General features: G+C 43.7%; 7 protein-coding genes and 1 long non-coding RNA gene across 15 annotated transcripts in view; 2 read left to right on the top strand and 6 right to left on the bottom strand.

Moving 5' to 3' along the window:
- LOC121563202 (unconventional myosin-Ic-like) overlaps window positions 1-4,294 on the bottom strand; it is a 61,386-nt gene extending 57,092 nt beyond the window's left edge. The window contains exon 1 of one of the 3 annotated variants that reach the window (XM_041875194.2): window positions 3,778-4,294. In XM_041875194.2, the coding sequence (XP_041731128.1) occupies window positions 3,778-3,870 (93 nt within the window). In that variant the 5' untranslated portion in view covers window positions 3,871-4,294. Of the gene's footprint in view, window positions 1-263; window positions 714-3,777 lie in introns of those variants that run through there. The other 2 variants (XM_041875195.2, XM_041875204.2) reach the window with 2 other exon arrangements.
- Window positions 4,295-11,265: 6,971 nt separating this feature from the next.
- Window positions 11,266-13,254, top strand: LOC121563195. Its single transcript, XR_005999804.2, has 2 exons — window positions 11,266-11,503; window positions 11,767-13,254. It is a non-coding gene; the product is annotated as an uncharacterized LOC121563195 (long non-coding RNA).
- On the bottom strand, window positions 12,993-18,928 carry ywhae1 (tyrosine 3-monooxygenase/tryptophan 5-monooxygenase activation protein, epsilon polypeptide 1). 5 transcript variants are annotated; one of them, XM_041875168.2, is made up of 7 exons: window positions 18,704-18,928; window positions 17,016-17,215; window positions 16,642-16,748; window positions 16,075-16,281; window positions 15,805-15,941; window positions 15,275-15,322; window positions 12,993-14,038 (listed from the first exon to the last, which is right to left on the bottom strand). In XM_041875168.2, the coding sequence occupies exons 1-6, from the start codon at window positions 18,765-18,767 to the stop codon at window positions 15,315-15,317; spliced, it is 723 nt and encodes a 240-aa protein (XP_041731102.1). In that variant the 5' UTR covers window positions 18,768-18,928; the 3' UTR covers window positions 12,993-14,038; window positions 15,275-15,314. The 5 variants fall into 5 exon arrangements, with proteins under 5 accessions (XP_041731102.1, XP_041731108.1, XP_041731113.1 ...); XM_041875174.2 differs by having other exon boundaries at window positions 12,993-14,035; XM_041875179.2 differs by having other exon boundaries at window positions 12,993-14,035; window positions 15,282-15,322.
- Window positions 18,929-19,399: 471 nt separating this feature from the next.
- Window positions 19,400-25,822, bottom strand: LOC121563139 (adapter molecule crk). Its single transcript, XM_041875164.1, has 3 exons — window positions 25,298-25,822; window positions 24,309-24,874; window positions 19,400-22,443 (listed from the first exon to the last, which is right to left on the bottom strand). The coding sequence occupies exons 1-3, from the start codon at window positions 25,515-25,517 to the stop codon at window positions 22,306-22,308; spliced, it is 924 nt and encodes a 307-aa protein (XP_041731098.1). The 5' UTR covers window positions 25,518-25,822; the 3' UTR covers window positions 19,400-22,305.
- Window positions 25,823-46,178: 20,356 nt separating this feature from the next.
- Window positions 46,179-86,389, bottom strand: LOC121563129 (leucine-rich repeat-containing protein 75A-like). Its single transcript, XM_045215492.1, has 4 exons — window positions 84,923-86,389; window positions 78,915-79,052; window positions 55,405-55,517; window positions 46,179-47,444 (listed from the first exon to the last, which is right to left on the bottom strand). The coding sequence occupies exons 1-4, from the start codon at window positions 85,175-85,177 to the stop codon at window positions 46,598-46,600; spliced, it is 1,353 nt and encodes a 450-aa protein (XP_045071427.1). The 5' UTR covers window positions 85,178-86,389; the 3' UTR covers window positions 46,179-46,597.
- Window positions 86,390-87,805: 1,416 nt separating this feature from the next.
- Window positions 87,806-95,397, bottom strand: poldip2 (polymerase (DNA-directed), delta interacting protein 2). 2 transcript variants are annotated; one of them, XM_041875146.2, is made up of 11 exons: window positions 95,176-95,397; window positions 92,441-92,522; window positions 91,982-92,079; window positions 91,763-91,862; window positions 91,578-91,653; window positions 91,175-91,282; window positions 90,662-90,807; window positions 90,263-90,289; window positions 89,971-90,096; window positions 89,607-89,686; window positions 87,806-89,173 (listed from the first exon to the last, which is right to left on the bottom strand). In XM_041875146.2, exons 1-11 carry the CDS (start codon window positions 95,355-95,357, stop codon window positions 89,059-89,061), a joined length of 1,140 nt encoding a protein of 379 aa, XP_041731080.1. In that variant the 5' UTR covers window positions 95,358-95,397; the 3' UTR covers window positions 87,806-89,058. The 2 variants fall into 2 exon arrangements, with proteins under 2 accessions (XP_041731080.1, XP_041731085.1); XM_041875151.2 differs by having other exon boundaries at window positions 92,441-92,516; window positions 95,176-95,396.
- A 12,157-nt stretch (window positions 95,398-107,554) lies between these two features.
- On the top strand, window positions 107,555-110,033 carry LOC121557123 (transmembrane protein 199). The gene is made up of 6 exons (XM_041870998.2): window positions 107,555-108,153; window positions 108,238-108,311; window positions 108,405-108,494; window positions 108,633-108,675; window positions 108,797-108,909; window positions 109,162-110,033. Exons 1-6 carry the CDS (start codon window positions 107,970-107,972, stop codon window positions 109,255-109,257), a joined length of 600 nt encoding a protein of 199 aa, XP_041726932.2. The 5' UTR covers window positions 107,555-107,969; the 3' UTR covers window positions 109,258-110,033.
- Window positions 110,034-126,772: 16,739 nt separating this feature from the next.
- Window positions 126,773-142,584, bottom strand: LOC121563098 (smoothelin-like protein 2). The gene is made up of 10 exons (XM_045212807.1): window positions 142,368-142,584; window positions 141,305-142,051; window positions 131,675-131,756; window positions 131,325-131,567; window positions 131,133-131,195; window positions 130,955-131,021; window positions 130,246-130,389; window positions 129,811-129,934; window positions 128,627-128,778; window positions 126,773-127,722 (listed from the first exon to the last, which is right to left on the bottom strand). Exons 2-10 carry the CDS (start codon window positions 141,842-141,844, stop codon window positions 127,596-127,598), a joined length of 1,542 nt encoding a protein of 513 aa, XP_045068742.1. The 5' UTR covers window positions 141,845-142,051; window positions 142,368-142,584; the 3' UTR covers window positions 126,773-127,595.
- Between the last annotated feature and the right edge of the window lie 1,595 nt (window positions 142,585-144,179).

Here is a 144,179-nt window from a genome sequence, read left to right as displayed (position 1 = left end):
TAAGTTCAATTAATTCACCTTGGTTAATCAGACATAAGCTCTAAACACGATATCGAAGGTTTGCGATCGTTTTCACAGACTTGTTTGCCTATACAGCACGAGCACTTGACTTCCACCCACAAGCGTGCGCCTCGTCACCGACTTGCTACATTGTCACAAATATGACGCACGCAAACTTCCTCCAGCTACAAAATAACTTTGTAACAAATGTAACAGCCTATTTAGGAAACGGACGCGAATCAGGTACCTCAAGATGAACCTACCTTCAATGAGCCGAAGTCAATACGACACAGTATGCTACTTCGCCCTGATGTCTCTTCACCGGTAGGCTACAAAAAGACAGCAAGCTGTTCTCGCTCTCGTTAGACCAGCAGAATAGTGAAAACCCCAGATTGAACTCCGTCTCTATGTGACCGGTCCTGTCAGAGGTTCCTCGTTACTGATCCCACAAGCAACTCCAATCTGGTGGCTGTAATTCTACAGTGAAGGTTTCTTCTCTCAAATGCAATAGGTTAACTCTCTCCACAGCCTTAGTAGCCTAGACTAATATTACATTATTTTACACGTTCTTTTTTTTTTTTAAGAGTAACGTTGTTTAGCAAATAGACTTCAAGTATACAACAGTCATAGTAAGACATAAAAAAAAATATGATTATATTATTCTGAGACACTCAGTATTTCAGTCCCCCGGTGAGTCGTGGAACAAATGTCAGCAATTTCCCCTCCCTCTTTCAAACACTCTACAGCCTTTATGCTGCGTTCGTAAACAATTGGGAAGGTGGTAATTACCAGTTGTGAAGTCGTAAATACAAGTTGGACGCATTCACATGCTTTGAACTTGTTGAGAAACGCCGATTGGCTAATAATCAACAAGCTGCATTAACCATAAACTAAAAGAACCGCTATCATCCTTGTAAAAGCAAAGGGAACCCTAAATGCCTGTGAAGCCTTAGCCTATGTATTTTAATGTAAATGTGTATACCCCTGTGTATAAAGTTTGTCTGTGTTATTTGGTATATTGTGTTATATTTGTTGTTAATATCAAAAAAGTAATGGTAAACAAATGATAGTGTTCAAAAACCATATTAATAGATTGCTTTTTATAAAAATGTTTTGTTGTTACATTAAATTGCCGAAGATTCTGTAATTTCCTTAGTAGGTGACAAGGTGACAACCGAGGGCATCACGTTGGAGAAGTCGGAGCGCAGAGATGATATGCGGCATTCAGGTGATAGTCGGAACTCGGACATTTCCGACTTAATAACTGGTTGTAGTTATACACGTGCCGCGTTCAACCAGTTAGCAAGTCAGACATTTCGGTGTTTCCTAGTTCCGACTAGCACGTGACCGCGGCAATAGACGAGTTTCCCATGAGTTGGAGGGGAGTTCAAGTGGATTTTTCCCAGTCGTATATGGTAAATACCACCTTCACACTTGGTTATGAATGCATCATTGATACCAGGAAGTTCTCGCGACCCATCCCACAGACTTAAGGAGTGATATCATTTGTTTTACATCATGCCGTCACTATTTTATTTTTAAACTGTTTTCAACAGGCGTAACCCATAATAGACTAGCATATGCAACGTTTGCATTTGATAGCCCTGTGTGAACCTAATTTTGCACTGTGAGAGCACACTTCCTTGCTTTGATTAGCATATTCAGTGTTTGCCTATATGGAATGTATGCCTATAGCTCCTACCCTAAGAACAAGGGTTGAGAGTGTCTGTAAATATTGTTGTACTGGTGAGAACATGCAGTTGAAAATGACCCTAAATGAGAAAAGAAAAACCGCCGACGGCTTTCAACTCACTTTCCATTCGCTGACTTTGTAGTAGTGTTCTTCTACCCTCTACTGTCAATAAACCTGTCACTACACCTTCTGGCCGCGTGCTGCCATGCATAGCATGTTTCTTGGAAAGGGTGTGGCCGCATGCGCGTTTTTCATCAGATCTGTGGCAGCGAATTCAACAATTTGTTATTGCTATAAATGTTATAAATGCTAATGTTATTCTAGTCTATTATACATATTATACTGTCATAGTAGGCTATAGGTCTGAGGCATGTACACTGTAACAAAAGTCCACTGTCAGCATTGCCTTATTATTGTCAGCATTTTTATTGGTGCCATATTACACATCCTCTTCCCATGTGAAGGTGACCTTTGCAGTTCAATTGCCTGCCTGTATGTGATAATGGACTGCAATATTACACCGCTGCCAGAGGAGGTAGTGATCGATTCAGTACTATAGCCCACCTCCCTATCAGTATCTCTCTCTCTCTCTCTCTCACTCACTCACTCACTCACTCACTCACTCACTCACTCACTCACACATACAAACACTCTCTCTCACACACACACACCACCCAGCTGTGCTAGCCCTCGTCCCTCTGCTTTAACCATGCTGGGAGGAAAGGTTGTATCCTGTTGACAAGGCCCTGTTCATTGGAAAGAGACTGTTCTCCAGGGAGTGTCTCTGTCTCTCACCACAGAATCTGTGTGAAACTGGAAGAGGGCATTGTTTAATTCTCGATAAGGAATTAGAAAATAGTGCATATGCCTACTCATTAACTCGCACACTACACGTGCCTTCAGTTCACAAGTCCACACACACACACACACACACACACACACACAATCAGAGGCACAGGAGGATGATGTGACCGTGGTGGAATGTTGGGATGCATGGGAAATGCATGTGCTGTTCCGAAATGTCTCTGTCTTTTCCTCACCTACATTCCATACCATTCCTGTCATTAGCCATTCCTGCTCACTGAATTAACATAAGGCTCAAACTAAACTTGATAAACTAAGATTGATCAGATAAAGTTAATAATGTCTCACTGGTTGTACACTATAGATCTCTATGTATTCTTAAGATCAAAGTTGGTTTGTGTACTAGTCCAACATTCCATTAACCTGCACTGCTTTCTATGGCACAGCCTGTTATTTCACCAAATGCTGTCTGATTTAAAGGCCCACACCCTGCATTCCTTAGATTGTGTGAACCGGAGACCCTGTCCCACCCCCTTTATCACCTCTCCCCATTCCATAGAGAAACATGTTACCCTTCTTTAAATTGATAATGTGTTATGTTAATATAGTTATTTAAGTGGCAATCAACCATTCAGTTGGTTTGGATTTTCTTATTGTTTATAATTAGTTTATTCAAATTACGCCCTCTATCTTGAAATGTAGTGCCTTTCCACCATCCATTTTTCTGTTGTATACCTTTTCTGAATCTGCATTTAGATTGGATTAACTTTTCACACCTCTTCCCACTCTCCATACACACTGCAGCAGCCAGCACATTATATGCCACATGTAACATTTTTCACTTGGCACTCTGCTGGACCAGTCAGTATGCATAATCAACATCAATGGCCTAGCACGTGTTTTCTGACTGCGGGCACTGACTGGAAAAATCTAATGAGGATGATATTGATTGCACTCTGTCAAGCCAACTATTTGGCACAAACAAATTTACTGTACATAGTCAAGTGAAAACCAGAGTGAGCGGCCAAGGTATACAACTTTTTTCCTATGCACAGTTAACCTCTAAAATTATGCATCAGCTCTACTCATCTGATCATGTTTCACATTCACACAGGCAAATCCTAGTCTGGTCCCAGATATGTTTGTGCTGTCTCGCCAAGGTTGGCAAAGTTAGCAAGACAGCACAAACAGATCTAGGACCAGGCTAGGGAAATCCTACTCTTGGATAGCTAGTTATTTAAAACGTATGAGGAGTGAGCAGGTTGAATGGATGGACTCACCTTTGTGCAGCTGTGGCAGTAGCTCTCTCCATTCTTCCCAGGGGACAAGATGATCTCACCTGTAGGGATCAACTGGATCCTCAGCTCCATCATGATCGCTCTCTTTCTTTCCTTCTCTCTTTCTCAATCCCTCTCTCTCTGTCCTCCTCTCTCTCTGTCCTCCGTCCACTTATTCGATCCTTCTGAAGGCGTAGCAATGAATTCACCCCTCGCACGTTTGTACAAATTCCTCCCCTTAACGTCGGTGAGAGGAATATGGCACTTTGTGCTACACTGTCAATATAAAAAAATAAAAGTCAAACTAAAGTAGAAAAAATGATTTTACTGGCAGCACATACAGTGATTTTTACATGTATGCTTCTTTTCTCAGTTATCTAACGAGGCCAAGACAGTCAAAGCACGTGGATGTTACCTGCTTCTGTGCAGAGTGCTCTAGTGCGAATTTCCCCTCAGCAGGCAAAGGATATGTATAGATAGTTACAGTGTCAGGCTCTCTTTCCACAGCCGGCCCAGCAGTATAATTGATGTCCCTGCACACCGGATCGCTGTGGAGCAATGCACTCTGGGTTGGCCCGGGTATCAGGGCTTCCTCCTGGACCCATGTATCCTGTCTCGGACGTTCCCGACGTTCACAGGGTAAACACCGGAGGAACCCACTCTGCTTCCCCATGTTTCCCCTGGATCTACAACTGGGAGGCACGCGTACACACCACATGCCTCCCCCACCTCTCCAAAAACAAATAAGGGACTTGTGCCTCTTGTGTTTCTAGTGTCTTCGGTTTCCTCTCCCCAAGGGGTACACTAATTAATGTTGACAGGCAGATGGTCAAAGGGATGTAGGCCAGGGGGTCATCATACAGAGGCTGGAAGCAGCGACATTGTGACCATATCTCTGTCTGTGGTGACAGAATGGCGTAAACACACACAGACACAGACAGATGACCCCGTTGATCTTTGCTGTGACACTGACTGCCCCCCCAAGGTGACCCCTCCCAAGGTTCCTGTTTGTTCCCTCGACCAGCATCCTCTCAGCATCCTCTCAGAGTCACACCCTTTAAAAGCTGCCCTCCCTGGACCACTGATGTCTAGGGATCTCAGCAATGCCACCACACAATGTTAATGATCAACACTGATATGGATTGAATATCAACGATAGACTGTGTTTTGCTGAGTCTGGAGTTACAGCATGGGTTTGGGTGTATGAGTGGCGAAGGAAAAGTGACTCTATATTGCTGTATGTTTTGGGTCATCAATATGGTCAGTCAGTGGTGGGATTTGTGGTGAGGGTGACTGAGAGATAAGTATAGAAACTGATTGTGGTTGTGTTGAATAGAGTTTTGGGCAAAGTGTGTGTGCTGTAGTGGGCTGTGGTCAGTGTCTCTTCTGTAACATCTACGTTTCTGTTCCTTCTCATCCTCCATCACAGTGTTCCCTGGATGTGTGTGTTCATCACAGCCTTGTGTACAGCCTTGTGAACATGCAGATATGTGTGTGAGAGCATGGCTGTTTGTACATGTGGTAGTAGTGGGTCCTTGCTGTGTATCTGGGGGGCTGCTGGGAGGGGAAGTGACAGTGACACACATCCTTTAGTCTTTGACACGCGCCCAAGGTATTCCTGATTGCTGGGCATCAACAGGAAACAGTGGTGTTGACGCAGCAAGGCCTCAGCCTGGGCTCAGCCTAACAGACTGTTATGGATGAGAAGAGAGAGCGAGAGAACACACAAAGACGGACCTGAAACATACTGGGAAGAACAAGAACTGTAACAGAAGGCAACCAGAACCAGAAATGGACATGAAAAAAGGTACATTTGGCAAAGCACCGACTGTAATGACCTTTTGTATTACCCTCTATGTAGCATGACTTTGCTTATGAATGATATGTAAAGCATTTACGTATTGTTTATGAAGACTTAATGCCCTATAAAGCCTTTATACGTTATAGTTCGTTTAAAGTGTGATCGTTAATAGTATACTTTTCTGAGACATTTTTCAAGTTCAAGGGTATAGTTTGTTGTTTACACTGATCACTGATAAGATATCTGTAAAGCACTTCGAGATATTAGCTGATGTAAGAAGGGCTATATAAAATAAAATTGATTGATTGATATGAGTTTCCAATTAAACAATACAGAAGATAGTTATTAATTAACAGAAGACAGGTTCAAGGTCCTTTGGCTGAAGGTTTATAAACACACTTTCTCTTTCTCAATGCTGTCCATCCCTCAACACACAAGGTGAAGGAGGCCCAACTGTCTCCCTCTCCCTCTCTCTCTCTCTCTCTCTCTCTCTCTCTCTCTCTCTCTCTCTCTCTCTCTCTCTCTCTCTCTCTCTCTCTCTCTCTCTCTCTCTCTCTCTCTCTCTCTCTCTCTCTCTCTCTCTCTCTCTCTCTCTCTCTCTCTCTATGCTGGTCTAAACTATCTTTCATGTCCTATCCGCTCACACTGGAAGGGTGAGCGGAAGGGTCACACTGGAAGGGTGATATGTGTGTGTGTCAGAACCTGCAGCTGGTGTTAGAGTAGTGTGTGTCAAGGTGAGCCAGGCGCAGTAGGAGCTCCTACACGAGGGGCCAGTGTTCCTGAACTAGGCGTGGACACAACTTGTCACTGACAGAGAAGTCTGTAAGGAAGTAGAGGGAATCGCATCCTGTTTGTGTGAGAGAGAGTCAGGGGCCAATCTGTGAGTAAAGGGCACGTGGCCATGGCAACGTGAAAGGGCAGGGAGTGGTAGGGCAGAGGTTCAAGAATATACTGTGTACTGAATTTAACTAACTGGGATAGGCTAGTGCTATCTCCCAGTGTTGACAGGAAATAGCCATGCCTATTTTTAACACTAAAAAGGAAATCTCTAATATCTCCATGCTGTTTGTTCCATCAGTCTGCTCAAAAGCAGTTATCAGCCTCCGACAACGCAGGATTCAGCAGGGCCGTTTCCACAGGAAAGCATGGGACGCCGATTAGGCTACCACTCAAGCACCAGCCCAAAGAACTGTCCTCACACTACAGCACAGACTTCACTCTTATTTCCCTAGAAATGTTCTGAACGTACTTGTCCAAAATAATTAGATTACACTGTATTTTGGTACTCTATTTTTATCTTTCTTACATTTCCCCTGCAGAAAGTTATATTTGCCATAAAACTTTGAATGGGGCCAGCACAGCCGCGAGCTGCCCAGTGACACAAGCCTACCAGACGAGCTAAACCACTTCTATGCTCGCTTCGAGGCAAGCAACACTGAAGCATGCATGAGAGCACCAGCTGTTCCGGATGACTATGTGATCACGCTCTCCGTAGCCGATGTGAGTAAGACTTTTAAGCAGGTCAACATTCACAAGGCCGCAGGGCCAGACGGATTACCAGGACGTGTACTCCGAGCATGTGCTGACCAACTGGCAAGTGTCTTCACTGACATTTTCAACATGTCCCTGACTGAGTCTGTAATACCAACATGTTTCAAGCAGACCACCATAGTCCCCGTGCCCAAGAACTCTAAGATAACCTGCCTAAATGACTACCGACCCGTAGCACTGACGTCTGTAGCCATGAAGTGCTTTGAAAGACTGGTCATGGCTCACATCAACAGCATAATCCCAGAAACCCTAGACCCACTCCAATTTGCATACCGCCCCAACAGATCCACAGATGATGCAATCTCTATCGCACTCCACACTGCCCTTTCCCACCTGGACAAGAGGAACACCTACGTGAGAATGCTATTCATTGACTACAGCTCAGCATTCAACACCATAGTGCCCTCTAAGCTCATCACTAATCTAAGGATCCTGGGACTAAACACCTCCCTCTGCAACTGGATCCTGGACTTCCTGACGGGCCGCCCCCAGGTGGTAAGGGTAGGTAACAACACATCTGCCACACTGATCCTCAACACGGGGGGCCCCTCAGGGGTGCGTGCTCAGTCCCCTCCTGTACTCTCTGTTCACCCATGACTGCATGGCCAGGCACGACTCCAACACCATCATTAAGTTTGCCGACGACACAACAGTGGTAGGCCTGATCACCGACAACGATGAGACAGCCTATAGGGAGGAGGTCAGAGATCTGGCCGTGTGGTGCCAGGACAACAACCTCTCCCTCAACGTGACCAAGACAAAGGAGATGATTGTGGACTACAGGAAAAAAAAGAGGACTGAGCACGCCCCCATTCTCATCGACGGGGCTGTAGTGGAACAGGTTGAGAGCTTCAAGTTCCTTGGTGTCCACATCACCAACGAACTATCATGGTCCAAACACACCAAGACAGTCGTGAAGAGGGCACGACAAAGCCTATTCCCCTCAGGAGACTAAAACGATTTGGCATGGGTCCTCAGATCCTCAAAAAATTCTACAGCTGCACCATCGAGAGCATCCTGACTGGTTGCATCACCGCCTGGTATGGCAACTGCTTGGCCTCTGACCGCAAGGCACTACAGAGGGTAGTGCGTACGGCCCAGTACATCACTGGGGCAAAGCTTCCTGCCATCCAGGACCTCTATACCAGGCGGTGTCAGAGGAAGGCCCTCAAAATTGTCAAAGACTCCAGCCACCCTAGTCATAGACTGTTCTCTCTGCTACCGCACGGCAAGCGGTACCGAGTGCCAAGTCTAGGTCCAAAAGACTTCTCAACAGCTTCTACCCCAAGCCATAAGACTCCTGAACAGCTAATCATGGCTACCCGGACTATTTGCACTGCCCCCCACCCCATCCTTTTTACGCTGCTGCTACTCTGTTAAGTATTTATGCATAGTCACTTTAACTCTACCCACATGTACATATTACCTCAACTACCTCAACTAGCCGGTGCCCCCGCACATTGACTCTGCAACGGTACCCCCCTGTATATATAGCCTCCCTACTGTCACTTTATTTTACTTCTGCTCTTTTTTTTCAACACTTTTTTTGTTGTTGTTTTATTCTTACTTTTTTTTGTTTAAAATAAATGCACTGTTGGTTAAGGGCTGTAAGTAAGCATTTCACTGTAATGTCTGCACCTGTTGTATTCGGAGCATGTGACCAATAAAATTTGATTTGATTTGATTTGATTTGAAACTCATGCAGATTAGAGCTAATCTTTTTATCTAGCTCTAGCAATTGCTGCCCTCTTGTGGTTTCAGATCAAAACAGCTTTATTCACAGGATGAGTCTTACAATGAATGTGAAATTAATTATGGTGTCATGTTAAATCTATTGTACACACAAATCTAAAGCCTCCACTGAAGTTAGGAGAATAAAAGCACCAGTTGAGACCAGAACCCACCAATGTATAGCTCAAGAAGACTACAAGCAACTAAGCAACTATAGGCCTAACCCAAACAGAGGTAGTAGCTAGGTGAATAGTCTCCATACACACTAGGTAAGCAACACATTACACACAGAAGAAAAAACATTGTTTCTAATGAGAAGGACTGAAGTATGAATGATGAGGAATCAAGAATTGTCAAATAAAAAAATTAAAAACACTTTTTGAAAAGGCATGTTTTAGGGCTGCAGTATACCAGGTAGAACAAATAATTACTTTTTGGCCCAATGCATAAGTGTTGCCAGCACTGAAGAGCCTAGTCTTTGAGTGTTCCTCTGCATCGTGAAAGGCAGATTGAAGGGAACAAGTGCAAAAAGGTGAGTGAAGTGCCTCTTTTAATCAGGCTCCATTGAAATGTGTTTTCTGTTTGCTCCATAGGAAATTAGAGGAATCACTCATGTATTGGCTATACACATCAGATACATAGACTGAGTGTACAAAACATTATGAACACCTTCTTAATATTGAGTTGCACTCTCTTTTGCCTTCAGATCAGCCTCAATTTGTCGGGCATGGACTCTACAAGGTGTCAAAAGCATTCCACAGGGATGCTGGCCCATGTTGACTCCAATGCCTCCCACAGTTGTGTCAAGTTGGCTGGATGTCCTTTGGGTGGTGGACCATTCTTGATGCGCCTGGCACCTACTACCATACCCCATTCAAAGGCACTTAAATATTATGTCTTGCCCATTCACCCTCTGAATGGTACACATACATAATCCATGTATCAATTGTTTCAAGGCTTAAAAATCCTTATTTAACCTGTCTCCCCCCCTCCCCTTAATCTACACTGATTTAAGTGGATTTAACAAGTGACATCAATAAGGGATCATAGCTTTCACCTGGATTCACCTGGTCAGTCTATGTCATGGAAAGAGCAGGTGTTCATAATGTTTGTACACTCAGTGTACAACATGTTTAATGATCAAATCAGTCTCCTATTTTACATGTCAACTATTATCTACAGCTGTCCTAGGTCAGATGGACAGATCTCAGGTGGAGAGGGGAGTGGGAAAGTGAAGAGGAAAATGAGGAAGAGGAAAACAACAGAGTGTGAGGAGAAGGAAAGTATTCCAACAGAACTCCTGCCTGTCAGTCCATTGAAATTTGACCCCCAGGTGAGGTCAGACATATTCCCAGCTTGGGATCATGATAATTACAAAATATTTCCACAAATGTCAGCTTTTCACAAATGTCATGCCTGTTTTCTATTTCTCACGATGCAATATACATACAGTCAACAGATCAGCTTTGATATCTAATCTCAAATATCTAATGTAGTTTTACCTGAGTTTCAGTGGAAGCAGCATCTGTATGTACACATCTTGTCCTCCAGGGGGTGCTAAAGGAGCTGCTCTTGCGTCACCCTGTAACCAGTGAGGAGGGAATAGGAGAGTCTGGACAGCATAAACACACAGTTGTATGAGCTGGAGAATGCTGTAAGACTGCCTTTTATACATTGAACACTAACTGAAGAGTTGGCACTGTCTTTAACACTGTTTTTAACAATCCTGACAATCATATTAATCCAATAACAGAGAGGTAAACACCAACCAAATGGAGGCGAGGGTGTGTCCATCCAAGAAGATTTGTCGCTTTGACCTGCCAATGGACTTCAGACTGCTGGAGAGTGGGTTGGATGGATTTGCCTCAGATCATTTCAGAATGTGAGAGCTGTCATTCATTCACTTGGTGGAAGTGACAAGATTTTGGAGGTCATTCTCTTGTGTCTTTCTCTGTGTCCCAGCCAGGCCTCTCTCCACAGGGCTATCTCCACAGAGCTATCTCCGCAGGCCTCTCTCCACAGGGTTATCTCCACAGGCCTTTCTCCACAGAGCTATCTCTGCAGGCCTCTCTCCACAGGGCTATCTCCACAGGCCTATCTCCACAGGCCTCTCTCCACATAGCTATCTCTGCAGGCCTCTCTCCACAGGGCTATCTCCACAGGCCTCTCTCCACAGGCCTATTTATTGCCTTACCTCCATAACTAACTACATTTGCACACACTGTATATAGATTTTTCTATTGTGTTATTGACTGTACGTTTTGTTTATCCCATGTGTAACTCTGTGTTGTTGTTGTTTTTATCGCACTGCTTTGCTTTATCTTGGCCAGGTCGCAGTTGTAAATGAGAACTTGTTCTCAGTTGTAAATGAGAACTTGTTCTCAACTGGCTTACCTGGTTAAATAAAGGTGAAATTAAAAAATTAATAAAAATACAAAAACAGGGCTATCTCCGCAGGACTATCTCCACAGGGCTATCTCCGCAGGTCTCTCTCCACAGGGCTAACTCCACGGGCCTCTCTCCACAGGGCTATCTCCACAGGGATATCTCCACAGGTTCTGTCGAGTGTGTAAGCGAAGAAGCAACCTCTACAGGAGAGTCTTTGAGAAGTTTGATAAGGACAGGGATGGACTGCTTTCTCTCAAGGTAAATCCAAATAAAATGGCATCATATAATGTGGTTTCCCCACCACAGTGGATGGCCTGAGAGGATCCCTCACAAGCAGGCGCCGACCCAGCAGAAACAATAGTTAGACTGGCTAGTTCATGGATGAAATGTGAGAATCTAAATCCATTTAAAATGTATAATCCTGTTACAAAATACAATGTGCAAAACAGCAGCTGTGGACAAATCTATATCAAATCACAATTTACAGACCATGTACAATGGGCCGTGTCTCTGTATTGCAGGAAATGGAATGTGGCATATGTGACCTATACATGGCTGATGTCACTGCTGGGCAGCTCCAGCGGCTGGTGGTATTGATTGACGCAGATGCAAAATCACACTTTGACTGTGTCATTCTGCACGACATGTGCCCGGTCTGAAAGATTATTTCACTCCGCGTTAGTGTAAGTCTTGTGATTGGCACATGATAACCAACTGTCAAATGACAAAATAAACACACCAGGTGCATTCATATGAATGACATGAACTTGTTCACTTTCACAGAGAATAAAGAAAAAATCAAGAAAAGACCAGCAAATATAAATCCTTATATTCTTGAAAGCTATCACTATTAAGTGTTAAATCAACACTTGAAATATCAACACTTAAAATTAAGTGTTTAAAATAAATATTAACACTGGAAATACATCTGTAATTTTGTTAGGAAAGAAGACATGGAGGAAAATGTTGAAAAGGACCGTTTAGAAGAGGCCGACTTCAGCTCACTGATGGGAAAGCTCTGCTACTACAACATTTCACCTCCAACGACTAAACTGCTGTTAATGATTTCAAGACTTACACGTGTTCAAACAAACCTAGACCAGCGCATCAAAGGGAAGTACTAGGCCCAGCGGTCTCATGTACCAGACTTGATAGGGCTTTCTTTATAGACACTGTGGCTGTTGAGACTAGGGCCCCTGTAAACTAGTTAGGGTCTTACAGTCACCTGTCATCTGAGTGTCACGGTGACAATTCATATAAATATTTGTAGGATTATTTGTCCCTTTTCATTTCAATAAACGTGTCAAAGCCAACATTCTTGTAATGTAGACCTACATATTACCCTGCCATACATGCTTAACTGGTATACAAGTAAAGCGGTTTATATGACAAGTGCTAGCAAATAAATGCAATCCATCATTACAACTGTTTTAACTTAATCTTCAACAAAAAGCTCTGATTAGAACTGTAGTGTAGGGCCAACCAACCATGAGCTCTGTGGTGGTGTTAGAAATTCCCTCGGCCATCTCCAACGTTCCTCCAGCGCTTCTCAAATGACAGTGACTTAACATGGCTCACCGAAAATAAATGGGCATACATCCAATAGGCAAGTATCCATTTCGTGAGTAATTTCTAACCACGTTTAAACACCCAAATCCATGGCTTTACTCCTATCATAAACATTCAGTAAAAGCTAAGTCAAAATCAAGAAGCATTAATTAATTGTTTGATGAAATCAACACCAACAGAATTTTTGGTATGTTTAATTTAGATTGTTTAATGTTAATTCCATGCTGTGCTTCAGTAAGAACAATAGGAGACGCTCTGTGGCTCCAGTCAGATATCCAGTAGTACAAATTAGCTTTAAGTTACACATAATGAAGCAAAAAAAAAAGGAAAGAAAAACATTAAGAGCAATATAAAGGAGGGGAAAGAGGCAGAAAAATAACTATTCATTAACTCATGCAGGCTTGAAATCATCTCTTTAGAACCCTGTCATCAATAGAAGCCCATCGAGAGCTGTCTTTTACTAAACGTGACAATGCTCCCTTAGATTTTTAAAACCGCTACCAGCCACCATCTGAAATCAGCAAGTATGCGCAATACAGTATTTCAGCACAAAGTACAATCCAAAACATTACAATAGAATCACTATGGTGTAAAAGTTAAGCATTTTGCTCCACATGGATATCAGGAATTTTACCAACTTCCTCTGAAAAACTAAGTTAACAAGAGCACTTTGCCCTTAAAAGGTTTAATGACTTGCATCTCATTCACTAACACAGAAATATTACAGCTCCCACAACTAATAGACATATCAGTAATAAAAGTTAATTTCTGTAATAACATTAAGAAAAAAAATTCTCAAAATACATCCAGCAACTGATAAAATATTGAGGAAAGAGCAAAAACTAATCAAAATGAAAACAAGACAATGAAAATAAAAATCAGAAATGCTTGTACCAAGTAAAATAAATTTATCCAGGGACTCTTTGCCTTTCCAAAATTGCATTTGTCGTTTCAATTAAGTGGTATTTATATTTGACTTGAATTAAAGGGCAAAAAATAAAAATAAAGATATAAAGAGAAGTGATTATCTCTAAGACCCTGGGGGTCAGAGAGCTGCTGAGAGCTGCTGTCACTTGGGCATGGTGGCTACTGTTGGGATTCAGGGGGTTTTCTCTTTGGGGGAGGGGAGAGTGTGTGGAGGCGGGGGTCTCAAGTTGGCTGTGATGTCTTACTGGGGCTCGTCCTCCACATCTTGCAGCGCCTCTTTGTTCTGTTCTTCACCTGCTTGAAAACAAGAGAAAACGGACGGTGAGGGCTGGGCTTTCAGGTTATGTACACGAGAGACAACCCTCAGTCTAGGTGATCAGACTCAGTGTCCAAACATCAAACATATTGAGATGCTGTGGAAGTATTGCATTACTCCATTGACAGTTTTAACCTCCAAAATTGCAGGTGGACAGGCCGAAGTGAGTCCAGCAGTGGTTTCATTCAGTGTGTCACAAACATCTTAGCACATGCAGTGAAACTTCAATCACTAACTACAACCTCGTAGAGTAGATCAAAAGAACTACTGTAGTGCTTCAATCAAATAAAAAGTACTCTCAAAGTAATTAAAATGCTTTAGAATGAAACGTCCTATATAGGCCCTACTTGACGACAACCTAATAGATTACTTCCGTTTATAATTGAGAAGCATTTTTTGATTTGTGAATTTCTCCTTAGCCTACTCATTCCATGATGTATAAGCCATCTAGCTAATACAGTAACATACAATCTTTAAATCCCTCCTGACAGATCTGCTCAAGACTCACCTATACCCAAGTATTATATTCCAACATAAGCCACTATATTGTCCTGGCCTTCCGTTGCTAGTGAGACAACTGTCTATTTGTATCATGCTACAGGACGCCAGGCAGACAGAATGACAGAGCAGAGCGATTATGGGACTGGATGTAGATAATGTCTCCCAGTCAAAGACAGACAGGATATCCCATATAGCCTCTCAACAACTGGTGCCATGCTGTTAGTCATCCAGTCTCCACAATACACAGCTCTTAGGATAGCTACGGAGATCCGGTACAGGTCAACAGGTCAGGCAGGCGACTACAGAGCATCAGACTCTACACACAAACACGTGTTCTAACTTGGTGAGACACTTGCAGCCCCACAGAGAAAGATAGTCACCTTGTACCTAAAGAGCTGCCCTTTACCTGGCCTAAAATGGTTCCAGCTGAAAGATGATACTCACACACCATTATCAAAAACCCAATAATCTGTCAGCTGTCCAAGACACATGGAAATCATAACATTAAAAAAGACAGTCACTTCTAACTAAATGCATTACTGATACACCAGCGACAAAAATAAAGTCAATATGTAGAAAGACGATTCATAAGACACAGTGTGTGAACATACAACTTTCCCCATAACACAAACCAATGGGTGAGTGGCATTGCAGTGAGTTAGTAGTGAAGGGAGACAGAACACAAAGGAGTCAAACCAAGGGCAGAAAACACTTACAACGTACAGATTATGGGAAATTAACAGCTGTTTTGTTCCTTTAGGACTCTACATAAACGGAAGGAGAGAGAGGAGAGGTGAGAGAGATGAGTCAGACAATAAGATGAAGGTTGAAGAAGCTACAGCTTTAGAGGACAGAGAGAGGGGAGAGAGGACCACTAAGCAATGCGGAAGGAACTGCAAGGTGAAAGACACAAGGTTAGGTTAGAGACGGATGGAGAAGGGAGACGTTAGAGTTAGCGTAATAATCCACATCAGCAGCTCTGAAAAGAGCCGAATAAGCAACAGCACACACCTCAAGGAGATCCAGTACTACACCTTTCTGGTAGGATAACATCCGTTTACAAACAAAATGTGCTAACTAAACAATTTGCAGAGGCAAACTGCTGTAATATTGTAAGTATACCTCAGACTGGAAGAAATTGAGGAATTGAGCATGCTATCAAAAAGCAATTTCCCCCTTAATATTATTACCAACTTCCTCCATGCATTCTAAAAGTCAAAGTGGGGGAGCTCTCACTGGTGCTTACCATCTCCCTGCATGTCTGAAGTCCATAGTGTCAGGTTGTCACGTAACAACTGCATGATAAGTGTGGAGTCCTTGTAACTTTCTTCACTCAACGTGTCCAGCTCTGCGATGGCATCATCGAATGCAGCCTTCGCCAACCTATAGTACAAACATTGGTCTTATGTAAAACTATAAGAGAAAGTCACCTTATTGAATCGTTTGAGCACATATGGTTCAAAATTAGACCTTTAAGTTAGAAGTCTATCAAGGGAGAGCCGTGCGAGGTACTTGCCTGCACGCGCGGTCGGGTGAATTGAGGATTTCATAGTAAAATACAGAGAAGTTAAGAGCGAGGCCTAGGCGAATGGGGTGTGTAGGTGGCAGTTCGATCATGGCGATGTCGCTAGCAGCTTTGTAGGCGACCAAACTGTTCTCTGCAGCCTCCTTCCTGTCGTTCCCAGTGGCAAACTCGGCCAGATACCTGTGGTAATCGCCTTTCCTGAGGGAAGAGCAAGAGGGAGAAGCATCAGTGGGTCATCGTGGTGTAAAAGACACAAAGGCTCACTGCAAACATGGGTCCATGTGAAAAACAACTATGTTCCTAACTCAGGGACGTGATCAGGACAACCTAAAAATCTAGGGGATAGGTCAGTTTAAATTATCAACAAATGGAGGATAAATGTCAGAAAAGCAGGAATTCCTGATTTATCAGGAGGAATCACAATCCCTGCTCTATGTGTTATTCTAGAGCCATTAGAGTTGTGGAATACTGTTCTAATCCGGTCATTAAAAAAACAGTAATAACCATCAAGAATCTATTCCCAAACAACACGTCAACAACAAGAGCAGAGGCTCGTACATTTTGTAGTAGAAGACCTTGGACTCTCCCGTGTTGGCAGCTGGAATAAGGTGCTTGTCCAGTACATCCAGGATGTCATTACAGATTGACTTCAGCTCGTTCTCAACCTGCAGGAGAAAACATAACTCAATGAATGACCAGCCACTGGCACAATGGTAGGCACAACAAGCAACACTCAACAATACACAAATGGTATCATTCAGGTGAATTAGCCTAAATTATTTGATACCATTCACAACTTTCTCCAGTAGAAACGCTACCATATCGCTTTAAGAGTGCTGCAGCTCAAATGCCTCTCCCATCATGTCAGATCTCTCTCGCACCAGTTCTATATGAATGCACTCAGAATGACTCATACTTCTGGGCTTACTCACCGTTTGCCTGTATTCCCGGATCATTTTCAATTTGTCTTCTCCACCCTTGTTTTCTTCCCTTTGTTCAATACTGCTTATTATCCTCCATGATGCTCTCCTCGCCCCAATTACATTTTTGTAGGCCACTGATAGTAGGTTTCGCTCCTCGACTGTTAGTTCCACATCCAACCCGGCCACTCTCTTCATGGACTCCACCATTTCTGTGGGGAGCAGAGAGGAAGTCATAAGTAATTGGGGCTGAAAGATCAGATACTAAATAAAACTATGGGACAAAGTTTGATGACTTCACAGAGATCTTTCTTTCCTTTTTCTTATGCTGAAATTACAGATTTTAATTTCTCAACATAACAATATAATCCCAATCATAGAAAGTCCTATTTACAATTGTCTCTGTCCCTAAACCTTGGCCTGTATTCACAACGAGTCTCAGAGTAGGCATGCTGATCTATGATCAAATTTGCCTAATCGATCATAATGAATATGATAAGGACAGGTGAGACCCGATCTTAGATCAGTATGCCTACTCTGATGTGCCTCATGAATACAGGTTTTTGATAATACAATCTTGGAAGGTAGTATCTGCTGCAACATTTAGGCTTAATTCAGTTATGCCGAGGCATTAATACTACACGACTACATCTATAACCCAGTGACAAGGTACATAATCATACCTTTCAGAAACCGATAGTTAAATCAGTGTCAAGAATGAGAGCGGCATGTCTGTGAAGAATCGCATTTGATTTGAGGGTGAAATAAATAATAATAATATGCCATTTAGCAGACGCTTTTATCCAAAGCGACTTACAGTCATGTGTCCATACATTTTTACATATGGGTGGTCCCGGGGATCGAACCCACTACCCTGGCGTTACAAGCGCCATGCTCTACCAATTGAGCTACAGAGGACCACAATAAAGCAGCTAAAGTGATTTTATTTCGGGTCTTATCAAAGTTGCATGTGGCCAGGGTTCCATAGTCAGACAGACATGATCATACCCTGTAATCAGACATCTAAAAACAGCTTCTACTTTGCCAATTGACAGGCACGTTAGTTAGTTTGCTAACTTAGTTAGCTATGTCAAAATTAACTATCATTGGGGTAGGTTTTGTTTCAGGTCAGTCTTCGATACGTCACACCCAGATATCGGGCTATGGCTAACGTCGTCGGACCACGAGAAGTTTAGTAAACAAGAGTAGGGTATTTGGCAGGCCAACAGATTTACATAGTTAGATTATAGCTAGTGCTGTAACATATGTTTACATTGGCTGACATTGTTTGGTTAAAGTAATCCCCACATAGCTAGCACAGCTAACGTTAGTTGGCTAACACGTTAACTACCACCCCCACTTGCTTGCTACCTAACGTTAGCTCTCGCACCATCAATAATCCGCCATTTTGTATCCTCTTTAAATTATCCATATCTTTAAACAAATCTGGACAGTTAAGTGGCTATCGTATTGGCTAATTAATGTTAGTTACACAGCTAGCTAGTTAAGCTAATGCGTTAGCTAATGTTAGCGCACTGACTTCACCGTCCTCGTTCGAGGCCCCCTGCAAGAGGGAGGAGGATGAGTGAGTTCAAGTGTTAGCTATGTTGGTAGCCACTAGCTAGCTAACGTTAGCTAGCTGATGAAAAAAACAGCGGCGAACATGTCCCTCCATCGAATAATACAATTGTGTCTCTTACCGTCATATCTCTCAGCCTGCTCGGCGAGTTTTGCCTGATATACTAAATCCTCCCGATCGCCCATTTTGTTTCGAGTGGCGAATAGTCTAGTTTAACTGACAAATTGATTTTTTTAAAGGCTCGACAGTAGCTGCTACTAGGTCAATCTGTCGGTGGTTCTTGGAAAATCAACGGATAGATCAGTGGCGTTTCCACCCCACCGGTTGTACTGGAGTAAAAAAAAAAATGGCGAAAATCTAAATCCGGGAACCTTTCACACCACACATGCATCACCCCCCACTGACGATCACCCCTTCCTCAGAAAACCCCCTCCCATTTTTTTTCACGGCATGGCAACCAGTGACTAGGGATGCCAGACATTTACATGTTCACCCACTGTACCATTATCATGATAAGCATTATCACATAAACTTTTTTTTATTTTTAAAGCTTGATAAGGCTTTCTCGATCTTTCGTCTTAACAAGAACACGTGAAACAGGCTGGCTGTGACATCTTTAACAAATCTGGGACCACGTTTTGGTAGACAGGCCTGCAATAATAATAATCAGCTGTCTGGATATTTAAATACAAATAAACACCCAAGTAGGCCAACTGGCTTTTTGTAGGTCTATGTTGTTATGTATGACAAGTGAGACAAATTATGAATGAAAAAAGGCAGTGTGTTTGATCTCATAAATTTATAACAATCCACAAGATTGATTGGGTACAGTATTTTCATTAGCCAACCCTTTGCCTTTATTTACTATGTATATCTTAACACATTACATGCTACAGAAAATAAAAGGTAATTTCAATTGTCTTTAAAGAATATAGTGTTATAATACAATTTCCATTTGCGGATGCCAACCAAGCCCCCTTATGAAAGGTCATGACTTACACAGGGTTACAAAAATACAATACTTTAAAATATTTATAGGCATGACTGACAAAACAAAATCATGAAAATAAGGAGAGATTACATAAACAACAGGCATGCATTGAGAGAATGAATGAAAAAGCAGACATGATTTAACAGATGTTAATACTGGAGTAACTGATTACAAAGAAACTAACTGTAATTAGTTAAATTACCAGATAAAATATTGTAACCAGATTACAGATACTTTTGAAAAACTAGATGAGTTTAAGTTTAAGTTTGTTCCACCTGAGCAAGTCTGACCACTATGATGACACACCAAATGTGTTTGATGGTTCCTTTTTGTCTTATTCTAATGCTTATAAAAAGGGGAAAGTAATCCAAAAGTAACTGAAAGTAATCCGATTATAGTTTGGATAATCCAAAAGTTAATACTGATTACAATGACAGGTAACTAGTAACTAACTGATTACATTTAGAAAGTAACCTACCCAACCTTGCCCTAAACATAGATTGTGGCATAAATTGTCTATAAAACAGTTTGTCAGGTGGTCCGAAAGCTACAATTATACAGAGAAATGGTACAAGTTTGAAGGCAACGGGAAAACCCCTGTGGTTTGAGGACAATCCAATCGTCAAAAGGTTATATATTCTATTCCTCTGGACTTTGCAGAATCTACTACCCAGAACCTACATCTAAGGACAGTACATTGTGTATTTTTGATGAGGTACTACATGATTGGAGTTTAACTCGTATTACCATACTCATTTCTGAAGTCTTCACACCCTGACAATGCATGCGTTTTGATTTTTCACAGCTGCTTCATAAATTTGGGGCTAAATTACCTTAGCTTATTAAAAAAAAGCCACCACGAGGTCTGCCACAGACAATGAACACACAGCAGAAATGACATATTAGAACAATAAAGAAAAGACAAGAAAAGTAATTGAAAGGGAGGGGTCTGAACTGACAAGTAATTGTAAATAATAACTGATTAAAGTGCATTCTGAAAGAACTAAAACAAATTTCACCTCCAGCATCCTCAACACAGACTACTGTATTGATAAAAGTGGCAGACTAAGAGGCAGACTAGCACTTTGGTTCACCAAGCACCTCTCTGCCTAATGCTGTTGCAGTGCACCCTAGTGGCCAGTTCTACTGAGGACGAGGTAACCCATTTCTCAAGTCACCTCTGCCTAAATCTACGGGAAACCACTCTAGGAGGTGAAGTTATCCAAGTCAATTTCAGGGGCACATTCAGTGGGGTGCAAAGTGTAAGAATGGTCAGATACAGGTTTAATTTATAGTGGAACAGACATACGAATCTGCTGTGTACAGTGAACTACTTATATCTGTAACATTTGTGATGCTGTGCCAGGGTGATCCTATCGTGTAGAAAACTTTGTCAGTTTTCTACATGATAGGAATGGAAAGATGATTGTCATGTGTCAACAGGTGGACTGAACTGTGATCTCTTATCAACAGAGAACACCTATTAAAAGTAGACAACCTTAGTAATAGTATGGTGGTTTGTGGATGCATGCAAATGAAAGGTTTTTTTCTTGCTCCATTACACTAATGAATACAGACAGACATCAATTCTCAAAATATAGTGGATGACAGGAATCTAGAACAGAAAAGTGAGAACACTCAGTGTCAATGCACTGCCTTTACTTTGTAACCAAAGTGTATAGGATAACAAGTACTACAGTAATCAGTTTTAAATCTGACAGCCTGCAAGGAGAAAGCCAATTTAAATTAACATTGAGCTTACGTCATACGAAAATGTCCTTTTAACAGTCGATCCTTGGCTATGGTATTATATGATATGGCAGAACATTTGCGCGACCCTAGCAGATCATACACAAGTCATATCCACTGTTTAGAACAAGGTGAAAAAGTGAACAGCTGTGTGTAAACAATAATAATATATGTTTTAGTGATTCGGAGTAGGAGCGGAGCAGACAAAGGCTTGTCAAAGAGCACAGACAAGCAACGCAAGACAGACACAAACAAATAAGACAGAGGGTTAGCGCCTGACAATACCATAAGCACACAACATAGCCTACACATTTGATGAGATCTCCGCAATAGTGGTGGACTGGCAATGTTACTTCTCAGAAAAACTATGCAGAAAAACGAGGCAAAAAAGAAACATGATTTTAGCATGTAATGGTTATCAACAATTTCATAATAATATGTTTTTTTCTTTCAAAAGACTACTAGTTACTTGGTCGTGGATTTGTAGTGAGGATGATAGTTGTGTGTACAATGTAGTGTTATCCTAACGGCTCTCCTCGACAGCCAGAGAAAGTGTTTCTCCATGGATCTCTGTGTGTACCATCCCAGTCCAGCATTTCTATCTTTCCCTCTCCCTCTCTCTGAATGGCTGTCCACACACTCCCCCTCTTCCTCTTGGTAATACACAGCCACTGTCCTCATCCCAGCAGACAAGGCTTGAGTCTTTCTTCTTTAGAAGGGGAATGTGTGTGGGTGCGTGTGTGTTTTGATAGAGCTGACCATGGTGCTGAAGTGGTATAAATACTGGTGGTGTGAGTGAAGATGACACAGTGTAATGATTATCTAACGGGGCCAACTGAGTAAGAGGAAGTGGTGTGTATGTGTGTGGCCATGAGGAGGCTGCTGATTGGCACAGGGGCGATGGTGGCAGGAGAGGGAGTGAGTGTGTGTGTCTAAGGGCAGAGTAAGGGATGGGAGGAGCCCAAGGAGCCCAGTGTCCACTCTCAGCTCGCATCGTCCTCAGGGTTGTTATGGTCCAGCAGCTTAACGTGGGTGAAGGGGAAGTGGCCGCTCTTGCCCTTGCACTCGCCCTCCCACTGGCCGTTCACGTTGATCTTTGTCACCTTCACCATGTCGCCCACCTGCAGGAGGAGGAGGATTCGTCAAACAGACAGACCTGGCTCATGTTCATTAGGGCACGCTACGGAAAACATTTCAAAACGCTTTTCAACGGAACACAAAAATGTGCTTTTCTTACTGGACAAGTCCAGGGAGACGCTCCCCGTTTCAGTCCGTTTGGTGCCCAATGAACACTGTTTTCACGCTGTAATGACCTTGTTGTAGTAGTTGCAGCAAAATAGAAACTTTGTGTCTATGTATCGCAGCGGTTCATTTGGCCTTGCACACACAAATCACAGTGCAACTAACACAAACCAGTCCTGCAGAGGTCCATTTGCTGGTTCACCCTGTAGGCCTCTTCATTACAGGTGGACCATTCTTCTAAAGAGAGTGAAGTACTCTCATCTACTAAGATGTGACCAGGAAGTGTGTGCAGGGGGCTAATCATTAAACCTATATCCTCCTGAGTCATACACTGGCAAACACCTTTATGGAGGGTAAATATCCTGTTGGTGCGCAGTGCTGACTGACTCTTGGGTGGATAGAAAATATAAACTGTCTGGGACCCAAAAGTATATAAGAGTTAGGTTCAATTTTCACACGAGTCTTTGACATTACTTGTTGTCCTTGTAAGCATGTAGCCTAACACTTTAGTATTTCAAAAGAGAGGCAAAACAGACTACTTCCAGCCTGTAGCTGATTCCGTCGAGACAGAAAGAAGGTCAGAAAGTGAACATCATGTATCTGTTTCAGTGTTACTGTTCCTTCTCTCCCTTCACCTCCCCTCTCTCCAAGCAGGTTAGAAAAAGAGAGAGGGGGGGAAGCTGAGACTGAGACCGCTGGCTTGTTGCCCAGAGGCTGCTCTGGCTCAGAGTAATGTCCTCATAGAAATGAAAGGAAATGTTCCTCTACACAAAGTATTTCCTTCCCACAACAACCTCGGCTTTGGAAGCCCTCTTTCCCCTTCCGGACAGTTAGTTAAGACAGTCAGGGAGGGAGCCTCTGGCAGCATTCTCTAATGAGCTTTACAGCAGTTGGCCATTGAGTTCAGACTGACTGACCACCACCCTGCATGCACTTGGTCATTTTCATTAGGGCACACCCATAGCAAAACATTTTGCAGTGGAATACGAAAATAAGCATTGCTTATTGGACAAGATTAGGAAAGTCCCTCCCCGTTTCAGTCCATTTTCTTCTGTTTGGTGACTAATGGACACGACCCAGACTACCTTGTTTAACAAGCCTAGCGTCTGGGACACTGAGGGGCATGCGACTGGTTAAGAAACTGAGGAGGAAGTCACAGACAACAAGTCACAGAGGCCACATACCAACTCCTTCATTCCTTCCAGCAGTGAGCGGAAATGGAAGACATAACTTGGAATGACCCACTGGGAGGGAACATAGGGATAACTTGGAATGACCCACTGGGAGGGAACATAGGGATAACTTGGAATGACCCACTGGGAGGGAACATAGGGACTTCTCCAGATTATGACTTTACAACAGATCAAACCAGTCCCAGTAGTGAGGATTACCGATTAGACACTGATATTGGCATTTCAACTATGACGGTACAGACGACCACCATTCAGAAATGTAATCAATTCAATATAATTCTAAATCATTATTATTTTTTAAATTTATTTTTTAAAGGCAGATTTAAAAAGTGATTTGATTCTCTGACCTCATAATCTTGACATAATGCCAAATAAAATATATGTTGTACAAGACCAGTAATGAATAGCCTCATTTTAGCCTCATTGCACTGAAGGCTGTGGACAAAGGAAAAGCCATGACAACATGAGGAGGATCAAATAATCTGAGAGAGGGATGATGAATAAAGGGAAAGAGGAGATGACAGAACAAGAGAGCACAGCTAGGTAGGTACCTCTAAGGCAAGGGCGGTCTTGTCGTAGGCGTTGGGCACCCTCTTCTGGATGGCCCTGGCAAAGACGGGTCCGTTCTGCAGGTTGGGCAGAGGTGTGGGCTGGGCATACTGGCTCGGGTCAAGCAGAGGAGGGCCCTGAACACTGGAGCCGTCTACCGAGCCCACCCCACCGGGACCCCCTGTTGGGCCCCCTGAGGTGGGAGAGGCCGGTCGGTACTTCTCCACGTAGGGCACAGGGATCATCCCGGCACGCCCCTCTAAATTCTGGGCTTTCCACCACTGCTCCTCAGGCTTCTCCCGAACCCGTAGGATGTCGCCCTTTCTGAAAGGCAGGTCTTCATCGTCGTTGCCTGGGAAATCGAAGAGGGCACGGACAAACTCGCCTTCCAGCCGCTGCGGCGGGCCTCCGGCAGCTGTGTTGACGCTGACGAATGAAGGGTGTTTGGCCTTGTTGAAGGGCTCTATCAGAGTGGTGGTGTCCAGGTAGTGGATCTTGTAAAACTCCAGCAGGGAATGGAGGGTGTCAAACTCCTGGTCCCCTATGCGGAACCGTGGAGGTGCCAGGCCTGGGAGAGGAGGGTGGGAAAAGAGGGATGAGTAGAAAAGAAGGAAAAAACAGCAGAAACCATTTCACTGGCCAATAATTAGCATGTGAATGACCACATTTCTGGCCCATTGAAAGGCAGTGGACTACATATTTGATGTCTGGTTAATCCAAATGTCACTGTTTGGTTGATTAACATTAGCATGTGAATGACCACATTTCTGGCCCATTGAAAGGCAGTGGACTACATATTTGATGTCTGGTTAATCCAAATGTCACTGTTTGGTTGATTCACTTGTAGGAAGTTAATCTTAAATTATTTTCCAAAGAAACGTGGAGTGGCTTGTTGGATGAATCTTTTATCATCCTGTTACATTGAATTCATACACGAACGGATACCCTGGTGGCTCCTTTATTCTGCAGCCCCAAACCATGTCTCGCTTACCTGAGCCAGACTGCCGGTTGTTGCTGATGCTGTTGATTATGTAATGAGAGACTTTGGAATTCTCTGAAATGGACAGCACGTAGTCGCCAGGGCTGGTAATAGAGTCTCTCACCAAAAACACTCCGTGTCTCTGTCCTTGTAAAAGTGAAACTGCCTCCTGTCTACTTAATCTTCCCCAGTACCAACTTGCACGGTCCTCTGCGTCAAAATGTCCAGCCATGACTCCCACTCCAAAGCCGAGGCTTCACGGGCCTTCCCTTTGCCTCCCCTTATCCACAACCAGCATTCAACTCATACAAAAACTTTAGCGCGTAGAACACGTTTGGAAAATAGGCGAAATCCGCAACTTGCCTATGCCCATCAATTCCACAAAATCCACAAACTGGTCCTCCACCAAAACGTGTCTGATCGCCAGATTAAAATGATATGTCGATTATAACTGACCCAACCCAGTTGTAAAACAATACCATTTTGAATCAAATCTTGTAACTTGTCACAAGTAACTTCAAAAAATGAAATGGCGGATCCGGGGAAACAAAACTCACCCCATTAGCCGGATATTACGTATTTTATGAATTACGTAGAAACGTGTCAGATGAGGGTGTCCATGTTGATAAGGTCAAACATTACTTTATTTATGACAGGATATGAGATAATAATAATAATAATAATAATAAGAGTACACATTGTATAAATTAATCTAACCCATGGATTATCTAAATTGTGGTCTATTTGATGGCCAATAAATCAAAAAGATTATGTGGTTTAGGCCTAAAAGCCACTGATTTCTGCAATTATGCCAGACAACATTTATTTATTTGACCTTTATTTATACAGGTAAGTCAATTAAGAACAAATTATTATTTACAATGACGACGTGTCAGCACATATAACACACAAATATCATACAAACACACACAATATCATACAAACAACAGTAAAAATACACATAATGCACAGTCAGTAAAACATTCAGCAATAGGCAGCATTTAAGAGGCAGGGGGGAAACACATGCAGTTATAAGTTAAAGCTGCAATATGTAACTTTTTGGGCGACCCAACCAAATTCACATAGAAATGTGAATTATAGATATGTCATTCAAATTGAAAACAAGTCTAAGAAGCAGTGGAGATGTTGTTTTATTATTTATTATTTATTTTTATTTTTATTCATTTAGCAGACGCTCTTATCCAGAGCGACTTACAGTTAGTGAGTGCATACATTTTCATACACTTGCCCTGCCAACGTTGTTCTTCTCAGACCATTTTGAAATTATATTTCAAAATTGTAGGTATATGATCACACTGGTAATAGATAATTTGTTGTATTACTTGTGAAGCACAGAGAGCATAGTAATTTGCTGTTCTTATTTTACTGGACTGATGGCCTGCATCTGATGGTCAGTCTGAGGGGAGGGAGCAATGATCAACAACCAACTTGACAGAGCTTGTAGAATTTCATCTAATAATAATGTGCACATTTTGTACAATCCAGGTGTGCAAAGCTCTTAGAGACTTATCCAGAAAGACTCACAGCTGTAATCGCTGCCAAAGGTCATTCTAACATGTATTGACTCAGGGGGTTGAATACTTACCTAATCAAGATGTATTGTTTTTATTTTTTATGATCTATGTGGCTATTTCTATGCTTCATGTGCTTAAGTTTCATGTTTGTGTCTTTTACTTTTGGTTTTGTACACCAGTTTCAAACAGCTGAAAATGCAATATTTTTGGTTTTGGAAAATATATTTCACAGCGGTTTAGATGGTACAATGATTCTCTACACTATACTTGGTTGTTTTGTCACATTAACTGAAATTAGGCAAACTATTAGAATTTTAGCAACCAGGAAATGGCAGAGCGATTTCTGCATAGTGCACCTTTAAATTCTCAGACAGTTAGGGTTAGTGTTTTTTAAAGTACCAATGGACACAAAAGAGCTTAGTTTCAGTGTTTTTTGAAGGATGGTCCTGTCTCTAGCAGCGGAGAATTGAAAATCTGTTTCACCAAAGATACTGAGTGACTTGAGGATTGCCAGGTTTATGTAATTGCTGGATCTCAGGTTGCTGTTGGTGGTGGGGAGTCTTAGTAGTGAGCTGAGATAAAGGTCTTGCCGAGGAGGGATTTGTATATGAATGTGAGCCTGTAGGGATTAATATGTCACAGTGATGGGTTTTGTTAAAACGGCCAGCTTCAGTAAGCTGTTCTAGCACATTCTACTGGTGTTTTTTTGTCAGGCAGCTCAGCCCCCATTCAGAAGGTCCTAAACTTATTTGAGTTCTTATTGGTCAAGGTCACGCCAATTATTATTATGTTAGCCTATTAACAGACTAGATTCCTGGGACATTCAGTGCAAGACCCCAGCACGGACAGGGCAGATGTCAGAAACGTGCCTTTCTGTCCATTACAACCACTTAAACTGGAATACTGCCTCCTCGTTGTTCTAACCCGACAGTAGTGGTTACTACCGGCCTAAAACCAGCACCTACGTTTTTTCTCCTATTTGAATGGTCCTTAGATTCTACAACCTACCCATATTGTTCATGGTCTTTTGTGCCGAATCCAGTAACTGCTATAACCCAAGGATGGCAGTTAACAGACAAGATCCTCCACAAGATGTGGTCTGTCTGCGCCGACCAGTTCACCTGTCACAATATCTTGATAATTACGGCGATGGCTACGAGTCAAGGTACAGACCACCACACATAACAACCCACCACTCCTACTAGGGAGAACAGCTAGAGGGTTTTCTTGAGCACTTGAGACGGGATATACTGCAGTCCCCTTCAACGACTCATCACCGGTCCAAGTCACCACCCAGGCTGACCAGCAGAATAGAGGACAGAGCCTCAGCCTTTTTATCGGTGGCTAATTCACCGGGTTCACACCTCAGGCTAACCTCAACCAGAGATCGTCAAGATCAGCGTCAAATCTCGACCAGAGATCACCGGGATCAGCGTCAACCTGAGCGTGGACCGCTAGTGACAACCGGAGAGGACTCACTGCGTTTACACATCCAGAATGACGAGATTGATTCCCTCACAGCGGTGCTACAGCTTTCCATCACCATCTCCAGTGAAAGAGGTTCTGCCGACCCCTGTTCTTGACCCAAGATCAATTCTCTCCTCCCTGCCTGTTCGTGAGCAGGAAGACCTACATCCTTCTCCAGAGGCAGAGGAGCTACCTGACCTCACTCTGGGGGTGTACCATACAACTGTTCTCCAGCTGACTCCCGCTGTGATGTCCCTCACGGTGGTTCCAGTGCCTTCTCCAGGATTGGAAGAGCTGCCAGAGCTCACCTTGTTGGAGAACCCTACTCCTACTCCAGCCGACACTTCACAATGTCAGTTGGTCCATAATACGGGAGCCCTGCCACTCAGACCTCTCTGGTCCCTGTCTGGTGGGATCCGCCTAGTCCCACCTGTGACGTTCAGCCTGCTGCTGTCCAAATACATTTCCTTGCTCCTCCCTGGGAGCCTCCTCCAGTCTCTGCTGCAGTGGCTCGGTCCATGTCTGCTGTCCAGGCCCTGTCAGCCCCTGCTTGGTGGGACCTGCCTATCCCAGGCTTGGAGTTCATGCTAGCCCTTCTGAACGTCCCTGTGGGGGACCCTCCTGATATTCCAGTGGCGGACTCTCCTGATCGAGGTGTCCAGTGTCCAGTCATAGGAGACACCTCACCCTGTTCCCTACTAGGTTCTCAGTCTATACCCCTATAGCTCCAGTAGGCCCAGAGCATCTTAGCCCTCAGTGCCCTGATCACCTAGTGCCTCCTCGTTGTTCTAACCCGGCAGTCTGTAGTGGTTACTACCGGCCTAAAACCAGCACTTAAGTTTTTCCCCCTTATTTTAATGGTCCTTTGATTCTACAACCTACCCATATTTTTCAGGTTTGGAATGGGGCACTAGTGACAAAGCGTATGGCAGAGTGGTAAAGTACGTCCAGTTTATTGAGGGCAGACTTTGGGGCCATCCTGAAGATGGCATCCCCATAATCCAGCATGTCATTTAGACCAGGGTGTGTTTAGAAGTGTGTGAATGAAGATTTGTTCCGGAAGAGAAAGTCTATTCTGAATTTGACCTTTGCTTGAAGATTATTGGTGTGTGTGGAATTATAGTGCCGTGTCCAGCCAGATACCCAGGGATTTGTATGAACTGACAAATTCCAGGGCAGACCCATCTAGTGAGGTTAATTGGCTCTAAAACGTTTTTTTTTTTACTTTTGCGTCTCAATCACTGAGGTTATGGGCTTGTTTGAGTGGTAAGGCTGAAGCAACCGACTGCAGACGAAAGTCGAGGAGTGGAGTCAGGGGACACTGATGTGGTTTTCCAACAGTAAGGCTCAGTGTAACATGGCAGTGTTGCCATTGTTTATAAAAGTATTTCTTTGTAATGTCGAAATAAACATGTCTCCAACCCCCATATCACACACTCTCAAACTGTAGCCTAAATACAGCATATGTCTGAACATTGTACAGTCGTGGTCAAAAGTTTTGAGAATGACACAAATATTAATTTTCATAAAGTCTGCTGCCTCAGTTTTTATGATGGAAATGTGCATATACTCCAGAATGTTATGAAGAGTGATCAGATGAATTGCAATTAATTGCAAAGTCCCGCTTTGCCATGAAAATGAACTTAATCCCCCCAAAACATTTCCACTGCATTTCAGCCCTGCCACAAAAGGACCAGCTGACATCATGTCAGTGATTCTCTCGTTAACACAGGTGAGAGTGTTGACGAGGGCAAGGCTGGAGATCACTCTCTCATGCTGAATGAGTTAGAATAACAGACTGGAAGCTTTAAAAAGGAGGGTGGTGCTTGAAATCATTGTTCTTCCTCTGTTAACCATGGTTACCTGCAAGGAAACACGTGCCGTCATCATTGATTTGCACAAAAAGGGCTTCACAGGCAAGGATATTGCTGCTAGTAAGATTGCACCTAAATCAACCATTTATCAGATCATCAAGAACTTCAAGGAGAGAGGTTCAATTGTTGTGAAGAAGGCATCAGGGCGCACAAGAAAGTCCAGCAAGCGCCAGAACCGTCTCCTAAAGTTGATTCAGCTGCGGGTTCGGGGCACCACCAGTGCAGAGCTTGCTCAGGAATGGCAGCAGGCAGGTGTGAGTGCATCTGCACGCACAGTGAGGCGAAGACTTTTGGAGGATGGCCTGGTGTCAAGAAGGGCAGTGAGGAAGCCACTTCTCTCCAGGAAAAACATCAGGGACAGACTGATATTCTGCAAAAGGTACAGGGATTGGACTGCTGAGGACTGGGGTAAAGTCATTTTCTCTGATGAATCCCCTTTCCGATTGTTTGGGGCATCCAGAAAAAAGCTTGTCCGGAGAAGACAAGGTGAGCGCTACCATCAGTCCTGTGTCATGCCAACAGTAAAGCATCCTGAGACCATTATTGTGTGGGGTTGCTTCTCAGCCAAGGGAGTGGGCTCACTCACAATTTTGCCGAAGAACACAGCCATGAATAAAGAATGGTACCAACACATCCTCCGAGAGCAACTTCTCCCAACCATCCAAGAACAGTTTGGTGACGAACAATGCCTTTTCCAGCATGATGGAGCACCTTGCCATAAGGCAAAAGTGATAACTAAGTGGCTCGGGGAACAAAACATCGAAATGTTGGGTCCATGGCCAGGAAACTCCCCAGACCTTAATCCCATTGAGAACTTGTGGTCAATCCTCAAGAGGCGGGTGGACAAACAAAAACCCACAAATTCGGACAAACTCCAAGCATTGATTATGCAAGAATGGGCTGCCATCAGTCAAGATGTGGCCCAGAAGTTAATTGACAGCATGCCAGGGTCGGATTACAGAGGTCTTGAAAAAAAAGGGTCAACACTGCAAATTTTGACTCTTTGCATAAACTTAATGTAATTGTCAATAAAAACCTTTGACACTTATGGAATGCTTGTAATTATACTTCAGTATACCATACTAACATCTGACAAAAATATCTAAAAACACTGAAGCAGCAAATTTTGTGAAGACCAATACTTGTGTCATTCTCAAAACTTTTGACCACGACTGTACTATCAATTGGTGAGAGAGAGCCTCAAATATCACAAATTAATTTGTACATATCCACTGTATACATGAATGCGCAAAGTTTGTTCCTGTTTCAGTCACGTCTTTGGTCACGTCCGCGTGGGTCAAACACCCTAAAGATTGGTTGACAATAGAGCCTTCCACAATGCAGGTGATGGCTCAGTTGGTAGAGAATGGCACTTGCAACACCAGGGTTGTTGTGGGTTCAAATGACTGAAATGTAATGGCTGCAAGTTGCAGCTGGGGATGAGCAAATGCAGAAAATTGCAGTTGACTGAAGTTGAAACATCATGACCTTTGATCACATGGTTGTAGTAAAGTTAATGTAGGCGCAAGTCAGACAGTTTTGTATCCCCATAATGCATCACACTTTGAAAGGCGTTGGTCACTGACTCGACAAAAGTGATCAGCTCGAATGAGCCCATAAAGAACTGGAGACTGCGTCCGAGATGTCCGACCTTTGTTTTCAACGTAATCTACTCACGTTCGCATATGCCGATTCATGGACCGTCTATATCCGGGTTGCATCCGATTTACACGGCCCAACTTCACATGCTCACTAGCACTCAGTGCGCACAGGATCATCACGTAATCCAAAAACATGGCAGACATTGGATGAAAATCAAATGTTAATGGCCGTGTTCGAGAGCATCAAAACCATGATGTATCATGGGTAAACTGTGACTGACTGATTTGCAAATAATAATGAGTCGTTATTTATGATGCAAGGTGATTTGTAGATCAGTCAGTTGTTGCCAGTCGCTTGCACTGTCGGCTGCAATGTCGAACAAGGCCTCTATCTTCGGCTTTGAGTTATGGAAAAAGCCATTGGCATAGGGGACAATTATTTGAATAATTCAAAGGATGTCTTGTGCCCAAAGATGATGACTAAAGTGTCTTATTAAGAATTTTCAAATCTGACTTCTCTATGTGGCCGTCTATGGACATTTTATTTCTGGGCCGGGCGTCAGTTAAACTGTAGTACCGAAGCAAGTCTATAGAAGCAGTCGAAACCTTCTAGACCGGAACTCTGGCCCCCTTCGTCTCAATTGACTGTATTCATTTAAAAGGGGGCTGAACTTCCTGATTTGGCTTGGCCATTAAGAAAGACAGCGGCCATGGTAAAGAAACGAGAGTTGTCTTGGGGGCGGGGTGGTCTTGTGTCTTGAAGTCGCCTAGGCTAGCTAGTGCTAGCCAACTTCTTTTACCAATTAGCTTCAACCAGTTGGTGTGCCTATCTTTGGGGGTAATTAGGGAACGTCAATAAATTACATAATGTAAATGGGACAATATTTTCATGTTGCATATATTTTAGTTGTCTCATTAAATGTTTTCAATATTTGTATATTAATTTCTACAATTTATAGTTGGTTTTAGGTTTTTAAGTCATTGGAATTTGGAGGTATTGACATTTTAAAATATTGTCCAATGTACATTGTGTAATTTACTGATGGTCCCTAACTAGCCCCATAGGGATATCATCAAATGTCAAACCAAATTGACCATGGGCATTACGATCGGGTCACGTGCAGAGCTAGAACAAACTACACTAGAATAAATGTTTCTGACTCATATCGATGCCGCATAGGTCATTTTCAAAACAAGAAGTTGCTTTTTAGAGGCAGTCGCTCTGTTTTCACTTTAATGATGTTTCCAAAAGTGACCACCAGATGTCAGTCTAATACCAGGGACCCAAAAGTGCCAAAAATATGTTTTCAATGTCATTTTCTGGTCATCATACCAATGGTATCATTAGAATATCAATTTTGGCTCCAGCGTAGTTCAAATGACCCTTGAAGTACCCACTTTAAGTCAAACATTTTTTATTCTTCCCTCCTTACTAAAAAATATTAATAAGGCCTTTGGCGTTTTCCCAAATATACAGTACCAGTCAAAAGTTTGGACACACCTACTCATTCAAGGGTTTTTCTTAATGTTTACTATTTTCTACATTGTATAATAATAGTGAAGACATCAAAACTATGACATAACACATATTGAATCAGATAGTAACCAAAAAACTGTTAAACAAATCAAAATACATTTTATATTTGAGATTCTTCAAATAGCCACCCTTTGCCTTGATGACAGCTTTGCACACTCTTGGCATTCTCTCAATCAGCTTTACCTGGTATGCTTTTTCAACAGTCTTGAAGGAGTTCCCACATATGCTTACCACTTGTTGGCTGCTTCTCCTTCACTCTGCCGACTCATCCCAAACCATCTCAATTGGGTTGAGGTCGGGGATTGTGGAGGCCAGGTCATCTGATGTAGCACTCCATCCCTCTCCTTCTTGGTAAAATAGCCCTTACACAGCCTGGAGGAGTGTTGGGTCATTGTCCTGTTGAAAAACTAATGATAGTCCCACTAAGCCCAAACCAGATGGGATGGCGTATCGCTGCAGAATGCTGTGGTAGCCATGCTGGTTAAGTGTGCATTCTAAATAAATCACAGACAGTGTCACCAGCAAAGCACCCCCACACCATAACACCTCCTCCTCCATGCTTTACGGTGGGAACTACACATACGGAGATCATCCGTTCACCCACACCACGTCTCACAAAGACACGGCGGTTGGAACCAAAAATCTCCAATTGGGACTCCAGACGAAAGGACACATTTCCACCGGTCTAATGTCCATTGTTCGTGTTTCTTGGCCCAAGCAGGTCTCTCTTATTATTGGTGTCCTTTAGTAGTGGTTTCTTTGAAGCAATGAAGGCCTGATTCACACAGTCCCCTCTGAACAGTTGATGTTGAGATGTGTCTGTGACTTGAACTCTGTGAAGCATTTATTTGGGCTGCAGTTTCTGAGGCTGGTAACTCTAATGAACTTATTCTCTGCAGCAGAGGTAACTCTGGGTCTTCCATTCCTGTGGTGGTCCTCATGAGAGCCAGTTTCATCATAGCGCTTGATGGTTTTTGCGACTGCACTTGAAGAAACTTTCAAAGTTCTTGAAATGTTCCATATTGACTGACCTTCATGTCTTAAAGTAATGATGGACTGTCATTTCTCTTTGCTTATTTGAGCTGTTCTTGCCATAATATGGACTTGGTCTTTTACCAAATAGGGCTATCTTCTGTATATCCCCCCTGCCTTGTCACAACACAACTGATTGGCTCAAACACATTAAGACATAAATAAAATTCCACAAATTAATTTTTAAGAAGGCACACCTGTTAAATCAAATGTATTCCAGGTGACTACCTCATGAAGCTGGTTGAGAGAATGCCAAGAGTGTGCAAAGCTGTCATCAAGGCAATGTAGAAAATAGTACAAATAAAGAAAAACCCTTGAATGAGTAGGTGTGTCCAAACCTCTGACTGGTAGTGTCTGTCTTAGGCATCTTGTCACACTCTGGCTCCAAGGACTGTGTGTTAGAGCCAGGGTGTATTTCATTTGGTGGTGTTGGGTTGGGTGAGTTTCATTTGTTTGTGTTTTTGGTGATTGGTTAATGACTCCCAATCGGAGGTAACGAGTGTCAGCTGTCGGCTCGTTATCTCTGATTGGGAGCCATATATATTCTGTGTGTTTTCTCCTGTGTTTTGTGGGTTATTGTTCCGTGTTCAGTCGTGTCACTGAGGACTTCATTATCGTCATTTGTTGTTTTGTCGTGGTTGCTTTATTAATAAAGTCATCATGTTCACTCCACGCGCTGCGTATTGGTCCGCTCCTTCCGACGATCGTGACAGAATAACCCACCGCAAAGGAACCAAGCAGCGCGTCCAGGAACAAAGGGTCTGGACATGGAAGGAACTGGTGGAAGGTAAAGGGTCCTGGACTTGGGAGGAGATCCTAGATGGTATGGATCACCGACCATGGAACGAGACGGTGGAGAGGCGACGGCGAGAGGAGCAACGGCATCAGCAGGGCCATCATCGTCGGAAGGACGAGAGGCAACCCCAAGAAATTTTTTTGGGGGGCACATGGCTTGGGCGACGGAGCAGCAGGAGGCTGCCACAAGGCAGAGTCAGAGGGCTGCCAGGTTAAGGGGGCTGACGGAGGCAGAGAAGGGACGGATTCAGTGGGCTACCAGGTCAAGGGGGCTACTGGGTAAAGCAGGGAAGGAAGGTGTTGAGGCACGGCGTGAGGTACTGGGGTGTGTAACCAGTTCGGTCCGGCCCGTTCCTAGTCCCGAGGTGCAGCCAGTAGTGTGTGTTCCCCGTACGGTACGGCCTGTTCCGGTCCCTCGCACTAAGTGTAAGGTGCGCGTCGCCAGCCCGGTTCGGCCTGTTCCTGCCATACGCACCAGGGATACGGTGCGCTTCGCCAGCCCAGCCCGGCCTGTTCCTACTCCACGCACCAGGGATACGGTGCGCTTCGCCAGCCCAGCCCGGCCTGTTCCTACTCCACGCACCAGGGATACGGTGCGCTTCGCCAGCCCGGCCCGGCCTGTTCCGGCCACTCGCACCAGGGATACGGTGCGCGTCGCCAGCCCCGCCCGGCCTGTTCCTACTCCACGCACCAGGATACGGTGCGCTCGCCAGCCCGGCCCGGCCTGTTCCGGCCACTCGCACCAGGGATACGGTGCGCGTCGCCAGCCCCGCCCGGCCTGTTCCTGCCTCTCCGCACTAGGCGTGAGGTGAGTCCCCAGGGTCCAGCAGGCCCTGTTCCGGCTCCCCGCACTAGGCGTTATGGGAGTCCCCAGGGTCCAGCATGCCCTGTTCCGACTCCCGCACTAGCCCCTGAGATGCGTGTCCTCAGCCCGGTACCTCCAGTTCCGGCACCACGCATCAGGCCTACGGGTGCGTCCCCAGGGCCAAGCATGCCCTGTTGCTGCTTCCCGCACTAGCCCTGAGATGCGTGTCCTCAGCCCGGTACCTCCAGTTCCGGCACCACGCATCAGGCCTACGGTGCGTCCCCAGGGTCCAGCATGCCCTGTTGCTTCTCCCCGCACTAGCCCTGAGATGCGTGTCCTCAGCCCGGTACCTCCTGTTCCGGCACCACGCACCAGGCCTACGATGCGCCTCAGACGGCCAGAGTCTGCCGTCTGCCCAACGGGGCCTGAACTGTCCGTCTGCCCAACGCCGTCTGAACTGCCCGTCTGCCCAACGCCGTCAGAGCCTTCCGCCAGACAGGATCAGCCAGAGCCGTCTGCCAGACAGGATCAGCCAGAGCCTTCCGCCAGACAGGATCAGCCAGAGCCTTCCGCCAGACAGGATCAGCCAGAGCCGTCTGCCAGACAGGATCAGCCAGAGCCTTCCGCCAGACAGGATCAGCCAGAGCCTTCCGCCAGACAGGATCAGCCAGAGCCTTCTGCCAGACAGGATCAGCCAGAGCCTTCTGCCAGACAGGATCAGCCAGAGCCTTCTGCCAGACAGGATCAGCCAGAGCCTTCTGCCAGACAGGATCAGCCAGATCCGTCAGTCGGCCATGAGCAGCCAGATCCGTCAGCCAGCCATGAGCAGCCAGATCCGTCAGCCAGCCATGAGCAGCCAGATCCGTCAGCCAGCCATGAGCCAGCCAGCCAGGATCCGCCATTTAGTCAGGTGCTGCCCCTTAGCTCGGTGTTGCTCCTTATCCTGGTGCTGTCCCTTATCCTGGTGCTGTCCCTTAGCCTGGTACTGCCCCTTAGTCCGGTACTGCCCCCTTAGTCCGGTACTGCCCCGTAGTCCGGTACTGCCCCTTAGTCCGATGCTGCCCCTTAGTCCGGTGTTGCCCCTTAGTCCAGGTGGGGTTAGTTGGAGGGTGGTCATTGGGAGGAGGCTACCGAAGCAGGTTGTGACTGCGGTGGGGTGGGGATCACGACCGGGGCCAGAGCCGCCACCCGGGGACAGACGCCCACCCAGACCCTCCCCTAGACGGTATGCTGGTGCGCCCGGAGTGCGCACCTTTAGGGGGTACTGTCACACTCTGGCTCCAAGGACTGTGTGTTAGAGCCAGGGTGTATTTCATTTGGTGGTGTTGGGTTGGGTGAGTTTCATTTGTTTGTGTTTTTGGTGATTGGTTAATGACTCCCAATCGGAGGTAACGAGTGTCAGCTGTCGGCTCGTTATCTCTGATTGGGAGCCATATATTCTGTGTGTTTTTCTCCTGTGTTTTGTGGGTTATTGTTCCGTGTTCAGTCGTGTCACTGAGGACTTCATTATCGTCATTTGTTGTTTTGTCGTGGTTGCTTTATTAATAAAGTCATCATGTTCACTCCACGCGCTACGTATTGGTCCGCTCCTTCCGACGATCGTGACACATCTGGGGTTTTCCTGAATTTGCATATCTGGACTGTTGTGATGGAAACTAGCTACGTTTATTGTGGCCACCTAATGTGTGTTGACCCAGATTGCCTCACAAAACCCTGACTCTGAAGCACTGTGTCACATCCTCTGGACTCTGGATGGATAGTGTAGAGAATCACAGAACAACTGGTCTGCTACGGGGTCATCAGAGCAGCACCCCCGCCACATATGTGTGTCCACCTCCAACTCTGTTACCAACTAAATACTGTACGTCTAAGTCTTTGTTTGCTCATTTTCTGTGTGAGTGGGAGAGACAGACTGCTCTAGTTATTGATCCAAGAAATAGCACTGAAACTCCATATATGTGAAGTTATTCTGGAAAAAGTGCTTTGGAGAAAAGCTGGAGCTGAAGTCCAGGGCAACATTCATAAATATTTTCAGGCAGAGAATTAGGGATTATTTACTGCAGCTCACTGCTCAGGCATTTTCTTCATAATCTGTTACAATACAATGAGACCAAGAAGAGGGGAAAGACTGATATTATAATAAAGAAAACATGCAGAAAAATAATAATCAGTTTCAGGGTCTTGGCAATCTTCTTATAGCCCAGGCCATCTTTATGTAGAGCAACAATTCTTTTTTTCAGATCCTCAGAGAGTTCTTTGCCATGAGGTGCCATGTTGAACTTCCAGTGACCAGTATGAGGGAGTGTGAGAGCGATGACACCAAATTTAACACATCTGCTCCCCATTCACACCTGAGACCTTGTAACACTAACGAGTCACATGACACCGGGGAGGGAAAATGGCTAATTGGGCCCAATTTGGACATTTTCACTTTGGGGTGTACTCACTTTTGTTGTCAGCGTTTTAGACATTAATGGCTGTGTGTTGTGTTATTTTGAGGGGACAGCAGATTTACACTGTTATACAAGCTGTACACTCACTACTTTACATTGTAGCAAAGTGTAATTTCTTCAGTGTTGTCACATGAAAAGATATACTCAAATATTTACAAAAATGTGAGGGGTGTACTGAGATACTGTATGTTTTCCAGAATACAGTTTTTATTTCATGGCATTGGTAAGAGAGAGAGAGAGAGAGAGAGAGAGAGACTATTTCATCCTGGAATATCCAAGGCCTGAGGTCATCTGCCTTTGGCCTAAAGAGCAGGAATCTGGACTTCACCAAAGAAATCGGAAATACAGACATTGTCATCCTACAAGAAACATGGTATAGAGGAGACGGACCCACTGGTTGCCCTCTAGGTTACAGAGAGCTGGTAGTCCCATCCACCAAACTACCAGGTGTGAAACAGGGAAGGGACTCAGGGGGTATGCTAATTTGGTATAGAGCAGACCTAACTCACTCTATTAAATTAATCAAAACAGGAACATTTTACATTTGGTTAGAAATTCAAAAGGAAATTATCTCAACTGAGAAAAATGTCCTCCTGTGTGCTACCTATATCCCCCCACTAGAATCCCCATACTTTAATGAAGACAGTTTCTCCATCCTGGAGGGGGAAATCAATCATTTCCAGACCCAGGGACATGTACTAGTCTGTGGCGACCTAAATGCCAGAACTGGACAAGAACCTGACACCCTCAGCACACAGGGGGACAAACACCTACCTGGAGGTGACAGCATTCCCTCCCCCATATGCCCCCTAGGCACAACTACGACAACATAACCAACAAAAATGGGTCACGACTCCTGCAGCTCTGTCGCACACTGGGTATGTACATAGTCAATGGTAGGCTTCGAGGGGACTCCTATGGTAGGTACACCTATAGCTCATCTCTTGGCAGTAGTACTGTAGACTACTTTATCACTGACCTCAACCCAGAGTCTCTCAGAGCGTTCACAGTCAGCCCACTGACACCCCTATCAGACCACAGCAAAATCACAGTCTACTTGAACAGAGCAATACTCAATCATGAGGCATCAAAGCCAAAGGAACTGAATAATATTAAGAAATGCTATAGATGGAAGGAAAGTAGTGTTGAAACCTACCAAAAAACAATTAGGAAACAACAAATTCAATCCATTCTAGACAACTTCCTGGACAAAACGTTCCACTGTAATAGTGAAGGTGTAAACTTGGCAGTAGAAAACCTAAACAGTATATTTGACCTCTCAGCTTCCCTATCAAATCTAAAAATCTCTAACAGAAAACCAAAGAAAAGTAATAACAGTGATAAATGGTTTGATGAAGAATGCAAAAACCTAAGAAAGAAATTGAGAAACCTATCCAACCAAAAAACATAGAGACCCAGAAAACCTGAGCCTACGCCTTCACTATGGTGAATCACTAAAACAATACAGAAATACACTACGGAAAAGAAGGAACAGCATGTCAGAAATCAGCTCAATGTAATTGAAGAATCCATAGACTCTAACCACTTCTGGGAAAATTGGAAAACACTAAACAAACAACAACACGAAGAGCTATCTATCCAAAACGGAGATGTATGGGTAAACCACTTCTCCAACCTTTTTGGCCCTATAACAGAGAACAAACAGCAAAAAAATATACATGATCAAATGCAAATCTTAGAATCAACTATTAAAGACTACCAGAACCCACTGGATTCTCCAATTACATTGAATGAACTACAGGACAAAATACAAACCCTCCAACCCAAAAAGGCCTGTGGTGTTGATGGTATCCTCAATGAAATGATAAAATATACAGACCACAAATTTCAATTAGCTATACTTAAACTCTTTAACATCATCCTTAGCTCTGGCATCTTCCCCAATATTTGGAACCAAGGACTGATCACCCCAATCCACAAAAGTGGAGACAAATTTGACCCCAATAACTACCGTGGGATATGCGTCAACAGCAACCTTGGGAAAATCCTCTGCATTATCATTAACAGCAGACTAGTTCATTTCTTCAGTGAAAACAATGTACTGAGCAAATGTCAAATTGGCTTTTTACCAAATTACCGTACGACAGACCACGTATTCACCCTGCACACCCTAATTGACAAACAAACAAACCAAAACAAAGGCAAAGTCTTCTCATGCTTTGTTGATTTCAAAAAAGCTTTTGACTCAATTTGGCATGAGGGTCTGCTATACAAATTGATGGAAAGTGGGGTTGGGGGAAAAACATACGACATTATAAAATCCATGTACACAAACAACAAGTGTGCAGTTAAAATTTGCAAAAACACACACATTTCTTTCCACAGGGCCGTGGGGTGAGACAGGGATGCAGTTTAAGCCCCACCCTCTTCAACATATATATCAACGAATTGGCGAGGGCACTAGAACAGTCTGCAGCACCCGGCCTCACCCTACTAGAATCTGAAGTCAAATGTCTTCTGTTTGCTGATGATCTGGTGCTTCTGTCACCAACCAAGGAGGGCCTACAGCAGCACCTAGATCTTCTGCACAGATTCTGTCAGACCTGGGCCCTGACAGTAAATCTCAGTAAGACAAAAATAATGGTGTTCCAAAAAGGTCCAGTTGCCAGGACCACAAATACAAATTCCATCTAGACACCGTTGCCCTAGAGCACACAAAAAACTATACATACCTCGGCCTAAACATCAGCGCCACAGGTAACTTCCACAAAGCTGTGAACGATCTGAGAGACAAGGCAAGAAGGGCCTTCTATGCCATCAAAAGGAACATAAAATTTGACATACCAATTAGGATCTGGCTAAAAATACTTGAATCAGTTATAGAACCCATTGCCCTTTATGGTTCTGAGGTCTGGGGGTCCGCTCACCAACCAAGAATTCACAAAATGGGACAAACACCAAATTGAGACTCTGCATGCAGAATTCTGCAAAAACATCCTCCGTGTACAACGTAAAACACCAAATAATGCATGCAGAGCAGAATTAGGCCAATACCCGCTAATTATCAAAATCCAGAAAAGAGCCGTTAAATTCTATATCCACTTAAAAGGAAGCGATTCCCAAACCTTCCATAACAAAGCCATCACCTACAGAGAGATGAACTTGGAGAAGAGTCCCCTAAGTAAGCTTGTCCTGGGGCTCTGTTCACAAACACAAACAGACCCCACACAGTCCCAGGACAACAACAACAACAACAACACAATTAGACCCAACCAAATCATGAGAAAACAAAAAGAGAATTACTTGACACATTGGAAAGAACAAACAAATAAACAGAGCAAACTAGAATGCTATTTGGCCCTAAACAGAGAGTACACAGTGGCAGAATACCTGACCACTGTGACTGACCCAAACTTAAGGAAAGCTTTGACTATGTACAGACTCAGTGAGCATAGCCTTGCTATTGAGAAAGGCCGCCGTAGGCAGACCTGGCTCTCAAGAGAAGACAGACTATGTGCACACTGCCCACAAAATGAGGTGGAAACTGAGCTGCACTTCCTAACCTCCTGCCAAATGTATGACCATATTAGAGACACATATTTCCCTCAGATTACAGCGATCCACAAAGAATTCGAAAACAAACCCAATTTTGATAAACTCCCTTATCTACTGGGTGAAAAACCACAGTGTGCCATCACAGCTGCAAGATTTGTGACCTGTTGCCACAAGAAAAGGGCAACCAGTGAAGAACAAACACCATTGTAAATATAACCCATATTTATGTTTATTTATTTTCCCATTTGTACTTTAACTATTTGCACATTGTTACAACACTGTATATATACATAATATGACATTTGAAATGTCTTTATTGTTTTGAAACTTCTGAGTGTAATGTTTAGTGTTAATATTTATTGTTTATTTCACTTTTGTTTACTATCTACTTCACTTGCTTTGGCAATGTTAACACACGTTTCCCATGCCAATAACGCCCTTAAATTGAATTGAATTGAATTGAAATTGAATTGAGAGAGAGAGAGAGAGAGAGAGAGAGAGAGAGAGAGAGAGAGAGCAAAGAACTCAAAGTTGCATACAGACATGCTTTTAGAATTGTATAACCCTTTTCAGAGAGAGAGAGAGAGAGAGAGAGAGAGAGAGAGAGAGAGAGAGAGAGAGAGAGAGAGAGAGAGAGAGAGAGAGAGAGAGAGAGAGAGAGAGAGAGAGAGAGAGAGAGAGAGAGAGAGAGAGAGAGAGAGAGAGAGAGAGAGAAAGAAAGAAAGAAAGAAAGAAAGAAAGAAAGAAAGAAAGAAAGAAAGAAAGAAAGAAAGAAAGAAAGAAATAGAGAAATAGAGAAATAGAGAGAGAGAATCCTTGAACTGTGGATGATCCTTATGAATACACAATATGCTCAATATCATAATAGAGAAATTCAAGTACACAAAAATCTAGAAATTCCAGTACACACCATTGGTTTATTTGTATTTGTTGAACCGTTTAGTTTGCTCCATTAACTCAAGCACATTTAGCTTCTTTTGTTTTAATATTCCACTAATAATCATCCATTGGTTTGGGAGGGGAAATTGCAGTGGGCAGTGAGGAGAGAGGTGCCAGAGATTCCCAAACAACATTATCACATCTTCTCAGTATGACCGATATGGACTGAGTTCCAGAGAAACGTCTTCCAATTCTTGTCACTGTCAGCTGTGTCTATGGTGACTGTTACATTCTGTCTGGGGACCTAAGAGGCAGTTGAGTCTGTCCTCCCAAAACGAGCTATCGAGACACAAGAGACTGCACCCAGACAGACAAAGCACTCTCACAGAGAAATCCATCAGAGACATACAGTGGAACATCCTGCAAATACAGACAGTGTACTCGTCTATTACATTACATTTTAGTCATTTAGCAGACGCTCTTATCCAGAGTGACTTACAGTTAGTATTACATCTCCTATAGTCCCACATACACACAATGTTGTGTTCAACTGGACTGTCTCTGAAATAAGAAAGACTTGAGTTAATAAGACAACTCTCAGATAGGAGCACACCTGAGAACAGAATACACACTTCAAGAAGTGCTTGTGGGGCAACAGTGTGCAATGGTGGATAGAGTTCTGAACATGATGAGACCCTGGAAATTAGGGTCCTAATTGGTTTGGTAAGATACAGTCTCCACTATCTTCTCATTTGAATACAGTATAACAGCCACATTATCAGCACAAATGTCTATCTTTTTGGGGGATGATAATAGTTTTGAGGAATTACACTTCTGAGAACTGACATTGAACATCTGGACCCAATTGCATTCACCTCAACTTACACATAACCCCATGTTACTGCCCTTAAAGGCACAAGGTACCTCATTTACACAATTAACAAAGAAGATGAGGCGCATAATCCTAATTCTTAAAGCGTTTTAATAGACCGTTGTTACAAATGGGACAGTCCATGTTAGATGGCATTGTTGTATCCACACAATAAAATACTATTAAACGTTTTGATACAATGGTGATAAGTGATACGTGCACTCTACATGACTGGTAGGGATAAAGGGGAAAAGCGAGGCTACTAAAGATGGGTTGTTATTCAGCACTTTGCTCTGAACTACATAATATATTCATTGAATTATTCTATTCACTACAGCTGTCACCATAGCTCCTGTCACCATAGCTCCTGTCACCGTAGCTCCTGTCACCGTAGCTCCTAAACCCTTTTCCTTAGCCTAAACACTGATTTTCCTCACAGCAACCGACTCCTTCCTCACATGCTTTACAATCATGAGCCTTATAGTCAGCTTCTTTTCCTTTCATATTCAACCTTACAACCATTATTGTTTTGGTTACCATCAATTCTTTCCGCCAATAGCACTTGTTTAAAGGTACTCTCAGTGCACTCACATCACATCGGAAATCGACACACTGGAGCATGCATATGCATAAAGAAATAATGGGTAGGTAGGATTGCTGAAGAGAGTGCTGGTCAGAGAGATACAGAGACAGACATACTGTAGTATCAGAGAGAAAGATGCAATTTTGTTCACACACCAAAGCTGTCTGTGTCTACTGCTCTCCTTCTGTCTTTCTACCCATCTGTCTGTCCATCCGTCCGTCCATCCATCAGCCGTCTGTCTGTCTGTCTCTCTCTATGACATACTTAGTCTCTCCACCAACTGGGGAACAAGTGACAGGCACATAGGCATTCATCCATCTATAGGACAGGATTAGCAGGGAGTAAAACCTGAATGAAACATCTCATACGTGCCAGATTTGACACACTCACATGTACATTAGAAAATGTTAATTCTTTCTACATTTGATATATAATATACAGTTGAATTCGGAAGTTTACATACACTTAGGTTGGAGTCATTAAAACTCGTTTTTCAACCAATCCACAACTTTCTTGTTAACAAACTATAGTTTTGGAAAGTCGGTTAGGACATCTACTTTGTGCATGACACAAGTAATTTTTCCAACAATTGTTTACAGACAGATTATTTCACTTATAATTCACTGGATCACAATTCCAGTGGGTCAGAAGTTGACATACACTAAGTTGACTGTGCCTTTAAACAGCTTGGAAAATTCCAGAATATGATGTCATGGCTTTAGAAGCTTCTGATAGGCTAATTGACATCATTTGAGTCAATTGGAGGTGTACCTGTGGATGTATTTCAAGGCCTACCTTCAAACTCAGTGCCTCTTTGCTTGACATCATGGGAAAATCAAAATAAATCAGCCAAGACCTCAGAAAATAAATTGTAGACCTCCACAAGTCTGGTTCATCCTTGGGAGCAATTTCCAAACACCTGAAAGTGCCACGTTCATCTGTACAAACAATAGTACGCAAGTATAAACACCATGGGACCACGCAGCTGTCATACCGCTCAGGAAGGAGACACGTTATGTCTCCTAGAGATTAACGTACTTTGGTGCGAAAAGTGCAAATCAATCCCATAACAACAGCAAAGGACCCTGTGAAGATGCTGGAGGAAACAGGTACAAAAGTATCTATATCTACAGTAAAACGAGTCCTATATCGACATAACCTGAAAGGCCTCTCAGCAAGGAAGAAGCCACTGCTCCAAATCCGCCATAGAAAATCCAGACTTCAGTTTGCAACTGCACATCGTACTTTTTGGAGAAATGAAACAAAAATAGAACTGTTTGGCCATAATGACCATCGTTATGTTTGGAGGAAAAAGGGGGTGCTTGCAAGCCGAAGAACACCATCCCAACCGTGAAGCACGGGGGTGGCACCATCATGCTGTGGGGGTGCTTTGCTGCAGGAGGGACTGATGCACTTCACAAAATAGATGGCATCATGAGGAAGGAAAATTATGTGGAGATATTGAAGCAACATCTCAAGACATTAGTCAGGAAGTTAAAGCTTGGTCGCAAATGGGTCTTCCAAATGGACAATGACCCCAAGCATACTTCCAAAGTTGTGGCAAAATGGCTTAAGGACAACAATGTCAAGTTATTGGAGTGGCCATCACAAAGCCCTGACCTCAATCCTATCGAAAATGTGTGGGCAGAACTGAAAAAGCGTGTGCGAGCAAGGACTCAGTTACACCAGCTCTGTCAGGAGGAATGGGCCAAAATTCACCCAACTTATTGTGGGAAGCTTGTGGAAGGCTACCCGAAACATTTGACTCAAGTTAAACAATTTAAAGGCAATGCTACCAAATACTAATTGAGTGTATGTAAACTTCTGACCCACTGGGAATGTGATGAAAGAAATAAAAGCTGAAATAAATCATTCTCTCTACTATTATTCTGACATTTCACATTCTTAAAATAAAGTGGTGATCCTAACTGACCTAAAACAGGGAATTGTGAAAAACTGAGTTGAAATGTATTTGGCTAAGGTGTATGTAAACTTCCGACTTCAACTGTATCTATTACTCTTTACTACAGAGGATTATAATCCTAATTCATAATGAAACAACAATAAGAGTTATCACAAACGTCCTCCTCTCTCAACCTGGATTGCCATCTCCCTAAACTGTGCATCCATGGACGAACAGTACACCCAGATCAGTTGGTTATTCCGGAACCATTCCAGTAGGTTGAGATGACAGAGCCCCTCCCCCAGATGTCCAACCCAGCAAACAAGTTCCGGTTACCTATTCATTCCAAGAACGTTACCTAACGTTATAGGAACATTCACTGTTTGCTGGTACTGCTCTCTTCTCATTCTAGTCACAACGTGGGAGGGGAAGTTACAAGCAGAGTGGACTGGGGTTCTTGCTCAGGTCAGGTGGTCTAAGTGATCAGTCCCCTCCTCTCCTTCTTCCTCCTTCATCAGCTCAACCACTCCAGAGGAATGCTGCGATTGGCTGGAGCATGACAAGTGGGAGGACTGACTCTGTATGTCTTCCTCCTCTAGCTCCGCCTTCCCCACCATCTTCCTAATTCCCTGTCCTTGTGTCTCCTCCCTCCGCTTTCCTCCCATCCTCTGCTCCTCCATTGTCCACATGCTATCCTCTATCTCGTCCTCCTTCCCCTGCACCTCCAGGTCAAAGTCCAGCAACTCTTCCATCATCTCCTCAATCTCCGTCTCTCCGTCCATCTCCCCTTCCACCTCCGACCTCAGCTCATCCATGCTCTCTGTCCTGTTGGTGTCATCCCTGTCATCGTCATCATCCCCCACCCTCCCCTCGGGCTCGCTGGCCTGGCTCTCACCAAACTCCAGGATGGTGGGAAGGTTGCCCTGCTTGGGGCAGCGCTTCCTCAGACTCACCAGGAAGGGCTGGGGCAGGGAGAAGATGTCCACGTTGTTGCCCAGGTCGATCCACGTGACACTGGGGAAGCTGGCTGGGTCCTTCAGGCTGTCCGTCAGCTCCTTGAGGACGGCACGGGTCAGCCGGTTGCCGTTGAGGGCCAGGGTCTCGAGGCGGGGCAGGGCGGCCAGCGTGGGCAGGAGGAGGAGGAAGGCGTCGTCGGTGAGCTCGGTGAAACCCAGCTCCAGGCTGCAGATGATGGGCGCGTGGCGCTGCAGGTAGACACAGAGGCGCTCCATGTCACGCACCGTCAGGGGGATGCCCGACAGGTCCAGCGCCCCGTTGGGGGGAGGGGTCGACAGCATTACCTTGAGACTGGGAGGGGGGTTGGGGGGAGAGGGAGAGAGAAGTAATCAGTTACGTGTGTTGACCAAATTGTAGGTAAATCTGTATATCTTCAATGCAAAATGTGTATGCACATTTTATTTTTCCCTAGCACGAAACATGGCAAAGGTCCATATATCATATAGTCAATAAAACTATAAGGGTGACGCATTGAGCTATCTCTGAGAGCAACATCCCCCTGCAGGAAGGATATTACACAACTAGACCATTATAAGAGCCTGTGATAAGGCAAGGACAGCCATGAGAGACAACAGGACATGAAGCCCCAGGCATAGCGACAGGTAGGTAGACCAATTTTCTGACACTTCATGTGCTGAGGGGCAGAGAGGTGAGAAATGGGTTCACCCGCTTACATGGAAAGTGTTGCACAGAGACAATTAGAGGAGGAGAGATGGGGAGAGAGAAAGAGAGAAAGAGATGTTTTAGTTTCTGCATAATTAGCAGTCTGCCAGTCTGAGTTGTGTTTCGGTTTGCAAATCTGTCCATATGATCCAAACAAAGAAATACGATGAGAGTGAACTGAGGGAGATTTTCTGCCAACCTCATCGAAACAAACAAGTGGCTCTCTGTGGCACAGCTAGAGTGTTCACACGTTTTGTTATAAGCTTGTGTCTTAATACTGTGGGTGACACCCAGGTGTGGAGTGTCTTTCAATTTGGTCATTATGAGTCATAATAACATAATGATTCCAGCGATGTGAGTTTGGATGATCTTGGAGGAGATACAGACGTGTCTTTTTGCCGTCAGTGGCCTTGTGGTTAGAGTGTTTGCCCTGAGATTTGAAGGTTAGGAGTTCGATGCCCAGCCAAGTCAGATTTGAACGTCTTCCAGGTACAAATGAAAACAATACAATGCATGTGAGGCACAATGAGGTCTGGACCCCAATTATTACTCAACATCCCCAAATAATTTGCTCAATTATGAATTTACCATAACAATAGTAAATCTCCCTCCCAATGGCTGTGTAGTGACAGGATGTGAGCCAAAGCAGAGACCCATTTATGAGTTGGTCCAGGCATAGAATTACTAGAAGGGGACTTAATTAGAATTCTATGGGTCAAGCACTCTGCTCCAATCCGTCAACAACATTGAGACATGGTGCAGTCCCACATATGTTGCTATATTAGTCCAGATTTTGTTTCGTTATTAATTACTTTAAAAAAAAAGTTTCATAACTTCTCTCAAGCTAATGGCTTTTTATGGGAATTGGGTCGAAGCAAACAAATTGAATTACTAGAATGGGAAAATCCTTTAGACAGTGTACAATTGACAGTACAGTCATGACTACACTCAATATGGCTGACGGCCCACCCAACACAGAATGTTGGCTTAAATATCCGTTCTAGTAATTATTTGTCTATGGGTCGAAGTCAATGGTCCCTGGGTTATGACCTCATGACGAATCCCTGGCTCTCGCTTAGCATTCCCCCTGTGACTTCTCCCCCTCGTACAGGACATCAATCCCACACTATTAGTTTGGCTTCCGACCAGAATCCCACGCTTTAGACTAGAGCAACGCTGAGCCGAGTTCTCTCCCTCTCAGACACAGGAGTCAGGCCTTAGGGCTTAGCTACTACATACCACATGGGGACCGATCTAGAGTAGATTGACTAACAACATACAATAAAGCTAAGTTCCATCCATTCGATAGGCAGTTTTATGTTAAAAGGATGTTTGGGATGTGCAAAAGAACGACAATACTATAGGTTTTCCTTTTCTACCGAGTGTTATGATTAGCATGCTAACTGCTAGCTGTGATTAGCATGCAAACTGCTAGCTGTGATTAGCATGCTAACTACTAGCTGTGATTAGCATGCAGACAGCTAGCTATGTTGGAACAGAGGCTCTTTGATGAGGCTCATTAAGGGGGACACCAGTGACTTGGCTGTGAGGTCATCATCATGCAGTACCATTGATGCGGGTGAGACAAATATCAAGCTAAGGCCCTGCATACAAATATTCTATAAGCAATTCAACCTAAACCATAACTGTGTTATGTCCATGAGGCCACAATAATGAGACTTTAGCAGATGCTCTTGGCCAGAGCGACTTACAGTAATAATCGCATACATTTTCATACTGGTCCACCATGGGAATCAAACCCACAACCCTGGCATTGCAAGCACCATGCTCTACCAACTGAGCCAAACAGGTCACTGTACAGTGTTTCAATGTTTTATCCTTTCTTTCCATCTAATTGAGTTTATAATGTAAAACACAGTGAATCTGTTCAACCCCAATAACAAAGAAATGATATCACATCAATGTGTGTTAATGATAATAACAGAGTAAATGAACACACTGTATTAAACTGTTTCCTTGCAATGAAACTGGAGACTGTGAAAGCTTCTAAAGCATTTAGAGGTGAAAATGGCCTCAGTTTCCCCTGTATTTAATGAATGATATCCAAAATGATTACATATATAAACAGACAAGCACACATGAGGTTCAACAAGGTTCTTTTCCCTGGCCATCCCTTTAGTTTTACATGTCTGATATAGGCCTTCACCTTCTCACCTCCTAGTCACCTCTCCTCTCATCTAATCACTGCTGTCCCTGAAATATGTTCCTTCCATCCCTGTACTGTATCTATTCCTCCCTCTCATCTCTTCTTCTCTTCTTCTATTATATTATATTCTCTCTCCTCCCTCTCTCTTTCTTTCTCTCTCTCATCAATTATCACCAACGCAGCATGTGTGCACACAGTGGATGACAGTAGCAATTATTTTCTCTTTCCTGTGAGAGAGGTGAGAGAGAGCAGATTCCCCTCTCTTCTCTTTCCTCCTCTTCCTCACTGTGAAAGAGGTAAGGAGAGCAAGTAGACTTTATTTATGCATCATAGTCTGCATTCCGATTCTCTCGTACCCTTCTCCAGATGTGTGCACTTGTTTAATCCAATGAGACACTTTTGAGTGCTCGGAAGGAAAAAGTTCCTCTGAAAAGGATTTCACTGTTTCCCCTCAAGGATAGACAATTGATTTTATCTCGTCAATCAATGTATCATCCTTGCTCTCGCTCTAATCTTGCCTCTCTCAAGTGAGGTATGTATTGCAGTAGAAGTCTCAGTCATGACTGAATAGTCTCTGAAATCAGTTCAATGTTACAACAATCTTTCACAATGTTACAGGTACGGTATAGTCAAGTGTCATCCAGAGCGAGAGCAATATATCATTTTACACATTGGCTACTGAACGGTCGGGGACTGTGCGTTACATGATCAAAAATATCTGAATAAAGGTTGCTTTAGCATTGCTATCACGTCCCCCATCTACAGTATATCTCTCCTTTGCAAATCCAGTGAGCACAGATTACATATTAGATACGAAAGAGAGAGAGAGAGAGAGAGAAAGAGAGAGAGAGACAGAGAGAGAGAGCGAGAGAGAGAGAGAGAGAGAGAGAGAGAAAGAGAGAGAGAAAGAAGTGGGGGTCAAAGCCACATACAAATTGAGAGAATGAATATTAATGCTGCAATCTCTTTTGCATATCATAACCATTCTAATGTGACCCCGTCTTTTCGCTCACATTGTGCATACCGGTCAAGAGAGAAGAGAATAGATTGAGGGAGAAAGGCAGTGAACAAGGACTGACGGATGAGGAGTGAGAGTGAAAGAGAGCCGTCTGAGAGTTGGAGACACACTGAAAGCTCCGGCTGTCAGGCCGGTCCAGGTTGTTATTGATTAGTATAGTGCAGGGTTCCCCAACTGGCGGCCCGCGGGGCGAATTGCCCCCCCCAAAAAATTTAAATATGATGAAACATAAAAGCCTGTAAAAACACTAGCAAATCTGGAAATCTAATCCAAAGTATTCCCACGCATAATAAAGAGATCGTATAAAAATCGCAGAAAGGTTTGAAATTATTATGTTTTAGTCAAATATTATGTCTGTTTGGGCTTCTTCCTGTCAATTTGCAGTTTACAAATTATTTGTAATTATGTTCCAGCCCCCTGACCATCCATCCGCTCAATATAAAATTGTCCCACGGCTGAATCTAGTTGATGATCCCTGGTATAGTGGCTCCACTCTAAAATCCCTGTCAAGTGAGCTTCACACAAATCTCTGACCCTTGGTGACACCATTATTCAGTGACATAACACAACCCTATTGACAGCAGTGCCATTGCAATATAATGAGTGTGGTATTAAACTACACTTAGGTGTCAGCTAGTCCATTGACAGCAAAGATGATGTCACTTTTCCCCTGTTCGTGTGTGTGTGTGTGTCACCTTGTCATCTGTCTCTATGAGAGATTGGTTGGCCCCCATTACTGCTCCATTCACTTCATTATCTCTGTCAACACATTCAACTCTACTTTTTAGATCATTACAGCTGTCACTCATTGTTTTGTGTAGGCATGACGGACACACACGCGCAAGTCCTAATTTGACAGTTGTTTACTTGGTGGCCACCAAGCATCTGTTCTCTCTGGGCTTCCAGCGGTCATCACTGTCAGTTCACACAGTCTTGCTGCAGGGACCAGCGCTGTTACTTTTAGTTATCTGTACAGTAGATCCTCACTCCAATGCATAGACTGCATAAAGCCTTTAAATTCTAAAGAACTTTATCAGTCAACAGCTACTATCTTTTTTTATCATATTTTCCTAAGGACATTATAGTCATTTAGCAGACGCTCTTATCCAGAGCGACTTATAGTAATGAGTGCATATCATTTGGTACTTTTGCATACTGGTCCCCCGTGGGCATCGTACCCACAACCGTGGCATTGCAAGCGCCATGCTCTACCAACTAAGCCTCACGGGACCTTAAGGAGGGTAACGTACACGCACAACCACAACTTGTTTGTATAAATTATAGTAGTCTTTGAACATTTCATGCCTTGACATTACTTATCCATTCCAGAACTAATTATATTCCGTGTTGAAGGAAGAGTCAGCCACTGTCCAATTACAAAGCCATCCTCAACATTCATCAAGACTGCGGTTCAGTATCTAACTAGGGGAAGTTCACTCATTAGGTTTCCCAGTACTTTTTTAACCAAGACTCACTTGAACTGGAAATGGGGCTTAGGGGCTGGCACAACTCAGTCAAGCAGTTTCCCCTGGAAGCAGCAGCAGTGTGTGTGTGTGTGTGTGTGTGTGTGTGTGTGCGCGTGTGTGTGTGTGTGTCTGTGTACGGTGCTTGCATGTGTGTGTTCATGTCTATACGTGCATGTGTCCATATGTGTGTGTGTCCTTGCGTGTGTTTGTGTGTGCGCAGTGTGTGCTGGGGTCATGACCAATCCAGGGCTGAGGCAGAGTGTATGAGACAGCAGAGGAGGAGGAGATGAGCCCTTTCCTCCAGTGCTCAAGTCCCCCATGCTAATTAGCTAGAGGCTAATGAAACCCACGGCAAAAGGCATTAAGGGCCCCGACTCCTCCACCACAAAGACAGAGGCATGGAGACCTCCTGTAGCTCAGTTGGTAGAGCATGGCGCTTGCAACGCCAGGGTTGTGGGTTCGTTTCCCACGGGGGGGCCGTATGAAAAATGTGTGCACTCACTAACTGTAAGTCGCTCTGGATAAGAGTGTCTGCTAAATGACTAAAATGTAAAACATGTAAGACAAGATTCACTGAGCTAAAGTGATCCACAGAACACATTCTATGCAGACCTGGGTTCAAATACTATTTGCAATCATTTCAAATACTTTAGCTAGGCTCGCTTTGAGTTTGCCTTGCGCAATAGAGCCAATGGAATAGTCCCAATAGTCCCAAAAGCCCACCCCCTGTCACTCCAGGCAGACTAAAGCAAACAGTCAAAGTATTTGAAAGATTTTAAATGGTATTTGAGCAAAGGTCTGATTATATGCAGAGCACTCTGTGTCTGTGAGTGTTAGTCAGGGAGATCGAGATATTCAAGAGGTTTCCTCTAGCTACCTCTGTAATTACGGAGTCTAGGAGGACCAGGCAGGCACTGACATGCACAGTGTTACTCTACAATAGAACCCAGGCACTGACATGCACAGTGTTACTCTACAATAGAACCCAGGCACTGACATGCACAGTGTTACTCTACAATAGAACCCAGGCACTGACATGCACAGTGTTACTCTACAATAGAACCCAGGCACTGACATGCACAGTGTTACTCTACAATAGAACCCAGGCACTGACATGCACAGTGTTACTCTACAATAGAACCCAGGCACTGACATGCACAGTGTTACTCTACAATAGAACCCAGGCACTTACTTCAGACTACGTGACAAGAAGGAGTTTTCATAACTAGCAAATCTTGTCACAATAACCTTCTCAAAACCTTTTCAAATGACATACTGATGGGTGACACTGAACTGGCCTTAGTTGTCCACGCAGCACAACTGTGTACCCACTCCAAAACCCAGTCCATAACGAACGACATCAGACTCGATCTGACAAACAGTAACACTGACAAATAGAACACATCTCTCCTGAGGGACAGACACACAGACACCGTACTGAGGAAGGACGCCCACGAGGTAGGTCACAGAAACAGGGTGTTGATCACATTAGCACTGTACATGGCTCTCAAAATCCAGTGTGATTACCATAGAAGTATAATTACAAGAACAGTCCTCATTTTAATTATATGGTAATCCCACTGGACTGTCAGAGACATATAAATATAATTATATTTCTATGGTCAGAGCTGTGTACAGAGTTAATGTGATTAGAACCCTGTTCTGTGGGCTACCGCGTAGGCGTAGTATTGTCCCTTCTAGGGATCCTATTTCTATGGTGATTACACTGTGGAACAATAGCAGGCGATGGGAGAGCTGAGAGCTGCAATGATAAGAGAGACTGGAGACAGAGAGAGAGCTGGGGAACGTATGGGCTTAATCCCTCTGCTCCCCAGTGTGTGTGTGGTGTGTGTGTGTGTGTGTGTGGTGTGTGTGTGTGAGTGTGTGGCCCTGAGTGAACAGGCTCAAGCAAGAGCTCTGTGGATATAAACACATCACCGCTGGGCTCCAGCTCCCCTGTAATAACCACCTCCAGGGTCAATGGACCCATTACACGCTATATGGAAACAGTTACACCATAACACACTTTAGAATATACACACAGGAATATACACACACGCACACACACACACCAACTCGCACACACACAGAAGCACACCAGCACGCAGGCAACAACTCACAAACACACACACACACATACACTACTTTACCAGTTGTATACAGTGCAGCAGCTGCCTGTACACTGCACAGCCCTGAGAGTTAGAAGATCTGCAGCATAAATACCCATCTGTGGAGCTGTCATTCACTGACTCACTTAGCAGAGTAAATATTACACCCATTCATCAATGTAGTCATGGCTAGAGCAGTTAGAGCTAGGGGCAGAGTGAAGGCTGCTGGGAATACATTATGAATGAAAAGATAAGGTCTGTGTACACAGAGTTGTTCTAGATTAGATTTATATAGAAACCCACACACGCACAGTCACATAGTCGGATACACACACACGCAAAAGTAAAGGCACACACACACACATATGATGTCTTGTTTTAGTTGAGTTAGAATGGACCAAGCCAGACACATACACCAGATGACGTGGCATTTTCGTGACTTCCGCTGCATTGACCAATGAGGGAGGAACTGGGAAATCAGAGAGGATGCCAGGCGAAACGATGATTCAGTCTGATCCTTCAGACCAAGACGCCACGTCAAGCCTTTTATTTGCATGAACTAATCACATGAATTAATGAAAAAAAGACCTGCCCCGTGCAAGTCTGCAGTTTTTGCGTGTAGGCCAAAGAGTGTGCCAGTCCACTGATCCAGAATTACATTAGGAAATGAGAAACTTACATTTGAGAAACTTTCACACATATAAATAAATAATCATAGCTTATTCTGTGTGTGTTGCTGCTTTTCTCTCTAGCTCTACTGACCCCTCAGAGGGTACCAGATGTGATACACACACACACACGCAGGCACACACCCACACGATGTCCTCACCATGCCAGCGGCTTCCTCTTCAGTATGCCCTGCCGTCTCCACTGTGAGTGTGGGCTCAGGTGATAGGTCAGCTGGCGACACACCTTCTCCATGGCACCCAGAGAATCCTCCCCCTGACAGAGAGAGAAAGAGAGAGAGAAGGAAAGAAAGTGAGAAAGTGAGAAAAACCGAGTAGGTTAAATATTGGCTGACAGGGGACCAGCGGAGCTGAGTTGTAGCAAACAAACACTTCTTCCTTTGTCATGCATCTGTGGTGACAGGAGAGGAGCTGAGGGACAGCACTGAACACTGTGTGGCCTCCTGATGGACTATCTCTCTTCTCCCCCCCCCCCTCTCTCCCTCCCTCCCTCCCTCTATCTCTCTCTCCCTCTCTCTCTCTCTCTCTCTCTCTCACCCACTCCTTGTCATTAGAAGACACTTGCGGGGGAGGGAATGCACTTCCATATTAAAATGCATAAATTCATACTGTGAGTCAAGGTGCTACACTGTGGTCCTCTATGCACCTGTTTCAATCTTCAGAAACACTAAGTATTGACAGCAGGTTTTCACAACAACAACACCAGTAAACACACCCCACTAACATACTGTATATATGGACATATAAAACAGTGGCTCAGAAAATACATTTACGGAGAACATGGAATGCTCTTACCATGGCCGTCAGAGGAAAAAAGTGAAGGGGGGCACGGGTATGCAAAGATATTATACAGTACATTATTGTCTGTGACGTCATATCGACGCCCTATTGGTTAATATGCTATTCTGCACCTAGATCATCTGCCCCAGAAGGCCAGTTGGTGCTCTTGGTGGTAAGATCACTAGAAAGGAAATAGAAGCCATTATATCAAGCCACTTAGGTTTGTTATTCAGGGAGAGAGATGATTAACAGTCTCTGGATGTGGATGCCAATAATACATTTTGTATAAAAAAAAAGAAAGTGTTTTAGTCATTTAGCAGACACTCTTATCCAGAGCGACTTACAGGAGCAATTAGGGTTAAGTGCCTTGCTCAAGGGCACATCGGCAGATTTTTCACCTAGACGGCTCGGGATTAGAACCAGCGACCTTTCGGTTACTGGCACAACACTCTTAACCACTAAGCTACTTGCCGCCCCATACAGTAACATATAGGATTTTATAGCTCTTTTCTAAAAGAATATGCTTCTTTAACTGCAATTTCCTTTGAGCAGATGTGGTCACACAAGTCCTAGCTGTAACAATATTGTTATACATATTGATCAAATATGAGATATTTACAGTAATTCGTTATTAGCCGTTCTAAGTATTAATCTATCTTAATTTGGCTGTGTAATAAACTTGTTTATGGTGCGGAAAATGTGACATTAAAATCAAATCAAATCAAAGTTTATTTGCCACATGCGCCGAATACAACATCTGTAGACATTACAGTGAAATGCTTACTTACAAGCCCTTAAACAACAATGCAGTTTTTTAAAGAAAAAAGTAAAATAAAAAAAGTGTTAAGTAAAAAACAAAACAAGCAAATAACTAAAGAGCAGCAGTAAAATAAAATAACAGTAGGGAGGCTATATTCAGGGGGGTACCGGTACAGAGTCAATGTGCGGCGGCACCGGCTAGTCGAGGTAATTGAGGTAATATGTACATGTGGGTAGAGTTTGAGGAAGATTTTTTAGTGGACTATGAGATAAAACTGAGTTAATCACGAACATATAGTTAGAATTCTATGTTGCTAGGCAAGAACTTAATTGGGTCATTTCATTGTGTGTGTGTGTGTGTGAAGTGGGGATCTGACCTAGGGTCAAATTGCTTGCTCTTACCTAATCCATGGCTGTCTTACCTTATCAGAGACTGAAACCAGACTGTTGCCTAATGCATCTCTCCTCAGTGAACCTCTCATGTCCAACAATCAATCTTCAGGTCAAGCTCGGGAGAGCTGGGGTTGAACAGAGTTTAAACTAAACATTAGTGTTTTTGCAAGATAAGGGATTGATTGATTGTATTACTATTGATTCTGAACTGAATAAAAGTTGAATTTAGCCGCCATCATAGACAAAGGAAGTGGGCAGAACAATAGAGAGTGGGAAACTGAAGAGGGAGGGATTTTAAGCTAGGATGTGTGGGAATGAGACTATATAGAGGGGGAGCAGAGAGAGAGAATGGGGGCTACTCTGCAGACCAGCCTGACTTTGTTGAATTGTAATAAAGTCAATAATAATCTTGATTCTACAAAAACTCTGGAAGAACTTTGATTTTTAATAAAGTATAGTGATTATTTTCCACATCATAATTGGCGCCCAACTCGTGGGGCTGGAAAGAGATTGTTGAGTGCTTTGCCATCGGAGGAGGTTTTGACGAATCACACAGATACAGTGGCCACTGTTAAATAAAGGTAAGCGATGTTCTTACTTTTAGCATAAAAAACTGTGTGATTCGATCAAGCTGAATCTGAGGGTAAGGTATGGAAGGGGTCTCTCCAGCATTAAGGACTAAATTTAGGAAAAGTACAGAGTTTTTGTTGGAATGAGAAATAAGCATGCATGCAATGTTATTGTTTATAAGTGTAAATAAGTTTAAGCAGGCTAGCATACACGCAGGCTAGTGGACAAGCAGGCTAGCGGACATGCAGGCTAGTAGAACAGAAGTGTGTCCTGATTAGAAGAAAATCAGAAGGTGTGTGTGTGTCCTGATTAGAAGAAAATCAGAAGCAGAAGGTGTGTGTGTGTCCTGATCAGAAGGGGATCAGAAGGTGTGTGTGTCTTTTCCCGGAGGGGTATGATAAATCTTGTTGGAGGAACAGGTCACGTGTACAGGTGCGAGCACATGACGTATACACATTGTGTTTCGGCCAATCATTACATTTGGGAAATTTAGAAGTAATGTAGGATTATGGTCAAATTGACCATAGAGAAATGTCAAATGTGATAGGATTAACATTCCAAATTTGGGCACTTTTATAGAAGAAAATATTGTGTGTTGGGAAATAGCGTTGTGTGAATGTGATATGAGAGTCGTGTGAATATGGGAATGAGTTAATCTGAAGTTTGGAGAATAAGCTGCTGATATAATGATATATTGGGGTTTGTACAACACTGCCTGTCATAGAATATTGTGAGATCAGTGAATAAGTGACCAGTCTATAAGATTCTGGGAGGAGTCTATGACTGTGGGGAAGGGTCTAGGTAGTTAAAGATGTTGATTCGCTGGTACTAGATTATGGTAAACTAACTTGTGGCAATAAAGAATCATTATAAATACGAATGGTTTGGTTGATATTAATATATTAAAATATGATGAATGTTATGTGCGGGTAATTGATTACTAGAGATTGGATAAAAGTGGAATAATATATAAATGCTGACTTGCGCACCTGAAACATAGACGTACGTGAGGGGTGGGAGACAGTACATAGATCATTTGATAGAAATAAGATTAAGCATGCCTAATGAGTTGATAGTTTAAAATGTACTGAGAATAGAGTTGTAATGTGGACTATTGAATTGAATATGGATATTAATTAATTGTATGCTTGTCAACTATAGCAAGTATTTGTTTTATTAATTAGAGCCTAATCAGAAAGGACAGTTACATACATTTAATAGCAGACTGGCAATTGCGATAGAGCTGTGGCCATGATTTGAATTAATAACAAAGGAACGTAATTTAATAGGGAAGTTAGAATTTAAACTTTGAATTGTTTGGGTAGACTGAAAGGAAAGTAATGTATTTTAGTAATATGAATGCAAATATACTATTAGTTATGGGTGGTTTGTGAATAGACTTTACTAAGGCCATGTTCTAGTTCGCGGGTAAAAGAGAGACAGTCCAGCAAGTATGAATCGAACTGTAAGAGACATTTGAAGCAGAAGTCTGAATAGTTGAATGGAAAACATTTATTTGACAAATTCTAATTGTTATTACTTTATTCTATAGTTTGCGTAACACCAGTGACGTATGCAAATAGTTAATGAATTCTAAAACGATAATTTGTTTTCGTTACGTGGACCAGTGGAGTGTAGGTAGTTTTAACTATTATGCTGATGGGATAGCATCAACTTTATGTAGGTTCTAGATTTGTTAAACAACAAGTTTGTATTTTAAACTAAATCAATGCAATAGGCTACAATTTTTATAACATTATCAGAAAAAGGCACAATCTAATGCGAAACAGTTATTACATATGTCATTGATCCAGTAATGATACAAGGATAAGAAGAATATTAAAAGAAAGGGATAAAATCTCATTTTTGGAAAGAAGAAGAGTATGAAGAGATATTAGGAAGAAGAATACCATTAACTGAGGAATATAAAAGCTTTTAGCTGAGAAAGCTAACAGAAATAATTGACCTTGCATCCAAATATAAACACTGAACCAAACATAAGATTAGCAACAGAAAAGGCCAACAATACAAGGAGTAGGGATGGCAGGAACAGCAGTAGCAATCATGAAGAGAAGGTTCCCAGAAAATAGTGAAGAGATTGGTAAAATATCTGATAAATGGGGAAAAAGAACCAGGAAACTAGCAACAAAGTGTGTGAGGAAATGGATATCCTAATAAATAACTATAACACAGGAGAGAAAGGGGAGAAAAGAGAGAAGAAGAAAGAGAAAGAGAGAGAAATCTTGAAAATATTCTGGGAGGAAGGAAAGAGTTGAAGGGACAGCATAGGCAAGGCTAGAAGGATACTAATGGAGAGGGAGAGTGAACCAAAAAAGTCTGGCTTAACTACACCACCACCATACACACAAGGGGGGCAGTATTCTCAGGTCACAGGTCTAGTCTCAATAATAGGGAATGTAGAGATAGAAAGAAAAAGGGAAGCAACAGGTTTCCACACCAAAAAGAGGAGAAAAATCACATTTAGATATAGACTGTTATGGAGGGCTGAGGGGCATGCTAACGAAACTGGAAAATTATGGGATAGATGAACAAGAGTATGGTGGGCAAAAAGAGTGGGATGATGCAAGTAATGAGGAGGATGGGGAGCTAAAACAGTGGGCTGACTCTGAGCAAGAACAGAGTGAGACAGAGGGACGATTATCACAGCAAGGAGCCACAGGAGGCAAAACTATAGTAACAGAATTAGGTGAGGCACTGCAAGCCCATCTGGGAAAATCAAATTTAAGAAGCAGAAGGACAATAAAAAAGCCAGAAAAGTATGGAGCCCAATATCCCATTTTGGTAAAGGGGACACAGGTTCACTATGTGCCCTGGGGATCGCAGGACCTGGAAGGCCTGGTGACTAGACTGCCTAACCTGCATGAAGGAGCAGGGAAATGGATTAGAACATTTGAAGAACAAACGATGGGGAAGCTACTGGCGGTGGGAGACTTGAAGGCATTGGGTGGTTGGAGTGGCAAAAATTGAGGACCTGTTGCAGGTGGGTGGCCTCCTACAGGCGGTGCGGAGTGACCTTTAACAATTATAGGCCAGGACTATGGCACACTCTGAGAATAGAGTATCCAGCCAAAATAGACCCTAAAGCACTAAGAGGGGAGCCATTGGGGGATAAAGAAAACCCGGCAGGTTACCTGGAGGACCAGCTCAAGAGGTGGCGACAAGAAACAGAAAGAGATCCAGAAGAGGATCCACTGATGACAACACTGTTCAGGACATCATTGATGGAAGCAATGCCAACGCCTGTTGGAGCAGACTAGAAGATGTGGTGGGACTAACGTCAAAGTCACACAAAGAGTTCTGTGACCATGTTATCCACGCAGTGGAGAAATACAGGAAGGATGAACAGAAACTGACAGAGCAAGGGAGAGACATTCAAAGAAAACTGACACAGATGCAGCTGGAAGAGCTGACAAGAAAGGAAAAAAAGAGAACACAAGCCCCAGTGATCACTCCAGCTCCAGGGCATCATGGCACCTGTCATTTTTATTTTTATTTAATTTTAATTTCACCTTTATTTAACCAGGTAAGCCAGTTGAGAACAAGTTCTCATTTACAACTGCGACCTGGCTGTGACACTCTGGCTCCGGGACTTTTGTATTTGAGCCAGGGTGTATTTGTTTTGTTGGGTTTTGTTGTGGGGTTTTGGTGTATAGGGTGTATTCGTTTGGTTGTGTTTTGGGTGAGTAATTGTAGTGTCGTGTGACTCCCAATCGGAGGTAACGAGTGTCAGCTGTCGGCTCGTTATCTCTGATTGGGAGCCATATTTAAACTGTTTGTGTTCTCATGTGGGTTGTGGGTTTTTGTTCCAGGTTCAGTCTTTGTCACTGTTGGACTTCACTATCGTCTTTTGTTTTGTATTTACGTGCTTTACTCATTAAAGTCAACATGTTCACTCAACGCGCTGCGTATTGGTCTGCTCCCTTTCAAGACGATCGTGACAGAAAAACCCACCTTAAAAGGACCAAGCAGCGTGTCAAGCGGCAACAGGACCCAGCTCCAAAGGCTTCCTGGACATGGGAGGAGATTTTGGACGGAAAGGGGTCCTGGACTTGGGAGGAGATCCTGGATGGGATGGATCGCCGTCCATGGAGCGAAACGGTGGAGAGGCGACGGCGAGAGGAGCAACGGCGTCAGCAGGGCCATCGTCGGAAGGACGAGAGGCAACCCCAAAAAGTTTTTTGGGGGGGCACATGGCTTTGGGCGGCTGGGCAGCAGGAGGCTGCCACAGGGCTGACGGAGGCAGAGAAGGGGCGAATTCAAGAGGCAACCAGGTTACGGGGGTCACTGGTCAAAGTAGGGAAAGGAGATGTAGGGGCACGGCGAGTGGTACTGGGGTGTATTACCAGTCCAGTCCGGCCCGTTCCAGTTCCCCGGGGTAGAGCCAGTGGTGTGTGCCTCCAGTACGGTCCGGCCTGTTACGACCCCTCGCACCAAGGATGCGGTGCGCTGCGCCAGCCCGGCCCGGCCTGTTCCGGCCACTCGCACCAGGGATACGGTGCGCTCGCCAGCCCAGCCCGGCCTGTTCCGGCCACTCGCACCAGGGATACGGTGCGCTTCGCCAGCCCAGCCCGGCCTGTTCCGGCCACTCGCACCAGGGATACGGTGCGCTTCGCCAGCCCGGCCCGGCCTGTTCCGGCCACTCGCACCAGGGATACGGTGCGCGTCGCCAGCCCAGCCCGGCCTGTTCCGGCCACTCGCACCAGGGATACGGTGCGCGTCGCCAGCCCAGCCCGGCCTGTTCCGGCCACTCGCACCAGGGATACGGTGCGCTTCGCCAGCCCGGCCCGGCCTGTTCCGGCCACTCGCACCAGGGATACGGTGCGCGTCGCCAGCCCTTTCCCACCAGTGCCTACACCACGCACCAAGCCTCCTGTGTGTCCCCCGAGTCCTGTGCGTCCTGTTGCTGCTCTCCGCACTAGGCCTTATGTGCGTCCCCAGGGTCCTGCATGCCCTGTTCCTGCTCTCCGCACTAGGCCTTATGTGCGTCCCCAGGGTCCAGCATGCCCTGTTGCTTCTCCCCGCACTAGCCCTGAGATGCGTGTCCTCAGCCCGGTACCTCCAGTTCGGCACCACGCACCAGGCCTACGGGTGCGCCTCAGACGGCCAGAGTCTGCCGTCTGCCCAACGGGGCCTGAACTGCCCGTCTGCCCTAAGGCGCTTGAACTGGCCGTCTGGACTGAGCCTGCAAAGCCGCCCCGTCTGCCATGAGCCTTCAGAGCCGTCCGCCAGACCGGAGCCGCTAGAGCCTTCCGCCAGACAGGATCAGCCAGAGCCTTCCGCCAGACAGGATCAGCCAGAGCCTTCCGCCAGCCATGAGCAGCCAGATCCGTCCGCCAGCCATGAGCAGCCAGATCCGTCAGCCAGCCATGAGCAGCCAGATCCGTCGGCCAGCCATGAGCAGCCAGATCCGTCGGCCAGCCATGAGCAGCCAGATCCGTCAGCTAGCCATGAGCAGCCAGATCCTTCAGCCAGCCATGAGCCGTCCAGCCAGGATCCGCCAGAGCCGTCCAGCCAGGATCCGCCAGAGCCAGCCAGCCTGGATCCGCCATTGAGTCCGGTGCTGCCCCTTAGTCCGGTGCTGCCCCTTAGTCCGGTGCTGCCCCTTAGTCCGGTGCTGCCCCTTAGTCCGGTGCCGCCCTTAATCCAGTGGGGGTTTAGTTGGGGGGTGGTCATGTGGAGGAGGCTAGGGAAGCGGGTGGTGACTAAGGTGGGGTGGGGACCACGACCAGGGCCAGAACCGCCACCGTGGACAGACGCCCACCCAGACCCTCCCCTAGACTGTATGCTGGTGCGCCCGGAGGTCGCACCTTTAGGGGGGGGTACTGTGACACTCTGGCTCCGGGACTTTTGTATTTGAGCCAGGGTGTATTTGTTTTGTTGGGTTTTGTTGTGGGGGTTTTGGTGTATAGGGTGTATTCGTTTGGTTGTGTTTTGGGTGAGTAATTGTAGTGTCGTGTGACTCCCAATCGGAGGTAACGAGTGTCAGCTGTCGGCTCGTTATCTCTGATTGGGAGCCATATTTAAACTGTTTGTGTTCTCATGTGGGTTGTGGGTTTTTGTTCCAGGTTCAGTCTTTGTCACTGTTGGACTTCACTATCGTCTTTTGTTTTGTATTTACGTGCTTTACTCATTAAAGTCAACATGTTCACTCAACGCGCTGCGTATTGGTCTGCTCCCTTTCAAGACGATCGTGACACTGGCCAAGATAAAGCAAAGCAGTGCGATAAAAACAACAACACAGAGTTACATATGGGGTAAAAAAAACAAAGTCAAAAAATACAACAGAAAATATATATACAGTGTGTGCAAATGTAGCAAGTTATGGAGGTAAGGCAATAAATAGGCTATAGTGCAAAATAATTACAATTAGTATTAACACTGGAATGATAGATGTGCAAGAGATGATGTGCAAATAGAGATACTGGGGTGCAAATGAGCAAAATAAATAACAATATAGGGATGAGGTAGTTGGGTGGGCTAATTTCAGATGGGCTGTGTACAGGTGCAGTGATCGGTAAGGTGCTCTGACAACTGATGCTTAAAGTTAGTGAGGGAGATAAGAGTCTCCAGCTTCAGAGATTTTTGCAATTCGTTCCAGTCATTGGCAGCAGAGAACTGGAAGGAATGGCGGCCAAAGGAGGTATTGGCTTTGGGGATGACCAGTGAGATATACCTGCTGGAGCGCATACTAGGGGTGGGTGTTGCTATAGTGACCAATGAGCTAAGATAAGGCGGGGATTTGCCTAGCAGTGATTTATAGATGGCCTGGAGCCAGTGGGTTTGACGACGAACATGTAGTGAGGACCAGCCAACAAGAGCGTACAGGTCACAGTGGTGGGTAGTGTATGGGGCTTTGGTGACAAAACGGATGGCACTGTGATAGACTACATCCAATTTGCTGAGTAGAGTGTTGGAGGCTATTTTGTAAATGACATCGCCGAAGTCAAGTATCGGTAGGATAGTCAGTTTTACGAGGGCATGTTTGGCAGCATGAGTGAAGGAGGCTTTGTTGCGAAATAGGAAGCCGATTCTAGATTTAACTTTGGATTGGAGATTCTTAATGTGAGTCTGGAAGGAGAGTTTACAGTCTAACCAGACAACTAGGTATTTGTAGTTGTCCACATACTCTAGGTCAGACCCGTTGAGAGTCGGGATTCTAGTCGGGTGGGCGGGTGCCAGCAGCGTTCGATTGAAGAGCATGCATTTAGTTTTACTAGTGTTTAAGAGCTGTTGGAGGCTACTGAAGGAGTGTTGTATGGCATTGAAGCTCGTTTGGAGGTTTGTTAACACAGTGTCCAATGAAGGGCCAGATGTATACAAAATGGTGTCGTCTGTGTAGAGGTGGATCTGAGAGTCACCAGCAGCAAGAGCGACATCATTGAAATACACGGAGAAAAGAGTCATCCAGGGAGGTCAACAACCATCGCCTCAGCAGCAAGGCCAAAGAGTTCCTGCCTTACCAATAGTGAATGTGTATACACACCAATCCACTGGACAGTGGCTAAACAAAGGAAATGGAAACAGACCAAGGAATCAATGGTACCGACCACAGCAGCAGACACACCAGAATGGTGGACCAAGAAGACCAGGTGTCTGCTGGAGGTGCAATCAATCAGGACATACAAGAAGGAATTGTCCCACCAAGCTGTGGTGGCCTAGGCAACAGGGTAATTGGCAAGGAAATGGGCTCAGCTTAGCTGAATGGCGGCAGTCTCAGACACAGGCTCCACAGGGCCCAGTGAACCTGTGGGGAGGACCAAATCATGGATACTAGGGATGCCCAGGGAATCCTAGAGGGGAGGGTCAGCTAGTGGCAGTAACTATGCAGGCTGATGAAGAACATATGCTACAGGTTCAGATGAATAATAGAGGCAAACCAATGATGATAGATACTGGAGCAACTTACTGATGGGTAAGTCCAAATTATGCCTCTCACCTCCTCCCCATGTCAGGCAAATATGCACAGACAATAGAATTTTCATGACAAACGCAGTTAATACATATGACAGTTCCAGTAAAATAAGAAGCAGGAAAAAGCTACATGTATCCCTATATTAGTATCAGCACAAACTCCAGTTAATCTATTAGGAAGAGATGCACTGTGTAGAATGGGGGTCCAAATTAAATGCACATCAGAGGGACTAATAATAGTTCAGGAAGGGGTATGTCCACAGAAGATGATGGACCAGACCATCATCACATGAGTAAACTATTTTGGTAGAAGAGGGGCCACAGGGCATGTAGGAAAGTGCAACCACCGAGGCAAGAGATAACATATTTGGAGATTTGAGTTTTCGAAGTCACGAAGCATGTTGGGCGTGATCGAGTGGGAGCAGTGCGGATAACGAAAAGCCTAGGGGTTTAAATCTCATTAGACTTTATTTCGTTTTATGTGCACTGGATTTGGAATTCACCGGGGAAGGGAGCAGTCACGAGTGATGTTCTTGAGGGTTTTCTGAGTAGGGGGATCAGGAGACTGGTAAATTCAATAGAGAGTGAGAATTTCTAATTTTAATTGTTTGGACTGGTTAAGAGGTATCAAATGGAAACTAATAAATGTGTACTTTTTCTTCCAGGAAAAAGAGGGGAGTGATTTTCTCTTTTCTGTGAAATATTTTCTGAGACTATAAATAAGGCCTGGCCATTTTTTGTTTGTTGTTTTACTATATGGTGTTTAAATAACCATAAACAACCCACTTAGTATGAAATGTTAGCTGTATAGGATTTGTATTTTTATTTTAGGCTTGTTTTCACGGGATAGAAGTGATATATGTTAAAGGGGCAAACACATGTAATTTGAGGTTTTATTTACTGAGTGATAAGTAAATACATGTGGTTTCTTTTGAAAAGAGCTGTACTAAGGACTTACTGTACACTTGGGATACAAAATGTATGAAATGCTTTGACGGTTGTTAATGATTAGTCTACTATAGAATGACCTCTGACCTTTGTCTTGACTTTCTAGTGTGATTTCAACACCCACATTGGACAACCGAGTGACATAGGATGATGAGTTTAAGGTAATTTATTATACGGAGTTAAGGGTCATTTATAATACTGATAATTATGAAGAAGTTTATAATTTGGCAATAATCCTATATATAATTCTAAACAGGATAAGGATGAAGTGAGAGAGTTAGTCCTGAATGAGGGATATTCCTTAAATAATGTTATGGGATACAATTAAGTTAAGATATTCTCAAAGGTTGTCATTTTAATTTCATTTATTATTTTGGTTTAACAGGCAATGTTGTTTTGTTTTTTGAACGCATGAATCATGATGTGAGTCATGTGTCCAAAGGGGGGAGTAGTACTGGTCGGATGTACTGGTCGCATGGTTTGTTGGTAAATATGCAAGTTGTATTAAGTATATGAGCAGTAGTAAAAATGTGTTATGGGTTAGGTTAAATGTTTTTGTGATAGGAGGCAGAGTGTAGAGGAGGCCTGTCTATGAAACGAGTGGACTGCAACAAGCTGCAAGTAGGTGCACTTCCTAATCTCAAGGCTTCTCCTGACTGATGAGAAGACATGGTACAGTAGCATAAGTAGCATACTGTGTCTCTCCTAACCTAACAATGTTCTTAAGACTTTCTTCCCATGTGTGAAGGTAACTCTGCCCAATTGAGCAGGAGAATGTGAGCAATTTCTGCACCCTGAAGACTATGTGACGGTAAAAGACTACAGAAGAAAGTGCTGGAAAGACCCTAGGTGGAGGGCCTGTACCAGGTGTTGTTGGCTACCTCAATGACGGTAAAGGTGGCAGAGACAGATACTTAGATCCATGTGTCCCACTATAGGAGTGTTCCAACCCCAGGAGAGGAAGATGGCCCCGCCATTGGGTAGCATTGTTGTCTTTTGTGTTTGTCTGTGTTTGTGTGTCTTTGCAGCAGTAACTCCAAGCTTCCCTATGGGTAGGCTGGTAGAAGGAAACTCTTCGCAGACCGATGTCGATGGATTGAGAGGGACTCTGGCTGATCCGGAGACCCTAGTGACGGAAGAAGGTTAACAGCTAAAGTGACCATACATCGTCATCCAGGTTACTCCAACGGCTGTACGGATAGAGGGGAGCGCGACCTGGTATCATCTAAACCATTGTACCAGAGTACCACGAGGGAACCGATGACTTAGAGATGAGGGAGATGAGGATGCTGGAGCTGGCGAGAATCAGGAGATGGGGAGGATGGCAATTACTGATGAGCTACATGTTCTTGCTGATTCCCTCGGCGGAGGGGCAGACCTTCGAGACTTTCGAGAATTTCATGACCTTCTAGATCTTCAAGATATTTCAGACATCCAAGACGCACCAGATATCCCCATCATTGATTTCTCTGCCCTTGACTAGTCCCCCTGAGAATAAGGGGAATGGCATACTGACAATAGTAGAGAGCAAAAATAACAAAACAGAGAAGAGAAACAGACAGGATTAAAATGTATATTCCTGCACAAGCAGGAACCATAACTAGAATACAGGAAGGGATCGCTATTAAAGTACGAGGGTTAAATGGTTATTGGTGTGGGAGGAACCAGCACAAGGATTATGGGGAAGTCACATGGGGTAGTGTGACCTTAAGATAATGAATGAAAAAGACAGGTGGATCATAGACATAAGGATAACAGCCCAAGACTTAGATAAACAATTTGATGTAGTACTTAGAAGTGCTACATTTCCAGGGGGCAGGGTTGTTGAAGTAGTTATTCCTTGGGAAAGTGCACTAAACCCTGTATATGTTAGAGCCATACCAAATGCAGAAGAAAGGGAATGGAAGGAACTGTTAAACAATGACTCGTATAGATGAGTACAATATATTACATTAAAATTAAATAAAGAAAATAGTATAATATGCACCACATCTCCGTTAAAATAATTAACAGTAGTTCCAAATCCCCACAGTTACCAGGACTGTGCTATGATTCAACCACAACTTCTGTCATCTAAGGAACTCGGAAAGACCATATTGCCCAGCAGAATGTTTGTCATATTTAGGAAATTCTAAATATAAACAATTTTATAATCAACCAGGATGGGGAGAGAAGGGTAAGCAATTAGTGGTTAGAATAGGAACAAGGAAAATGGAAACACCAGAGTAATGTCAAATAGACTATGAGCAAATATATAGGAGTGGTACAATAAAACAATTGGGTTATAGAATTTAGAAGAATACAAAGGAGAATGTGAAATATGTGGCATTTATACAGATAGCCTTTGGAATGCAGACACCCCTCAAAGAAAAATATATCAGGCAGCAGGGTCAAGTATTAGAAATTGGTATTAAGAATGATTGGTGAAATATAATAATTTGTCATATAGTCAATGCTTATAGGGATTTTTTGGATTGGAAATGAACTTAACTAAACTGTTATGATCTGTCCTTTCTCGAGGTTACTACGGATGGTTTCTTAATGCATAGCAGAGATAATTCGGTCCAGAACGGTGTGAACCTCAATAAAAACAAAAAACCCTCTACCCGGCTGAAGAGGAGCAACAAAGGCGTTGAAGATGTTCCTGACCAGCACCACCTCTACCAGGAGACCTGAATCAGAACCAGCATCCAATTGAAGCAATCAACTGCCTTTTCTCTCAAGAATGTGACAGGAGTCCATGTGGAGTGAGCAGGAAGAGAGATCTATTCAAATACAACATTTTCTCATAGTTTTGGTATACTGGTTGGCAAAATGAACAAAACAGAATGGAGGTAGAGGTGGGGCGGCTCAGGTGTGACATTGGAATTGGGACATTGCCATGGGCAATCCAAGTTGAACTATGAAGCTATCTGAAGAACATAATGAAGACATGCCAGAAGACTGAGTGCCGGGGGAGGAAGGGATTGTTATTTGAGGTAGTAGGTTGATTAAGGAGGTATTATACACTGCTACATTTATAGTAATTTAAACTAAGAATGCATTGAGATACTGATCTGTTGTTATTCTCCTTATGAGGGAGCTAATGCTAGAATTATGGATAATTATACTGTATTTTAATATAAATATACATTCTGCCAGTGTCAATATGTGCCAAGGGGAGAGTTTTAACTTTGAGTGATGGAACCAATGTGACTAACTAAGAATTGTCATTCTAAATCTGTTTTGGGTAGTTAATTTGATTATGATTATGAATTGTAAGCTTACTGATTGATCTGAATGAAGTTATGTGATTTAAAGATGTTGACAACATGGCCTAGATATTATGGTTAAAACAAAGTTGCATTTATTTTAGGTATGATGTGTTAGGATACTAACACTTATATTGGAATTGGTTTGAGTAGAAACTTCTGAATTTTAATGTTTGAAAACTATAACCTTAAATGCCAGGATTGTGTCTGATATCATGACCATAATTAATCATTATATACTTTTGTGGTGTTGTGGGACAATGAGTCCCACATTGGGGGGATATGAGGAAGGTTTTTTAGTGGACTATGAGATAAAACTGAGTTAATCACGATCATATAGTTAGAATTCTCTGTTGCTAGGCAAGAACTTAATTGGGTCATTTCACTGTGTGTGTGTGTGTGTGTGTGTGAAGTGGGGATCTGACCTAGGGTCAAATTGCTTGCTCTTACCTAATCCATGGCTGTCTTACCTTATCAGAGACTGAAACCAGACTGTTGCCTAATGCATCTCTCCTCAGTGAACCTGTCATGTCCAACAATCAATCTTCAGGTCAAGCTCGGGAGAGCTGGGGTTGAACAGAGTTTAAACTAAACATTAGTGTTTTTGCAAGATAAGGGATTGATTGATTGTATTACTATTGATTCTGAACTGAATAAAAGTTGAATTTAGCCGCCATCATAGACAAAGGAAGTGGGCGGAGCGATAGAGAGTGGGAAACTGAAGAGGGAGGGATTTTAAGCTAGGATGTGTGGGAATGAGACTATATAGAGGGGGAGCAGAGAGAGAGAAGGGGGGCTACTCTGCAGACCAGCCTGACTTTGTTGAATTGTAATAAAGTCAATCTTGATTCTACAAAAACTCTGGAAGAACTTTGATTTTTAATAAAGTATAGTGATTATTTTCCACATCAAGTTAAAGTGACTCTCTCTGTCTGAACAGTAGTCTGTGACAGTAGGGGAACAGGAGGTATCGACCAGTCGGTTAGTGATTATCAATACTCTGCAATGGCGCTAACTCACTGCGTCCCAAATGGCACTTTATTCTCTGCACTACTTCTGACTAGGCTCTGGTCAAACGTCGTGCACTATGTAGGGAATAGGGTGCCATGGGATTTACATTTTAGTCATTTAGCAGACGCTCTTATCCAGAGCGACTCACAGTTAGTGAGTGCATACATTTTCATACTGGCCCCCTGTGGGAATCGAACCCACAACCCTGGCGTTGCAAACGCCATGCTCTACCAACTGAGCTACACAGGGGGATGCGTCCCCTCTCCAGTGATCTGATACAGGCAGCAGACTAGCAGTATATTCTGGGCTACTGAGGGATTCCTCTCCATGCTGTGTCCACTGGCCTACAACAACCAGCAGACTCTGACTCAGAAAGACAGATAGATAGACAGACAGACAGACACATGTACAGAATTACACTGTACTGTACAACAATACTGTTCTGGTAGTAGGGTAGGGAGAGGCAGCTATGCTTTTCCTCAGAGCCATCTATTTACATATATACGGGGCTCTGGTTTTCCTTCAATAATGTAGTGATCTATCAACTGTATAGTACTGTATCAAAATGAAACGTCGCACACATGTATCCACGCACACACACACACCTTGAGATGCAATCTGCACTGTAAACCTCTCTCGGGTTCGGTTCTATTTGGCTTCCTGACCTTTACAATAAACATGACAAGGACAATGAATTCAATACCTACCAACTCCCCACTGTCTCCCCTCCTAAGACCCAATCAAAACCAGCTCAAAGGAAGTGCAGTACGGTCAGTGTTGGGCCTCACAGCGCTCTCCACTCCTCTCCTCTCTACACTGTTAAAATGAAGTGCTTTGTAAAACCAAAACGAGTGGCACCAAAAAAACAAAGCTGTCACCAACTTTGCTGGAGTATTGAAACACATCATCCTGAGATGTTTTGAAACATTACATGGTGTTTTGTAAGACCACTTAATCAAGTATTGTGCAACAATACTCCAAAGGACTGGGAGCACTAACAGAAAAGGTTGAAAACACTATTTTGGTGTTTCGTGTTGATTACAGAATTAGATACCTTCTCTTTTGGTGTTGTTTCTTTTCTCTAAAGCTTCTAAACACTATTATGATGTTTTAATCCTGTCTTAATGTTTAACATCATTTTATGTATTTGATAATTTGCCATTATATACCTTTTTGGCAGGCATTGTCAAGTACAGTATTCAAACCACCAGCAGGAACTGGAGGTTGAATTGCAAGAACTGAGGATTCTGCACTTGCCTCTTCCATTGACAATCTTGAATGTGGGAATGGGTGCTGTCCTCATTGAACATACATTTACCTGACAGTTTCAATAGATATTCATCATCTTTTCTTTCTTCAAACATTACATTTTAGTCATTTAGCAGACGCTCTTATCCAGAGCACCTTACAGTGTTTTAGTGAGTGCATACATTTTCATACTGGCCCCCGTGGGAATCGAACCCACAACCCTGGCGTTGCAAACGCCATGCTCTACCAACTGAGCTACACGGGACATGCATACAACATTGTGTGAAAGAATCATAAAGTCTAACATTTTGGAATTACCCACAATCCTCTAAAAACATAGTCATGTGGCAATATAGGAAATGCAAGGTGATTAAAACTAAAGACTTCCAATGAGTTCAATCACTCTATTGTCTCTCTCTTTGGTTATCCTCATGAAAGATACTTACATTTTGAGAAACATATTAAGTTGGATTTACATTATTTTGGTAAAATGAAATTAACAAATCATTGAAACGCCTTGCATACATTAAAAAAATATATATTTTGGGGTATTTTGACACTTTATTGAGATAGGTGGGAGAAACAGATTGAAGGGAGGAATTGAACCCCGGTCTACGGTGGGGAGAGGGGTGATCCGTCTAAGCCGGGTGTGTTACCGCTAGACCACAGGCTCTGCACGACTTGCATTCATTTTTATAAAGTATATGTTGGTTTTAATTTTGTATTTTATTTCAATTCACCCCAGAATACATTCTTACAGTGTGGCTGTGTGGTTGAGTGGGTAAAACTTAAAATGAAAAGTACCATCGTACTGCCCCTCCTGTTTCTAATCTGTCAAAATAAATCATAAAATAATAAAGGTACAAAACTATTCTCCATAGGCCCTTATCATCGATCAATATTTAGGATATAAACCATTTGAATTTCTAAACCATTGATTGTATGAAAAACAAAGTTTTTGTGTTTTGATGCTGCCTTTTACATGCACTGAAACCCAAAAAAAGTGTTTTTCACAACAATAAAACCACCAATATTCAGGTTGAAGAACCACTTTGTGCGTTTCAGAGTACTACATTTCTGTTTTAAAACTCATTTTCTGTTATTAAACACTTACATTGGGTTTACATTCAAACACACTCCACACACCAGATCTCAGCTTAGGTCTACTACTTTTCATGGTTTCATTACACAATCATGGTGTTTTGAGACTTTCTATTTTTTACCGTGTACACTAAGACCCCCTCTCTCCCTCTCTCTCTCTCTCTCTCTCTCTCTCTGTCCACTACATCAACACATACATATGTTTCTCTCATCTGCACCCAGAAACAAAATAGTCTCTCTCTTCGTAGCAGATGGACTAGTAGTTTACCCATGGTGTTATGCGTTGTCATGGTGTTATCAATAACAGCCTTCCATCGCTCATCCTTACTGGTTACCACAAAGCGTAACTGTGTGAAACACTTCACACAAGCAGTTCCCTCACAGGACAAACACAGTTATTTGAATTGAATTGAATTGAATTAAATACGGTAAGTTGTTACAAGGCTGAAAACGGCAGCAGACTGGGAAAGAAAAATAATAGTCGAAAATAAACACCTTGGTTCACAATCTGCCAAGCTATGTTTTTTTAAAGCACGGGTTCAAATTGTGGCCAAGCAAAGCAGTAACAGGAGGAATGTGGGCTGAATCGGTCTTTCAGAGACGTTTCCTATAAGTTTTAAGTTTCAAGTTTTATTGTCACGTGCACACGTACAGTGAAATACCTTTCTTCAAGTTCTAAACGCAACAATGCAGCAATATATTTCAGTAGTACTATAAAAAAGTAAAGACTACTGGTTACTACACAAATAGAGATGTTTACTGTGTATGTGTGTGTGTGTGTGTGTGTGTGTGTGTGTGTGTGTGTGTGTGTGTGTGTGTGTGTGGTAATATTGTGCTGGGTTCGCTCCATAGAGAGCAGCAGCAGCGCTGAGCCTCGGAAGGCTGCCAGTATTTTCAGTGTGTGACTCATACAGGAGAACAAGGCACTGCTGGTCTGTCTGTCTGTCCGTCGTTCCCCCTGCTGTCTGTCTGTCGTTCCCCCTGCTGTCTGTCTGTCTGTCTGTCGTTCCCCCTGCTGTCTGTCTGCCTGCCTGTCTGTCTGTCGTTCCCCCTGCTGTCTGTCTGTCGTTCCTCCCGCCGTTCTGCCTCTCCCTCCCGCCGTCTCTCTCTATCACTCTCCCTGCAAGACATGTGTCTCTCCTTCCAGAATGACTAGTGAATCTCTGTCTCTCTTTCCTAGTCGCCACATCCCTCTATCCACCGCTAACTCCTTTCATCATCTGGCTCAGTGAGACAGACTCATGTCTGTTAGAAAAAGCAAAGGATTAGGCATGGGTGTAATGAAAAGGTATAATCCTTCCTTATCCATCATAACTATCTCAATCTAATAATACATCTATTCAACTAAAACAGATTGAAATCCTTATGGGAGTCTGTTTATTCAACAGTAGGTCATTTGAATCCTTCTGGGCATGATTGTGTTGTTATTAATCACATCCCATACAGGATGTGGGTAAATGCAGAGATTTTATTCATGCCATGAGGGGTTTTGAGCCGATCTAATTAATTATCTGACTTGGGTTGTTAATGAGTGTAAGACTCACTGAGGAACAGGTGGATGAGAGAGAGAGAGAGAGAGAGAGAGAGAGAGAGAGAGAGAGAGAGAGAGAGAGAGAGAGAGAGAGAGAGAGAGAGAGAGAGAGAGAGAGAGAGAGAGAGAGCATGACCCTCCTCACATCCCTATGGGCATTAATGTAAGTGCATTTCCATTTCAATCACATCATCTCACCAGCCGATCATCAATGCACTGTACTGTAGAGAGGATGACCTCAGCCCAGAGGTCTGATCGTCATTAATGTCCTTCCCTCCGGTCCCCTGACTCAAATTGATGCTTGGACGGTATCTCTCTCTCACACACACACACACACAAGTTCACACACACACACAAATACAAGGATATGATAAACACACACCGAGATACACACAAATGCACTCACCATTACATACACAAACACACTTAGAGCACATCTATAACCAAATTTCCGGCCCAAAGACAGTCAGGAGGATAGGAGCTGGTCTCATTGCACCAGCACACTGAATGAAATAAGTCTGAGAGGTAATATTGTGAAGGGGGAGCGTATCTGTGAGGAGGATGTTATAATTTATGAATAATAAATTGCGTTTACATGCGCTTTTTACTAGGCCTCAACGCAGTTTACATTTAACTCATCCCATCCAATAACAATAACTAGCAGCCACCTGTACATGTATTTGTGTGTGTGGTTGTGTGTGTGTGTGCATGTGTGTGTGTTTGTGTGTGTGTGTGTATACTGTATGTGTGTGTGTGCGCGTGTGCCCACGCATGTGTACAGTGCCTTGCAAAAGTATTCATCCCCCTTGGCGTTTTTTCTATTTTGTTGCATTACAACCTGTAATTTAAATGGATTTTTTTGGGGATTTCATGTAATGGACATACACAAAATAGTCCAAATTGGTGAAGTGAAATGAAAAAAATAACTTGTTTCAAAAAAATTCTAAAAAATAAATAACGGAAAAGTGGATCGTGCATATGTATTCACTCCCTTTGCTATGAAGCCCCTAAATAAGATCTGGTGCAACCAATTACCTTCAGAAGTCACATATTTAGTTAAATAAAGTCCACCTGTGTGCAGTCTAAGTGTCACATGATCTGTCACATGATCTCAGCATATATACACCTGTTCTGAAAGGCCCCAGAGTCTGCAACACCACTAAGCAAGGGGCACCACCAAGCAAGCGGCACCATGAAGACCAATGAGCTCTCCCGAACAGGTCAGGGACAAAGTTGTGGAGAAGTACATATCAGGGTTGAGTTATAAAAAAATATCAGAAACTTTGAACATCCCACGGAGCACCATTAAATCCATTATAAAAAAATTGAAAGAATATGGCACCACAACAAACCTGCCAAACCTGCCAAGAGAGCCCACCAAAACTCACGGACCAGGCAAGGAGGGCATTAATCAGAGAGGCAACAAAGAGACCAAAGATAACCCTGAAGGAGCTGCAAAGCTCCATAGCGGAGATTGGAGTATCTGTCCATAGGACCACTTCAAGCTGTACACTCCACAGAGCTGGGCTATATGGAAGAGAGGCCAGAAAAAAGCCATTGCTTTAAAAAAAAAAAAGCAAACACATTTGGTGTTCGCCAAAAGGCAGGTGGGAGACTCCCCAAACATATGTAATTTGTAAGTCGCTCTGGATAAGAGCGTCTGCTAAATGATGTAAATGTAAATGTAAATATGGTAGAAGGTACTCTGGTCAGATAAGACTAAAATTGAGCTTTTTGGCCGTCAAGGAAATTGCTATGTCTGGCGCAAACCCAACACCTCTCATCACCCCGAGATCACCGATGTTTTTCATCGGCAGGGACTGGGAAACTGGTCAGAATTGAAGGAATGATGGATGGTGCTAAATACAGGGAAATTCTTGAGGGAAACCTGTTTCAGTCTTCCAGAGATTTGAGACTGGGACGGAGGTTCACCTTCCAGCAGGACAATGACCCTAAGCATACTGCTAAACAACACTCGAGTGGTTTAAGGGGAAACATTTAAATGTCTTGGAATGGCCTAGTCAAAGCCCAGACCTCAATCCAATTGAGAATCTGTGGTATGACTTAAAGATTGCTGTACACCAGCGGAACCCATCCAACTTGAAGGAGCTGGAGCAGTTTTGCCTTGAAGAATGGGCAAAAATCCCAGTGGCTAGATGTGCCAAGCTTATAGAGACATACCTCAAGAGACTTACAGCTGTAATTTCTGCAAAAGGTGGCTCTACAAAGTGTTGACTTTAGGGGGGTGAATAGTTATGCACGCTCAAGTTTTCAGTTTTTTTGTCATATTTCTTGTTTGTTTCACAATAACAAATCTTTTGCATGTTCAAAGTGGTAGGCATGTTGTGTAAATCAAATGATACAAACCATCAAAAAATCAATTTTAATTCCAGGTTGTAAGGCAACAAAAAAGGAAAAATGCCAAGGGGGGGTGAATACTTTCGCAAGACACTGTACGTGTGTGTCTCTTTGTGCATACAGTACCAGTCAAAAGTTTTAGAACACCTACTCATTCAAGGGTTTTTCTTTATTTTTTACTGTTTTCTACATTTTAGAATAGTGAAGACATCAAAACTATGAAATAACACATATGGAATCATGTAGTAACCAAAAAAGTGTTAAACAAATCAAAATATATTTTTGATTTTAGATTCTTCAAAGTAGCCACACTTTGCCTTGATGACAGCTTTGCACACTCTTGGCATTCTCTCAACCAGCTTCATGAGGAATGCTTTTCCAACAGTCTTGAAGGAGTTCCCACATATGCTGAGCACTTGTTGGGTGCTTTTCCTTCACTCTGTGGTCATACTCCTCCCAAACCATCTCAATTGGGTTGAGGTCGGTGATTGTGGGGGCCAGGTCATCTGATGCAGCACTCCATCACTCTCCTTGGTCAAATAGCCCTTACACAGCCTGGAGGTGTGTTATGGGTAATTGTCCTGTTGAAAAATGATAGTCCCACTAAGCGCAAACCAGATGGGATGGCGTATCGCTGCAGAATGCTGTGGTAGCCATGCTGGTTAAGTGTGCCTTGAATTCTAAATAAATCACAGACAGTGTCACCAGCAAAGCACCCCCATACCATAACACCTCCTCCTCCATGCTTCACTGTGGGAACCACACATGCAGAGATCATCCGTTCACCTACTCTGCGTCTCACAAAGACACGGCGGTTGGAACCAAAAATCTCAAATTTGGACTCATCAGACTAAAGGACAGATTTCCACCGATCTAATGTCCGTTGCTGGTGTTTCTTGGCCCAATCAAGTCTCTTCTTCTTATTGGTGTCCTTTAGTAGTGGTTTCTTAGCAGCAATTCGACCATGAAGGCCTGATTCACACAGTCTCCTCTGAACAGTTGATGTTCAGATGTGTCTGTTACTTGAACTCTGTGAAGCATTTATTTGGGCTGCAATCTGAGGTGCAGTTAACTCTAATGAATGTATCCTCTGCAGCAGAGGTAACTCTGGGTCTTCCATTCCTGTGGTGGTCCTCATGAGAGCCAGTTTCATCATAGCGCTTGATGGTTTATGCGACTGCACTTGAAGAAACGTTCAAAGTCCTTGAAATGTTCGGATTGACTGACCTTCATGTCTTAAAGTAATGATGGACTGTCATTTCTCTTTGCTTATTTGAGCTGTCTTGCCATAATATGGACTTGGTCTTTTACCAAATAGAGCTATCTTCTGTATACCACCCCTACCTTGTCACAACACAACTGATTGGCTCAAACGCATTAAGAAGGAAATAAATTCCACAAATTAACTTTTAAAAAGGCACACCTGTTAATTGAAATGCATTCCAGGTGACTACCTCATGAAGCTAATTCAGAGAATGCCAAGAGTGTGCAAAGCTGTCATCAAGGCAAAGGGTGGCTACTTTGAAGAATCTAAAATCTAAAATATATATATTTTGATTTGTTTAACAGTTTTTTGGTTACAACATGATTCCATATGTGTTATTTCATAGTTTTGATGTCTTCACTATTATTCTACAATGTAGAAAATAGTAAAAATAAAGAAAACCCTTGAATGAGTAGGTGTTCTAAAATGTTTGACTGGTACTGTATGTGTACTTGCACGTATGTGTGTTAACATGTTCATGTGTGTATGGAGTATTAGGTGTCCTACCGGGCCTGTCTTGGGCGAACACTGGATGTATCTGGCCAGGCTAATGATGAGGTCGTGGGTGATGGGGTCCACCAGGTTCCTGAAGCTGGCGTAGCGGTATAGCACATCATCCAGAGACGTGGACTCCATCCCCAAGTCCTACACAGAGAGAGACACAGGAGAGATGTAGAACAATGTTACATGATTAGGGCCAGCAGTTTTCACAAACCATGTGAATGGACCAGGAAAAACTCTGTATCCTACTTATAGCCTATAACTCAGGCCCTGGATTTTTCCCGGTTATACCACATTGTCAGGAAAGCCTCTGGGCCCTACAAAGTACACAGAATTAATCTCTACACAATATATCAATATTACATTAGTTTATGTGACAGTGACTGACTGACATACAGGAAACTAGCACACATCCTTATTGACCTGTACTCAGAGGTGGGATGAGCAAAAGTGTGAACACCCACAAATGTACCATTGCTAAGAAAACTTAACACTTAAACCTGCTGATCAAGTAGTGTTGACTCAAATACTAACAGATAGTAGATTTCGGCACCATGAAAGTGAGAGTGCTTGCTGCATGTCAGCAGCCCGACTGTCAAATTGAATACGACTAATTAATGCTTGAAGCTTTTCCTTCAGGCACGGGAAGGCTTTGTCAATTCATGCAAAGACCTTGAATTTGCTTAGGCTCCCTGACATGAACACACACTATTTCCCACAGGTTTCTATCTGAAGCTAAATCCATGGCAGACTATGGATTGTTTTTTTGTCTTTGCAGCTATTTTGAGGTTAGCTACTGGGTCTACAAACCCTCTCTCTCTCTCTCTCTCTCTCTCTCTCTCTCTCTCCCCATTGTGGTGTGTGCCTGAATGAGTATCAGAGCCTTGACACAGTCACAGACACCCCTCAACTGCATTCTTCTGTTAGAGTCCAACCACTTCAGAGGAGGTTTAGACAACTCAACTCGCTATTACACGTGTACTTCACTTCCAGAAATATCAACAGGTGCATCATAGCAGTTTCAATACAAACACAACATTGAGTTTTTTTTTTTTTTTTTCTTTCTTTGCTTTTTACCCTAGCATTGAGGCAACATCCAGAATAACGTTAGAACTGTGTGGCGTGCGGCCGTTTGAGGGTGTGTGTGTGTGTGTGTGTGCGGGTGCGGGTGTATGCATCCACGACAGCTGGATGAGTCACAGGACATGAGGGAGGCAATTCTCCCAGTGCCAGCCGAGCGAGCGATAAGAAATCAAGCAGCTATGCAAATAGATAACCCCTAAATGGAAATGTATCTGCCATCTCTGTGTGTTATCTTCGGCAGAGCAGAACACAGCAGGTTTAGGTACCTGCATTTACAGGTTGGCCACAAATTGGTGAGGGGAGAGGGGCGAGGGGTGGTAGTGGGGAATGGGGGTGGTCTATGGTTCTAGCCCAGGTAAAAACAACATGGCAAAGGCAGAGTGAGACTTTGAGGTGGAGAGAGAGAAAGGGCGGAAAGAACAAAATGACATTTGAGCAGCTAGTCCCTCTAGTCAAGAAAAGGCCATGCATTTTTTATGTCAATAGTCCGCTATTAAAAATGAATGACTATGACAACTAAAGCCGCAAAATTATTTGAACTGTAAGGTGGTGGTGGTGGTGGTGGTGGTGATTGTGATGTGAGTGGGAGGGTTAGCGGGGGAAGTGAGGACAATAAATTGTCTTTCATTAGAGTATTCCTCCCATATCAATTAGTCACATTCATCATCAAGTGGACTCCCTGTAAAAACCCTGCAAACGGACTCAGGAGGAGAAATTAAGAGTTTTTCGGTACATTAGGTGTTAACAGAGCTGCCCCTTCATTAATCAGTTCCCATTTAATTGGAATTTCCATGGTATCCGGGCAACAACGGGGTGCACCTGGTTGCCAGTGAACTGAGATGCTTCTCTCAGTCTCTCCGTCTTTTTCGAAGAACAGGCACTCTCTGTCTACCCCCCACATCACTCTCTCTTTTCTCTCCCTCTGTCTCTCTCACACTCTCTCTATCTAAGTCTCTCTCCCTCTACATCCATTTCTCTCTTTCTGTCTTCTACCCCCAAATTAACTAGCAGGAAAAACAGTAACAGCATCAGAATCAACAGTTTAGTTTCTAATCAACCTGTTGCTGTGTGGACTCAGGGCATGGTGATTATACTATATTATACAACGGGTGGGTCTAATCCTGGATGCTGATTGGTTAAAACCGTATTCCAGCCGGTGTCTATTCCACAAGTTACCACCTGCTAAAGCTATGACGTTGAAATGCCTATTTACTCTGTTCCATCTCACTGTGCAATCCACTGTCTCATCAGCCCAGCCAGGCAATTTATTAACTTGATCTCCACTATAAAAAGCATCTAGAAATTATCTCCCATTTATTTTAGACTAGCATTTGGTTTTCAACTATGGAGATTTGTATAAACCTTGCTGTCTGTCTCTCCGACCTTTGCAACATTGTTTCAATATTGAAATGTGATCTCTAGCTGTCCCATAGTAATGAACGTGTTGGGAGTCGGGAGGAGACAGACAGACAAACAGCTTTTCTCAGCCAGTCGAAATCATGAATCAGCTGGCATCATTTTATGGATATACAATGTCAATAGAAAACAGTTAAAACTAAATGAAATGCAGCTAGTTTGCGGTCTTTCCAGCTTCAGTTTGAAGTGATTGTGTTAGCTGTGTTGTTGGCTAGCTCCTCTGGACAACAGTGTCCTGACGAGAGAGCACATTTTCTATGCCAGGCGAAATAGCGCATCATTAGCTCATTGTTATGGATGTATCCAAATAAATGTCACTAGAAAACAGCTTAAACAAACGTAAATGCAGCTACTTTGCTGTTATTCTGGCTGCACTGTTTGACGTGACTGTAAGATAGCCGTAGTTGGCTAGCTAGCAAGCAAGGGATAAGAACGTTGCCAGCCAGTATGGCAATAGACCATTTAGAACAAATGACTGGGTCGCGTCCATAGATACAGAACAAAAGGACTGAACAACTGGGTCGCGTCTCTGGCAACGGAACCGATAGAACAAACGACCATCCGACTTGGGTAGCAACCTTAGATTTGTGCCGGCACTTGACTTCGTCTCGGGCTTAACAACACCTGTGCCAATATATCCTCCAAACACCGGCTTCTCTGGCATTATCACTTAAGTGTAGCAGGTGTGTGTTGAAAATAAGGTGATATCTAAAACCTAAAAGGGTTTTTCTGCTGTTCCCATAGGGGAACCCTCTGCACTCTTAGAAAAAAAGGTTCCAAAAGGGTTCTTCAGCTGTCCCCATAGAACCCTTTTTGGTTCCAGGTAGAACCCTTTTCAGTTCCATGTAGAACCCTTTACACAGAGGGAACCCAAAAGAGTTCTAACTGGAACCAAGAAGGGACCTGGAACCAAAAAGGGTTCTCCTATGGGGACAGCCGAAGAACCCTTTTGGAGCTAGGGGATTGATAATGACATGATAATCCACTGTGTGTCCCTTCCTGGCCTCATCTCAGCTCAGCCTGGGCCTATATTTACAAAGTGTCTCAGAGTAGGAGGGCTGATCTAGGATCAGGTCCCCTCATCCTTATAATCTAATTCAGTCTGGTTGAAATTACAAAACTGATCCTAGATCAGCACTCCTACTATGAGACGCTTTGTAAACAGAGGCTCTGATCTCTGAACCACAACCAGCAGGGATTTTATTTATTTAAGTAGGGAGTCATGCTGAGACCACAGTGTCTTTCGCAGATGAGCCCTGCGTGAACACATCAATAAACAACAATTACACTATACTTATCTATATACACATCAATTACATATAAAGCAAACACAAAACACAAAGAGCAAAACACAATCATATGAAACAAACACATTGTTCAGATTGAAACAAACACATTGTCCATCTAACATCCGCCTGAATTGCACCAACTCATTCCACATGAGGCGCAAAAAAACTCAAAGCAGATTTACTTAACTCGGTGGAGATGGAAGGGATCTCCAGAGTTAGCCATCCCTGAGTCCAGGTCTGGTAATTTATACATCTGAAGGTTAAGAATGAGGTAAGGTATGGTGGAGGTTTATGCAAGAAGGCTTTATAGACAAAAAGAGTGCAATGCATCACTCTACGAGACTTCAAAGAGGGCCAGGCTACTTTCTGATACAAAATGCAATGATGTGTACTGAACCAATCGCCTGTAATAAAGCGCAATGCGCTATGCTAAACTGCATCCAATGGCTTCAATACAGTGGCAGCTGCATTCATATAGACTATTTTGCCATAGTCAATAACAGGAATGAATGTTGACTGAATGATTCGTTTTCTGCTAGTTAATGAAAGACCTGTTCCTATAGAAGAAGCCTATTTTAATTCTTAATTTCTAACTCATCAACATGCTTTTTGAAAAATAGCTTTTTGTCAATCTAGATGCTGAGATATTTATAAGCGGGGACACGATCAATGAGTGCACCAAAAATCCTTAATGGGTGAGGATTGTCTGACCTCACCACTATGATCCACAGGATAACCCCTAAGCCTTAAGTTTACACAGCCGGCGCCTCCCATACTGGAACCTCCATCTTCTGAGATTGGATACTACATGGATTGATTGGAACATAGCCTCTATTTCCAGGCTTCTATTTTTGCAAAGCTCGAAATGTATACAGGGAATGAGACAATATGACAGCCAGGCTGTCTACGTGAGACAATAATTTGATCGTAACAAATTATACCTAGTGTTGAAGTAATTAAAATCAATAATCCTTGAGGGTGATATCAACAAAAGGAATGAACCAATCGATGAAATCATGTCCGATATTCAACATAAAGTGTAAAGGTCTCTCTCTCTCCATCCTCCCACAGGCCGATCGAGCCAGGCTGAATGCCATCACAGAGGGGCCATAAAGTGTGCCACTCCTCTAATTACATCAGCAGTGAAGGCGAGCCTCTGGGCATCTGTTTCAGCAACATGACACAGCCCAGGATGAGTTATGCTTTCTCACCAAAACCATGGACAGAGGGGCAAAGGAGGTGCGGGGCGGGAAGGACATGGGAGAGTTGCAGGATGCATCTCATCGGCTTGTTATGGTATCAGAACAAGAGCAGATACTGTAGATAGCTGTTGGTGTAAATGAATATCTGTCATCTAAGTTTACCTAATATCCTTTGGTAATTTGACTGTATTCGAATGCTGGGTCGTATTCATCAGGGCACATCGTAGCAAAACATTTCATAACATTGTTCAACGGAAAACGACAACAACGACTGTTTCATATTAGACAAGTTCAGGTAGCACCTCTCCGTTTCTTCCCATTTTCTTCCGTTTCGTGCCTAGTGAACACGACTCTGGTGTGACATAGAATGGAGGTGTAGTTTGAGTTGGTCTTGCTTAGTATTCACATCCTCTCCTCACTCGGAAAGACAGTCCCTCTAGCTATGTCTGTCCCTTAAAGTGAGGTGTGCTGGGGCACACGATGTCAGTGTGTCTGTGGTAGCTAATCACGACCTCATTGAGAGAAAGCACAACCAGTTTTCTGATGATCACACCTCTCTACCTGTCTCTGCATCAGTCCATCTGTCTGCCCTCCTCTGTCCTCTGAAGCTCACCTCCCTCCCATCTGTGTATCCCTGACCTAGTGAAGGACTTGATGTAATCTAGACTCAGACTAGGATTTGCAGTGAACTGACATGGGATTTGGGGTTATAGTATCAAATCAAATCAAACTTTATTTGTCACATCCCCCGAATACAACAGGTGTTGTGAAATGCTTACTTACAGTAGATGAAACTCACGTGTGCACGTACGTGCGCACACATAAATACACAGACATAAATAAACACACACACAGGCAAACACACACACATTTTTTTTTGAACACACAAGCACACACACACACACACACACACACACACCACACACACACACACACAGGCACACACACAGGCACACAGTCAAGAACATACACATAAACACACGTGCGCACACACTTACATTAAAACACACACACGTACACACACCTGCCGGAGTGTCTGCAGCATCTCTGTGGCCTTGTCCTGTTTGCCTTGCTTGGCCATCAGCATCATCTCCTGGATCATGCCTATGCGGCGCTGGTAGGGCAGAGGGGTCCCTCCATGACACAGCCGGTCCCCTGACCTCAACATGAAGGAGGTGAAGATGTCACCCCTCTCCTTGGTAGGGGTCCGTTTCCACCCGTGCTGTGGGCTGGGCCCAGCGTCTTGGCACCCAGCACCTTTGGTCTGTTTGGTGCCCATGTTCCGATGTTAGAATCTTCTGTAAGAAATGACTTGCTCCCCCATGCAGTCATGCAAGGCTGACTTGCATACAAATATTTGTTTTTGCACTAAACATTAAACCCCCCCACACATAAAGTCAAGAGGCCTTAAAGTGGATAGGACCTCTGGGTTCGTTCCCCACCTGACTCGTTGGACAACACACCTGTCCCCTAGTGAATGGTACACTGTCCAGCTGTTAGAGTACGATACCCGTGGGGGAAACAACCTCCAAAACATTCATTCAAATTGTAATAAAATGTCTAACTCACATAATAAACTTGTGCGAATTGGCTGCTACGCGTGCCTACTATAAACACAAACAGACACACACTTAACCCCATAGGGCCTACACTCTTCAACCCGGGACACAAGCCAAAACTTTTGTTATGCAATTCACGGAACATAGCCTATAAATAATTAAATGTTTTCTACAGAATTTTGTTAGGATAAAAATGTCAGAGCTATGTGAAATATGATCAGCTCTCTATGCGCAGAGTCTTTTAGCAAACGATGACACAAATATTGCAAAAAAGCCTCGGGAATAGCCGTCTTCTAGACCACGAAATCATTTTAACGAATTCACTGTTATAACAATAAGCTGGTAAAAGCCCCTCAAGTCGGGAAGAGCTCGGAGGATGATTCCCGCAGCATGGACGCAAATACGGGGAGCAGCAGTCCCGCAGATCGCCAGCAAACTCCGGTCGGATGCATTCGCTCACAGTGGCCGGTGCTATCCTGGAGATGACTTCATTTCTGCCCTTCAAATATAAACGGCATCCTCTTAAGGGCCGCTCCTAAATTGATGTGACTGTCAGTGTCACGAGTGTCTCCTCTCCTCCCGTCCACATTGGATTCCTCTTCCCTTTTAATCAATTATTCAATGCATTCTGCGTCTGTGCAGAAAATGAAGAGGAAGCTATACGAATGTGGTGGTGGCGATGGAGACAGGGCATGGTAATGTAAACATCTTTATCTGCTCCGTTTGTTTATACCCCTCTGCCTCTCCAAATCATTCACATGTGATGTCAACCTTTTCCTTTGCAAGATATTGGAATCGTTGTTCCTATATTCTATGATTCGCTATTCGAGGCATGTCCTGTTAGAACGGCCTCAGTAGTAGCCTCGGGTAGAGTCCGGGACCTGGTTGAAGGTGTCTCTTGTCCGGACTGAATTATAGGCTGCGCACTGTCAGAGGAGCTGACCGGAGCAGGCGCGTGAGCGATTCTCTCCTCAAGTCCTCGCACTGAGGGATGGGTTGGGCAGGCTGCTCCCCACTACAAAGTCGTCCTGCCAAGAGGATATTGCAACAACTATAGCTAGGCCAATCCATGATATCTTTGCCTTTTCTTCTGAACGGTGTATGGGGACGTGGTAGTGCCTACAATAACGTAACACTTCAATAACACACTCAGAACTATGACATGCAAATACTTAGATAACATTATGACCTTGGCTTGTACAATAAGCACATTGCAAAGACCACTTCAACAGCAACTTTTAGTCTCGTAATAGCAGTATTTCAAATGACATCATAAATCTGCAGCATTGGTCTGTTTACGTGAATATTGTATTGCATTATATTGACCTCTGGTGTTGGCTGCGTGGAATTACATATTGTATCTTCTTATTTTAGGGCCATAGTATTGTTTTATAGCATTATAGTGTAGTATTAAACTATAAGAATAGTTAAGCATAGTATAGTATTTTTTTCTCTAAATATGTAAGTAGCCTATTTCTCGGATTTAAAATGAATAGAAATCCCTGCAGCCGATAGGCTACACACTGTCATCAGTTAGAATTGAACTGGGAGTAAAAATTATATTCAATATACCATCAAATAACATTTTCATTTCATGTTCAATAATAAAATGGACCACACAATCATATGATTTCAAGATGCGCAGCAAGAACCAAATCACAGGTCAGAGATACAACAGGAAAGATGGGGGCATGTTTGTAGGGGTTTTGGTCTAGCAGTGTGCTTGCTCTCAGTGATCACGATAACTGTTCCGCATAATCTAGTAATATTTACCATCTGTATACTCTAACCTTCCCTTGGAAGGAACTACACGTATAGCAACAGTACGTGCTATATATCAGCTGAGCTAGTTGCCCTATTCAAATGCATTAGAAACTATTAAATGAAGTTTCATAGTGTCTGCCCATGATGGCTTCAAAAACTCAAATCTGGGTGATTGCCTGTGGTTAGTATGGAACTGGATTTCTTTCAGATATGAGGTTTCTATATGAACAGCAAGAGGGGGGGAAACGTATGACCTTGTGCTGTCCTAATACGCTGAGTGCACACAGCTCCATTTGTCAGCTGCAGCGTCAGCCAAATGCCCCACTCTCCTGCAGGGATAGGGTAGACCAGCGTTTCCCAAACTCAGTCCTCGGGACACCAAGGGGTACACGTTTTGGTTTTTGGCCTAACACGACACAGCTAATTCAAATTCTCAAAGCTTGATGATTAGTTGATTATTTGAATCAGCTGTGTCGTGCTAGGGCAAAAATACAAAACGTGCACCCCTTTGGGTGCCAAGGACAGAAACCCTGGGGTAGACTAACACTGTCCATTTGCTGATCGATACAGTAAATATCTGACCATTTCTTTAAAATTGATATTTATTTTTCTTTACAACTTTATTTTACAGAACATCATTCAACCATTAGACAGTAATTTCAAACCACCTATCAAAAAGTTAGTTTCCTCCCTTAACAAGGCAAACTCAAACTTTGAGACTTCAACCCACAGAACTGACTCAAGGTATGGATACTACAGACTCGAGCAGCATTGCAGCCAGTCAGTCTCCCAGACACCTCCCTCACCAACACACACCATGGTCAAATTCAGTAGGGCACAACAATATGAAATGTTCAGATATAAATACATTGTGTGGAACAGACATGATTCTCTGTCATGTAGAATGAGGAACCATGTCTGCTCCATGCATGACATTCCTATCTGAAACAGAACATTGCACCCTCCTGAACCTGGCCCTCATATCAGACAAACCTACAGTTGGTAACATCAATGTGGGTCACTATGACATCCTTAGCTCACCGATTCCTTCTGTATTCACTTACTACATTTAAGGGCAACATCCCAAACGGAAACCGATTCCCTACATAGTGCACTACTTTGACCAGGGCCTGTGCACTTTATAGGGAATAGGGTGCCATTTGAGACATAACCAAGGTTTTCGTTCCCTTTTCTACATGTTTCACCACAGGCCCCATCACAGAGGCTCAAAGAAGTGACAAACAAGCCAAACAGGCACACAACACTCACGAGGAATTTTCATAATACTATACATCAGAGAGCAACATGAGGTCTAGACTTGACTGACTGAGGTCTAAAGAGTAGGGCTACTATTGGACATGTTCTATTTGGCTTTAGTAAAGTCCTTTCAAATGGTTTCCCACCAGGTCCGCTGATTTGAACTATTTAGAAACACCAATCAAATACACCAAGGGAGCCTGGCATTAGACCTGTACCTCTGGGTCAAGCAACTATGGCTGAGAGATGGTTTCATTTATTCCCACTCAATAATAATAAAAGCTAATAGCATCAGTGCTCACCGAGCCATTCTGCCTATGCAGAACGATCTCAAGCAACAACCTCGGTGACTGATCGCTTGTCCTTCTCCTTTCCACTAAAAAGCTCAAGTTTTCATTAGCTACAAGTGTTGGGAGGACATTATGTCCCTTTTCATTGAACATCTCATTTCAACGTGCTCGATTAAATATGTTTCTTAAAATCTCAACGAGGAAAAGCAGAGGAAGGGTTTTGATCCATTCCGAAGGATGGCTTGGCTGTCAGACTGCGCTGAGAGACGTGGCCGTGATGCTGCGTTGCCTCAGAGGGTGTAGCCAGCAGGGGGTGCCTTCTCATCCTTGTTACTCTCCAGGGAAAACGGGGGAATGCGCACATCAAAGTGGGAGCCGTCCGTCCTCTCGATGCGGAACGTCCCCCTGCACAGAGAGCATCATTAGAATCTTGACCATCACAACTCCGTAATAAATGTGAGAAAGGTTGTTGATGTTATTTATTTTTGATGTTGGAAAGCTTGAGTTACTCTTGCGTTTACTCCTGTGTTTAAAATTGTTTGTTTACTTGCCTGTAAATTTGTACAAGAATCACTCAAACATCAATCAAATCCCATAGCACGGTTTCCCCAGCTTATATTTAACACAAGGAACAGGTTCAAATAGCTAAACCAGTTTAACAAGTCAGTCTTAGACCAGAACATCCATAAACCTGCATTTCAAGTACTGCTGTGTGTGCTGCTTCTACGACCTACAGTAAGACGTTTAACACAGCAATACTCTTAACTCATGTTAATAATACAGTTCCATTGTCATGTTCCTGTGTGTAGAAGCCAAGGGTAAGCTGGGAAGTACTTACCACATGTGTCCACTGGGTGCTTGAAGGGAAACATGGCTGCTGTACTGGAAGGCTGGCTGCTCTTTGGACAACACTGGCTCCTGGGGACAAAAACTATTGGTTATGGTCTCTACTCAGTCGTGTAGGTAACATACGGTTTTGAATGGCTGTGTCAAATATATGCTTCCTCTGTCCTTGTTCCCTCAAAGCTCATTGGAGGAGGTTGCCCAAGGAAGGGACCTTAGATCCTCTCATCCAATGGGCTTGGAGAGGAATTGAGGAAACAAGGACAGAGGAAGAAAGTATTTTGCCAGCTAGTAACGTTTTCCGACACAGCCATTGAGAGTTTGTAATTCCATTGTGTGGTGGTGGTTGTACTACTGACCCGGCCTACGACCCCCCGGCCTCGGACCGTCTCCAGGGTGCCTGACAGGCTGAAGATCCTCCAGTGTCTCTCCCTCAGTTGCACCACCTCACTGCCCATGTTCTCCAGGCGGATGCAGTACCGCCACTGTGAGACACATACACCATATCAGCAGCAGAATTTGGTACACATTATGTTGCTGTTCTTACAGTCTACATTTGTGTCCTTGACTGGATATACAAGGCCTACATCATACATTAGTAAAAGTTGAAATTATTTGTCCTTTTTCAGGGAATTGTAAAAGGTAACTTACCCAGTAAACATGTGAATTTTGAGCATCCTGAGAAAGAAAATACAGTATTTATTCCTTGTGCGTAGGCAGATTCAAGATCATCATAAGAATAACACAACAGAGTGGGAGGACTCAGGGACGAGCAGAACATTATTGAAAGGGGTGAGTTACGGAAAGAGCTCATAGGATCCGGCATAATATTTATTTGATAGGAACACTGAGGCTCTCTCTCAATGTCTTAACCTGTCCTCCCGTTCATCTGCACTGACTGAAAAAGACTTGAGGTGAAAACAATATGGTGGAAGCTCATCATTACACTGGCTTTCACCGGGTCAGTTCTTTCAGATCAGTGCAATAAAAAGAAGCGGCAATGAGAGGACAGAGTTTTGAGAAAGAGCCCAACAGCGACATCATCTTTACCCTCATGCCCATGTAGAAGGGGATGACGGTGACCCTGATGTTCTCCGTCGTTTCTCTGTGCACGTCGGACAGCTCCAGCCAGGGATGGTTCTTCTCCTGCCATGCCTTCAGAGTGTCCCTCGCACTGAACGGGGGAGCTGGGCTGGCTGGACACACAGGACACTCAGTTTACACAGTCCTAACACACACTACACACTTGTGAATGCTCACAAAATAACTGGATATATTGTATACTTTACAGTACCTGTGAATGTTTAAAAAAAAAACATTGAACACTTCATAGTACTCCTGAATGTTTTTTAAAACTGAAAATGGTATACTTTACAGAAGTTAGAATTTGGGAATGTTCCCAAAAATAACTGGAAATGTACACTGAGTGTAGAAAACATGAAGGACTCCTGCACTTTCCAATATTAGGCAGGTGTTCTTAATGTTTTGTACACTCAATGTATACTATGCTGTACAATGAAATGATACGTGGAAACTGGAAAGCAGCGAGTGGCTGGCGCTTACTTTTGTCAGGGTTGAACATGAGGAAGCGCTCAAACAGCTCGTGCTGGATGGGGACCTGCTCTGTGGAGTTGTAGGGCAGGATGTCCTCATGACTCACATAGTCCAGACCTGAAACACACACAATGACAGCCAGGCAGAATGTCAGTCAGTCAGGAGGCTGGCAGGGACAGAAGTAGTACAAGGAAGTAACTAGGGTAGTTATACAAAATCATATGGCAGCCAAGATTATTCATACACACTGAGTTCCATTTGCTGATAACAACTCAAAAGCATTTTTGTGGGTGGTGGGGGAATGAAAAAAAAATATTATTTTTACAACTCTGCTAGCAAATTGTCCTGTTTGAAAAGAAATCAAAGCGTGTAGCCATTTACGACATAGGGAGCAGCAGAACATGTTGTTTACCTGGGATGGCATAGAGGGCTCTGCTGTCGTCATGGTTCGCCAGGAACGTCACTGCTTCTGTCTGAGACCTCTGAGACTGTCAACACAACAGGAGAAACAACTAGAAGACCGGCAGTCTGGCACATGTCATCATTTAGGTCTAGTCAGTATGAACATTGCATTGGTAGTGTTCAGAGGTAACGTACTATGTGAGGACAGTCCCGTGTGTCGATGAGGACCTGGTAGTAGCTATGAGTTTTCCCCTTCACCTCCTTTGACCCATGTGAACCAGGAGGCTCTGGCTTGCTGAAAGACGGAACATGGGTGTTAAAAATCAGACAAATCACCCATTCAAATACAACATAGAACACACATCTAAGAAAATAAAAACTCCTGGCCCTACCGGTGGGAGATGTGATACGCACCTGTCAGACATGGGAGGAATGACATCTCTGTCATAGATACGGGCGTGCCAGGGGAACAACACAATCCCTCTGTAGCCAAACACACTATGAAGGAAGAGCTGAGGAGAGAACATGGAGAAACATAGACTTGAGGTTGGAAATAACTTTGTGACAAGGGCAACTACAGTATACATACACTGGACGACATAGGCCTACGTTTATTGTACAGGACCACCATTCGCCTAGGGTCCTTTTCCCGGACACATATTAAGACTAGTCCCGGACTGAAAAGCAAACTTAATGACAAATCTCTATTTAGTCCAGAATTAGGCATACTCTGTGTCTGGGAATCAAGCCAGCCCCTAATATTTAGGCCTATGACAGTGAGGCAAAATATGATGATTATGGTTATGAAGAGGGAAGGACAGGACAAATAGTTCTGGTCTGGGTGGGTAAACTGCATGGCGCTGGCTCTCTTACCTGGCCTGTTTCATATTTGCCGTGCTGCTTCAGCGCCTCAAACACTCCCACCGTCTCCAGAACCTTCCCCTCTGGCCTGTTCCTGCCAAACACAGGCCACACTATGACAACCTGGAGCAAAATCACCTCACACTAGAGGTGTTCACGGGTCCACCCGAACCCGAATACCTGAGACCACTCGGGTCAAAATCGTGTCTTGTCTAGACCCGGAAGAGTACGGGTTGGGTCTGGTTGTCGTCGGGTCCAGGTCTGATTGTTCCCCTTTTAAATTGTTTTATTTAAATGATCATGTCCAGGTCTGATTGTTCTTGGGTCCAACTTTATGGAGCCAAGAAGACCTCTACATCACACTGTAGGCCTACATTAGTCTCACATAGCCAAGTGTTGTAGCAGATTGGAAATGGAACATAGTACATGCAATACATAACATGAGCACTGAGATGACAGGAACACACATGGGTCATCTCATAGTCATCCCCCTTGGCCTAAATCTCAATCACAAATCAGACAGTGTATAATAAGAGTCTAGAGCAGTCGTGGTGTGCGTGTAGAATGTATGTACAATATACAGTGCATTCGGGAAAGTATTCAGACCCCTTGACTTTTTCCAAGTTTTGTTACGTAAGCCTTATTCTAAAATGGATTAAATATTTTCCTCATCTACACACAATACCCCATAATGACAAAGTGAACAGGTTTAGACATTTTAGCAAATTTCTTAAAAATAAAAAACAGAAAAACCTTATTTACATAAGTATTCAGACCCTTTGACTCCTGTTTCCATTGATCATCCTTGAGATGTGTCTACAACTTGATTGGAGTCCACCTGTGGTAAATTCAATTGATTGGACATGATTTGGAAAGGCACACACCGGTCTATATAAGGTCCCACAGTTGACAGTGCATGTCAGAGCAAAAACCAAGCAATGAGGTCGAAGAAATTGTCCGTAGAGCTCCGAGACAGGATTGTGTCGAGGCACAGATCTGAGGAAGGGTACCAAAAAATGTCTGCAGCATTGAAGCTCCCCAAGAACACAGTGGCCTCCATTCTTAAATGGAAGAAGTTTGGAACCACCACCACTCTTCCTAGAGCTGGCCGCCCGGCCAAACTGCGCAATCGGGGGAGAAGGGCCTTGGTCAGAGAGGTGACCAAGAACCCGATGGAGATGGAGCTCTAGAGTTCCTCTGTGGAGATGGGAGAACCTTCCAGAAGGACAACCATCTCGGCAGCACTCCACCAATCAGGCCTTTCGGGTAGAGTGTCCAGATGGAAGCCACGCCTCAGTAAAAGGCACATGACAGCCTACTTGGAGTTTGCCAAAAGGCACCTAAAGGACTCTCAGACCATGAGAAACAAGATTCTCTGGTCTGATGAAACCAAGATTGAACTCTTTGGCCTGAATGCCAAGCGTCACGTCTGGAGGAAACCTGGCACCATCCCTACGGTGAAGCACGGTGGTGGCAGCATCATGCTGTGGGGATGTTATTCAGAAGCAGGGACTGGGAGACTAGTCAGGATCGAGGGAAAGATGAACGGAACAAAGTACAGAGAGATCCTTGATGAAAACCTGCTCAGGACCTCAGACTGGGGCGAAGGTTCACCTTCCAACGGGACAACGGCCCTAAGCACACCGCCAAGACAACGCAGGAGTGGATTCGGGACAAGTCTCTGAATGTCCTTGAGTGGCCCAGCCAGAGCCCGGACATCTCTGCAGACCTGAAAATAGCTGTACAGCAACGCTCCCCATCCAACCTGACAGAGCTTGAGAGGATCTGCAGAGAAGAATGGAAGAAACTCCCCAAATACAGGTGCCAAGCTTGTAGCGTCATACCCAAGAAGACTCGAGGCTGTAATCTCTGCCAAAGGTGCTTCAACAAAGTACTGATTAAAGGGTCTGAATACTTATGTAAATGTGATATATATATATACACATACACATACATTTGCAAACATTTCTAAACTGTTTTTGCTTTGTCATTATGGGGTATTGTGTGCAGATTGAGGGGGGGAACATTTATCAATTTTAGAATAAGGCTGTAATTTAACAAAATGTGGAAAAAGGGAAGGGGTCTGAATACTTTCCAAATACACTATGTGTGGGTGTGTGCATGAGCGCAGAGAATCAGAGTAGGTGGTCAATCCAGTTCAAGTGTTCAGCAGTCTGATGGCTTGTAGATAGAAACGGTCTCGGTGAGTCTAGTTATGAATACTGAAAATAGGCACAGCTCTGCTTGTAAGTTAAGGTCTATCTATAAGCTGTGTGTGTTATCAAGTGCAACAAAGTGCTAACATATGACACTGTTTGATATGACAGAGTTCGATATGTAAATTGGGATATACTACAAACGAATTGATTTGTCTGACAACAGGAGCTCGTGCAATGTGACTAACGTTGTAGCTCTATGCAAACTATTTGCCAATCATAAATTATAGCTAGGCACCTTCCTGTTTCTGCAAGTTTCTATCCAAGCTGACTCCTTGCCAAGTGTTGCGCAATAATTTAATTTAATTAGCAGAGCATTTATTTTCTATATATATATATATATATCGAGAGAACTGAAGTTCACTGCTTGTAAACTCTAGCTAGCTTAGCTAGCTGTCAATCTTCTAGTTAGCGGTGGCAGCATCAATGATGCATCATTGAGCAGCATTCAAGACCGTGGATAAACTAGCTAGCTAGCTAACTCACGTTAGCTAGCTAGGACATATCATTAGCTTAGAAGGTACCCCTTACCGTGACGACATGAACCTCGTCTGCTGAATGTTGGGCAATCCACATGCTAAACACGGTAACCGGGGTCTCTTCACCTCAAGTCCACTACTCCCTTCAATAACACTCAATATTCTATGTGTGTGTTTCTTGTTGTATTTACTGACAGCAGTCAGAAAACCTCGTCGAATTGCACAAGCAGCCATCTTTCCTACTTCTGCACATGCACTCCGAGGCTCACGTGTATAAACGCGTGCGAATTTCAAAGTTGATTTAAAGGTCCAAAGCAGCCATTTTTATCTCAATATCAAATCACTTCTGGGTAACAATAAAGTACATTACTGTAATTGTTTTCAATTAAAATTGTAAAAAATTAACAAAAATATTCCTAGCAAAGAGACATTTCTCAAGCAAGAATTTAGCTAGGAATGTCTGGGAGTGTTCTGAGTGTGGAGGGGAAAACTGAAAACTAACTGTTTTTGGCAGAGGTTTGGAAATCTCTCTCTTATTGGTCTATTAAATAATTTACTGCATGTCTCCAGGCAGGCCAAAACACCATCCCACCACAACAGCCCCCCACTAAAAGGGCATTATCATAATTTTCACAATGTCACAGTATTATGCCAACCTTCTAGTGTGGAAATCCATATATAAAACACAAGAATAACACGTTTTTGACTGCACTGGGCCTTTAAAAAGTTAATCTTAGCATCAGGTACTCTGTTGCAGTTTACAAGTGTTCAAAGTGTTTCAGTTTAAAGGCCCAGTGCAGTCAGACACAATTTCAGAGTGTTATTTCAATGTCAATGTACTATGAGGTCGAAATAACACTGAAATTGTGTAAATTATGATAATACCCTTTTTGTGTAAGAGCTGTTTTTTTTTTAAACACCTGGAATTTAAGCCTGTATGAGTGGGATGGAGTTTTTGGCCGCCACATAAGGTCACACAGCGATCTGATTATAATGGACCAATGACCGTTCATCTTGTATTTGCCTATTCACCTGATATTTGCATATGTACCCTCCTACTCTAGAATGAAAGAGGGGCTTCTTCTGTCAAAAACACATCCTGCCCTAGGCTACTAGCTAGCTAGCTAACACTACTGTGTGGATTTTTGAATAATGATAGATCTTTGGATTACTCATATTTTCATAATGGACAACATGCAAAGTGAAGCTACAGCTTTCAATAATGTGTTGCCTTGAATTCACCTGGTGCCATTGACGACACAGCGCTCAGTCAAGAAAGTCAGAAAAAAGTTGATGCAGAGTGAGAATGAGGTTTTACTTTCAGTCTTTTGCTGTGAATCATTCATTCATACACAGGTAAAAAGACTAACGTTATATTTCACTGCAACTATCCGCTGTATGTGACAATAAAACATATAAACTCAGCAAAAAAAGAAAAAATCCAAATAACTTCACAGATCTTCATTGTAAAGGGTTTAAACACGGTTTCCCATGCTTGTTCAATGAACCATAAACAATTAATGAACATGCACCTGTGGAACGGTCGTTAAGACACTAACAGCTTACAGACGGTAGGCAATTAAGGTCACAGTTATGAAAACTTAGGACACTAAAGAGGCCTTTCTACTGAAAAACACCAAAAGAAAGATGCCCAGGGTCCCTGCTCATCTGCGTGAACGTGCCTTAGGCATGCTGCAAGGAGGCATGAGGACTGCAGATGTGGCCAGGACAATAAATAGCAATGTCCGTACTGTGATACGCCTAAGACAGCGCTACAGGGAGACAGGACGGACAGCTGATCATCCTCACAGTGGCAGACCATGTGTAACAACACCTGCACAGGATCGGTACATCCGAACATTACACCTGCGGGACAGGTACAGGATGGCAACAACAACTGCCCGAGTTACACCAGGAACGCACAATCCCTCCATCAGTGCTCAGACTGTCCGCAATAGGCTGAGAAAGGCTGGACTGAGGGCTTGTAGGCCTGTTGTAAGGCAGGTCCTCACCAGACATCACCGGCAACAACGTCGCCTATGGGCACAAACCCACCGTCGCTGGACCAGACAGGACTGGCAAAAAGTGCTCTTCACTGATGAGTCGCGGTTTTGTCTCACCAGGGGTGATGGTCGGATTCGCGTTTATCGTCGAAGGAATGAGCGTTACACTGAGGCCTGTACTCTGGAGCGGGATCGATTTGGAGGTGGAGGGTTCGTCATGGTCTGGGGCGGTGTGTCACAGAATCATCAGACTTAGCTTGTTGTCATTGCTGGCAATCTCAACTCTGTGCGTTACAGGGAAGACATCCTCCTCCCTCATGTGGTACCCTTCCTGCAGGCTCATCCTGACATTACCCTCCAGCATGACATTGCCACCAGCCATACTGCTCGTTCTGTGCGTGATTTCCTGCAAGACAGGAATGTCAGTGTTCTGCCATGGCCAGCAAAGAGCCCGGATCTCAATCCCATTGAGCACATCTGGGACCTGTCGGATCGGAGGGTGAGGGCTAGGGCCATTCCTCCCAGAAATGTCTGGGAACTTGCAGGTGCCTTGGTGGAAGAGTGGGGTAACATCTCACAGCGAGAACTGGCAAATCTGGTGCAGTCCATGAGGAGGAGATGCACTGCAGTACTTAATGCAGCTGGTGGCCACACCAGATACTGACTGTTACTTTTGATTTTGACCCCCCCTTTGTTCAGGGACACATTATTCAATTTCTGTTAGTCACATGTCTGTGGAACTTGTTCAGTTTATGTCTCAGTTGTTGAATCTTGTTATGTTCATACAAATATTTACACATGTTAAGTTTGCAGTTGACAGTGAGAGGACGTTTCTTTTTTTGCTGAGTTTATATATATATATTTTGTTGCTACATTTGCATACATTTTTTGTTCAATTGTATCAAGTTGTTTGCTTTGCTAGCTTTAACGAAAATCGTTAAAGACTCAAGCCACCAAAGCCATAGACTGTTCTCTCTGCTTCCGCATGGCAAGCGATACCGGTGCATCAAGTCTGACCAACAGGCTCCTGAACAGCTTCTATCCCCAAACCATAAGACTGCTAGATAGCTAACAAAATGTCTACACAGACTATCTGAGTTGACCCTTGTATTCCCCCCCAAAAATGCACTGTTTCTATGCACACTCACAGGACTCTACACACTCACGCACACCGACACTCCAACACACACATAACATGCACACACATTTATATTGACTCTACACACACACGCATACAATCTTCATTTACGCTCCTGCTACTGTTTATCATACATGATGCCTAGTCACCTTACCCCTATACATATCTACCTCTTATCACTCCAGTCTCCCTGCACATTGTAAATATGGTTTTGGAACTGACACTGTATCATAGCTTCTTACTTTCTCATGTTCATCTTACTTCTTATTTTTATTTCTCGTGTTTTTGTTCTACCTTGTTACTTTTAGTACTACATTGATATTGAATACTGCATTGTTGGGTTTAAAACTTGCAAGAAAGGCATTTCACTGTACTTGTGCACGTGACATTAAAACTTGAAACTTTGTTCACCCACGTTGATTCACAGATGGAGCAGAGGCAGCTATATTGTTAGCTAGCCATCTGCATATGATTGGTTAGCTAGCTAGCTGACAGGCAGATAGATGCATACTATATTGGTTTCCACTAGATAGCACAAACACAAAGTCAAAATTGGCTATAACAATTCATGAAAACTTAAAATTAATTTAAGGTTAGGGTTAGGCATAAGGTTCGGTTTAAAATCACATTTTAAGAAGATAATTTGTAGAAATTGGCGGGGTTTATGACTGTGGCTGTGGTAACTAGTGACGACCCTGCATACTAGCTAGTTAGCCTTACGTTAGCTGGGTTAATGTTGATGCGTTTGCTACCATCATCTTTGTCATTATTCTACATTTTTCATGATCAATGCCGAAAATATTCAATATGGTTCGAATGCTAATCGAAACATATACGTCAGTGGTACAAACTGCCAGTTATTATTGTAGCTGGCTAAATTGGCTATCCGTACGTATAACTAGGTCGTTGTTTTTATATTAAAGTGATACGTCGTAACACGGAACAAAGTAAAGATTGCGCCAGAATGGGTGCGTTTTTTCAGCTTTTCTCAAATACTATTTGTCCATTGCTATGTCAATCAAAGCTTCTTCTTCTTCTTCTTCCTCTTCTTCCTCTTCTTCCTCTTCTTCTTCAATGAGGTTTAACGGCGGTTGGTATCCAGTAAATGTTGCATTACCGCCACCTACTAGACTGGAGTATAACTCCATTATACTTTGCTTAAAAAAATGACTTCCATCTAACACTACACTCACAAAAAAACAAAAAAATAAATGAATACAATAATAATAATAATAATAATAATAATAATAATAATAATAATAATAAATACCATACTCCACTATTTAAATCTATTAATTCCTACTGGGACACCACCACTTAACACACACTGTAACTCTTCTGATGTCAAGTCTCGCACACCCAAATACCTCTCTGCAGCTGCCACCACAACCTCTATTTTCTGCGACTTACCTTCCATCCCTGCAGTACAGTTGATAACCATTGCAATAAATGCCAAAAAACAAATCTTACTGAAACATATATCACTTGTTGGTTTATCCCTATGTACTGGTACAGATCTACTACTCACACCATTCCTCTCAGGATCCCTCCCCCTTGACCCATCTTCCTCTACTTTCCTCACTGCCTCTGCATATGACAACTTCTGCACTACTCTAACCCTGGAAACCTCAACCTGCCTCTCTCGCACCGGACATTTTGGATTCCCAGCCCCATGGTCACCCCTACAATTAACACAGACCACTACTTTCCCCAATGCTACACATTCCTTTATCTCATGCCCTTCTGCACACTTCTCACACCTAGGAACCTCACTCATACACACTGCTGCCACTTGCCCATAAGCTTGACACCTGTAACAACGTAATGTATTCGGCACAAAAGCTCATAGCAGATAACTTATATATCCTAACATCACTTTGTCGGGCAAAGACTCAACATCAAAACTCAATGACTCTTCTGTTTCTCCACTCACGCCACCCTGTCTGCGTCTCACCAAACGACGAGCATCACAAACACCGGGAATCTTCCCCTTACCCCAGTAATCACACCTTTCAATGGCGCCCTTTTATTGAGAGCAAAACAATTCACATTTCTTTCCCCCATTAGTTTAACACGGAGCGCCTGCTCCCTCTGACCAGCAGAAACACAAACAATTATCACTAGACCACTTCTGGTTACCCTCACTGATTCCACAGCACCCAACTTTTGTTTTCACCCACCCTGAAACCACAAATGGATCAGCCAAAAGGCAAGGGTCCACTTTTTCCAAAAACTTCACTCCTATTGTCACAGACTCATCTTTATCCTGACCCTCGGTGCAAACCTCGGGCTCCGAGAACTTCACCACACCTACCATTTCTCCTCCTGTCTTCAACTCACTCTGCTTACACTTTCTACCATTCTTCTTTAACAAACCATCTCCCTTTTTCCCGCCATTCTTAACTGACTCAAGCTCACTGTCTTCCTCCCTCTCTCTCTTAGACCTCCTCTGCCTCTCTTTTTCCCTCCATTCCTCCTCCGTATTCCAAGTATAACTCTCCTTATGATAGTACTACACTTCTCCTGACATACATCTAGTTCTTGCCTTGTCTAGGGACGCCATTTCTCCTCCGACTCAACCCTTCTGCTGCGCTCGTCAATCAAAGCTTGATGCTAACACATTAGTTGTAGGCCCATTCGTTTTCATTGCAGCCCTGTTTGAACGCATAGTTACGCTAACTCTTTATTCACGATGTACGGTACTCAGTGAGTCAACTCACATCCAGCTAGCTGGTAATAATGAAGTTAAATGTTTATGTGTTTTTTTTAAAATCTAGTTAGTTATCTTGTTGTGTCTGCATAACCAGTGCTTGGTTTGGCTGGAAGCAGGTTAAGTATTGGGCAGGCAACCTCTGTGACTTGTTTTTTAGCTGGTGAATTTTTATGTAGTTTACGAAAGTTCAATCAGGAAGGCTGGTCTGAATGTTCGTTTAACTTCATCAAGCTGTTCACTCTGTTTCCCAGCAAAGGGTTACCAGCGTCTGTCATCAGCATTCATCGGCGAGGAGGCCATACCCCATTAAGACATTTCCATATTGTATTAGTCTATGTTGTTCATTCAGCTAAGCCTGTACTCGATGGAAGTACAGTTGCAGCAGTCAACAGGCAACAACTAGCTATAGGAGATGAATGAATACATGTCTGGAATTTGTCTTTCAGCATAAAAATAACCTGCCTATCCTACACCAGTGAATCAACGAGGATGAACAAGCAGCACTTCAGGTATTTTGTCTTTGTATTGCCTAACCTTATTATAATAGATCATATGACTATGAAAGCTCAGGCTTTGTGGTCAGATTGGTAACGAAATCATCCTGCCTGGTCTAGCTGGTTTGTGACTTTACTACTTACAGGAATACATGATCATAAATGTTTCAGTTATGGACTATCATCTATTAAATTATTACATGTTTCCATGTTTTCAACAAAAAAAAGGATTGTAAAGTGTAACTTGGTCACCTTGCCAACAGGCTGATAACTTGTAGTTACACAATTCCCTTCCATTCATGATCCCATTTCTTATGTGCTAAAGGGTCATCGCTGAGGAAGTCCTGCAGGATGAGGAGGACCATGAGGTCATGGACTTCTTTTGATGAGGAGCTACTTGAAGACGAGGAAGAAGAGTATGAGACTGAGACACACACACACACACACACACACACACACACACACACACACACACACACACACACACACACACAGGACAGACAGGTGAACATCGACTGGCAGAGAAGCAGCTGAACTGGTTCCCCCCCTAACCCTCCTAGGTTTATGCTGGAGGTGGCTGCTCCATAGTTGGCTATACATAAGAGTTCTATAGCACAAACAGATCAAAGAGTGAAACTTCAGTGTACTTGAGGACTACTACTTTGTTACAGGAAAGATAGAAAGGGGAATATGACATGGTTTGCTTGTGTGGCACCTGAATGCGAGGGCAAGCGGTTGTGTATGATGTTATGGTTATGATAGTAATGTAGGCCCTAACTTGCACATTGTTTTCAGGTTTGAATGAGACAATATACTCCCCAAACCTTATTCTTACAAATAAAGTGATTGTTTATTAATATTCTATTACTTGTGTATGTCTGTCCTTATCATATGTAAGACTCAATGTTTTCTGTCATTTGTTTTGGTGCAGATATGTGTTTAATTTACTATCTGGATAAGCAAGTGTCTGATCATGGAACATTTCATAGAATTTTTGAAAAGTGGCATCAGTCACTAAAACATGTGTTCCTTATTTTGTAAGGATCAGAATAGAAATACCTTTACTGTGATCAAGTTATACCTTCCAGAGCTTGAGTTCTAAAACAATAACTTGAAAAGATACCCAGCTAGCACATTTGATTCTATGCAAGTTGTGGGAATGTACGTTTTTGGTTTCCCATTGGTTCTGGGAACGAAGCCATACGTTTCCTGACAGGTAAAACTGAACGTTTTTTAAATATTCTGAGAACGGAAGTGAACATTTTGCCTGTTCTGGGAATGTTTATTTTTAGGTTGCAGGGATTTTCTGAGAATGTTTTACTCTGGTTCTATTAAAGTTTTCCTGGGAGGTTTTATTAACAGTCGGAGAACAGAAATCATAAGTTATTTTGAGTTTTTTGAATAACTTCCTTAACTTTCACTGAATGTTTCAATAAGACTTTTAATAACACTGCTAGCTTATTTTGGGTTAACTTTTTTGAACTCCTAGCACAGATAGGACAAATGGAAATTCGTTACCTTAGGCATGAATAATGCAAATACATAACTTTTTTATTTATTTTGACAGCAGCAATGAGATTTAAACCTATAATCTTCTGTCTATCCATGGAATTAGCAGTGGTGGAAAAAGTACCCAATTGTCATACTTGAGTAAAAGTAAAGATGCCTTAATAGAAAATGACTCACGGAAAAGTGAAAGTCACCCAGTAAAATACTACTTGAGTAAAAGTCAAAGTCTTTGGTTTTAAATATACTTAAGTATTAAAAGTAAACGTAATTGCTAAAATATACTTAAGTATTGAAAGTAGAAGTAAAAATCATTTCAAATTCCCTATATTAAGCAAACCAGACAGCACCATTTTTTTGTTTTATTTTATTTACGGAGAGCCAGGGGCACACGCTAACATTCAGACATAATTTACAAACGAAGCATGTGTGTTCAGTGAGTCCGCCAGATCAGAGGCAGTAGGGATGACCAGGGATGTTCTCTTGATAAGTATGTGAATTGGACCATTTTCCTGTCCTGCTAAGCATTCAAAATGTAGCGAGTACTTTTGGGTGTCAGGGAAATGTATGGAGTAAAAAGTACATTATATTCTTTAGGAATGTAATAAAGTAAAAGTTGTCAAAAAATATAAATAGTAAAGTACAGATACCCCCCAAAACGACTTAAGTAGTACTTTAAAGTATTTTTACTTAAGTACTTTACACCACTGGGAATTAGTCCACTGCAGCGCCAAGATTGAGCTAGCATGCCTTGTTTATTTACTCATACAAAGCTGTTAATTTTAGTCTGTCCAAACCGACCCCATTTCAAAGGAATAATAACTTATTAAGATCAGGTGTGGCCAATTAGTGGGAAAGTCCAACACACCTGAAAACACTTAACGAGATACAGAAAGTTTTGTTGATGCTGAAAATGGAATGTATATGTTTTTAAATAACATTCTTAGAACGTTCTCTGAACTTAACTAAAGTTTTCTTGACAGTCTGAGAACAGAATGTATGTTTTTAAATAACATTCTTAGAATGTACCACCCTGCAGCCCACTCCTGGCTTGCCTCTGAAGCTAAGCACGGTTGGCCCTGGATGGGAGACCAGATGCAGCTGGAAGTGTTGTTGGCGGGCCAATAGGAGGCACTCTTTCCTCTTGTCTAAAATTAAAATATCCCAATGCCCCAGGGCAGTGATTGGGGACATTTCTCTGTGTAGAGTGCTGTCTTTTGGATGGGACGTTAAACTGGTGTCCTGACTCTAGGGGAGTTAATCCCGGTGTCCTGGCTAAATTCCCAATCTGGCCCCTCATACCATCATGGCCAACTAATCATCCACAGCTTCCAATTGGCTCATTCATCCCCCTGTAACTATTCCCCAGGTTGTTGCTGTAAATTAGAATGTGTTCTCAGTCATCTTACCTGGTAAAATAAATAAATGCAATGTACAGTAGTAGATTGTTGAGCTATGTTGAGAATACAGTTTTCAAATACGCAGTACAAAGCAAAATTTATAAAATTGCAGGAAGTTAGCTTCCGGACCAGAATCCGGAATATAAATATATACAGTGCCTTCAGAAAGTATTCAGACCCCTTGACTTTTTCCACATTTTGTTAGGTTACAGCCTTATTCTAAAATGGATTAAATTGTTTTTTTTCCCCTTATCAATCTACACACAATATCCCATAATGACAAAGCAAAAACAGGTTTTTAGAATAAAATAAAATAAAACTGAAATATGACATTTACATAAGTATTCAGACCCTGTACTCAGTATTTTGTTGAACCACATTTGGCAGCGATTACAGCCTCGAGTCTTCTTGGGTATGACGCTACAAGCTTGGCACACCTGTATTTGGGGAGTTTCTCCCATTCTTCTCTGCAGATCCTCTCAAGCTCTGTCAGGTTGGGCGGGGAGCGTTGCAGCACAGCTATTTTCAGGTCTCTCCAGAGATGTTAGATTGGGTTCAAGTCCGGGCTCTGGCTGGGACACTCAAGGACATTCAGAGACTCCTGCGTTGTCTTGGCGGTGTGCTTAGGGTCGTTGTCCTGTTGGAAGGTGAACCTTCGTCCCAGTTTGAGGTCCTGAGCACTCTGGAGCAGGTTTTCATCAAGGATCTTTCTGTACTCTGCTCCGTTCATCTTTCCCTCGATCCATTCCTCATGAAGCTGGTTGAGAGAATGCCAAGAGTGTGCAAAGCTGTCATAAAGGCAAAGGGTGGCTACTTTGAAGAATCTAAAATATAACATTTATTTTGATTTGTTTAACACATTTGTGGTTACTACATGATTCCATATGTGTTATTTAATAGTTTTGATGTCTTCACTATTATTCTACAATGTAGAAAATAGTAAAAATAAAGTAAAACCCTTGAATGAGTAAGTGTGTCTAAACTTTTGACTGGTCCTGTGTATTTTTTATATCAAATCAAATTGAATGTTATTTGTCACATGCGCCGAATACAACAGGTGTAGACCTTACAGTGAAATGCTTACTTACAAGCCCTTAACCAACAATGCACTTTTAAGAAAAATAAGTGTTAAGAAAAAAATAGATAAGTAAAAAATAGAGTAGCAGCAGCGTAAAAGAGGGGGGAGGGGGGCGACAATGCTGTTCAGGAGTCTTATGGCTTGGGGGTAGAAGCTGTTAAGAAGCCTTTTGGACCTAGACTTGGTGCTCCGGTAACGCTTGCAGAGAGAACAGTCTATGACTAGGGTGGCTGGAGTCTTTAACTATTTTTAGGGCCTTCCTCTGACACCGCCTGGTATAGAGGTCCTGGATGGCAGGAAGCTTGGCCCCAGTGATGTACTGGGCCGTACACACTACCTTCTGTAGTGCCTTGCGGTCGGAGGCTGAGCAGTTATGGCAGTGATGCAACCAGTCAGGATGCTCTCGATGGGGCAGCGGGTAGCTGTATAACTTTTTGAGGATCTGAGGACCCATGCCAAATCTTTTCAGTCTCCTGAGGGGGAATAGGCTTTGTTGTGCCCTCTTCACGACTGTCTTGGTGTGTTTGAACCATGATAGTTTGTTGGTGATGTGGACACCAAGGAACTTGAAGCTCCCAACCTGCTCCACTACAGCCCTGTCGATGAGAATGGGGGCGTGCTCGGTCCTCTTCTTTTTCCTGTAGTCCACAATCATCTGCTTTGTCTTGATCACGTTGAGAGAGATTATGTTATCCTGGCACCACACTGCCAGGTCTCTGACCTCCTCCCTATAGGCTGTCTCATCGTTGTCTGTGATCAGGCCTACCACTGTTGTGTCGTCGGCAAACTTAATGATGGTGTTGGAGTCGTGCCTGGCCATGCTGTCATAGGTGAACAGGGAGTACAGGAGGGGACTTGAGCACGCACCCCTGAGGGCCCCCGTGTTGAGGATCAGTGTGGCAGATGTGTTGTTACCTACCCTTACCTCCTAGGGGCGGCCCGTCAGGCAGGAAGTCCATGATCCAGTTGCAGAGGGAGGTGTTTAGTCCCAGGGTCCTTAGCTTAGTGATGAGCTTTGAGGGCACTATGGTGTTGAACGCTGAGCTGTAGTCAATGCATTCTCACGTAGGTGTTCCTTTTGTCCAGGTTGGAAAGGGCAGTGTGGAGTGCAATAGAGATTGCATCATCTGTGGATCTGTTGGGGCAGTATGCAAATTGGAGTGCGTCTAGGGTTTCTGGGATAATGGTGTTGATGTGAGCCATGACCAGCCTTTCAAAGCACTTCATGGCTACAGAAGTGAGTGCTACGGGTCGGTAGTCATTTAGGCAGGTTACCTTAGTGTTCTTGATCACAGGGACTATGGTGGTCTGCTTGAAACATATTGGTATTACAGGCCCTGCGGCCTTGTGAATGTTGACCTTTTTAAAGATCTTACTCACATCGGCTACGGAGAGTGTGATCACACAGTCATCCGGAACAGCTGATGCTCTCATGCATGCTTCAGTGTTGCTTGCCTCGAAGCAAGCATGTCTGGTAGGCTCATGTCACTGGGTAACTTGCAGCTGTGCTTCCCTTTGTAGTCTGTAATAGTTTGCAAGCCCTGCCACATCCAACGAGCGTCAGAGCCGGTGTAGTACGATTCAATTTTAGTCCTGTATTGAGGCTTTGCCTGTTTGATGGTTAGTCGGAGGGCATAGCGGGATTCCTTATTAGCATCCGGGTTAGAGTCCCGCTCCTTGAAAGCGGCAGCTCTACCCTTTAGCTCAGTGCGGATGTTGCCTGTAATCCATGGTTTCTGGTTGGGGTATGCAGGTACGGTCACTGTGGGGACGACGTCATCGATGCACTTATTGATGAAGCCAGTGACTGACGTGGTGTACTCCACAATGCCATCGGAAGAATCCCTGAACATATTCTAGTCTGTGCTAGCAAAACAGTCCTGTAGTTTAGCATCTGTGTCATCTGACCACTTCTTATAATAACTATATTTGAAAACGATCCTTGCACAAAAATCAAGACTATAATAATTTCCACTACATGTATACAAATACTGTATATTATTAACTACGTTTGAAAGTACAGTATTTTGGGCATTTCTTTATGAGTGGAAGTTACCTACGTCAGATCCTTTCACAAGTTAAACATACATGCTTCAAAGACAATTATGTGGCTGCTTCCTCTTTCGGCTGTCGAAACTGCTGGCTAGTAAAATTAACTAAACTCTCATCGTTGTCGGACAACTTAAAATGGGTAGTTGATACGATGATTAGATGAATACTAAATGTATCAATTTGTGAAGAATTGGGAATGGATAATCTGTATAAACTGCCAACGTTTCCTCCTGATCGTAGGTTTGCTAGGTAACGACGTTAGCTGCTAGCTATCCTTGTAGCCAGAGCCTTCTCTGCTTATAGTTAGAGCCTTCTCTGCTTGTAGCTAGCTAACGTTAGATCAGCTGGCTAACTCTGCTCTGCCAGCTACGGGAGAACGTCAACTAGCTAATCCAGCTACTTGTCAGCACAGTTCATTGTAGCTAGCTACATACATTTGACAGTTCACGTTATCTAAAGACAATGGCGTCGTCATTTGTGATTGGAAACACATTTCGAGAAAGGGTAAGAGACTTGCTGGAGAAGTATGAGGCTTCAGTTCCAACAGAACTACAGAAAGAATTGGCGGATATTCTTCAACAGGAACAACCATCAACTCTGTCCTTCAGAACTGCAAGAAAACTTAATAAATGTCTGCAAGACAATGGTATCTATAAACACAGTTATATAACACATATCTTACATTTCATGAATTGAGTACTAGCATATGTGTGCTTTTCCTTCTTCTCAGGTCAACCTTTCTACCTTAATGAGTTGTTGGAGGACAGCTCATTGCACCTGCCTAAGGTTGAAACGCCACCCAGAGTAAGTGAGACCTCGTATGGTTATTTCTTCAGTCCCTTAATTTGATCTCCATCATGAGGACTACATTAAAGTGTAACAACCTCTTTGTGACAGAACCCTGTGCTTGTTGCTCGTCTGGAGCGAATCAAAGCCAAGTTGGCCAATGAAGAATACAACAGGATCACACGGAATGTAAACACTCAGGTGAATTGCACAGTGCACACTCAGCATGTAGCCTACTGTATGTGTTGGATTGACATATGGCAGCCAGCTTAAATATATGATAGTCTTTATTGTTTGGGTTGTGTTGTTGATTCATGCGAGTACTTCTCTGCCCCCCAGCAAATTAATCGTCGTGAAACACTGGCAGACTTTGGGAGAGAAGGTTGGTATGGGTTACAAACGTTTGCATGCAATCTGTCTCTAAGATTCTTACGATCCTCTTCATCTACCTTTTCCTCAACCCTCCCTCCTCTAATGTTGTCGTGTGTATGGTCTGTCTGTAGTGCGCTCAGCCAAAGCTGCTGTTGTGACGGTCTTAAACTTCCTAGTGACAGTGGCGGCGACGTTCGCTTGCGCCTATCTCGGCAGTCAATACCTCTTCACAGAGACAACGGCGGTAAGAATCCATACAAAGATCCCTCACTTGTACAAGCTGGGCAAGTATAAACCCCTATTGCCTGACGAGATTAATCGTGTCACTTAAACCTAGATTGCATGATAAGCGATGATTAAGCTAGTACTGCATTGTGTTGTAAATTGACAAAAATATTGTTTGAAAATGTAATCACGAAGAAAGCTACATTTCAAAACACTTTAACCCTGTTTAAGAATCAGTATCTTTGTTGACATGTTTGCTTGTGTGTTTCAGAGGGTGATATCTGCAGTGATCGCTGCGTCCGTAGTCGGCCTGGCAGAGCTGTATGTTCTGGTACGAACCATGGAGGGAGCGCTAGGAGAACCATAGCACCAGTCAGTGTTCTTCTTATCAACAAAACACATTCCTGGAGAACAATGACCTTATCTGACTGACTAGTGGACTTCAAAACAGAAATCAAAGGGGTTGAGTGGAAGTTGATGTACAGCTTTGACATAACCACGAAACTATTGATACGAAAACAGATTAGTGTGAAGCTCTTGAATGTGACCCAGATGTAAAAGTTGTTTGTGCTTTACCATCGCTGCTCTATTATGATGAAGTTGACTCCATGTTTCCCAACTCATTTATTTACTAATGTGCACTAAACAAGTTGGGGTATTTAGCTATTTATTTACATCCATTTTGCTTTTATAGGGCCTGTTAAAATGCCCCCATTTTTATTTTTTCCTTCATAACATTTGTTTGATCATTTCCTACAAGGATGGAACAGGGATTATTTTCATACAATAGCTTATTCATACTGTACTTTACGCTCCTTCAGTGTGTCTGTGTAGTCAGTATTGTTTGTTTGTCTATTCACTCAAATTAGCGCCCATGTAATTACAACCTCTGAGATCAGTTTGGTTCAATGTAAAATATATATATATATATATATTATACAAACCCCCTCTATGGTTATGATTGAAACCTTGAGTTGCTTCATAACAATTCTTGATAAATCCCTCTCTACCCTTACATTGACCTTATTAGCCCTGGTAATATTAGGGCTATTCCATGTTCTATTGGAAATAAAATTGATTAAGTTGTTTTTGTCCATTGTACCTGTCAATTTACATTAAATTGAGGCAAGTGGTAAACTTTGAGTAACAATTGTCTCGCATCAGAGTGAGTACAGTTAACATTTCACATTATGAAAGGCTTTCCACTTCTATTCATTTCAGTAGTAGCCTATACTTTGGCTAGAAAAACTCACAGGCGGTGTCCAGCCAGCTCTCTAGCTGCACATGGTTTCCCAAACTCGGTCCTGGGGCCCCCCCCCCGGCTGAACTTTTTGGGTTTTGCCTTAGCTCTACACAGCTGATTCAAATAATCAAAGCTTGATGATGAGTTGATGATTTGAATCAGCTGTGTAGTGCTAGGGCAAAGACCAAAACATGCTCCCAAGGGAGGCCCCAGGACCGAGTTTGGGAAACCATGTTCTAGCATACAGCTAGCTACCTGCTGCCAGATGTGGTAGACAGTATGGTGTTCGACTGCCGATCGGCACTAATATGTTTTGAGGTGAATTAGAGGGCAAGATGGATTTTACAGGCCAGAAACAAACAACCAATTACAGGTACCCTGGAAGCTGTATAGTACTTAAATCCCTTCCATGACGACACATATCTGTTTTCATGATTCAAAACAATTTTTATACGATATCTGACTATTTGGCTTGTGTTATCACTTTGCCCCCACCTATACTTTATCTCTGGACAATTTCCTTTCAGTCCTGTCCTTTCATATCGGTTGAAAGATTAAAGGATGTAACTACATCTGGAATACAAAAACGTATATCAAAGATCTGAGATTTGACACCCGGATTAAGGGTTTATTGAAAGATTATTTGGTATTAAAGATGATTATGATATGCAGAGATCACTGTCCCGCAGGCCAAGGCGAACTGTCATAGTGCTCTTGTCATATCTTGACTGTATTACTCACATGTAATACTTAACTGGAGACCTTAAACCCAGCTAGAATTAAAGAGCTGGTAAGCTGATAGACCCTGAGCTTCAGTTTTAATTTGTTTCTTATTATTATTTTTTTCCTCTATCCATCCCATAGATATGGGGGAAAAAATATTTTTTATTTGTAAAATACTTATTTCTGTCATGGTATCTTGCCACAAGGAATCATTTTAAGCAGGATATTTTGAAAGATAATACTCCCGGAAACATTCAACATTGAATCAAATCTGCCTAGAATGAACAACAGACCTAAAAGATCTATGATAGTTGATTCTATGTCAGGTAGAATACAAATACCTCAGTAAACAACTACTGTATGTAACTTTACAATATGTTATGCATATCGGTCCTCTTGTACTCATAGCATAAAGCTGCTTGCCCATCAAAGACCCTACAAAATAATACTATGAGAGGGTTATCCTATAGGTAACCCCATCTCTGTAACCATATATTATTATTTTACTGTTTTAAAAAGGTCGTATTAAACTTCTAATCAATCATTACTATGGTGAAGTAAATCAATGTATTCCTCTTTGGATGAAGTAAACATACATATTACGATTATTCACAAGCTAATGAAAGATATAAGATCCACACATTTAACAACAAAAGAAAAACAGAAAGAAAAAGTTACAATTGGTCACAAATTCTGCCAATATGGAGAGACAGACAACACACATACAGTGCCTTCAGAAAGTATTCACAGCCCTTGACCTTTTCCACATTTTGTTGTGTTACAGCCTGAATTTAAAATGGATTAAATTGAGATGTGTCATTGGCCTACACACAATACCCCATAAAGTCAAAGTGGAATTATGTTTATAGAAATTTGTACAAATTAATACAAAATGTAAAGCTGAAATGTCTTGAGTCAATAAGTATTTAACCCCTTTGTTATGGCAAGCCTAAATAAGTTCAGGAGTAAAAATGTGCTTAACAAGTCACAATAAGTTGCATGGCCAATAATAGGGTTTAACATGATTTTTGAATGACTACCTCATCTCTGTACCCCACACACAATTATCTGTAAGGTCCCTCAGTCGAGCAGTGAATTTCAAGCATAGATTCAACCACAAAGACCAGGGAGGTTTTCCAATGCCTTGAAAAGAAGGGTACCTATTGGTAGATGGGCAAAAAAGAAGAAGAAGCAGACACTGAATATTCGTTTGAGCATGGTGAAGTTATTAATTACACTTTCGATGGTGTATCAACAGGTGTATCAGTCACTACAAAGATACAGGCATCCTTCCTAACTCAGTTGCTGGAGAGGAAGGAAATTGCTCAGGGATTTCACCATGAGGCCAATGGTGACTTTAAAACAGTTACAGAGTTTAATGGCTTTGATAGGAGAAAACTGATGATGGATCAACAACATTGTAGTTAGTCCACAATACTAACCTAAATGACAGAGTGAAAAGAAGGAAGCCAGTACATAATACAAATATTCCAAAACATGCATTTGTTTGCAATAAGGCACTAAAGTAAAATTGCAAAAATGTGGCAAAGAAATGTCCTGAATACAAAGTGTTATGTTTGGGGCAAATCCAACATAACACATCAGTGAGTTCCACTCTTCATATTTTGAAGCATGGTGGTGGCTTCATCATGTTATGGGTATGCTTGTCATCGGCAAGGACTAGGGAGTTTTTCAGGATAAAAATAAACAGGCAAAATCCTAAAGGAAAACCTGGTTCAGTCTGCTTTCCAACAGACCTCGGGAGACAAATTCACCTTTCAGCAGGAGAAGGCAGAATGTACACTGGAGTTGCTTACCAAGACAACATTGAATGTTCCGGAGTAGCCTAATTACAGTTTTGACTTAAATCGTCTTGAAAATCTATGGCAAGACTTGAAAATGGCTGTCTAGCAATGATCAACAACCAACTTAATAGAGTTTGAACAATTTTCAAAAGAATATGTGCAAATATTATACAATCCAGGTGTGCAAATCTCATAGAGACTTACCCAGAAAGACTCACAGCTGTAATCACTGCCAAATGTGAGTCTATCATACAGTATATTGACTCAGGGGTGTGAATACTTACAGTTGAAGTCGGAAGTTTACATACACTTAGGTTGGAGTCATTAAAACTTTTTTTTTTCTACCACTTCACAAATTTCTTGTTAACAAACTATAGTTTTGGCAAGTCGGTTAGGACATCTACTTTGTGCATGAAATAAGTACTTTTTCCAACAATTGTTTACAGACAGATTATTTCACTTATAATTCACTGTATCACAATTCCAGTGGGTCAGAAGTTGACATACACTAAGTTGACTGTGCCTTTAAACAGCTTGGAAAATTCCAGAAAATGATTTCATGGCTTTAGAAGCTTCTGATAGGCTAATTGACATCATTTGAGTCAAGTACAGTGGGGAAAAAAGTATTTAGTCAGCCACCAATTGTGCAAGTTCTCCCACTTAAAAAGATGAGAGAGGCCTGTAATTTTCATCATAGGTACACGTCAACTATGACAGACAAATTGAGAATTTTTTTCTCCAGAAAATCACATTGTAAGATTTTTAATGAATTTATTTGCAAATTATGGTGGAAAATAAGTATTTGGTCACCTACAAACAAGCAAGATTTCTGGCTCTCACAGACCTGTAACTCCTTCTTTAAGAGGCTCCTCTGTCCTCCACTCATTACCTGTATTAATGGCACCTGTTTGAACTTGTTATCAGTATAAAAGACACCTGTCCACAACCTCAAACAGTCACACTCCAAACTCCACTATGGCCAAGACCAAAGAGCTGTCAAAGGACACCAGAAACAAAATTGTAGACCTGCACCAGGCTGTGAAGACTGAATCTGCAATAGGTAAGCAGCTTGGTTTGAAGAAATCAACTGTGGGAGCAATTATTAGGAAATGGAAGACATACAAGACCACTGATAATCTCTAATCTCCACACAAGGTCTCACCCCGTGGGGTCAAAATGATCACAAGAACGGTGAGCAAAAATCCCAGAACCACACAGGGGGACCTAGTGAATGACCTGCAGAGAGCTGGGACCAAAGTAACAAAGCCTACCATCAGTAACACACTACGCCACCAGGGACTCAAATGCTGCAGTGCCAGACGTGTCCCCCTGCTTAAGCCAGTACATGTCCAAGCCCGTCTGAAGTTTGCTAGAGTGCATTTGGATGATCCAGAAGAGGATTGGGAGAATGTCATATGGTCAGATGAAACCAAAATATAACTTTTTGGTATAAACTCAACTCGTCGTGTTTGGAGGACAAAGAATGCTGAGTTGCATCCAAAGAACACCATACCTACTGTGAAGCATGGGGGTGGAAACATCATGCTTTGGGGCTGTTTTTCTGCAAAGGGACCAGGACGACTGATCCGTGTAAAGGAAAGAATGAATGGGGCCATGTATCGTGAGATTTTGAGTGAAAACCTCCTTCCATCAGCAAGGGCATTGAAGATGAAATGTGGCTGGGTCTTTCAGCATGACAATGATCCCAAACACACCGCCCGGGCAACGAAGGAGTGGCTTCATAAGAAGCATTTCAAGGTCTTGGAGTGGCCTAGCCAGTCTCCAGATCTCAACCCCATAGAAAATCTTTGGAGGGAGTTGAAAGTCTGTGTTGCCCAGCGACAGCCCCAAAACATCACTGCTCTAGAGGAGATCTGCATGGAGGAATGGGCCAAAATACCAGCAAACAGTGTGTGAAAACCTTGTGAAGACTTACAGAAAACGTTTGACCTGTGTCATTGCCAACAAAGGGTATATAACAAAGTATTGAGAAACTTTTGTTATTGACCAAATACTTATTTTCCACCATAATTTGCAAATTAATTAATTAAAAATCCTACAATGTGATTTTCTGGATTTCTTTTTCTCATTTTGTCTGTCATAGTTGACGTGTACCTATGATGAAAATTACAGGACTCTCTCATCTTTTTAAGTGGGAGAACTTGCACAATTGGTGGCTGACTAAATACTTTTTTCCCCCACTGTATCTATATCCACAGTAAAACGAGTCCTATATCGACATAACCTGAAAGGTCGCTCAGCAAGGAAGAAGCCACTGCTCCAAAACCGCCATAAAAAAAGCCAGACTACGGTTTGCAACTGCACATGGGGACAAATATCTTACTTTTTGGAGAAATGTCCTCTGGTCTGATGAAACAAAAATAGAACTGTTTGGCCATAATGACCATTGTTATGTTTGGAAGAAAAAGGGGGTGCTTGCAAGCCGAAGAACACCATCCCAACCGTGTGTCACGATCGTCAGGAACAGATGAGGACCAAGGCGCAGCGTTGCAGGCAAACATACTCATTTATTGAGCGAAACGCGAACAAAACAACAAAAGACGGAAACGTGACAGTACACGGTATAACACAACCAACTTGAAACAAGAACCCACCAAAACACAAAGGAAAACCGACAGTTTAAATATGGCTCCCAATCAGAGACAACCAGCAAACAGCTGACACTCGTTGCCTCTGATTGGGAGTCACTCAGGCCAACCTAGACATAGAACAACTAGACACTCAAAACACAGCACATAAACACACGGAATCTACACACCCTGACTCAACATATAAAGTCCCCAGAGCCAGAGTGTGACAGTACCCCCAAAGGCGCGGACTGCGACCGCGCCTCAACAAAAACCCCAAACAGGGAGGGCTGGGTGGGCATTCCTCCTCGGAGGCGGCTCCGGCTCGGGCTTGACCACCACCCTCCATAATCCTCCCGTAGCGCCCCTGGTCCGGTCTGACCCGCTGACTGGATCAGGACTGGACATCGACGGAGCGGATTGCTTAAGCTCCGTTGTGGAGCAGCTGACCAGTACCTGATCAGGCACCGGACTGACGACGCGCACCCCTGGCTTGGCGCGTGAGGCAGGAACGGACCGGACCTGGCTGACGATGCGCACCCCAGGCTTGATGCGTGGAGCCGGAACGGGCCTCACCGGACTGACGACGCACACCACTGGCCTGGTGCGGAGAGCAGGAACAGGCCGGACAGGGCTGACGAAACGCACCACAGACCTGGTGCGGGAAGCAGGAATGGGCCGGACTGGGCTGGCGACGCGCACCACAGACTTGGTGCGGAGAGCAGGAACGGGCCGGACAGGGCTGACGAAACGCACCACAGACTTTGTGCGGGGAGCAGGAACAGGCCGGACAGGGCTGACGAAGCGCACCATAGGCTCGGTGCGGGGAGCAGGAACAGGCCGGGCCGGGCTGACGACACGCACCACAGGCTCGATGCGAGGAACAGGAACAGGCCGGACCGTACTGGGGACACACACCACTGGCTCTACGCAGGGATCAGGAACGGGCCGGACCGGACTGGTAACACACCCCAGTACCTCTCGCCGTGCCTCCACACTTTCCCTCTCCTCTGTGACCAGTGGCCCCCTTAACCTGGCGGCCTCCTCTGCACACCCGCTGGACCGCTCCATCGCGGCCTCTTGCTGCCCCGTCGTCCACGTCGTGAGCCCCCCCCTAAAAATTTTCTGGGGTTCTCTCCTCCCCGTGGGCCAGGCCTCTATATTTCTCGCCCAACTCTCACTCCTCTGCTTCCAACTCCCGCTATTCAGCTCCTCAATGGGCTTGACCCAGTCGAGGCTCTTCCTCCATTGTTCCCACGTCCACTCTCTCTGCTCCTCCCTCGGCTTGACCCAGTCGAGGCTGCCACGGAGATCTGCTAGGGATCTCCCTGGCGATGGCTCCTCGACTCGCTGCTTGGTCCAGTTTTGGTGGGTTCTTCTGTCACGATCGTCAGGAACAGATGAGGACCAAGGCGCAGCGTTGCAGGCAAACATACTCATTTATTGAGCGAAACGCGAACAAAACAACAAAAGACGGAAACGTGACAGTACACGGTATAACACAACCAACTTGAAACAAGAACCCACCAAAACACAAAGGAAAACCGACAGTTTAAATATGGCTCCCAATCAGAGACAACCAGCAAACAGCTGACACTCGTTGCCTCTGATTGGGAGTCACTCAGGCCAACCTAGACATAGAACAACTAGACACTCAAAACACAGCACATAAACACACGGAATCTACACACCCTGACTCAACATATAAAGTCCCCAGAGCCAGAGTGTGACACCGTGAAGCACGGGGTGGCAGCAACTTATTGTGGGAAGGGAAGCATGTGGAAGGCTACCTGAAACGTTTGACCCAAGTTAAACAATTTAAAGGTAATGCTACCAAATACTAATTGAGTGTATGTAAACTTCTGACCCACTGGGAATGTGATTAAATAAATAAAAGCTGAAATAAATCATTCTCTCTAGTATTATTCTGACATTTCACATTCTTAAAATAAAATGGTGATCCTAACTGACCTAAGACAGGGAATTTTTACTAGGATTAAATGTCAGGAATTGTTAAAAACTGAGTTTAAATGTATTTGGCTAAGGTGTATGTAACCTTCCGACTTCAATTGTATGTAAATGTATTATTTCTGTATTTCATTTTCAATAAAATTGCTAAAATGTCTAAAAACATGTGTTCACTTTGTCATTATGGGGTATTTAATAATAATAAATAATATAATATGCCATTTAGCAGACGCTTTTATCCAAAGCGACTTACAGTCATGCGTGCATACATTTTTGTGTATGGGTGGTCCCGGGGATCGAACCCACTACCTTGGCGTTACAAGCGCCATGCTCTACCAGCTGAGCTACAGAGGACCACTTAATCCATTTTGAAGTCAGGCTTTAACACAACAAAATGTGGAAAGTCAAGGTGTGTGAATACTTTCTAAAGGCACTGTATTGGGCAAGCGCAAGCGGTCCCTAGTGGTCCCACATCTATTTGTGTTGTCTTGCCGACTCCTGGCAAGACAGCACAACCAGAGCTGGGACCACCAGGCTTTGGTAAGCAGGGGCAGGACATTAGAACTCCAGGAAGTTGGTGACAATAGCAGCATTATAGATCAGGTCTGAGATGTATCCGATGGAGGTCTGGGGGCCCACCTGAGGATGATGGCCCTGTCCTTGAGTCACATCCCAGTACCTCTGCTGTGGATGGGAGGGGACAACCTGGTCCACTGAGGTTTGATGACCATATCTGGCCTGTGAGCCTGCTAGAGTCTGTGGCGGAAAGTTTCTATACCCTGAGGTGCCCACGCAGGTCTGGTTGAACCCATCCCGATATGACAGTGAGGAATGTGCTTGTCTTCCAATGGGTGCAGTGGTAGTAGCAAGAGATCCCAGGTGAGATCGGCGGTCTTCCTCCCACAGTAGGGATTCTGCTAGGTTTGGGGAGACGAGTGTAGGCTGATGAGTCACAGGGTTGCTGTAGAGATGGATCCAGTCGGAGTAGAACTGCTGACCATCATCACACTGAATCTGGTCTGGTCGGAACATCTCCCCCATTGTGGTTGGGGTGAAGGAGGGACCAGGGGAGGGGACCATTGGGCGAAGTTGGCATGTTGCACCTCTTCCAAAAGTAGTCTTAGTTGATTTGGTGAGTCTTCCACTCTTGATGCTTCTTGCCCGTCTGTTTTGGAACCACATCTGTGAACAATGAGTAGAGTCAGGTAAATATGTTGTTGTAGCCTAAATGCATAGATACAGTTGAAGTCGGAAGGTTACATACACCTTAGCCAAATACATTTAAACTCAGTTTTTCACAATTCCTGACATTTAATCCTAGTAAAAATGCCCTGTCTTAGGTCAGTTAGGATCACCACTTTATTTTAAGAATGTGAAATGTCAAAATAATAGTAGAGAGAATTATTTATTTCAGCTTTTATTTCTTTCATCACATTCCCAGTGGGTCAGAAGTTTACATACACTCAATTAGTATTTGGTAGCATTGCCTTTAAATTGTTTAACTTGGGTCAAACATTTTGGGTAGCCTTCTACAAGCTTCCCACAATAAGTTGGGTAAATTTAGGCCCATTCCTCCTGACAGAGCTGGTGTAACTGAGTCAGGTTTGTAGGCCTCCTTGCTCGCACACGTTTTTTCAGTTCTGCCCACAAATGTTCTATAGGATTGAGGTCAGGGCTTTGTGATGGCCACTCCAATACCTTGACTTTGTTGTCCTTAAGCCATTTTGCCACAACTTTGCAAGTATGCTTGGGGTCATTGTCCATTTGGAAGACCCATTTGCGACCAAGCTTTAACTTCCTGACTGATGTCTTGAGATGTTGCTTCAATATATCCACATAATTTTCCTTCCTCATGATGCCATCTATTTTGTGAAGTGCACCAGTCCCTCCTGCAGCAAAGCACCCCCACAGCATGACGCTGTGCTTCACAGTTGGGATGGTGTTATTCGGCTTGCAAGCACCCCCTTTTTCCTCCAAACATAACAATGGTCATTATGGCCAAACAGTTCTATTTTTGTTTCATTAGACCAGAGGACATTTCTCCAAAAAGTACGATCTTTGTCCCCATGTGCAGTTGCAAACTGTAGTCTGGCTTTTTTATGGCGGTTTTGGAGCAGTGGCTTCTTCCTTGCTGAGCAGCCTTTCAGGTTATGTCGATATAGGACTCGTTTTACTGTAGATATAGATACTTTTGTACCTGTTTCCTCCAGCATCTTCACAAGGTCCTTTGCTGTTGTTATGGGATTGATTTGCACTTTTCGCATGAAATCTCTAGGAAACAAAACGCGTCTCCTTCCTGAGCAGTATGACGGCTGTGTGGTCCCATGATGGTTGTATTTGCGTACTATTGTTTGTACAGATTAACATGGTACCTTCAGGCATTTGGAAATTGCTCCCAAGGATGAACCAGACTTGTGGAGGTCTACAATATTTTTCTGAGGTCTTGGCTGATTTCTTTTGATTTTCCCATGATGTCAAGCAAAGAGGCACTGAGTTTGAAGGTAGGCCTTGAAATACATCCACAGGTACACCTCCAATTGACTCAAATGATGTCAATTAGCCTATCAGAAGCTTCTAAAGCCATGAAATCATTTTCTGGAATTTTCCAAGCTGTTTAAAGGCACAGTCAACTTAGTGTTTGTAAACTTCTGACCCACTGGAATTGTGATACAGTGAATTATAAGTGAAATAATCTGTCTGTAAACAATTGTTGGAAAAATTACTTTTGTCATGCACAAAGTAGATCTCCTAACCGACTTGCCAAAACTAGCTATAGTTTGTTAACAAGACGTTTGTGGAGTGCTTGAAATACGAGTTTTAATGACTCCAACCTAAGTGTATGTAAACTTCCGATTTCAACTATATATACAGAAAGTGTAAATAACGAACTTTTAGTTATTATCACTACACAAACCTGTATCTTGCTTTCAGGTAGATGCGTTTGTGCAGCCAAGCGTTCACGGAGAGTGATGTCTGGGTACGGCACCAGAGCGAAAGCTTGTTCCAACTCAGACAATTGCGCGCGGCTGAAGATGGTTCTTTTGCGCTTCCTTTGGCCCTCTTTAAACCCACGTCTCTCAGGTTCAGGTGATGAAAGTCCATTGTCATTCCTCACATCTAAACAACAACAAAAACTAAATGTTTGAGAATCATAATCATCATATGGTTCATAGATTATTATTTAAGTAGCCTAAAATACCGGTATTGCGTTAGAAAATTATTAAAGACAATCGAGGAATTACGAAGTGTACCGTATGTTTTCGTTTTGTTTTCATCTGCATTTCTGTTTATGTCAATGGATATCTTTCTATATATTATAACCTTATGGTTTTGTTTGTTTCTTTGTGCGCTATTTATTTTCGGCGAAATCTAGACAGAATATTGACAATTGAATTAATAAATGCTATTCATAATAAAATCATCCTAAAGGAAACTATAAAAGTCAATAAACAAATATAACTGTCACTATTGTAACATCTTTTTTTACTTTGATGGTAAGCTTTTACGCATAGGCCTACAGCCTGAACATTTGAAAACTATTTACATAGCCTACCTTTACATTGATCTTGGTCTCCAAAAAGTGCAGTAAAATTCATCTCTTTATGGTCAGTCAGTCTGTGTGCAGTGAATTCTTGATTGATGAAGAGAGATATAATTCCATGTACCTCTACAGTTTGGTCTGGTGATGCGTAAATGATGCGCTCAGCGCTGGGTAGCTGGTCCCTTTTATAATCCCATACCGCCCACAGTCCACCCCAAATTAATCTGGGCACGTTCAGGTGTTATAGGCCTATAGTGGTGCCCAGTGCCCACCTCTCTAATCCTGAATTGCTGATGGTGACGTTGCCACGAATTGACAAGAAACAGATGAAAGCAGGAATGGTGTTTAAACCCGCTGTTTCCGCTGTCGCTATTGTCTGACTCTCCCTTCGTCAAACGGTCAGATCTCGTCCCGGGGTAATCGACTGCAAAGAGGAACCCCGTGGAGATTGGAGCGCAGGGCAGGCAGACCTTGTTGGACGCACAGAACAGTCAATCTACATAGGCCTACTGTATCCTACCACGTTCACTGCGAGAGTCATATTTGTTATTCATCAATTTGCTGTCCTGTCATTTGACATATGCCTACAAAAAATGAATTGCCATTTTAGGCTGTCCTTCCCAAATTGATTTGTTGAGTTGGGCCTATAAAAGCTTACTTGCTTTCTCTCTATTCATTACAATATTTAGAATTTTGTTTTTTTCGGGGCGATAAGGATGAATGAAAAGTAAACTATAGCCCAACTATTATCTTATGCAGGAAAAAGCCTAGCAACTTCAAAAGCTTGTTTCACACGTTCTCTTCCTGTGTATTGAAGTCAATTAGCCTAGTGATCGATTTCCATGCCATTGAACACCCGTTCAACTTCTGAGAGAAGCTCTAAATACACCAACGTACACAAATCCCCAAATTTACATTTCTGAACGAGAAGTTCTCTAAGGCTTCCTCAGGAGACTACTGGCAAAAAAGTATACAAAAGTACAGAAGAATCTCTTTAATGTTTAACTATTTTTTTCTCTGAAAAATATATTATTTTATAAATTAAATAATGTTGCCTATTGCATTTACAACACAACAGTACAACAACAAATCAAAATACCCCCAAAAATAACTTGAAACATATGTTTTAAATGCAATATATTTTTATTACTATTCTAAAGAAATTAAATTACAAACAGAAAATGGAAGTCTTCAAAGGTGGCAGTCTCCATGTGATCTCATTTGGAGATGTAATATCTGCAGCTTTTATTCAATATCACTTGGTTTAAGAAGTAGTCCTAAGTCTTAATTGACGCAAACCTCAGTGAGCCCAGACTGTGTGTAGCAGGGCTTCTCGGTTGCCTCGTAGTTGGATGCCTCAGCATTGTCAGATACAACTTTGGCTAGCTTGGTGTCGAATGGGTTCAATGCCACCTGGATGGCAGGCTCAGAGTCAGGCACAAGGAAGTTATCTGGGATGCTAGGCAGAGGCGGCTCACACTCTCTCAGGCTGACAGCACTCTTTCCAGGTCTCTTTTCCGACTCAGATTTGTCCTTAGTGGAGATGAACTCCTTTGACTTCTGCAACTCTTTGCAGAATCGTCAGAAATGGGGGCACACTGTGGTGTGGATGATGCTTGTTTCAAACCAAACCGTGAAGAGATGCTCTCCCGAACTCTGGATGCCAGTGTCTGTGGTTCAGCGGTGGCTGGTTCCCTTTTCTTCAACCTGGCAGTGGCAATAGCATCAGATCGCCTTCTAGCCTCCTTGGAGATTCTCACAGCATCATAGAGAACCACTATTACGATGAAGCCATAGAAAACGAGCCCCAAAATCAGGTTCACCTTCACAAGTGGCTCGGAGTAAGAAGGGTCAGTCAATATGTTGACTCTGGGTTTGATCTTCAGGGTGCTCTTCTGAGCTTTTGGAGCTGGAGCCTGAAGATTTTCTTTGAAGACGTTGTTGTCACCTTGCAATGCTTTTTGCTTGTAAGCCTGTAGATAAGGAATACGTTTCTCCACAATCATCTGTGGGACTTTAGCTTTACCTGGGAAAGGATCATCTTTCATCCTCTGAAGTTGTTCCAGCATCTGGTCCACTTGCACCATTTTGGTCCATTTTGCAACATTGGGGATGTCCTGAACAGGGTGGTCCTTCACTGGCATCAAAGGCCTGTGCTCTGGAACAGAAATCAGGGGCTCTACAAGCTCCGAGGGCTCTTTAGAATTTTTGAGGAATATCCTTTTGTCAACTGGCCCACGTTACCTGGAGAAGAATCGTCTTTCACCCGTAAACTCTAAAGTTGTTCCAGCAATGACTTAAAATTGGTCTCTTTTGTAGCATCAGGTTGTTCTGAACAGAGTGGTCCTTCACTGGCATCAACGGCTTGTGCTCTGGAACAGAAATCAGGGGCTCTACAAAGTCCGGGGGTCTTTGACATTTTTGAGGAATATCCTTTTGTCAACTGGCCCACATTACCTGGAGAAGAATAGTCTTTCACCCGTAAACTATCAACTTGTTCTTTTGTAGCATCAGGGTTGTTCAGAATAGGGTGGTCCTTCACTGGCATCAAAGTCTTGTGCTCTGAAGACACCAACACATTTGCAGCAACAGGCGAAAGGAGACCGAAAATAACAGCCAACAATAACATCTTCATGTTGCACAGCCCACCCTTCTGGGAGAGCTGTGCCATTTTGATTAAAGAAATCGTCTTTCAAAAGTAGGCAGTACAAATTACAAGTCAAACTACTAGTTGGCTAGCTGTGCTTTGTAAAAGTGAATTGGGTTTACTGTTCACTGTCAAACATACACAAGATATGGACCCAACATGATGTAATAGAAGAATCTGATTATAACATCACGTGTTCCAGAATGTTGTAACCTGCTCCCTCATTGTATTCATTAATTCAGATAATTCATTAATTAATCTCTTTGGATACATTTGGCAATTAGTTTGACGTGCAGTCCCTGTCCCTAAACTGCTTTCTCCTACGACTTTGGCAAATGCCCCCGTGACCTACAGCTCCTCATATACTACCAGGTCATGGTAGTATCTACACTGGTGCTGGTGCTTGCGATGACCCAGCTAATTATGAGCTTTCTGACCCAGGGAGTGAGACAAACATACAGCTTTCCCATTCAATTCCGTGATTAAATAGGATGACCATTTTTCTTGGAACACTCTGCACTCTGTGTCCACTTTTCTCTTTTTTGACAGAGACATATTGGGGCAATGAGGGTGCCAAAGCACATAATGTTAAAAGTAGAAGCCGTAATAAATATCGCGGGCAAAACAAAGTGGCTCATTGGCTGCACGTGCTTGACCTACTTGCTCTGCCCCGGTATAAACAGTTTGCTTGCTTAACACAATTGCTATTGCGCCATCCAGTGGACGCAATTGGAACAGCAGTTTATTTTATTGAATTAAATAAAAAATAAAGATTTTTTATTTTTTATTTTTTTCAAAATCATCTCGCGGGCCGGATTAAACCCGTTTGCGGGCCTGATCCGGCCCGCGGGCCGTACGTTTGACACCCCTGGTTTAGAGGAATACACATTGTACAAGAACCAACTCCATATCTTCTCTTTTTTAATGAGACAATTAGTAATAATTTATATTGGCCTGCCCTACCCCTTTCCTTTTTTCCCTTTTATGTGAAGGGATCATGCTAAATAATCATATAATATTTTGGTCCTCAAATGTGTGCATTTATTGCTAAAGTAATCCTAAATACCATTAAATATATTAAATTGGGCTGTCAAACAATAAAAAAAATTTAATCAAGTTAATCGCAGGATTTGTCAATTAATCACAAATTCAGAAATTGCTCAAATGGAGATGTAATTGAAGATTTTTTCATACAAAAAGTATTACAACCCACTGGGCAAAAACTAGTTGAACCAACATTGTTTCCAAGTCATTTCAACCCCCCAAATCTGTGATGATGTTGTGGAAAACGGATTGGATTTGCAAAAGGTCATCAACGTAAGGACATTGTCTTTTTTTCACCCAACTTTTAACCTAAATCCAATGACATGGGGATTTCTTTTTGTTGAGTTCACGTTGAATTCACGTTAGTTGACAACTCAACCAAATGTAAATCAAAACTACATGTTGATCTGACTTCTGTGCCCAGTGTGAAGAATATTAAGGGCTTGATTTTGTCCAAAGTAATGGTAAGCAAAATCAGGTAAATTGATAAAACACACTTTCTTTAACCTGTATAGATGATGTATTTTGGATGTTTTCAGTGTATTTTGAATGCTTTCAGACGATTAATCACAATTTTAAAAAAAACTGTGCACTAAAATGACAAAAAGTGCACTCAAGTTAACTCATTAAGTGACAGCCCTACTATAAAATGATGACATTAAAAAAAGCAAAGGTGTGTGACAATTTATTTATGATTTATTTTTGTCTTTTTATTTTGTCTATGAAAATCAAATCAAATCACAACCATAACAATAACATTATAAGAACATAGGCCGTTTTACCTTTGGGTACATACAGCTGTGGAAAACATTAAGAGACCACTGCACACTTTTCTTAAATCAGCATCTCTACATGTATGACAGCCATTCCATTCCAGTGTCTGTTGAATTCCAACAGAAGCACACCTCATTCTACTGAATTAGGTACTGATTAGGCGATCACCTGAACCAAATCTTATTTAACGAGAAAAAGTATAAAAACCACTGCTGTGGTCATCACTATCCTCTTGCAATAGGACCAGCTGGATGGCAAAAACAGTGCTAATAGTACCTCAAAAGTAATATTAATAAAAAAATAACTATTGACTATGCCAAAAGAGTTGAAAAGGAAAGTTTTGAGTGTGGAAAAGAAGGGTTAAATTCTGGCTTTACTGGCAGAGGGATACAGTGAGCATCAGGTTGCTTCCATCCTTAAAATGTCAAAGACGGCGGTTCATAAGAACAAGGTCAAGCATCAGACATTGGGGACAACAAAGCTACAGACCGGCAGAGGGCGAAAACGACTCTCCACTGACCGGGATGACCGCCAACTCATTCGAATGTCACTCAACAACCGTAGGATGACATCAAGTGACCTACAAAAAGAATGGCAAACGGCAGCTGGGGTGAAGTGCACGGCGAGGACGGTTCGAAACAGGCTCCTAGGGGCCAGGCTGAAGTCGTGCAAAACTACAAAAAAGCCCTTCATCAATGAGAATCAAAGAAGAGCCAGGCTGAGGTTTGCAAAAGACCATAAGGATTGGACCGTAGAGGACTGGAGTAAGGTCATCTTCTCTGATGCTTTGCCCAACACCTGGTCATCTAATGGTTAGACGGAGACCCGGAGAGGCCTACAAGCCACAGTGTCTCACACCCACTGTGAAATTTGGTGGAGGATCGGTGATGATCTGGGGGTGCAAGGCTGGAATCGGGCAGATTTGTCTTTGTGAAGGACGCATGAATCAAGCCACGTACAAGGCTGTCCTGGAAGAAAACGTGCTTCCTTTTGCTCTGACATTGTTCCCCAACTCTGAGGATTGTTTTTTCCAGCAGGACAATGCGCCATGCCACACAGCCAGGTCAATCAAGGTGTGGATGGAGGACCACCAGATCAAGACCCTGTCATGGCCAGCCCAATCTCCAGACCTGAACCCCATTGAAAACTTCTGAAATGTGATCAAGAGGAAGATGGATGGTCACAAGCCATCAAACAATGCCGAGCTGCTTGAATTTTTGTGTCAGGAGTGGCATAAAGTCACCCAACATCAATGTGAAAGACTTGTGGAGAGCATGCCAAGACACATTAAAGCTGTGATTGAAAATCAGGGTTATTCCACCAAATATTGATTTCTGAACCCTTCCTAAATTAAAACATTAGTATTGTGTTGTTTAAAAATGAACATGAACTTATTTTCTTTGCATTATTCGAGATCTAACAACACTGCATCTTTTTTGTTATTTTGACCAGTTGTAATTTTCTGCAAATAAATGCTCTAAATGACAATATTTTTATTTGGAATTTGGGAGAAATGTTGTCAGTAGTTTATAGAATAAAACAAAAATGTTATTTTTACCCAAACACATACCTATAAATAGTAAAACCAGAGAAACTGATAATTTTGCAGTGGTCTCTTAATTTCTTCCACAGCTGTATGTGCAGTTAATCTTTGCAGTTCTAGCTCCTTAAATAGCAAACCATTCAACTTTATAGTGAGTGTACTTGGGTTCCTCTGTTCGGCTGATATAAAGGCACACGTTGGTATAGCTTTTCTATTGTGCTGCAATGCAAGGCCTTTTGTGGACACATTCGGGTCTGAGAAACCCCAGGACAATAAAGTAAATGATGCCTGAACAAATACAACTCTAGAAGGAACCAAATGATGATAACATCATATTTAGACTGATCCACAGTGTCGAACCTCAGTCCTTTGTCCTTGATCCAGTGTTATAGGCCTACTGTTCAAGTCCTCTTGCAGCTTCTTCAAAGTGACTAGCTTTTCTCCCCAGCAAAGAGTTGATTCCGCAACCTGTCCCATTCTCTCAACTGTGCCAATATAAGCCTTAAAAATGGTCGGTCAACAAAAAAAAGGGAGAAAGATCCTTCCCCTCTCTCTGAAACGTAACACAGACTTTCAGGGAATAAACACGCAGCCACTCATACACAAACAGGGATAATATAGCCTTTTGTATTTGTGAATAACTGTGAGAACTCAACATCGCACAGTAAAACATCTCTCAAACTGGATAAATACGTGTAATACTCTGTCCATTCCAACAGGGGGAAGTGTAGTCTTTCAGTGTGCATTGCTGCTGTCCCTGAAGGCAAAAGAGTGGTGGTAGTGGTGGTGGGGCAGTGATGTCGTCGACTAGCTGCCAGGTCATCGTTCATCACTCAAACTTGCGCAGGTGGTTGTACATGGACTGGACGTAGGTAAAGACACACATGGGGTCGGGCTTGCGCCCCATCACCATCATATCCTCCACCTCGATGAGCCGGTCACAGCCCGCCTTCTCCCTGAATCAGACAGAGGGGACAGCACAAGTCAGGAGGAGTCTATGCCTATCTATGTCATTCCTTAGTTAAGGGGGCTGATAGATCATTAGCCTGGTCCCAGATCTGTTTCAACTGTTTTCCCAACTCATATCTATGGTCATTCGGTGTTGTTGGCAAGACAGCACAAACAGAGCCGGGACCAGGCTAATAGATCACATGGAACAATGTGGACTCATTTATGGTATTGTACAGAAGCTCATGTGTTAGAACTATCTCTGTATATGGTTAGATGCACATATGATTTTGATCTATGTTTTTTTCTGTGTTCTGTATGCATCCATGTGTTAGGAGGATAATGAGAGGCTGTGTTGCAGCAGTGGCGTTGTTAGTAGTGAGGTCAGGCTGGAGGAATGTGAGAGGAGTGGATGGAAGCAGAGCAGAGGGAAGAGATGAGGAGGTTCGTGTGGGGACTGGGGAGATGAGAGGGTATTCTCTGGCAGCGGCTGCCTTGCTGGCTTAACGTGTGGGCTACAGACACTCTTTACCAAGATGCAACAGGAACATTGTAAGATCATCTCAGTGGTACAATGTTTTATGTATCAACGCTATTAATGGAATCTGAAAGTGATTCCATTCATGTCATTTCTATTTGTATGGTGGCCAGGGACACTGTGACTCTAAATGTATTTACGCAGGTAACTTGGGTTGGCCTTCATAACAAGCACAGCATAGTAGTGTTCATTGCTTCACCAAACCAAGAGGAGAGCGACATTGGAAATGTACATGAATAGGCAGATACTTCTCTAGTCTACATAATGAATGGATTAATCATTCCAACATGATTCAAGACAGAAATGCATGGGTATGTCTATAATGCTCTGAAATATGTATAGATAACACTTATTACAATGTAAAAGTCACTTACTCAGCTGTTTCGAAGGCCAGCTCAAAGTTGTGTTTGCGGTCAGCAGGCGTCAGCACGTTGTAGTCAAACACAGTGGGGAAGAAGGAATGGACCAGGGCACAGAAGGCCATGCCATCACTCCAACTGGACGAGAAGTTCTGGATGTCTATGTTCTGGGGACGGAGAGACAGAGTTAGGAGTGTGTGGTTGTGTGTGCGTGCGTGCGTGCGTGTCTGGACTGAAATGTCTGAGTGTGTGTGGTGCATTTGCGCGTGTTTAGCGAGGGAATACGGAGACACTGTAAAAGAGACGTAAGAATAAACCAGACATACGAAAACGACCAATAAAAATGATTGGCTACCCATTCTAACTTAATGAAATGTCCTCTCCCAGGTTTCTCTGTTGGTCCCACTGTCATAATGGGGAAAACAGAAGAGGAATGCTGAATGGTTCTTTATCCTCAATTCCTCTCCCTGCGTCCCTCTCTCTCTCCAATTGGACACGCTTCCAGAACTGTGTCATTTCACGGTTTTTGTGTCCTTCACCTAGCCTATAAAAGCCTCAGCGTGTCAGCGGGAAAATTCAACTTGTCATGTTTGTCGAGCGCCAGTCAGGTCTCTAATTTGAGTGTGAGGAGGAGCTGGCCTGTGCCGTTTGCTCTGTAGGGCCGGCCTTGGCCCGTGACAGCTCTCTGTTTAACCACAGCCACATGGACAGACTGGCACAGCTGCTGTTGCAGAGTGAATGGCAGAGTGAAGCCAACAGCCCTAGCACTGAGCCGTAACTCAAACACTCACGCACGCACACATACACACACACACACACAAATGCACACACAACCGTTCAATATACTACAATAATACGCTAAGTTCAGTATGCAGCATAACCATGGTAAGGTGCTTCTCATTAACACATTAACGCTCTGCTACGTGCTAATGGTTTAAGCCCTGGAGAAACCAGGGGAGTTATTATAATACCCTGTTCAGGAACTAGCAAAAATGACATAAGACTGCTTCTGTGTGGTGGATACATTTCAGGTGACCAGATGACAGTTCCATATACATGACCTTTGTTACTGCCTCCTATAGGTCTGTATTCATAATGGGGGACCTGATCCTAGATCAGCCTCTACTCTGAGGTGCTTTGTGAATACGGCCCAGGTCTCTGTTCCGGTGTGTAGCTGTGTTCTGTCACCACAGTCTCACCTGGTATCCTATGGTTTTGGAGCGGCACCACTCCAGAAGAATCTGCTTGATGCTGCTGGCACTGGACACACCAAAGCTCTGAGAACGCTTCAGCTTGGGCTTGGAGTCCATGGGCTTGGGACCACTGAGAGGAGCGGGGACAGGGGTCAACAAGATGAGCCAGAAAACATGACAGAGGTTGTGTCCCCATTCTCTCTCTTTCTCCTGAAGTGTACACAAGCACACTCCCTGTGGTTGGGTGGTGTTTTTCCACCATTGTTAAATCCATGAGAGAGAGTGTGCAAGGGTAGAGAATTGGGACGCAACCGAAGTATGAGTTAAGAATTACCCAGAAGAAAGGAGGGATAATATGAGGGAAAGGAGAGGACCTATCAGTTTAGGGATGGATGGATGGGATAGAAAGAGAGATGATGGTGGGAGGAGAGAGGGTGGTACCTGCTGGCTTCAGGATCCAGCCTTTCAAAGATGGACCGGCGGGCCTGAGCTCCAAGGTTGCGCGGCAACGTCTGTGACCTCACCAGCTCCCTCCTCCGCTCCACTCCCCTCCCAAAGGGCATGTCCCCGCCCACATCTTCCACCCTGCAGGTCGGAGAACGGAGGAGTGTCACACATCAACTTGGGCCACAATGAGGCCATTCGAAATGGCAAGTGGGTAATCGCATGTGGGTTAAAGCATGGACTATCTCAATTCTCTAGGACTGAGTAAAGAATAGTGCACTCATGTGACGACCCTCCCACTCTGTCTGCCGTATTCTCTCTTTGCTCTTGTTTCCTTATTAGGATGCCGGTGGGCGGAGTTGGGAGGGTCGTCAGCTACATGGGAAACACCTGGGCTTGGGTGTGTCCCAGGATAAATGGACCTCTTCCACATTCATTGGGGAGACTCTCTCCATGCAGACACCTTTATTGATTTTTGTTGTGGTATTTTTGTGGCTTTTTGGTTGTTTGCTTTGGCACCTTCCAACACCTTGCATTATTACATTTATGCATGCATAACACTCACTTACACTACTGATTACTGATTACACACACCATTGTTAATTGTACTTAGTTTACTTTAGTTAATAAATATATATTTTGGTATTCCTTGTCTCCACATTGTCTCCCTTTTGTTACGAACTTTGAGCCGGTTCGTGACACTCACCTGTCTGTGTTGTGTTGGATGAGGCCAGAGTAAGTCACTGACTTCGGGGGAGCAGACAAGGACTTTTCTGCAAATGACAAATCAAAGAACATATAAGGAAACTGTGGGGATAAAACATTGTGTGAGTCTGGTTAGTTCCAGTTTTAGTAACAAGCCTGACTTGATAGATCCCTCTTACCTGACAGTCGAGGAGAGCCCAGACCTCGGCTGAGACTGGGGGTCCATGTCTTCATAGAAGACACTGAACAACAAAAAGACAAAGAGTGTAACAAAGGATATTACGGAGCAGAAGAACCATAGAAGGATATGGAAGTCGAGAGTTCAAATATTTTGTCTGGACAGCTTTTAGCTGATGTCTGGTCCCTCTTACCTGGTTGAATGGGGGATTCTGGGATGGCTTGAGGCTGGTTGTTGTCAGTAGGCTCTGATACAGACGAGGGCTGAGAGCGTACAGGACTGGTGGGAGACTCGTTCTTCATAACTGAGGGGTCAGCCGTTTTGGTTGTGGCGGTGATGGGTAGGTGTGGCATCCGCATGGCAATAGGGGCCGTGCTTTCATGAGGGACGTTGTTATTGGCTTGCGAGCTCTTTCCATGTGACACTGTCGAGTTTTCTGATTGGATAAGCATTGAGAAAATAAATCCCCTCATACAGTACATGGATGGTAAGTATGGCTTTATTTCTACTGTAGCTGAGATGGTAGATTAGAACAGCCATTACCTGGGTCAGTAGAGTGTCCATTCTCCAGTCCAGGGGATACAGGGGCTGGATCCACCTCTATTGGCTCCTCACGTTCAATACTCTACAGGAGACAAAGAGAAAATCACCTGAACACCTCCCACAGTACTCCGGTGTCACAATATCTTCAACAACAATGTTTTGATGACAGGCCATTTAAACATGTGAATAACTTTTGGATTACAAAATATGCACGTTATCTGAGACATCATCAGATCAAGTCATTTCAGAGTGCTGACATGTTTCAAGTTCCCATTAATGGCATCCATGGCCAAGGCACATTTCTTTCCATTTTTATCTCATTAAATCCTCCCACAACGTTACTACTACACAACATCTATTACTTTCATTAGTAAGTGACTGGCGCTCACTACACTCTGTTCCTGACTAACCAGCCAATCCACAGAGGAGCCTTTCAGGAAGACAACCAGGAAGTGACTGAGGGCTGTGTGATTTGTCTGTGGAGGATGTGTCATGTTTCTGTCTTGCTCTTTCTTGCTCTTTCTCTCTCTCACACATACTCACACACACACGTATGCACGCACGCACGCACACACACGCACACACACATTCAATACAAGTTGTTATATACAGTTATTATCAAAGAAAGGGTACATTCCTCCCAGTGAAAATGAAGTAAGTAATTGAGCTGTAGGGGAGAGAGGAGCAAGGTGACTTCAGCAGAGAGGAATGCTGCTGCTGCTGGGTTGTGTGTTACTGCATTAGGAGGGCCGAGGGGAGCAGGGAGCTGGGAACAGCTGGCTGTCCCACTGGGAGAAGGTGATGGGGGAGAAAAATTTTCCCCCGCTCAACCATGATGCTCTGGCTGAAACCCAAAGCTCCTCCTGGCTTGGTGTGTCCCAGCCATGGAAACTTTCTGTACTAAGTCATGCTTCTCCTCCTGTCCGAATGGGCCACCAGACACGTGTGTGAGACTGTGTTGCTCTGGGCCTGAAGATAAAAGTAGGCAAATCTTTTTGGATAAAAAAACGATTGAACGTAGAGGGTACCACCGCCTATGTTTAATCTGATCTCGGATCTCAGAAATAGTTCTGCAGCTGAACTGTATTGAGAACGAAAGGAAGGCACTTTTCAAATAATCTCTATTGTGCATTTCAGACAACGATAAAACAGTGTAGAGCTCAACCTAGTGTGTGCAGTCAGCTCTGCTGTCATCAGCTGCCCAGATACAATGCTATATTTAAGAGGATGACCAGGAATCAAGGCACACCCCACAGAGCAACACCCACGCACGCACCCATGCACGCAAACGCACACGCACCAATTCTCCACACAACACAGGCAGGAGCACACAAAAGCCCCTCTCTCCGCCTTCCTGGAACAGCAAATCCCCCGGTTCCTGAGAGTGCGTCATCGAATTATCAGTGGGGAACTATAAAATATTTGGAGGAAATCGTGAAATTAAGTAGGAAATGTGGAAAAGCCCTCAGTCTGCTACACTGACTCACAAGAGAGAGAGAGGGGGGGGTCAGTCTTAGCCTGCAGGGCTGGATCAAAGATGAAACCCCCTGTCCTGTGTGTTCAGTTTCTCAGTTTCTACGTCTTTATTGTCTTAGAAGCAGTGTTACTGGGCACACTGGATCAACAATGTAGCCATTCTAGGAGCCTCCACTGTCACTTCTCCCTAGGGAGGCACACCTGACCTGAGAGAGGATAACTACCTTAGAATCTCCCCATTAAGCCCCACACAGCAGCACTGTAACCCCACTCCTAAAAGCTACAATACCTCTGCATCTCTCTCACTCTCCCACTCTCCCTCTCCTCTCTCTCCCTCCCTCCCTCCCTGACCTGGTTCAGCATAGTGCGGACACAAAGCATCAGGGCCGACACGGTATTCAAAGGTATTAGACTAATACAGATGCTAACTGGTGGTGGTAGTAGAGTGGGGTAGAGTTGGGTAGAGTTGGACAATGGGTGGTGGTGGTAGAGTGGGGTAGAGTGGGACCGTGGGTTCTCCCAGGCACAAGGCTATTTCATATGTGTGTAAATATCACAGCTGTCCCATGTGACCTTGGCCAAGAATGCAATGAGTGGGAATTTTTCCCACCTGGCAATGTGCCATAGAAATATTGATGCGAAACACAAGATAATCTATGTGGATTGTTATATTGCGAGTCTTGCAGTTTCAATGAGGTTTCATTGAAGGGGTGCAGTGTATTATAAGGCTGACATGTCATGGCACCTAACTTTGTGACATTTCAATAAAGCTTGTTAGCTAGGGGAATTCCAGTTGGGATGGAGTTGGTTATGATTATATGAGAGGATATTCAAGCCTGTTTCTCGGGATGACATTTGACATTCTTGGAACCTTGAGTGGTTGTGGAATGGAACGTGAACACAATGAAGGCTTGTTGTGAGAGAACACTGGGCTTTGGGAGTTGAGTGGGGTGGGGGTATGACAGTATGTGTCACTCAGGATTTTGGGCACAGAAACAAAGATAGCCAGCTCTTATGGACAACAACACCCTGCCATACAATAAGCTTCACTAATAGGAATATTCACATTTTCCATTGATCACATACAAATCCTTTCCAACACAGGATGTTGTTCTATGAATGCTTCACAACATAGCTGTCTCAGTTACCATTTCCACAACAAACACACAAACAAACACAATAGAAGGAAATATCTATGTATAAACAATACTATTGTAGACTATGGTAAACAGCATGCAAACACATGCTTTCAATGTGCCATCATGATAATTTAATAAGACAATTAGAGGGAAATAAATATATTGTGACTAAAAGGTACATTCCTCATCCAGGCGTGTACAGTACATTATCACATATTTAACTAACTCTGCACCCCTTTGTAAAGTCAAATGAACAACAACAACACCAACACACACAAGCACAACACACACACACACACACACACACACACACACACACACACACACACACACACACACACACACACACACACACACACACACACACACAAACACACATCAGAGCTATTCAGAGCCCTGAGAGCAAGCAGGCAGTACAGTTATAATGTGGCCTCTCATCATGGGTCTCTAAAGGGGTCTTTGCTCTGTGATTTGCACACAGGAACAGGGAAGTCCTCATGGAGGGAGACACACACAAAACCACCTGTTCCTCAAAAAACCCACAAAGCCTGCAATTAGCAGGGAGGCCCAGGTCGGCGCCTTGGTCCTACAGAAATGGAGGGGGCCCTTTGAACACTTTCTTTACATCACCTGACTACAGGGGCCCCTGCCTTATCTGATGGGTGTGTGTGGGAGCGAGGCTGTTTGGTCGAGCACACACACACACACACGTGCGCACGCACTCACACACTCACACACTCACACACTCACACACAGGCCCTTGTATTAAACTAACTGGACACGCATACCCTTCTCAAGTGCGTCAGCAAGCCTCCCTCCTCTAATCCCCCTCTAAACCTGCTTCTGGATCTCTCCTCTGTTACTGGGATTTTCCAGGGTTTCAGTCACAAGGCAGGGTGCATAAAATGCTGTCAAAGGTTAAGAATAGATATACAGATAAGATAACCTTATGTTCCGGTCAGGGGCTGGATGTCACGGAAGACCATGTACCATTGAGAGTGTGATGCATGTGGCAATGTTAGTGTGCCGCAGAAAGACATGTAGGTTGTGTGTGTGTGTGTGATGCGGAAGGCCATGTAAGATTGAGAGTGTGTGACCGCATTTTGCATTATTTGCAGTGAGAGAGTGTGATGATGACTTGAGCAGCATTTTGGGACACACTGTCTCTCCTATCCTGTCTGTCCCCCTCTTCGTCTCTCCTGATGGCTACGGAAAGGTCAGGGGGTCTGACATAAAGTTCAGAATGCCCTGGGGTAAGGGGACGGGGAGGGAGGGGGTAAGGGAAGGGAGATAGGACCGACTCCCCAGGACAGCACAGCAGTTGGCACCTAAGAACTCCGACATCTCCAAGATCTAAGAGGTATTGTAGACTGCTCTCGGGTTACAAGGCACCAGCTGTGGAAGACATCGGTATACTAGCCTCCCAACACCAAAACAAATCAATAAAACCTGGTGATATGATTTAACTGTCTGATGATTCAATCAGCTAAATTAGAGGTGATAGGACACATGCTCCGATCTGACACTCACCAAAAACAGCACACCCTCTCTAGTCCATACAGTATGGCTGCATGAAAAGCGTTGAGTCAAAAAAGTGCACACAAGTCTAATACAAACACTAATACGTTTTCTGTTATTGTCTGTCTGTTTGGAAAATGTAAAACGTACAAATAGAATATATATAATAAATACCTTCCTCCCTCCCTCTCTCTCTCTACCTACTGGACCCAGGGCCCTCTAGAACAATGAACGTAGAGGGCGGTGAGGTCATCCACTAAACAGTGAATTATTAACCTGTAACCACGGCGATGGAAATACAGGGCATTGTATGGAAGTAATTAGGAGAGCCAGGGGCAGCCTGGGAGGGGAGGGGAGCGGCCAGCCAGCCCAGCCCGGCTCGCATGCCTCTCTCAAGCCCCCTTCACCCCTGACCCTGGCCTCTCTCTCTCTCTCTCTCTCTCTCTCTCTCTCTCTCTCTCTCTCTCTCTCTCTCTCTCTCTCTCTCTCTCTCTCTCTCTCTCGCTCTCTCTCGCTCTCTCTCAAGCTCTCTCTCAAGCTCTCTCTCAAGCTCTCTCTCCCTCCCTGGGTATGTCTCTCAGGCTGAGCTCCACTGTATTAATAGCCATGCTGAGGGGTTTGTGCCAGGAATCTGGAGTTCTGGGCTGGATGGCTGGATGGCCTGGCCCAGGCAGGGGACACACAGACAGGCAGAGAATAAAAGACCTTGCTCCATTGTGAGAGAGCTATGAATTTGTGAGGGGAGTCTCTGTGGGTGTGCTGGAAATGTCAAGCGTATTTATCATGGGGATACACACAGACACACACACACATGCACACACACACACAGGCTTGGACGCACACAGACACACACATGCACACACACGCATACACGTACACACACACTCACACAAAAAAAGATTTGAAGTGCTCTTCCAACTCTGGCACGTAAAGCAGAAGGCATACACCATTCTAATTAAGTTCACAAGACATTGTCTGAGAATGTGACCATTTTAATAGAGAAACGAAGCTGAGGTGGAGCTGTTTGATGTTGCTGAGTTGCTCCCATTATGTTTCTCGCCTTCAAAGGCCCGAGTGGAGAGATCTGGTGCTGGGGCAAGAAGGGGCCAAGGATGCCATACCATCCTCCCCAATTAAGGTGCTACCAACCTCCTGTGGTTGGCCACAGATCTTCATCAGGAGAACAACAAGCACTAAATATAGATCTGAGGAGTGTGAGATGTGAGATTAAGATGCATTCCTCTGGGCACCATGGAAGAATGTTGTCAGGGATTACGAATAGCCTCTGGTTGGATAAATGATCATGGAGGACAGAGAACCAGATGGAGATGATCTGACTCCTGAGGCATGTGTTGGACCATCCGCTAGAGTGATAAAAACAATGGAGAGCTCTGTGTTCGTGGGTGTGTGTGTGGGGAGAGGGAGGGGTTGTGTGCGTGTGTGTGCGTGCTCGCACAACCTACGTGTGTGTGTCTGTGTGTATACGTGCACATTGTGAGCCAGTGATCACAAATAGTCATTTGGTTTGGAGCAGGATCAGTGCTTTTTCCCACTTCATACAATCTATCCATTAGACTATACTATACAGTAACGAACACACGCCCCCACGGCACTGCAAGGTAAACCAAGCAATCTGTAATTGCATGTTTGAGAAGAAGTGCAGAAGACAGAGGTTGAGTAATGTTAATAGTGGGAGTGTGGGTCCTGTATTGTAGGGAGTGGAGAGAGTATATGATGGTGGTGTATTGTGTGTGCGAGTATGACAGGGATTTTACGTGTAGCAGTGACAGGGAGGATTGGCTATTAGCTTTTAGCTGATTTTAGGGGTCCTGATAATAGAACTTTAGAGTACTCTGCTCCTCTTTAGAAGTCCTCTCAGTGTGTACTGTCTGACAGTATGTGTGTGCGTAGTGTATGTTATGGGATCCTACCATTGGAGGTGTGTTGAGGGCAGGACGCAGCGGGGGTTGTTTGTGTGTGCGCGGTGAGTGTTTGTGTTTGCTCACGGTGACAGTGTGAGCGTGCTCTGACGGAGTTTCCACTGATCAAGTCTCACACACACATCTTATCCTTCCCTTCCAGTCGGTCCACATGGCCTAGAGATGCCTTTGTCTGAGAGAAGACACACACGCATGCACCCAGGCACGCACACACACACACACAGCCCACATGAACACAACCCAGCCCAGGGCAGGGACACGGCAGGACAGTGAGGGACCTAAGGATTCACACTGTGGTCCTGTGTTATGTAGGTACGCTAACTGTCAAAGATAACATTGTGGGTGGATTCTATCCAGTTCATCTTCTAATAGGGCACAGCCTCTCTCTCCTCAACTTGAATACACTGAGGAATGTAGCAAACGTGAGGTTTGAGGTGTGCAGGTGTGGTCTGTCTGAGAAAGCATGCCTGTGTGTGAGTGTACTTGAGTGAATTCTACCGCATGCTACAAGGGAGCAGATGTGAAGAGGAGGTCTGTGAGAGTAGGGAATGGAGGAGTGGAAGAGGGAGTGTGGAGTCTCGGGATGGCTGGGTCCTGGGTGACCCTCTCGTCTAATCCCCTCCTCAGTCAATGTACTTCAAATGAGGCAGAATGTCGACACAATAGCCCTTTGAGACCGCAGCTATGTTGGAGTAATTGGCAACAGGCAGCATTGTGTGACTCCTCGGCAGAGACCGGACAGACTGACTGACGTAGGTAGCCGTGGAGGATGGGAAGGAGGAGGAGAATGAGGAGGAGGAGGGGTAAAAAAGAGAGAGAAAGAGAGGGAGGGAGGGAGTGAGAGGTGGGAAGTTAAAGAGAAAAAAATAAAAATAAAAGAGATTGAGAGGAGAAGAGAGAGAGAGAGAGAGAGACGCATATCTGCATCAGAATGTCAGGTGTCCAAGGCACAGTCGAGCAGGGGTGGAGATGTTCTGTAAACAACCCTATAGTGAAAGTTCAGGCCCAGGGCAGGCCCGCACACATCCCAATTGGCTGTGCTCTTTCAGTGAGGCGACGGTTAACTCCAGGGCTGCAAAGCCATCTTCAGATGTGCCTGGAGGTCCCCAGCGCAATCAGCTCCCTCCCTCAGACCTGCTGAAACAGCCCATCGGACTTTATGAGGCCAACATACAGTCTCTGTACAGTCTCTATCTCTCATTGGCCGTGTCTAGACTTGACAGTTAATGCAGCTTTTGTATTCTGATCATGGAATTCCGAACACGTCTACAACTACATTTAAATGTGTCTACTGTGTCCACATTGTGTCCGGATTCCCTTTTCCCGGGCTATATTTAAATGCAGTATGCATTCTGCAAACGGTGGAACAGGCTACATCTGATAACACAATAACAACTTGATGGCAATAGCCAACTACTAGCCAGCTAACTAGCCAGCTAACCTCTGAAACTAGCCAGCAAGCTAACTAGCAAAGCTAAAGGGATTGCAAACATGTTAGCATAACTCTAGCCAAACAAAAAATAGTTTTTCTAAATAAGCTAGCTGGCTAGCATTTATGAGGCCAGCAAACACGTTCCTCACACGCTAGGAATGTATTTCCTCCAACGTTTAATGAAAAAAGGTGCCTCTCACTCCCAAAACACACGTTTTCTGGAGAGCTGATGACTTCGCCCACTGTATGCGCTTTCGGTAGCCTGATTGCGTCCAGACTGAGGAAAAATCCGCACACAATGCGTCCCTGACCACCTCCTGAGGTGGTTAGGGAGATCTGAACACAATCCGACCACAATGCGACTTTTGTGCGTCTACACCTGTCTTTTCAATGCGATCTTTGTACTCTGATAGTAGAAGACGCATGTAAGTGTCAAGTGTAGACATGGCCATTGAGGCTGAAAGGTGTAGATGTGGCTGTAGGGGAAATCTGATTAGCATAGCGTTTCCCTGTTGAGTTCCGGGTACCTGTAAATATTCACTAGAATAGATTTACAGACACACGCACACACGCACACAAACCAATTAATTGATTGGCATTGGATCAATAGATAAGGAACTCACATTAGTTTTCTACAGTATTATGATCCAATCTCTGTCTGGTTGTTTGGTAATTTGGAGAAAAAAGTTTTGGCCACAAAAAGGGGATCTCCAACAATCTATTATTAGAAACAAAGGATCTCTGTTTCATACTAACCTACATATTTACATCAGATGAGAATCATCAGATGCTTTACCACATACTTTTTTAAGATGAGGTGTATGACATCAGTCATTTGCATACATGCTGTGTGCGTGTGCGTGTGTGTGTGTGTGTATGCACATGTGTACGTGTGTGTGTTTGTTGTGTCTATGGCTATGTGTGAGCAGTCACAGTTAACAGTCAACATCCATGCCAGACTGTCAAGGCTTAGTTTGCTACAGAAAACAGCTGTGAGTTTACAACCAAGAAACAACAAAGGACCTCAGAGCTGAGAGGAAAGACTCTGAATCAAATAAAGTGAAAATCGGAATATTGACCTTATAAAGGATTAACATAACCGTTGTAGTTTCCAAAACAGCATAGCCTTAGGGCCTTGTGTTGGGATACAGTCAAGAGAAACCTCTGACTTTTGAAACAGACACTACTGTGGTTTACTGTACACTAAGGACTAAGACAATGACTTTCCCAGACTTATCACTGAGTTCCCACCCAAACCTCATCAACAAGTGTCAAACTGTGCTGTACCTTAGAACTGACAAACTACGACATTCTTAGCTTTTCATCAACTGTAACAAAGTACGCTTGTTTGTCTTTCAGTCCCACACATATTATTCAAATATCCCAATGACAGTGTGGATAGGGGTAAGTGAGAAACAATGTACTGTGTTTATATTTGTTACTAGTAAAACTGAAGGACACGATTGAATCCATTCAAAATGTTGCGCAAGCTGTGGTGCCACTCAACAAAGAGAATAGTGGGAGAAGATTCATGAGCAAGATGTTGTCAGCAGCATGATAGCAGTATATGAGTGCAAAATAACCATTCATCACAGAGAGAGAGATAAAGGGAGCAGGAGAGAAAGAGAGACTCTTCACATGTTCTATCACTCTCAGGACAGAGAGCTCTAGTGCTAAAAGAACAGCTTCTTTCTCAGACTGCAGAGATTGGACGGACATTAGAATAAGCAATTATTTCTACCAAAATGTTCAATGATGGTAAATGATCCTGATTGCTTTCATCTGGTATCTACTCTGCTCGCGTGTCTAAATATTACGTTGAATATGACGAGTTTCCCCAGCGCTGTCAAAGCTCTGACATCATCCCTGTGAAGTGGCCAAGAAAGTCTGTTCAACCCCCATACCCCCATATATTCTGGATGAATCATTGTACAATCTTGACAGTCTCTCAGAGCCACATACAGTCACCACTACATAACTAAATACAACACTTTAATTTATCCCTGACCAAGATGGCTGCCATTATCATCCCATTCTAGAGTTCTGGAGGTTCATGACATAGTCTACTGCTCTAATGTATCTCTATGTCCCCAACCCAGTCTCTCCAGTGTATAAGGCTACTCACATTAGTCTTGCTGGACACAGCGAAGGTAGCTCGGCTGGAGAAGCGGGTGGCAGTGGGGCTGGAGGCTGAGCCCGAGGCTGACCCGGTCAGGGCTCCCATGCTGGGGCCACCAGCAGGGCTGGTGGGGGAGGTGGACGGGGACTGGGGGCTCACCCTCTGCTGGCTGCTGCTGTGTGTCTGGGCCTGGATGGACGGTAGCTGGTGCTGGTGGTTGTTGTTGTTGTTAGTCATCAGGGTGCCTCTGTCGCACACAGTCCCAGTGAGGAGCTCTACCTGTCGGGTAAGGGCCTCCAGCTGGCTCCGGAGCTGCCGGTTCTCCTGCTGCAGCTGGGCCACAGCCCGGCCTAGGGGGTCCTCGCTGGAGTGGGCCGTCACCTCCTCCAGACGGCGCTCCACACCCTGCTTGAAGGTGCTCACGTCCACGTGGATCTCACGCACGGCATCTCTCAGTGTGGCCTCATAGCGGGCGAGCGCAGTGCACACCGTCTCGCCCTCCGGAGAGGAGCCCTCTCCCACGGCTGTCAGAGGACCTGCGTCCATCTCTGCTCCACTGCCTCCAGTCCCTGTGTTCCTCACTGGGTCTTCTATGCACTCTCTGGGTTAACTCCCTCCACACTACTCCTCCTGACTGAGTGTCCCAGACACATGCACTTTGAATGGAGATTGGGGAGAAGTCAGTCTTGTCAGCTGCAGTTGAACCTTTCAGATCCCATTCATCCCAGGAGGTCCCTCAGGGTATCCTCTATCCTGCGGAGTCAAAGCTCATATTTATAAGCCTGCTCTGAATGACAGTACTGATGTCTATCAAAAAACAAACACTATTCAAACATGACAGACTCTAAAAGAAGTGAAGTAAATCAGTAGAAAAGTAAAATGACACAATCTGTGTCGAAGCCAGGCATGTGACAAGGCTGTTGTGAATTAAACCAGTGAGGTAATTGTAACTTCGTTTCAGTGAGTGTATGGTGTGTGTGCGTGTCTGAGAGAGAGAGAGAGAGAGAGAGAGAGAGAGAGAGAGAGAGAGAGAGAGAGAGAGAGAGAGAGAGATAGTAGTAACCCATACCTAAGTTCACCTCTCGAGCTCCGGTATAGTATTCCCCCTCAGCGCTGGCCAGCTATGAGTGTCTGCTCTGCTCTGCCCGGCACACTGCTTTAAAACACTCCTCTCTCTCACACACTCACTCAGGTTAATCTCCCTCTTCTCCACTGGTCAGGGGGAGGGAGCAGGAATACAGAGGAGGGAGGGAAAGAGAGAGGGAAGGAGAGAGAGAGAGAGAGAGAGAGAGAGAGAGAGAGAGAGAGAGAGAGAGAGAGAGAGAGAGAGAGAGAGAGAGAGAGAGGGAGAGACAGACAGACAGACAGACAGACAGACAGACAGACAGACAGACAGACAGACAGACAGACAGACAGACAGAGACAGACAGACAGACAGACAGACAGAGGGAGGCGGGCTAGATTTCCTCTTTATCCCTCCCAGCACTCTGTGAACTGTTGGAAGGAATCATCTGTGTTGATGTTGCCTTTCCCATTCCCACCTCTCCTCCTCTTCCTCCCTCCTCCTCCTCCCTCCTCTCCTCCTCCTCCTCCTCCTCCTCCTCGTGTATTTGTGTCACTCTCTCACCAAGTGAACTTCTAACAGCAGGACGTTCAATCAGCACTCTCTCTCTCTCTCTCTCTCTCTCTCTCTCTCTCTCTTTCTCTTTTTGTCTGATCTAACTTCTCTCGGTTCCAAGTCTTGTCAATCTCCCTTTTTTAGCAGTGCTATTGTACATCAGGGGGGACACTTTCTTCCTCAACCAATGCCTTTCTCTTTCCCCTCCCTCGCTCTTTCTTGCTAATGGTATTATAGAGGTTAGACAAGATAAGAGAGATAAGACAGGATAAATACACTTGTGAGATTACATTAATGAGAGAGAGATTGACGGGCAAGATAATGATTGACTTCAGGTAATCTGTGAAAATGTACATCCGAGTAGTGGAAAATGCCTGTCTCTTTGAGTATTCCATTGTATAGTTAGTTGTATTGTGATGTGAACAATTATTGTTAAAATTGTAGCGAAAAAAGCTGGGTTTGAGCCTGGTGAGTGAAGGGTAGGGCTACACCCCTCTTCTCTTCCCTTCCCCCGCGTAACAGGACCCGAGCAGAGCAAACATTCCATATCAGATTGGAGAGTGAGTGAGTGGGGGTCTGGCTGGGATGGTTGGATGGGTGGCTGGGTTGGTGGGCACAATGCTTGACAGACCAACACTGCCCTGCACCACCATCACAATGAGAGCAGACGTACAGACACAAATAACTTTACATTCCGCCCCACTGTTTACTGTAAACACAGGGGGTTGAAGGGGGGGCTTGGGAGGGGGTTGATTTACGATAGCAGACTGACTGTCCACCCTGGACATCCCTCCCTCCATCCCTAATTCCCTCCCTCCCTCATACCCCAGGCCTTATGTAAGTCTGCCTGACTGAGACACAACAGCCAGCTACCACAGGGACCACAGTCTACAGTAGCCTGGTTAAACCAGACTGAATGCTGTGCTCACCATTGTTTCAATTGAGTGCAGCATTCAGGCTGCTTTAACCAGGCTAGATCTGCAGGGGTGAGAAAGAAGAGAACCAACAACTCATATCTTGTCAGTGTGTGTTAATTGAATATCTGGATAATTCATGGCAAATACATTTACTTCACCGATACTTTAAAATGAATTAGTGGACTGGTAATGAGCTAAATCCACTTGCCATTCCCCAAACAATGTTTCTCACTCCCTGAGTCGCTGGGCCAAGAGCAGCTGTTTCTTTCTGTGTTTTCATAATGACTAAATATGATTGAGCTCCTGGGGTTACGTCAGCCCTGTTGCAGCGCCACTCGGCTCTGCT

The sequence above is a fragment of the Coregonus clupeaformis genome, chromosome 5 (genome assembly GCF_020615455.1).
Source record: "Coregonus clupeaformis isolate EN_2021a chromosome 5, ASM2061545v1, whole genome shotgun sequence".
NCBI classification, from domain to species: Eukaryota; Metazoa; Chordata; class Actinopteri; order Salmoniformes; family Salmonidae; genus Coregonus; species Coregonus clupeaformis.
This window is presented reverse-complemented; position numbering and strand designations above follow the sequence as displayed.

Coding starts and splice junctions, on each gene's coding strand:
- LOC121563098 (XM_045212807.1), bottom strand. CDS start 141,844: ATGGACGCAGGTCCTCTGACAGCCGTGGGAGAGGGCTCCTCTCCGGAG. Junction 131,568..131,674: donor TGGACACTCTACTGACCCAG/GTAATGGCTGTT, acceptor TTATCCAATCAG/AAAACTCGACAGTGTCACAT. Junction 129,935..130,245: donor CTGGATCCTGAAGCCAGCAG/GTACCACCCTCT, acceptor CGCTCCTCTCAG/TGGTCCCAAGCCCATGGACT.
- ywhae1 (XM_041875166.2), bottom strand. CDS start 18,767: ATGGGCGATCGGGAGGATTTAGTATATCAGGCAAAACTCGCCGAGCAG. Junction 16,749..17,015: donor TCCGGGAATACAGGCAAACG/GTGAGTAAGCCC, acceptor TTTCTCCTGCAG/GTTGAGAACGAGCTGAAGTC. Junction 14,039..15,804: donor TTCAGACATGCAGGGAGATG/GTAAGCACCAGT, acceptor CTTGTTTTCAAG/CAGGTGAAGAACAGAACAAA.
- LOC121563129 (XM_045215492.1), bottom strand. CDS start 85,177: ATGGGCACCAAACAGACCAAAGGTGCTGGGTGCCAAGACGCTGGGCCC. Junction 55,518..78,914: donor GTTCGCCCAAGACAGGCCCG/GTAGGACACCTA, acceptor TCTCTCTGTCAG/GGGGAGGATTCTCTGGGTGC. Junction 47,445..55,404: donor AAGAGGAAGCCGCTGGCATG/GTGAGGACATCG, acceptor CCCCCCTCCCAG/TCTCAAGGTAATGCTGTCGA.
- LOC121557123 (XM_041870998.2), top strand. CDS start 107,970: ATGGCGTCGTCATTTGTGATTGGAAACACATTTCGAGAAAGGGTAAGA. Junction 108,154..108,237: donor TAAATGTCTGCAAGACAATG/GTATCTATAAAC, acceptor CCTTCTTCTCAG/GTCAACCTTTCTACCTTAAT. Junction 108,312..108,404: donor AGGTTGAAACGCCACCCAGA/GTAAGTGAGACC, acceptor TCTTTGTGACAG/AACCCTGTGCTTGTTGCTCG.
- LOC121563139 (XM_041875164.1), bottom strand. CDS start 25,517: ATGGCTGGACATTTTGACGCAGAGGACCGTGCAAGTTGGTACTGGGGA. Junction 24,875..25,297: donor CAACCGGCAGTCTGGCTCAG/GTAAGCGAGACA, acceptor CTCCTCTCCCAG/GCCTGGCACCTCCACGGTTC. Junction 22,444..24,308: donor AGACCGCCCTTGCCTTAGAG/GTACCTACCTAG, acceptor CTCCTCCTGCAG/GTGGGCGACATGGTGAAGGT.
- poldip2 (XM_041875146.2), bottom strand. CDS start 95,357: ATGGCTGCTTGTGCAATTCGACGAGGTTTTCTGACTGCTGTCAGTAAA. Junction 90,808..91,174: donor CATGTTCAACCCTGACAAAA/GTAAGCGCCAGC, acceptor CTGTGTGTCCAG/CCAGCCCAGCTCCCCCGTTC. Junction 90,097..90,262: donor AAAATTCACATGTTTACTGG/GTAAGTTACCTT, acceptor TGTGTCTCACAG/TGGCGGTACTGCATCCGCCT.